Source organism: Megalobrama amblycephala, linkage group LG5, assembly GCF_018812025.1.
Source record: "Megalobrama amblycephala isolate DHTTF-2021 linkage group LG5, ASM1881202v1, whole genome shotgun sequence".
Taxonomy (NCBI): Eukaryota; Metazoa; Chordata; class Actinopteri; order Cypriniformes; family Xenocyprididae; genus Megalobrama; species Megalobrama amblycephala.
Window position 1 is genome coordinate 37516299 of NC_063048.1, and position 143035 is coordinate 37659333.

A 143035-nucleotide genomic window follows, 5' to 3' on the forward strand; every position below is an offset into this window, starting at 1 on the left:
CATAAAACCATGTCAAGATTATGAAGGTGTCATGTCAGTCTTATGCACACCCCTTCAAGTAAAGTGTTACCCAAAGTTTTATAAATGAGGCCCCAGAACTGAAAAGCACTGCATTAACATAAGAACTTACTAAAAGGGAGAAAAAAAAAAAAAAAAAAAAAAAAAAAAAAAAGCAGCTTTAGTTTAAGCTACATTCAGTCACAATTTTACAACCAAGAAACTGACAGCTTGTCTACGATAGAAACTTCTTTAAAAAAAAAAAAAAAAGCACCTAAGCTCAAACAAGTGATAGTCTAGAGATACTTAAAGGTTTATGAATACAGATCAGAGAAATTTTTTATTTAAACACTAGGGCTTAAGCTTGGAAATTACACATTTGTATATAAAGGGACGTAACAATATGCATACACTTTGTGAGCATAGACATGATAGGAAGACTGACGCCATCACCTACAGTGCTTTATGGGACAAGGCATGCCTCCAGAGCTCTTTGGAATCAATTGCAGTAAGACTTTAATTTACAGTGCTGTAGTTACATGATACTATTAAAGTACATGTAGTAACAGTAAAATTACAATTAACCCCCAACCCAACCCTAAGTGTAACTATAATACGTAGATGTAGTTAATAGTACTCAGTACTTATTACAAAGTAACTATGGCACTTAAAGTAACCTCAATTGCTTGCCAAGTAACATTTACCAGGAATTCTGTTAAATAGTAACAACCTGATGGCTTCAAAAGCATAATTAACCTTGAACTCACAACAGCAGTCTCAAAATACTCAAAGTTGCCTATAGAAAAGTTTAGGCTCCTGTAATGCTACAGTTGCATGCTGTATGTGTTCTAAATTCCCTGTAAGAGTATACGGGAAGGACTTTTGTCATGAAGCATCTTATAGTGTATTTCCACTGGGTGGTGCTAGTTTCTGCTATTCTGCTATTGCGTTTTTACTTTCACTTTTGCCAGCCATTTGCTCTGCCATTTCTTCAGGTGTTAATGTGCGTGATTGAATGCAAGTTTATTATACAAATAAGTGATACATGTTTATGTTGTGTTTAAATATTCACTTTGTGCAACCAAATTTTACATTGTGCACTAGGTTATAATATGAGAGCTATATACACAGTGATTCACGTGCATATGTTCACTGCTGTTAATCCCCTCTGTGACATTGGTACATGCATAACTTGTCAGTAGTGTGTTACTGTTTATGTAACTTAATGTTATTGGACATACACTGATGTATATTTTTATTTTGTTCATTTCAGAAAGACCACATTTAATACCTTGCACAACTGAATGATGCCAAATATGCAAACAAATATAAAGAGTTGAACTGTTCAATGTCTCCTGTCATGCTTCTTACCGGAGCCCTGTAGTGGATGAGCATTCACCTACCTATATTATTATAGTTCTTTTCAGTATGGGACTGGCAAAGGTACAGTAGGACTAGTTTTACTACACTGGCAGAATGAGGCACTGTTTGAGTCAACAGTTCAACCAGACATGAAGCAAAATGACAAGTCAGATAAATGCAAGGATTGATTTTGAGTTTTATTGAGAAACAGTCTTTCGCTCTTGAACCATTACAGGACCAAGTGAAGCCTTGCCTTTCCACTGAAGACCTAGAGAGGGAAGGAAAAAATAATAAATAAAATTGACTGAGCACTTGAAATGTCAACCTTAAAAGCAAACTTAGCAAAGGGAGATCTACCAACCTCCATAGGGAGAAGCAGCAAATTCCACCATCAGGACCACATGTTGAGTCACAGCAACCACAAACTTGGTCGTTTCCATCAGCAGCAAACCACCTGCAACAATAGACAAATCATACACTGCCACTTGAGCACAGTCAATTTCGAATCAAAACCTAAAGTCAAAAAAAAAAAAAAAAAAAAAAGTAACCTATTGGTGAAGGAACAGGATTTGCGCTGAGCATCACTTGGTACAGAAGCAATGGTTGCCTTCAGAATACATGTAATGTAGATCTGTAAGGGATAAAGGAAAGAAGTCAAAACCAAAGCAGATGGGGAGTTAGCAATCAAACTGACTGATATTCTTGGTACATACATAAGGATTGGAGCTCTCCTGGAACATGAATGCCTCCAGCTGGAACTGGATCTTGTCCTCCTGGGACCGAGGCATGAAGCGGGAGCTGGAACCTGTAGCCTTGGCATCCACAAAGCACCTGACGAGAAGTGGTTTTTACAAAAAAAAAAAAAAAAAAAAAAAAAAAAAAAAAACTTGAAACACTATAGCAGCAAGCAACTAGACTAGTTACAAGAGAGCCCTATAGCATCAAGTGCCATGACCTTACCCGTGATTCTCAATGAAGGAATATCTCGGAAGGGAGTTCACATCAGGTCCTTGAGTGGCCACACAGCTGTCCACAAACACACGCAGAGGCACATGATTGTACACCTTCACAGACGCCTCAACATTAACAACACCACCCAGAAAGTAAGAGTTTGAAGGCCTCTGATAGGACCAATCATCTGCAAAGGAAAGCAACACTAGACACAGCCACTTTTGCAAGCCACAATCAAAAGGTCCAAAGATATAAACTGCACCAACCCATCATGAGCTTCAGGGAGAACAGCAAGACTTCTTCACCAACCTCCGTTGAGGCATAAGGGATCCCATGTTGGCCTCAAGGCATTACTGCTTACATTGTGAAGCCTACGGTTCATGAAGAGTACCCATTAGATGGTCTCAAAGCTGCACAAGCAGCATGCAGAAAGTCAAATACCACTTACCTTTGATAATGGCATTGAATGCCAACAACTGCACCATCAGCCCGGGTAATTGGAGTTCCAGCAAGTGCCTCAGGGGTGTAGGTAAGAGAGAAGGTGTAGACAAGCTCATCCTCATTAATCTGGAAGATTAAAAGTAGTTGAAACGAGATTCTCACAGAGACATCATACCAAGATGGTGCACTCATTACCATGTACAGGACAAAGTGCATTGTGCAAAATAGTGGACAACGACACTTGGTTTAAAAGCAGCAGAAGACAACTGCAGCACATGCTTAATGTGCATTGATGTGAATACTGATTTAGTTTCTCTTGTTGTGAACAGGCCTTAAATTATGGGTCCATTCATGTCAGATAGTGTTGCTGGTTCCAGGTGAAATAACATTAAAATCAAAAGGATTCTTGTTTAAGAGCATTAGCAATTTATGGTTTCAGATTGTCTTGGGATTTTAAAGAGGCCCCATTCAAATCAATAGGACTTGGTCTTGAATGCACAAAATAGCCACTACAAAGCCCTGTTGCAAAAACAGCCGCAACATGTGAACGGACACACCTTGAAAGGAATTCTGGATATCTTCACACACCCATCAAGAATAAGGAGTTCTTACCATCAGCACACTGTTGCAGTCCTGTAGTTCATACTCGAAGATGAGCACTCTAGCCTCAGTGTCCTGACCAACAACAGAACATCCACCTAGAGACAGACCAGTTGGCTGGATTAGTTGACCATTGCTGAAGAAGTCCTGCTGGACCTCTATAAGAACCCGGTTCTCACTGCATTGAACAGCTACACTGCTGGGAGTCACAGGTTGCCTCAACTGAAAGTCCACTGCCAACTCTCTCTGCACTTCAGGAACAACAGGATACCTCCAATCCAAAGGTTTCACTGGACCTTGCAACAGCTGCTTCTCTTGAAGGCCAAAAGGATCCTGTGCAAGGTTTCTGGAGACAGGACTCAGAGGACTCTGAAACTGAGAAACCACTTGCAAAGGGTTCCAGAGCTCTAGAGGAGAAAGGGCAGGATTTCTGGAAGCTGGATCTGATTTTGGCCTCATGCTTCTTGGACTTTGACTGTACCTCAAACTTCCCCATGCATCAGGCAGATCAAATGCAACAAGCACAACCACCACTAACACACCTTGCAGAAACTCCATTCTAACAAACATTAACACAAATGCCACAACACACACCAGTGTTTGGCTTGGCCATTTTGTACAGCTTTGAATTAAGGTGGCTCCTCCCCTTTTAGCTTAATTGATTACCTTTGATTGTCCTCTGGACCTGTAGAGTTTAAGCATCTTGTGGACCCACCACATGACATCATTTTCAGCTAAAATCTTTTTATGCATTCTGGCAATTCCTTTACAGGACAACAGTGTTTTGGGGGCCTAAAAATTCAAACTTTTGAAAATGTGTTTCAAGTTTTTTTAAAAACAATACAATTATTGTCTCTGTAAACTACAAAAATGCAAATGTGTGAAAACGGTGACGTGTGCATGCATATTAAGTGTTCAGTCTATAGACCACTTTGGAGCAGACGTCACAATTACGTCACTTGCAGCTGCGCGCGCATACTGGTTGCAGAAAAATAGCGGTAGCAATTGAAGGAAAATGTGCAAAATCCACAGAATAAGAGAAAAATGTTTTGTTGTGCCTCTGGATGTTGGAATCGGAATGCAAAAAATATAGTCTTCATTTTTAAAGAAAACCATTGTTGAAAACGTCCTTTGAAGATAAATGAGACGTTTTACAGACTGGACTGATGACACCTGCAAGGATTAGTCTACTATTAAAGCAGGAATTTGATGTAAACAGTAAGTCTACATAATTCACATATGCAGTTCAGAGGACATACATACATAGCAGTTACACGGCATGAAATAATTATAATTAAAATAATTTAAACCTATAATATTTTACATAGATAACTTTTAAACAATTTTTATTTCACAATTCTGACTTTTTTTTCCTGCATTTGCGTGTTTATTACTCCCAGTTCGGACTTTATAACTCGCAGTTGTGAGTTTATTTCACAATGCTGAGGGGGGAAAAGTCAGAATTGCGGGATAAATTGCAATTCAGAAAAGACAGAATAACGAGTAGGCTATATCTCACAATTCTGTTTTTCTTTGTAAGAAATGTGAGATGTAAACTCAGATTTGCGAGAAATAAAAGTCAGAATTGTGAGATATAAACTTGAAATTAACTTTTTTTATTCTTTTATTTCGTGGCTTCCATAGACTTCTACTGCTCAACTGTCATTTTCTGCAACCAGCTAGGCTCCGCCCACAAAAAAACATCATCGCTGTTTGCAAACACCAAATTGGTCTATAGGCACATAGTATTTATTTACAAAGTGACATTGCCAACTACTGGCCTGGCAGCAAAATACAGCATTTTCACAGACCTGTGAGCTGAGCTCAAATGAATGAGACTAGAGATTCATAAACATTTAATTGGAAGTTGATTATATATAATAAGCAATTATCACAAAATATGCATATACACAAGCTTTGAGAGCACAGGGATATGATATGGACAGTTACATTACTCACAGTGCTACAAGGAACTCCCTTGGAAATTGACTGTACTTAGATCTTATGAATAATCATATTGAATGCTACCATATTGCAACATATAGACATTCTTTGACATGCCCTTAACTGATTTAAGAAAAAAAAAGAAAAAAAAAGTTATGTTCAAATGGGAGTGTGCCTCAGCACCCCCATCATGTGATATTCCTCAATCATCTATTTTAGTACTCATTTTCCCTGTATATGATCTCTTTAGGAATGATTTTGCATAAATATGGTGTAATTTCATTGTGTTGATACCCAATTGCATCTACCCTTTAAGCCACAAGCTTTTCCAAGCCAATGGGGCAACAGAACAATTTACCAGAGTATTAGACAATCAACTGAGTTAAGGAGACACTTAACATTAGCTTTAGATCATGTGTGAGTGACAAGGTCTTGTACCATTATTAGAATTCAAGTGGTTAACTTATTCTCAATAAATTGTACACTAGTCAACATTTGTTTCATTATGTGCTTTATAAAAGAGGTACAGTCCCCACAGAGCCCCTTTGAAATCATTTGCCAAATTCTTAAGCATCATGGGTAACGTCACCAAGAATGCTGCCATCAAACTAAAAATTATAGTGTAAACCAATGCTTCAAGAGCACTTTAAGAGCAGTTCAACCAGACATGAAGCAGTGACAAGTCGGATGCATGCAAGGATTGTCAGTTTTATTGAGAAACAGCTTTTCGCCCTTGAACCATTACAGGACCAAGTGATGCCTTGCCTTCCCACTGAATGCCTAGAGAGAGGAAAAGGGGGAAAAAAAAAAAAAAAAAAAAAAAAAATATATAATAATAATAATAATAATAATATAATATATAATATAATAATAATATATATATATATATATATAATAATAAATAAAGCACTCGAAATATCAAGAGCAACCTTAGAAAATGCAAGAGCTACCAACCTCCATAGGGAGCAGCCGCAAATTCACCATCAGGACCACATGTTGAGTCACAGCAACCACAAACTTGGTGGTTTCCATCAGCAGCAGACCACCTGTAACAAGACAGACATGGCACCATCAATGGGAGCAGTCAACTTTAATAAAAAGTGCAACATACATACCCATTGGCGAAGGAACAGGATTTGCGCAGAGCATCACTGGGTACAGAAGCAATAGTTGCCTTCAACATACATGTTATGTAGATCTGCAAGAGACAGACAAGTCACAAAACCGAAGCAGATGGGAAGAAAAGCCAAGTTAATGCCATTTGTGGTACATACATAAGGACTGGAGCTCTCCTGGAACATGAACGCCTCCAGCTGGAACTGGATCTTGTCTTCCTGAGACCGAGGCATAAAGCGGGAGCTGGAAGCTGTAGCCTTGGCATCCACAAAGCACCTGACGACAAAGTCATCACAAAGAGCAACTCATGAATGTCGACCAAGACATGGTTTAGATCTAGTTACTTGATACCTTAGTGACATAGTAGTTACAAAAAGCAACTAAAACAGTCCTATAGAATCAAGTGCCATGACCTTACCCATGATTCTCAATGAAGGAATATCTCGGAAGGGTGTTCACATCAGGTCCTTGAGTGGCCACACAGCGGTCCACAAACACACGCAGAGGCACATGGTTGTACACCTTCACAGACGCCTCAACGTTAATAACGCCACCCAGAAAGTAAGAGTTTGAAGGCCTCTGATAGGACCAATCATCTACAAAAGAAAAAAAAAAAAAAAAAAAAAAAAAAAAAAAAAAACATTTTAGCCACAATCACAGCCACAATCACAAGGTTAGATATATAAACCTGTACTAACCCATCATGAGCTTCAGGGAGAACAGCAAGACTTCTTCACCAACCTCCGCTGAGGCATAAGGGACCCATGTTGGCCTCAAGGCATTACTGCTTACATTTTGAAGCCTGCGGTTCATGAAGGTACCAGTTAATATGGTCTACCAGTTGCACAAGAAGCAGTGCAGAAAGTTAAAGTGTCCACTTACCTTTGATAATGGCATTGAACTCCAACAATTGCACCATCAGCCCGGGTAATGGGAGTACCAGCAAGTGCCTCAGGGGTGTAGGTAAGAGAGAAGGTGTAAACAAGCTCATCCTCATTCATCTGTAAGAGATTGGGATAACCTTTTTGGTAACAAAGACTTGATACACCAAGACAGTGGTCTTATATTGCCATGAATGGGAGAAATTACAACATTGCACTAACGCCTAAAGAGCATAGACTTTGCATCAGCACAGCTGCCCTTAGAAGCTCAGGTGAAGCCACAGCTAGTCAGTGAAGACATGCATTTAGGATTAAAAATACACATTAGCTGTTCCAGGGTGGTTAAAGAAAAAAAAAAAAAAAAAAAAAAAAAAAAAAAAAAAAAAAAAAAAGTATGATAAATCCTTTGCGCTAATGTTCAAGCACCGTTCACTCCAGTTATGGAATGGTTCATGATAGATTGTCGGTTTCAAGGGTATTTAAGAGCAAGTTTAAAGTAGTTTGAGAATTCAGGGTTTACACATTCAAACAGATACAACTTGGTTTCATCTACTGTGGAATTCCAAATATAGCAGCCACGTGAACTGACTTGAAAGACTTTGGCTATCCTCTGCCACAACAACCCATCAAGATTAAAGAGTTCTTACCATCTGCACGCTGTTGCAGTCCTGTAGTTCATACTCAAAGATGAGCACCCTAGACTCAGTGTCCTGACCAACAACAGGACATCCACCTAGAGACAAACCAGTTGGCTGGATCAACTGACCATTGCTGAACAAGTCCTGCTGGACCTCTACAAGAACCCGGTTCTCACTGCATTGAACAGCTACACTGCTGGGAGTCACAGGTTGCCTCAACTGGAAGTCCACCGCCAACTCTCTCTGCACTTCAGGAACAGTGGGATACCTCCAATCCAAAGGCTTCACTGGACCCTGCAACAGCTGCTTCTCCTGAAGACCAAAAGGATCCTGTGCAAGGTTTCTTGAGACAGGACTCAGAGGACTCTGAGAAGCCACTTGCAAAGGGTTCCAGAGCCCTAGAGGAGAAAGGCCAGGACTTCTGGAAGCTGGATCTGATTTTGGCCTCATGCTTCTTGGACTTTGACTGTACCTCAAACTTCCCCACGCATCAGGCAGATCAAATGCAACAAGCACAACCACCACTAACACACCTTGCAGAAACTCCATTCTAACAAACATTAACACAAATGCCACAACACACACCAGTGCTTTGCTTGGCCATTTTGTACAGCTTTGAATTAAGGTGGCTCCTCCCCTTTTAGCTTAATTGATTACCTTTAATTCTCTTCTGGACCTGTAGAGTTTAAGCATCTTGGAGACCCACCCCTCTGCACATTTTGCATTTGTCTCTTTTATCTGACACATTGAGGGGGCATTTACATGACACCATTTTCAACTAAAAACTGAAAACTTTTTATGCATTTTGGCCAATTATTTACAGAACAGCAGCATTTTGGGGGCCTAAAAATGCAAACTTTTAAAAATGGGTTTCAAAGTGCAAGTGTTTGAAAACGATACAATTATTGTCTGTGTGTAAACTATAAAAACATGAATTAGTGAAAGTGGTGACGTCATGCGAATGCGTATTACACGTTTAGTCTATAAAGTGGTGCATGTATGACATCAGAATCTGTAAGACTAATTCACCACTGGTTTTCATATGGGGTTTTATAATGGGGTTTTTCAATTTATTAATAAAACAAAGCCTGTGCTAAACATAACTTGATCCTTTGACGTTTTGTTCTACAACATACACACTCAAACCCCAAACTGTCTTTTCTAGCTACTTATTAAAAATCTAAGTTTTAACTACTTGAAAATTTGCCTTTTTCACTATTGGTGTGTGTAATTTATGTTGTAAAAAATGTCAAAGTATTGCGAGGTTGTTTACCATAGGCTTTATTTTACACACACAAAAAACACATTATACAACTCCCTAGAAATATTCAAAAGGAACCAGCAGCAAATTAGTTTTCTGGGTTCTGACGTCATACCTGCACTACTCTATAGGCACATAATGTTTCTTTACAAAGCATCATCGCCAACAACTGGCTTGGCAGCAGAATACAGTAATTATAATCATTTTCACAGATCCATGTGAACAGGGATTGTTTTGATAAAAGTCGTCTGTACACAAAACTTTTCCATTCTTAGTAGTTAGTGGAACTCTCACCTAATGAGTTGATAATCTGAATCAAGTGTGTTAAATAAGAGAGAAATACAAAATGTGCACATCAGTGGGTCCCTAGAACCAGGGGCCTCATTTATAAAACTTTGCGTATATTTCATCCTAAAAGTGTACGTATGCACAAAAAAAAAAATCTGATTTATAAAACCATGTGTACGCCAGAACCTGCGCACAAATCCCTTTATAAATCCCAGTCAGTAGAAGATTGTGCGTAGGCTACGTGCATCTCCACCCTGTCTCCTCCCGAAATCACCATATATGGAGCTTACGACACCTAGTTTTACTATGCATAACCTCATCTGCATATTATTTCCATGCATATTCCCATCACGTGACACCATCGTTAACACCGTCAAAGATAAGAGACATTGGAAAATATTAGATAAGGACTATAAATGCCATTTGTGCAATACACATTACATTGATAAAAATCATCCAATATCCTCTTTATGTTTTAGAATAATTATATCAAAATATCCATAAAAACAAAATTGTATAAAATACTTCAGATAAAGGTTTTAAAATAGAGTTGATTCACGGGCGGACTGGCCATCTGGCATACTGGGCACTTTCCCGGTGGGCCGACGTGCTTTTTGGGGCCGATGGTCGCCGACCGCAAAAAAAAAAAAAAAAAATCATGGTACTGTGCAAAGATATAGGATTTCTGCCTGCACGCAGTTTCAGTGTGATGGTGATCATGGAGAAGAAACGCAAAGGAGGTGCAGAGAAGCTGCGTGAGAGAAAAAAAAACGCTGCCAAATGTGTCAAATTGACACAAATGTTTTCGGTAGTAGCAGCAGGGGCGTAAATAGCGGGGGGGACAGGGGGGTCAGGACCCCCCCCCTATCTGAGTGCTGTCCCCCCAAAAAATATAATTAATAACCACGCTAAGTATTGTGCATAAATTATATAAACTTAATTATATTAATTAATTTAAATTATATATATTAGTAATCTATAACTATATAGTCATGAAATTATATGAAATTATATATATTAGTAAACTATATAGTCATGAAATTATATGAAATTATATATATATATATATATATATATATATATATATATATATATATATATATATATATATATATATATATATATATATATATATATATATATATATATATATATATATATATATATATATATATATATATATATATATGCGGAAGGACGGGTGGTATTTGTGATCTTATGTGGTGGTGGGCCGGTCTGGGCCAAAATGCCAGGGCCGATTTTTGGTCCCAGTCCATCCCTGAGTTGATTCATTTATTTCCACTGGCCAAATAGTATTTTCAAAGTTTAAAACAATTCGATTCAAATTTATACAGTTTTGCTGATAAGCTGAAGATATCTTATAGGATGTTTATAGGCTATTTTTAGTGGAAACAGATAGACCTACTTATATTGCAGTGTAAATACAATTGTCTGACTTGCCGCATTACTAACAAAGTATTTTAAAAAGAAAATCTTACCGTTTACCTCAAATTATATCCTTCAAATACAGTGGTAATTGTTTGAAGATCCTTCACACAACATCAACACCTCCGTGCAGCTATGGTTGTACAGTAAGATACCATTGGAAGTATTCAAACTGGACAACAGACTATTCGACCACCGAATCCAGCAGTGTCTTTCATAATATCAAAGTTAAAGGGTTACTTCAGGATTTAGCATTAAGCTTTGTATTAGTAGAATACCACTAGTATTTTCGAATTACCGTGCTTTCCCCCTTCATATCAGCCCGAGATGAGAGATTTATGCATTTTTATTCTGTAAAAAAGCCTCCGATGACGCAAAAATCGTAATTTTGCGTCATCGGAGGCTTTTTTGGCCAGAGGCTTAAAACTACAGCCAGTAATAGCAGGTAGTTCCGCATTTTTTCACCACGCCCATACATATGCGCGTTTGAGGTTACTCGCGGACATAGATCAAAGATTTTATCAAAAGTGGGTGTCAATTATATTTTTAAGCTTACAGTAATTAACTTTATTTTGTTATAGTCTGCACTACATCAGTGGTTCATCTCGCAAATTTATCGGTCTCTGCAGTCATCTCAACCAATACAGCAACAGGCTTTTGTGGTAACGTTAGCATAAATAGATAAATAGACTAACTCAGTTTTACAGAACAGTGGCTTTACTTTGATACCAGTCAACTTATATGCAACTTATATGTAATTGTCTATCTAACGTTACTTTGCTAAGTTTGCAGTTTTACTGCTACCTACAACACTACATATAGGCTACTGTGTTATCAGTCTAGTATCAGTGAGTCTTACCTCTAGGCGAATACGCTTAGTACCAGATGGCCCAGGCTGTTCGTCCTCTGGGAAAGTGAATATCGATGGTATCGCAATGTCCTTCAGAATGGTTCTCTTCATTGCAAGGATATTTGGTTCGTAGTCCTCGTGCTTGAGATAGAAACTACATATTCTGCGTTTTTTTAGGTTTTCTATAACGGTGTCATCTCCAAACTTCGGGTGTTTGATGGCCCGCAGCCACTGTTTACATCGCTCCAAATCTTTAACTTAATCGGAAAATGATGGAAACTTACTTGTCCTTTCCTGGTTTTGGGTGTACATCCAGGTACAAAGCAATTTAGCACCATTTCGCTGTAAATGTATGAACTAACTCACGATTTATAGAATTAATATGTAACAAAGCAAGCCTAGTTGTTTGAATTTTCCTGGTAATGCTGCCTGTAACTGATAGGCGTGGTTTGGGCGTGGCCTCGCAAGGGCAGCAAAACAAGTGCATTCTGGGAGTTGTCTTTCATCCACATTAGTCAAAAATACATTTTCTGCCTTTTCTCAGTCTAGAAAGCTCCAAATTCAAAAATAATTTCACATTTCTACTACATAAATGACCAATTTTAAATACACATTCATCTTTCCAGGGGTGAAGTACCCCTTTAAGTGTGCATCACTGATCGTTGTTCTCGCTATTTTGTCATAACATCTGCAGTTTAGTTTAAAGAGGAATTATTGTGCTCCTAACGCTCCTCACTGATTAAAAGTGTGTCACAGGAAAAGTGATCGAATGAAGCACATCTACTATCTGAATTCATAATTTAACTTCAGCGCTTATCGCCATTAGTGAAAGTATAGTATTAATGTAAACGTGTATATCAAAATGAAAACGTGAGTTTCCATGCGAGTTTAATTCCATGCAAGTCTTTTATTTAAACTATTATTGTGAACATGCACTGCATTTATGATTGACTCAATGTGGATTTAAAGTGGATTTCTTTCTTCTGCCGTCAGTCCCTCAGCTTACCATCGGTGTTGCCAAACCTGTCTCCAAAATGTTTGTACACACGGCTCAGAGTTTGTGTGGATGGTGCGCAAATTTTCCTGTCAAGTTTGTTTTTATAAAATCACAGCTAGCATACGCATTTTCAGGGCCTGTTTTGTGCAGACGCAAAGTTTTATAAATGAGGCCCCAGGACTGAAAAGCACTGCATTAACAGAACTTGGGGGGGGGGGGGGGGGGGGGAAAGCAGCTTTAGTTTAAGCTACATTCAGTCACAATTTTACAACCAAGAAACTGACAGCTTGTCTATGATAGAAACTTAAAAAGCACCCAAGCTCAAACAAATGATAGTCTAGAGAAAGGTTTATGAATGCAGAGCAAAGAAAATTTTAAATTTAAGCACTAGGGCTCAAGCTTGGAAATTGTATACAAATGTGTAGAGATATGCATACACTTTGAGCATAGGCATGATAGGAAGACTGACTCCACCTACAGTGCTTTATGGGACAAGGCATGCCTCCAGAGCTCTTTGGAATCATTTGCAGTAAGACTTTAATTTACAGTGCTGTAGTTACATGATACTATAGTAAGTACATGTAGTAACAGTAAATTACAATTAACCCCCAACCTAACCCTAACTGTAACTAATACGTAGATGTAGTTAATAAGTACTGAGTACTATGATGCAACTATGGCACTTAAAAAAAAAAAAAAAAAAAAAAAAAAAAAAAGTTGCTTGCCAAGTTAAGTAACATTTACCAGGAATTCTGTTAAATAGTAACAACCTGATGGCTTCAAAAGCATAATTAACCTTGAACTCACAACAGCAGTCTCAAGATACTCAAAGTTGCCTATAGAAAAGTTTAAGCTCCTGTAATGCTACAGTTGCATGCTGTATGGGACTGGCAAAGGTACAGTAGGACTAGTTTTACTACACTGGCAGAATGAGGCACTGTTTGAGTCAACAGTTCAACTAGACATGTAGCAAAATGACAAGTCCGATAAATGCAAGGATTGATGACTTTATTGAGAAACAGTCTTTCGCTCTTGAACCATTACAGGACCAAGCGAAGCCTTGCCTTCCCACTGAAGGCCTAGAGGGGGAAGAAGAGGAAAAAAAAAAAAAAAAAAAAAAAAAAAAAAAAAAAGGATTGAGCACTTGAAAACATTAAAAGCAGCCTTAGAAAGGGAGATCTACCAACCTCCAAAGGGAGAAGCAGCAAATCCACCATCAGGACCACATGTTGAGTCACAGCAACCACAAACTTGGTCGTTTCCGTCAGCAGCAAACCACCTGTAACAGACATGCCAGCTTCAACATGAGCAAAGTCATCTTTGAAGTCAAAGACCTAAAGTCAAAAGTTAAGAGGGTGAAATGTACCCATTAGCGAAGGAACAGGATTTGCGCTGAGCATCACTTGGTACAGAAGCAATAGTTGCCTTCAGAATACATGTTATATAGATCTGCAAGGGATGACAAGTCACATACACAGATTGGTAGTTAAACTCACTCATGATATTCTTAGTACATACATAAGGACTGGAGCTCTCCTGGAACATGAACGCCTCCAGCTGGAACTGGATCTTGTCCTCCTGGGACCGAGGCATGAAGCGGGAGCTGGAAGCTGTAGCCTTGGCATCCACAAAACACCTGAGAAGTGGTTACAAAGAACTCATGAATATCAACTGTATCAAGCAACTTGACCTAACCCATGACTCTGACAGTTACAAAAGAGTCCTATTAAAAACCAAGACCCTTGACCTTACCCATGATTCTCAATGAAGGAATATCTCGGAAGAGAGTTCACATCTGGTCCTTGAGTGGCCACACAGCTGTCCACAAACACACGCAGAGGCACATGATTGTACACCTTCACAGACGCCTCAACGTTAATAACGCCACCCAGAAAGTAAGAGTTTGAAGGCCTCTGATAGGACCAATCATCTACAAAAAAAACAAAAACCAAAAACAACATTTTAGGCACAGCCACAATCATAAGGTTAAAGATATAAACCTGTACTAACCCATCATGAGCTTCAGGGAGAACAGCAAGACTTCTTCACCAACCTCCGTTGAGGCATAAGGGATCCATGTTGGCCTCAAAGCATTACTGCTTACATTTTGAAGCCTGTGGTTCATGAAAGTACCCATTAGATGGTCTCAAAGCTGCACAAGAAGCATACAGAAAGTCAAAGACCACTTACCTTTGATAATGGCATTGAATGCCAACAACTGCACCATCTGCCCGGGTAATTGGAGTACCAGCAAGTGCCTCAGGGGTGTAGGTAAGCGAGAAGGTGTAGACAAGCTCATCCTCATTCATCTGTAAGAGATTGTGGTTATCTGTGAAGGTCATCGCAAAGACGGTGCACTAATCTTTGGGAGAAAGTGCATTGTGCAATATGGTGCAATAACTCCTAAACGAGCCAATTGGTTTAAAAAAAAAAAAAAAAAAAAAAAAATTATATTATATATATATATTATATTATATTATATTATATTATATTATATTATATTATATTATATTATATTATATTATATTATATTATATTATATATATTATATATATTATATTATATTATATTATATTATATTATATTATATTATATTATATTATATTATATTATATTATATTATGACAACGGTGTTGCCATAGAAAAGTGCAGGTCTCAAACTTAGGATTAAACATGTGCTGTTCCAGGTTAAAAACTAGCTTTAACACTAGAGCACAGGTTATTCTTGTTTAAGCAGCATTCACACCATTTATGGGATAGTTCATGTCATTGTCTGAGGAGTTTTAAAGAGGCATGCAGTCTGAGAAACCAGGGTTTACACATTCAAACAGATAGGACTCTCAGCTGCCCTGGCTTTGCAAATGCTGCAACAAGTGAACTGACTTTCCTTGAAAGAGACTTTGGCTATCCTCTGCCACAAACAACCCATCAAGATTAAAGAGTTCTTACCATCTGCACGCTGTTGCAGTCCTGTAGTTCATACTCAAAGATGAGCACCCTAGACTCAGTGTCCTGACCAACAACAGGACATCCACCTAGAGACAGACCACTTGGCTGGATCAACTGACCATTGCTGAACAAGTCCTGCTGGACCTCTACAAGAACCCGGTTCTCACTGCATTGAACAGCTACACTGCTGGGAGTCACAGGTTGCCTCAACTGGAAGTCCACTGCCAACTCTCTCTGCACCTCAGGAACAACGGGATACCTCCAATCCAAAGGCTTCACTGGACCCTGCAACAGCTGCTTCTCCTGAAGACCAAAAGGATCCTGTGCAAGGTTTCTTGAGACAGGACTCAGAGGACTCTGAGAAGCCACTTGCAAAGGGTTCCAGAGCCCTAGAGGAGAAAGGCCAGGACTTCTGGAAGCTGGATCTGATTTTGGCCTCATGCTTCTTGGACTTTGACTGTACCTCAAACTTCCCCACGCATCAGGCAGATCAAATGCAACAAGCACAACCACCACTAACACACCTTGCAGAAACTCCATTCTAACAAACATTAAGACAAATGTCACAACACACACCAGTGCTTTGCTTGGCCATTTTGTACAGCTTTGAATTAAGGTGGCTCCTCCCCTTTTAGCTTAATTGATTACCTTTAATTCTCTTCTGGACCTGTAGAGTTTAAGCATCTTGGAGACCCACCCCTCTGCACATTTTGCATTTGTCTCTTTTATCTGACACATTGAGGGGGCATTTACATGACACCATTTTCAACTAAAAACTGAAAACTTTTTATGCATTTTGGCCAATTATTTACAGAACAGCAGCATTTTGGGGGCCTAAAAATGCAAACTTTTAAAAATGGGTTTCAAAGTGCAAGTCTTTGAAAACGATACATTTATTGTCTGCGTGTAAACTATAAAAACATGAATTAGTGAAAGTGGTGATGTCATGCGAATGCGTATTACACGTTTAGTCTATAAAGTGGTGCATGTATGACATCAGAATCTGTAAGACTAACTCACCACTGGTTTTCATATGGGGTTTTATAATGGGGTTTTTCAATTTATTAATAAAACAAAGCCTGTGCTAAACATAACTTGATCCTTTGACGTTTTGTTCTACAACATACACACTCAAACCCCAAACTGTCTTTTCTAGCTACTTATTAAAAATCTAAGTTTTAACTACTTGAAAATTTGTCTTTTTCACTATTGGTGTGTGTAATTTATTTTGTAAAAAATGTCAAAGTATTGCCAGGTTGTTTACCAATGGCTTTATTTTACACACACAAAAAACACATTATACAACCCCCTAGAAAAATTCAAAAGGAACCAGCAGCAAATTAGTTTTCTGGGTTCTGACGTCATACCTGCACCACTCTATAGGCACATAATGTTTCTTTACAAAGCATCATTGCCAACAACTGGCTTGGCAGCAGAATACAGTAATTCTTATAATTTTCACAGATCCATGTGAACAAGGATTGTTTTGATAAAAGTCGTCTGTACACAAAACTTTTCCATTCTTAGTAGTTTGTGGAACTCTCACCTAATGAGTTGATAATCTGAATCAAGTGTGTTAAAGGTCCCGTTCTTCGTGATCCCATGTTTCAAACTTTAGTTAGTGTGTAATGTTGTTGTTAGAATATAAATAAAATCTGTAAAATTTTAAAGCTCAAAGTTCAATGCCAAGCGAGATATTTTATTTAACAGAAGTTGCCTACATCGAACGGCCAGTTTGGACTACATCCCTCTACTTCCTTCTTTAATGACGTCACTAAAACAGTTTTTTGACTAACCTCCGCCCACAGGAATACACAAAAAAGGGGGCGTGGTCTTGTTGCGCTCCCACGGAGAAGAGCAAGAGTTGCGTTTGTAGAGTGTGTTTGTCGCCATGTCGTCGAAACGCTGTTATTTTCATCCCGCAGTCCAATCACCTTTGTTTGGCCTTCCCAGGGACACTGTACTTAGAGATCAATGGTTACAATGTATGTTTAACTCGGTTCCCGAAAATTATAATTGTGGTATCCTTACTGCAATAGTTAATGTTTGACTGCAGTGCACATAATGGCCACAAGAGGGGACTATGCTTATGTATATGGCTGTTTTCCGTATGAGGTACTCTTCTGAGTGAGTGCTAACGTTGTACATTTTCTGTCGCTGCTTGTGGAGATTAAAGAGTTCAGTCTCTCGGGAATTATTGTCTTTTGTGTTCATTCGGCACGACACCACAATAATCCACATGTAAAACTATGTGCAGCACACGTTATGGTAAGAGGCGTGACCTTTCCGGGCAAGGTGCGCTCTCTCTATGGCTCTGGGTTCGCTAAGCTGCTGTCGAATCACAACACAGGAACCGCTGGCACAATCAGAACTCGTTACGTATTTCTGAAGAAGGGACTTCATAGAACAAGGAAGTCATCAGCCCGTTTGTATGACAGTGGAAACAGCGGTATACAGATAAGTAAATTATGTGAAAAATACTGTGTTTTTTACACGCGAAACATGAACACATGTTATATTGCACACTATAAACACAATCAAAGCTTCAAAAAACCACGAAAAACGGGACCCTTAAATAAGAGAGAAATACAAAATGTGCACATCAGTGGGTCCCTAGGACCAGGGGCCTCATTTATAAAACTTTGCATATATTTCATCCTAAAAGTGTACGTATGCACAAAAAAAATCTATATTTTTATAAAACTATGCGTACGCCAGAACCTGCGCACAAATCCCTTTATAAATCCCAGTCAGTAGAAAATTGAGCGTAGGCTACGTGCATCTCCACCGTCTCCTCCCCGAAATCACCATATATGGAGCTTACGACACCTAGTTTTACTATGCATAACCTCATCTGCATATTATTTCCATGCATATTCCCATCACGTGACACCATCGTTAACACCGTCAAAGATAAGAGACACTGGAAAATATTAGATAAGGACTATAAATGCCATTTGTGCAATACACATTACATTGATAAAAATCATCCAATGTCCTCTTTATGTTTTAGAATAATTATATCAAAATATCCATAAAAACAAAATTGTATAAAATACTTCAGATAAAGGTTTTAGAATAGAGTTGATTCATTTATTTCCACTGGCCAGATAGTATTTTCAAAGTTTAAAACAATTCGATTCAAATTTATACAGTTTTGCTGATAAGGTGAAGATTTCTTATAGGATGTTTATAGGCTGTTTTTAGTGGAAACAGATAGACCTACTTATATTGCAGTGTAAATACAATTGTCTGACTTGGCGCATCACTGACAAAGTATTTTAAAAAGAAAATCTTACCGTTTACCTCAAATTATATCCTTCAAATACAGTGGTAATTGTTTGAAGATCCTTCACACGACAACACCTCCTGCAGCTATGGTTGTACAGTAAGATATCATTGGAAGTATTCAAACTGGACAACAGACTATTCGACCACCGAATCCAGCAGTGTCTTTCATAATATCAGAGTTAAGTGTGCATCACTGATCGTTGTTCTCGCTAAAATATTTTGTCATAACATCTGCAGTTTAGTTTAAAGAGGAATTATTGTGCTCCTAACGCTCCTCCATGTCACAGGAAAAGTGATCGAATGAAGCACATTTACTATCTGAATTCATATAATTTAACTTCTCCTGTAACTTCAGCGCTTATCGCCATTAGTGAAAGTGTAATATTAATGTAAATGTGTATATCAAAATGAAAATGTGTTTCCATGCGACACATGTCATGAATATGAAGGAGGTTTTATGAATGACAACTGTCATTAAGTGTCATTCACTCAATTATGTCATTTTTAATGCAAAGATGACATTGTTTGAGATGTCCGAGTTATGACAACTTGACATAAACCAATACATCATAACCTGTCAGTGTCTTTGTCATGACAACTTGACATCATTTAGCTTTATGGGTTAACATTACATTAAACTGTCATGTGGTTGGTTTTGACATTGGCTGTCATGAGGCCATTATAATAGTGTCATAAATATGTATCTTGAGCTCAAGTACAGTGGTACAAATTGAACTTGTCATTAAAATGTCATTAAGTGACAGCGTCATGACTATTTTTCATTTCATGTTTTTTTTTTTTTTTTTTTTTTAAGTTTCCTCCAACAGAAGGTCAGATAATAGACAATTTCAAGTTTCGCAAAAAAGATGACACTGTTATAAAATAATGGTAACACTTTATTTTAGGGTCTTTTAACTAGTTGCTTATTACTATTAGCATTCATATGGCTAAAATATTGGCTATTTATTAGTACTTATAAAGCACATATTAATGCCTTATTCTGCATGACCATATTCTACATTCTTAATCCTACCCAATACCTAAACCTAACAATTAACTATAATAAGCAGTAAATTAAGAGTGTATTGAGGAAAAAGGTCATAGTTAATTGTTTATATATGTGTTCCCTATACTGAAGTGTTACCAAAATAATGTAATGTAATGTTAACCCATAAAGCTAAGTAGTTTTTTAAAGTTTGAAAATTAATCTGCTATGTAATGTTTATGACAGGTTATGATGTTTTGCTAATGTCAAGTTGTCATGACAAAGACACTGACAGGTTATGATGTGTTGGTTTATGTCAAGTTGTCGTAACAAAGACATCTCAAACAATGTCATCTTTGCATTAAAAATGACATAATTGAGTGAATGACATTTAATGACAGTTGTCATAAACATGCATAAAACCTCCTTCATATTCATGACACGTGTCATGTCAAGATTATGAAGGTGTCATGTCAGTCTTATGCACACCCCTTCAAGTAAAGTGTTACCCAAAGTTTTATAAATGAGGCCCCAGAACTGAAAAGCACTGCATTAACATAAGAACTTACTAAAAGGGAAAAAAAAAAAAAAAAAAAAAAGCAGCTTCAGTTTAAGCTACATTCAGTCACAATTTTACAACCAAGAAACTGACAGCTTGTCTACGATAGAAACTTCTTTAAAAAAAAAAAAAAAAAAAAAAAGCACCTAAGCTCAAACAAGTGATAGTCTAGAGATACTTAAAGGTTTATGAATACAGATCATAGAAATTTTTAATTTAAACACTAGGGCTTAAGCTTGGAAATTACACATTTGTATATAAAGATATGCATACACTTTGTGAGCATAGACATGATAGGAAGACTGATGCCATCACCTACAGTGCTTTATGGGACAAGGCATGCCTCCAGAGCTCTTTGGAATTAGAGCTGCACGATTAATCATATCGCAATCGCAATCGCGATGTCAAGCTTGTGCGATTATATGACGCAAAATGCTGCGATTTTATGAAATAAAATAATAATAATAATTTAATAAATAAATAAATACATGTGTGGACACGACAACCCATTCTCTGAGAGCCGTTTGCCCATTTTATACACCGCTAACAAAAAGAAGACCAGTCAGTTTCAGTTTAAGCAGTGGCACGTGTGGCGCGCATGGTCATGTCATGACTTTTTCCGGTGTGCAGCGCAGAGAACGGGTAGATGGATGCGGAGCAAACGGTCACTGAACTGGTGGCAAGAAAAAATGCTACCTCTGTATGGTAGCATGGCGATATTTTGGCTATAAGATTATAAACCCAGATTAGCAGTGGTTAAACGGATCGTTGTTGATCCGTGATCCGTACGGACCAAGGCCCACGGTTCGGGACGCATGTGTTTCGCGGATCAATTGCAACTTTAACCGCAATAGAGTAAAAGGTTATCATTTGAACGTGTTTGTCTTGCTAGTTTACACATTAAATAGATATAATAAAACCATTCCAGCGCGCTAGAAGAGGCAAAAGGATTTAATTCGGTATCGCACGCAGCGCTGTTATCGGTGCGCACATGACGCACATACATACAAGGCTCACGCGCACAGAGAGAGAGAGGCGCGTTATAGCTCCAAATTGATTTCTCTTTCGCGTCCTCAATGCACTTGGATGGTCACATACACGCATTATGTCAGTCAAAATACCTCTCTCAGCAAGTCTTCTCGTAAACACTTTCGGTTAATTTCTTAAGTGAAGGAGGTGAGAATTCAGATGTGTATCTATCTGATGTGTGCGTGCATGTCTTACTCTTAAAGTGACAGCAACCTATAAATACCTGCTGTTGTCTGTCATGTAAATCAAACAACAAAACACAGCTTTAACAAAGATTAATCTATATTAACCCCCTACTGCACACATGTTGATGGCAAATGAAAAAAAATATTCCACATAATTTTTTGGTTCTTTTGGGAACATTTTATTGATTAAAAAAAAAATGTTTTCGTTGCCTCAGGGCAACGTTGTGCGACAATGGTACAGAGTCATAGAGAAAATTATCATCAAAATCAAATTTTTTTTGTAAAAAAAATTCAAGAAATCATTAAGTAAAAAGGGAAAAACACTTGAAAGACATTGATGTATTGAATTTGATACATGCATAGGTCTGTATCATGTAGTGTGCTATGCAATATAATGTACTTCATGTAATAAGATTTCACTCTGTACGGAACTTCAAAAAGCACTTCTTCTCTGCTGTGACATAGTGGTGTATGTTACAATTTTTGCACATCACTTTGGGTGTTCCTGCACACCCAGGAATCTTGCATCTTCCCTTCTTATAATACATTGTTGCCAATGAGAGGTACTGTCTAAAACCTCCTCAAAAAGTACCCCTTATCGCACAACGAAAAGAAAAACTGAATTTCTGAACATGCAAAATAAAAAAAACTTCATAAAACCTGACAAAAGGCTTCTCTACACCTTCAAACACACACACATATTTTTTATGTACAGTTCATGTCGTTTTAAATAAGATTACTAAAGCAAATAATATTGTCTTCTTCTCACACCATGTGCTCCTGTGACCATGTGCCACGTCCCACCTTTAAATGGTGCTTGATATTGACTCCAACACCTTACTGAACTGTTATTTGGTACTTTCTCGACCTTTCTAATTGGTTGATATCATTTAAAGAAATATTTACTAAACATAGGGCTTAAGAAAACTTTCCATTGCCTGAGGGCAACGCTGTGCTGTAGAGGGTTAAATTTATACAGTGACCAGTGTCATTTTACATTTAATTATTACATTTCTGTGCATGAAAATTAATACTACAGTTAGACCTTATTTGTAACTTTATGTAGTATTTATCTATGCTTGTTGTAATTGGTGTACAGTATTTGTTCTTTTTACAGTCTGTTCACTTGCCTTTAATAATGTATTACTTAGGCTAGTAGTTTATGCTGTGGTATCAGAGTAGTTTAAGTGGGCTAAGTAATACATGCAAAGTTAAGTTACCCCCATCCCCCAATTTTTTTTTTTGTGCTGATCCGAAAAATGATCTGATCCGTGACGTCATAACCGTGATGTGATCCGAACCGTGAGTTTTGTGATCCGTTGAACCACAGATTAGTAAAGAAACAAACATCTTAAATGGAATTATAACAAGTTTGCAGTAATGCAAAGGTGTTATTATTTAATTTTGTAAAAATATTTTAATTTGAAAACACTGTGCATTTATTTGTTGTTGTTGCTAGTTTGAGTTAAGAAATACACATTTCAGCATTATCAGTAATCTGTGTGTGCATTTTCATAGAGAACCAAGCAAGATGACTCATGATACTATTTGTTTATTATATCGCTATCGCATATCGCAATCGCAATATTGACCTCAATAATCGCAATATGACATTTTCCCCAAATCGTGCAGCCCTATTTGGAATCAATTGCAGTAAGACTTTAATTTACAGTGCTGTAGTTACATGATACTATTAAAGTACATGTAGTAACAGTAAAATTACAATTAACCCCCAACCCAACCCTAAGTGTAACTATAATACGTAGATGTAGTTAATAGTACTCAGTACTTATTACAATGTAACTATGGCACTTAAAGTAACCTCAATGCTTGCCAAGTAACATTTACCAGGAATTCTGTTAAATAGTAACAACCTGATGGCTTCAAAAGCATAATTAACCTTGAACTCACAACAGCAGTCTCAAAACTCAAAGTTGCCTATAGTAAAGTTTAAGCTCCTGTAATGCTACAGTTGCATGCTGTATGTGTTCTAAATTCCCTGTAAGAGTATACGGGAAGGACTTTTGTCATGAAGCATCTTATAGTGTATTTCCACTGGGTGGCGCTAGTTTCCGCTATTCCGCTATTGTGTTTTTACTTTCACTTTTGCCAGCCGTTTGCTCCGCCATTTCTTCAGGTGTTAATGTGCGTGATTGAATGTAAGTTTATTATTTAATTATACAAATTATAAGTGATACATGTTTATTATGTTGTTGTGTTTAAATATTCAGTTTGTGCAACCGAATTTTACATTGTGCACTATGTTATAATATGAGAGCTATATACAGTGATTCACGTGCATATGTTCACGGCTGTTAATCCCCTCTCTGTGACATTGGTACATGCATAACTTGTCAGTAGTGTGTTACTGTTTGTTTATGTAACTTAATGTTATTGGACATACACTGATGTATATTTTTATTTTGTTCATTTCAGAAAGACCACATTTAATACCTTGCACATAACTGAATGATGCCAAATATGCAAACAAATATAAAGAGTTGAACTGTTCCATGTCTCCTGTCACGCTTCTTACCGGAGCCCCGTAGTGGATGAGCATTCACCTACCTATATTATTAGTTATAGTTCTTTTCATTTGGTCCTTCGAGCCGGATGCTACACTCATTACGGTGATATGGAGCAATGGAGCCAATATTACTCTCCTGATACCACACATCCTGTTCGACCACAGGCCAGAGCACGTCAGCTCTCAACACGTCTGCAAGCTTATGACATAACATTGCCTAAATCTCTCATACCAGACCCTGCGCTGTACGACAGTTCATACCACCAGCCAAGGATGAATCACCCAGCATCACAGCTAAACCTCAGTGGACAGGCCGAGCCAGTCTCGACTGTGGAGCAGCTTCCTATGAGTGAGTTATCTCTGGTGCAGTATGGAGTAGGTCAAGCTACAGGTCATTTGGGCAGCGTTGATAATGGATCTGGTGTTTTTGCAAGACAGCTAGATGATGACAGATCCTATAGTCATTCTAGATCACCTGTAGTTCAGCGAGAATATCACAGTCTATCCGAACGTGAGTCTCTTAGCAGTGGTGCTGTTTCACCTTCACTCCGTGATGAAGAACAGGCTAGAGCCATCTCACCACCTGTGGTCAGACCAAAAGCTACTGCGACACCATCTATCCCACTTCAGCCATTCCATGCTGCTGTAGTCACCCGAGACATTTCTCAACAGTCAGCTCCATGGCATATGACACAAACGATGCCTAATGCCGCATATGGTACGACTGCGCCATATCTTGGTGTCTCACCTTCATCCGCTCCACATGCAATGCTGCATCAGCAAACTTCATCCAGTACACTAGATTTTCGTCCTTCATGCCAACTTACCTCATCATTGCCACGTACTGTTACATCAGTGAAGCTGCCTTTAGTTACAACAGCCCACACCACTTGTGTGCCACCTGTCTATCAGTTACAGACTACTGTTCCATGCCAACCACAATGGCAGTCATTCACCATGCCAGACCCATATCGACCTCCACCATCAGTCCCAGGGTATTATGTCACTCAGCCGTCTATTCACATTCCAGGACAGACCTGGTATGGCTCTCCAGCAATGTACCCGCCACTACCTCCAACCCCTGTTTACCAGCCAATACCTGCAGCGCTTCCACTCCAGCCAGTTCCAATCCCAACATTACCTAAACTTGTGAATGATAGTGAGAGAGAGTTTACAGATCTGAAGATGGCTTTGGATAATCTCCTCAATCCTCACACTGAGCTCACTGAACATTATAAATATAGGGTGTTAATGGAACAGTTAGTCCTGGAGGAAGCAAGGCTTATCGTCCAAGCATGCCGGCATCATCCTGCACCCTATGCAGCAGCTATGACAGCATTACAACGTCAGTATGGCCAACCTCATCAGCTGGCTCAAAGTGAAATTGCATCTTTGTTAAATTCGCCTGATATTAGAGCTGGGGATGCAAAGGCTTTCCAGAGTTTTGCGCTCAATGTTGACTTGTTAGTAGGCATGCTGATGTCACTTGAGGGGCCACAGGGACGAGAACTCACTTGCACGGGGCATGTTGACAGACTACTCAGTAAGCTACCCAAGCATTACAGAGATAGTTTTATTGAGCACCTCCAGTTACGAGGCAGACTGAGCACTGACAGCCTCAACCCGTATAACCTTCATGATCTTGCTGACTGGTTGAAAGTGAAAGCAGAGGCTCAGCGTCTGTCATCTAAAATGGTACAGCGCTACCAGACTGAGAGAGTTCAAGTCCCACGTAGAGAACGTCAACCCATTCCGAAGCCCCAAACTCGACTCACTGCAGTGTATCATGGCAGCAACCAACCCAAAGAGGTCAGTACAGTAAATTATGCCCATACAGAGCCTGCTCATGCCCAGCAATCAGTTAAGAAGCTGAAACGTCTATGTCTGTTCTGTAAAAGTCAAGAGCACTATTTGTCGCAGTGTAGTGAAATCACTGAGCGCTCACCGGAACAGATTTTCAAGTGGATAAAGGACAGTAAGAGATGTTGGAAATGTGGACGTACAAGTCATAAATGTGAGGAATGCACGCTAAAGAAACCTTGCAGAGAATGTGGTAATATACACCTCAGTGTGCTGCATTCCATTGCCAAAGATGGTCCCAACCTTGTGCTACTTACGACGTCTGGAGATCGAGCATATCTGACTTCCCCTAGCTCAACAGGACGTGTTTACCTGAAAGTCGTCCCAGTGCTGCTGTGGAAAGGCAAAAGATCTGTACCAACATATGCTATCCTGGATGACGGGGCCCAGCGGAGTATTGTTCTTCCAGCAGCAGTTCAGCAGCTAGGACTTGTGGGTAGGGAAGAGCATATGGCCCTTCGCACCATCCGACATGATGTCACTGAGTTAAAGGGACAGTCAATCGATCTGCTACTTTCCACACAGTCAAGTCCAAAGGAGAAGTACAGCCTCACAAATGTATTTACTGCTCCTCTCCTTACGTTAACTGACCAAACGTATCCCATCCAGAGACTCCAGCGATGCTATTACCATCTCAGAGGGATTCCTCTTCCAACCTTTGATAAGGTGCAGCCCCTTCTCCTAATTGGGTCTGACTACCCAAACCTGATCACAGCCAAGGAGCCCATCAGACTAGGGCCAGCTGGTGGACCGGCAGCTGTTCGTACGCAGCTCGGTTGGGTTCTCCAGGGACCAGATGGACTTCTGCCACATCAGGTACCTTCACCACAGTGCTTATTCACTTCCCTTACTCCAATTCGCGATCCTGTTTACCAACATGTTGAGCGACTGTGGCAACTGGATGTCCTCCCATACCGCAGTGAAAAGCTGGTAACACGATCAAAACAGGATCAAGCAGCTGTGAATATGCTGGAGACCAGAACACGACGTGTGGAAGTTAATGGCATCTTGCGTTACGCTACTCCACTCCTTCGTGCACGGGATGCCCCACCTTTGAGAGGAATCAAAGAGTCAGTTTTGTCCAGCCTCAGAAACACTGAGAGGCGTCTCAGCAAAGACACAGAAAAGGCAAAGATGTATGAAGCTGAGATACAGAAACTCCTTGATTCAGGGTATGTTGTCAAGATACCCCTGGAGAATCTTCAGCCCATTGAGGAGTCATGGTTCATACCACATCACCTCGTACACCACAATGGCAAGGATCGGCTGGTTTTTAATTGCTCCTTTGTGCATCTAGGTGTTTCCCTTAATCAGCAGCTGCTTCCTGGTCCCAGCCTCAGTGCCTCATTGTTGGGAGTTCTCCTTCGGTTTCGGCAGTATGCGGTTGCCATCAGTGGTGACATACGTGGTATGTTTCACCAGGTGAGACTCCTACCCGAAGACAAACCCCTGTTGAGGTTTATTTGGAGGAACATGCGTAGGGAGGATCCACCTGACATTTACGAGTGGCAAGTCTTGCCCTTTGGGACGACCTGCAGTCCCTGCTGCGCCACCTTTGCTCTACAGAGACATGTGCGCAGCCAACAGCCCGGAAATGAAGAAGTGCTGCAGTCCATAGAGCGGAGTTTTTATGTAGACAATTGTCTGCAGAGTTTCGCCACTGCTATGGAAGCTAAGCAACTGATCGACAAGATGAGACCTCTACTAGCCTCAGGGGGCTTTGAAATAAGACAGTGGGCTTCTAATGTACCTTCAGTCATTCAGCACTTACCTTCCACAGCTCGCTCAGAGAGCATTGAACTGTGGTTGCAGCAGTATAATTTGGATCCCCTGGAACCAGCTCTGGGCTTGGTGTGGCACTGTCTAGAAGACCATGTGGGCTTCCGGAATCGTGAAATGATAAATAACCCCCCAACAATGAGACACATTTATAAGGTCTTGGCATCACAATATGACCCCCTGGGGTTTATCATCCCCTTTACCACACGGGCCAAGATTCTTGTCCAGAAGCTCTGGGCCAAACCAAGGAATTGGGATGATCCAAACCTTCCCACAGACTTGCTAGAGAAATGGAATAGGTGGGAGGAGGAGTTGCCCGACCTCAGCAAGATCAAGCTTCCCAGATGCTACATCCCTTCCAACTTTGATGTGGAGACATCAAAATTTAATTTGCATGTGTTCGGTGATGCATCGGAAGTGGCCTATGGATCGGTGGCTTACCTCCTTATTGAGCAGCATGGGAAGATCCACACCTCCTTTGTTATGGCCCGCTCTAGGGTAGCCCCCAAACGGCAGCTGTCAATGCCACGTCTCGAACTTTGCGCGGCTCTGACCAGTGCCCAGCTTGCCAATTTCCTCAGTCAGGAACTGACCATCGCCATAGAGAAGGTGACATTATGGACTGACTCTACTACTGTCCTGACATGGATACAGTCAGAGTCTTGTAAATATAAAGTTTTTGTTGGGACAAGAGTGGCGGAAATCCAAGAGTTGACCGAGCTTCACTCATGGAGGTATGTAGATTCCTCCAATAACCCGGCGGATGATATCACCAGAGGGAGGAAACTTACAGAGCTGGCAAACCCAGGTAGATGGAGTCAGGGTCCAAAATTCCTTTGTGAACCACCAGATCACTGGCCAGTCACGCCCTTGTTAGAGGCCCAAGATGACATATCAGAGAAAAGGAAAGCTGTCTTCTGTGGTCTGGTTGGGAATGGGGATCAAAGTTCTGGGATTCCTGATGCATCCCAGTATACTTCCTGGAGAGACTTGGTAAATGCTACTTACCAGTTTCTTCACGGGGCAGGCTACCCAAACCATGAGCACACAACACCCTGACTACCAGAGTGCGGAAGTACTCATATTGAGTCAATGTCAGGAGGAGACCTTCCCAGAGGAGCTTAGAGCCCTGAAGTCAGCGAAACCTGTGCCTGTTTCCAGTCGTCTGAACACACTTGCACCAGAGTTGGATTCCACACTGAGATTGATCCGTGTGGGAGGAAGACTGCGGAAACTGGATGACTTAAGTCAAATTGAGATCCACCCAGTGGTTTTAGACCCGCACCATAAAGTAACTAAACTTCTTATAAAGCACTTTGATGAACGCCTTCTCCACCCAGGACCTGACAGGGTTTTCGCCGAACTCCGTCGCCACTACTGGATCCTGAGAGGCAGACAAGCGGTAAGGCAACATCAGAGAGAGTGTGTAGAATGCCAAAAGTGGAGAGCCAAGCCGACTGTGCCTATCATGGCTGACTTACCTTTAGCTCGTCTGCGACTATACCAACCGCCTTTTTTCTCAACTGGAGTTGACTGCTTTGGGCCCTTCATTGTGAAGATTGGCCGTCGCACTGAAAAACGATGGGGAGTCATCTTCAAGTGCTTGACGACCAGATGCATTCACCTTGACCTCCTCAATAGCATTGATACCGATGCATTTTTGTTGGCACTTAGACGGTTTATAGCTCGCAGAGGAACCCCATCCGAAATTTTCTCGGATCAGGGGACCAATTTCCGAGGAGCTGCAACTGAATTACGGGAAGCCTTCAAAGTAATGGAACCCAAACTGCAAGAGTTGTTGGCTAACTATCAGATCAACTTTAGGATGAATCCTCCCGCCGCACCACACTTCGGAGGTGCATGGGAAAGGGAGATCAGATCAGTAAAGTCTGCCCTGCAGGTAGTTGTTGGTAGCCAGTCGGTTCCAGAGGAAGTACTACGCACAGTACTGATCGAAGTCGAGGGCATCCTTAACAGCAAGCCATTGGGATATGTCTCATCCGATGTGGCAGACATAGACCCGGTTACCCCTAACATGCTGCTCATGGGGCGGCGAGACGCCTCACTCCCCCAGGTAATCTACACTCCTGAACCGCTATCCAAGCGTCGCTGGCGTCACTCTCAAACCATTGTGGATCACTTCTGGTCATACTACACCCGGCATTACCTCCCAAGCCTTCAGACTCGCCAGAAGTGGCAGCGAGAAACCCAAGATTTAATGGAGAATATGGTAGTGATGATTATGGATCCGCAGCTTCCCAGAGCCCATTGGCCAACTGGTCAGGTAGTCAAGTTGATACCCAGTGCTGATGGACACATTAGGTCAGCTCAAATCAAGGTCAGTGATCGCTTATACATACGACCTGTGGCCAAACTCGTCAGACTTCCAGCACTTCCGGATGGAGGTGACGCTGACCCCAAGGACTAGGGAATTTCTCACACATATTAGCTATGCTAATCTGGGGGCGGCTGTTCTAAATTACCTGTAAGAGTATACGGGAAGGACTTTTGTCATGAAGCATCTTATAGTGTATTTCCACTGGGTGGTGCTAGTTTCCGCTATTCTGCTATTGTGTTTTTACTTTCACTTTTGCCAGCCGTTTGCTCTGCCATTTCTTCAGGTGTGTGATTGAATGAGTTTATTATTTAATTATACAAATAAGTGATACATGTTTATTATGTTGTGTTTAAATATTCAGTTTGTGCAACCGAATTTTACATGGTGCACTATGTTATAATATGAGAGCTATATACACAGTGAGTCACGTGCATGTTCACTGCTGTTAATCCCCTCTGTGACATTGGTACATGCATAACTTGTCAGTAGTGTTACTGTTTATGTAACTTAATGTTATTGGACATACACTGATGTATATTTTTATTTCGTTCATTTCAGAAAGACCACATTTAATACCTTGCACATAACTGAATGATGCCAAATATGCAAACAAATATAAAAAGAGTTGAACGGTTCCATGTCTCCTGTCATGCTTCTTACCGGAGCCCTGTAGTGGATGAGCATTCACCTACCTAGATTATTAGTTATGGTTCTTTTCAGTATGGGACTGGCAAAAGGTACAGTAGGACTAGTTTTACTACACTGGCAGAATGAGGCACTGTTTGAGTCAGTTCAACCAGACATGAAGCAAAATGACAAGTCAGATAAATGCAAGGATTGATGAGTTTTATTGAGAAACAGTCTTTCGCTCTTGAACCATTACAGGACCAAATGAAGCCTTGCCTTCCCACTGAAGGCCTAGAGAGGGAGGGAAAAAAAAAAAAAAAAAAAAAAAAAAAAAAAGTGATTGAGCACTTGAAAACACTAAAAGCAAACTTAGAAAGGGAGATCTACCAACCTCCAAAGGGAGAAGCAGCAAATCCACCATCAGGACCACATGTTGAGTCACAGCAACCACAAACTTGGTGGTTTCCATCAGCAGCAAACCACCTGTAACAGTAGACATGCCAGCTTCAACATGAGCAAAGTCAACTTCGAAGTCAAAGACCTAAAGTCAAAAAGTTAAGAGTGTGAAATGTACCCATTAGCGAAGGAACAGGATTTGCGCTGAGCATCACTTGGTACAGAAGCAATAGTTGCCTTCAGAATACATGTTATATAGATCTGCAAGGGATGACAAGTCACATACACAGATTGGTAGTTAAACTCACTCATGATACTCTTAGTACATACATAAGGACTGGAGCTCTCCTGGAACATGAACGCCTCCAGCTGGAACTGGATCGTGTCCTCCTGGGACCGAGGCATGAAGCGGGAGCTGGAAGCTGTAGCCTTGGCATCCACAAAACACCTGAGAAGTAGTTACAAAGAACTCATGAATATCAACTGTATCAAGCAACTTGACCTAACCCATGACTCTGACAGTGTTACAAAAGCGTCCTATAAAAACCAAGACCCTTGACCTTACCCATGATTCTCAATGAAGGAATATCTCGGAAGAGAGTTCACATCTGGTCCTGGAGTGGCCACACAGCTGTCCACAAACACACGCAGAGGCACATGATTGTATACCTTCACAGACGCCTCAACGTTAATAACGCCACCCAGAAAGTAAGAGTTTGAAGGCCTCCGATAGGACCAATCATCTACCAAAAAAAAAAAAAAAAAAAAAAAAAAAAAAAAAAAAAGGCACAGCCACAATCATAAGGTTAAAGATATAAACCTGTACTAACCCATCATGAGCTTCAGGGAGAACAGCAAGACTTCACCAAGGCATTACTGCTTACGTTGTGTAGCCTACGGTTCATGAAAGTACCCATTAGATGGTCTCAAAGCTGCACAAGAAGCATACAGAAAGTCAAAGACCACTTACCTTTGATAATGGCATTGAATGCCAACAACTGCACCATCTGCCCGGGTAATTGGAGTACCAGCAAGTGCCTCAGGGGTGTAGGTAAGCGAGAAGGTGTAGACAAGCTCATCCTCATTCATCTGTAAGAGATTGTGGTTATCTGTGAAGGTCATCGCAAAGACGGTGCACTAATCTTTGGGAGAAAGTGCATTGTGCAATAACTCCTAAACGAGCCAATTGGTTTAAAAAAAAATAAAAAAATTAAGACAACGGTGTTGCCATAGAAAAGTGCAGGTCTCAAACTTAGGATTAAACATGTGCTGTTCCAGGTTAAAAACTAGCTTTAACACTAGAGCACAGGTTATTCTTGTTTAAGCAGCAGTCACCCTATTTATGGGATAGTTCATGTCATTGTCTTTTGAGGGGTTTTAAAGAGGCATGCAGTCTGAGAAACCAGGGTTTACACATTCAAACAGATAGGACTCTCAGCTGCCCTGGCTTTGCAAATGCTGCAACAAGTGAACTGACTTTCCTTGAAAGACTTTGGCTATCCTCTGCCACAAACAACCCATCAAGATTAAAGAGTTCTTACCATCTGCACGCTGTTGCAGTCCTGTAGTTCATACTCAAAGATGAGCACCCTAGACTCAGTGTCCTGACCAACAACAGGACATCCACCTAGAGACAGACCAGTTGGCTGGATCAACTGACCATTGCTGAACAAGTCCTGCTGGACCTCTACAAGAACCCGGTTCTCACTGCATTGAACAGCTACACTGCTGGGAGTCACAGGTTGCCTCAACTGGAAGTCCACTGCCAACTCTCTCTGCACCTCAGGAACAACGGGATACCTCCAATCCAAAGGCTTCACTGGACCCTCCAACAGCTGCTTCTCTTGAAGGCCAAAAGGATCCTGTGCAAGGTTTCTTGAGACAGGACTCAGAGGACTCTGAAACTGAGAAGCCACTTGCAAAGGGTTCCAGAGCCCTAGAGGAGAAAGGCCAGGACTTCTGGAAGCTGGATCTGATTTTGGCCTCATGCTTCTTGGACTTTGACTGTACCTCAAACTTCCCCATGCATCAGGCAGATCAAATGCAACAAGCACAACCACCATTAACACACCTTGCAGAAACTCCATTCTAACAAACATTAACACAAATGCCACAACACACACCAGTGCTTGGCTTGGCCATTTTGTACAGCTTTGAATTAAGGTGACTCCTCCCCTTTTAGCTTAATTGATTATCTTTGATTCTCCTCTGGACCTGTAGAGTCTATGCATTAGCATAGCACATGAAATAACTATACAAGTATTATTAAAAACAAAAAGAACAATAGAAGGCTTGAGGTTTTAATCTAAAGTAATTTGACAAAACATACCAAAATCATTCCAAACACTATCTATTACTAATGCAATTTCTTCCTGCCTATCGTCCGTCATGTTTACTCTGAAGTCTCGAGAGATTTTGCAAGACTTCCTTTGTTCACAGTCAGGACTCTGGTTGAAAATCTGTTCATGTGGTGTGTTGTCTTTGTCACACCACACACTGTAGGATCAAAACTGTTAAATCTAGGATTTTTTTTTTTTTTTTGGCATTGTCCTCATATTTGTGGTCTCGCACATTTTGAAAATCGTATAAGTTTTCAAAAATCTTTTAGTGTGTACCCAGCATAATCTGAGAACAATCCCACCTCCTCAAAAAAAAAAAAAAAAAAAAAAAAAAAAAAAAAAAAAATTCTAAAGGCCCTAATGACTATAATGTTATTAAAATGTTAATGTTGAAAAATTTGGGAAGCACTAGGCTACCTGTTTCAGCCGCATATATGCCCATTAAAAATAAATGCATTTTATTACAATGTAAATACATTAAAGAACAATATATGTGTACTACTAAGCATTAACCTGTGTTTCATGGAGCAGAAGATATGACGTCTACATGCCTGTAAGTATTGTAATAGTGCAAAAAGTCAAACTTAGCTGCAGGAATTCTGTGAGGAATTTAATTTCAGCTTACAGCCAAATGATCTTTGAAGATCGTTGTATCACAAAATTACAATTCAATTACAATTCTTTATCGATTAAAGGCGGGATAGCCGGAATTGTGCTGAATGGCACACAACAGAAGCGCCCTCTCGCGTGATCAGTTCTCCTTGCGCCTGAATAGTCAAATACACGCAAACACAGATATCAAAATGTACATACATCTGCTATGTCCAGTGTTGGGGGTAACGAGTTACAAAGTTAGTATAGCCTACTTATCACAACGTTGTCAATCGCAAACACTAATTTATTCAAAGGTCTCTCTACTGAACTACCTACTGTAGCTTAATTTGCGGAGGATGAAGAGAAAGCACCCATTTGATATATGAGCCAGTAGTGGAGAAATAACTTTTAAAGAAATAATCTTTTTGAGTAACGACCCCAACACTGGCTATGTCCTCCTTGCTGGATGGAGTGTGATGTGATTTGTGTCATGTGCAGGTGTGATGGATAGTGTACAAACCAATAGGGTGTCGGAATGGTATACGTTTTTACTTCTCATCCAACCACAATAAAATTCATTCTATCCGGATGGGGCGATTTATCTGGATAGGTTTTTTAAAAAAAAATTTAAACAATGACAAGCCAGAATGAAAACAAGCCAAAATGAAATAGGGGTAACAAGGCTATTTTTAAAATGTAAGGATTAGAAAGTACACATAATTGCATGAAAATGTAAGGAGTAGAAGTAAAAAGTCGGCTGAAAAATAATTACTCCAGTAAAGTATAGATACCCAAAATTTCTACTTGAGGTAATAAAGTATTTGTACTTTGTCACTTGACACCTCTGCTGAGACACTGAGAGGGCATTTACACAATTGAAAAATTAACGCTCTTTATGCATTCTGGTCATTCATTTACAGAACAGCAGCGTTTTGGGGGCCTAATAATGCAAACTTTTCAAAATGGGTTTAAAAGTGCAAGTTTTTGAAAACAGTACAATTATTGTCTCTATGTAACTTATAAAAACATGAATTAGTGAAAATGGTAACATCATGCACATTACGTCAGAACCTGTAAGACTCATTCGCTCCTTGTTTTCCTGTAGGGTTTTATAATGGGGTTTTTCAATTTTAGTAAAAATAAAGCCTGTGCTAAACATAACTTGACAAAACTTTGTTTTACAATGTACAGACTTATGTGCCAAACTGCCTAATTACTTACTAAAAATGTTTTCAAAAATGAACTGCTTCAAAATTCACTTTTTTCACTATGGGTGTGTAATCTACATTGTAGAACAAATTGTCAAAGTATCAAGTTGTTTACCACAAGCTTTATTTTACACAAATAAACCCCACAGGAAAATCTCAAAGGAAACAGCAGGGAATTAGTCTCCTGGGTTCTGACGTCATACCTGCACCACTCTATAGGCACACAGTGTTTTACATGTCATCGCCAACTACTGGCTTGGTAGCAGAAAACAGTTTAGTCATTTTCACAGATTCACGTGAACAGTGATTGTTTGACAACGTTGTCTGGACGTGAAACATTTCAAAGAGGTAAAAAAAAAAAAAAAAAAAAAAAAAAACCCCACTTCCATTATAGTACATTTGTGTAAGCACTTGCCTGCGTCTCAATCTGCACCCTAGGTCATGAATCAGTATAGTGTAAATTAATGTGGCTGGCTCCCTTATTAGTGCCCTGACTACTGAACCAGGGAGCTGAGACCCACACTCACCTAATGAGCTGATGATCTGAATAAAGGAGTTAAGTGAGAAACACAAGGGACATGCCAGGACTAAAAACCACTACATTAGCAAATGAGAACTCACTAGAAATGCTTTAATCTAGGTTCTTTCCCCAATCTAGAAACTGACAGCTTGTCCATGATAGAAACTCATCTAAAGCACCCAAGCTCAAATATGATCGTCTAGAGCAGTGGTCTCAAACTCTGGAATGCCACAGCTCTGCAGTTTTGCTCAAACCCTAAATCAAACCTAGAGCCAGCTAATCAAGGTCTTCAAGATTACTAGAAACTTCCAAGCAGTTGTGAGCTGGAGCTAAACGGTGCAGAGCTGTGGCCCTCCAGGAATAGAGTTTGAAACCACTAGTCTAGAGATTCATAAGTACAGATCAGAAAGAAACTAGTTTTATACAGCCACTAGGGCTCAATGTGAGCTTCAGTGAAGAAAAAAAAAAAAAAAAAAAAAAACTCTTTGAGAACAGGAATATGAAAGGAGGGACCAGCACAATCACCCACAGTGCTTCATGGGACAAGGCATTCCTGCAGAGATCTTTGATTATTTGCTTGCCAAATTCTTAAGAGCATATGGCCAATTTCTCTAGAAATCCTACTGTTAAACTGAAGTTGTAAACAAACTGACAGCTTCCAAACAAACAGCTTCCAGAGTATACCAATTGAGACAAAAAAAAAAAGCCTATAAAGTAGCGTTTAAAATTCAGTAATGCTATAGTTGCATGCTATATGGGACTTGCAGAGGTTCAGTAGGACAATTTCACCACATTGGTAGAATGAGTCACTGTTTCAGAGTCAAAAGCAGTTAAACCAGACATGAAGCAAAATGACTAGTCAGATACATGCAAGGATCAATGTTAAATTTATTGAGAAACAGCCTTTCGCTCTTGAACCATTACAGGACCAAGTGATGCCTTGCCTTCCCACTGAACACCTAGAAGAAAAGCAAAACAAATTCAAGCACTTGAAAGTCAAGAGCAACCTTAGGAAGTGCAAAAGCTACCAACCTCCATAGGGAGCAGCAGCAAATCCACCATCAGGACCGCATGTTGAGTCACAGCAACCACAAACTTGGTTGTTTCCGTCAGCAGCAAACCACCTGTAGAGGAAAAAAAACAAAAAAAAAAAAAAAAAAAAAAAAAAAAACCCTTAACGAGCAGACTCAAGTCAATTTAAAAAAAAAAAAAAAAAAAAAAAAAAAAAAAAAAAAGCATACCCATTGGCGAAGGAACAGGATTTGCGCTGAGCATCACTTGGTACAGAAGCAATAGTTGCCTTCAGAATACATGTTATGTAGATCTGCAAGAGATGGCAGAAGTCACAAAAAAAGCTTGGAAGAGAAGTTGATCTCACTCATATTCTTACTACATACATAAGGATTGGAGCTCTCCTGGAACATAAATGCCTCCAGCTGGAACTGGATCTTGTCCTCCTGGGACCGAGGCATGAAGCGGGAGCTGGAAGCTGTAGCCTTGGCATCCACAAAACACCTGAGAAGTGGTTACAGAGAACTCATGTCAACTGTACAATCAAGCAACTTGACCTAACCCATGACTCTGTTACAAAAGAGTCCTATAAAAATCAAGTGCCATGACCTTACCCATGATTCTCAATGAAGGAATATCTCGGAAGAGAGTTCACATCTGGTCCTTGAGTGGCCACACAGCTGTCCACAAACACACGCAGAGGCACATGATTGAACACCTTCACAGATGCCTCAACGTTAATAACGGCACCCAGAAAGTAAGAATTTGAAGGCCTCTGATAGGACCAATCATCTAAAAAAAAAAAAAAAAAAAATTATATTTTAGGCACAGCCACAATTATAAGGTTAAAGATATAAACCTGTACTAACCCATCATGAGCTTAAGGGAAAACTGCAAGACTTCTTCACCAGCCTCCGTTGAGGCATAAGGGATCCATGTTGGCCTCAAGGCATTACTGCTTACATTGTGAAGTCTGTGGTTCATGAAGGTACCCATTAAGTGGTCTCAAAGCCGCACAAGCAGCATGCAGAAAGTCAGAGTCCACTTACCTTTGATAGTGGCATTGAATGCCAACAACTGCACCATCAGCCCGGGTAATTGGAGTTCCAGCAAGTGCCTCAGGGGTGTAGGTAAGAGAGAAGGTGTAGACAAGCTCATCCTCATTCATCTGGAAGAGATTGTGGTTACCATGAAGGTCATCCCAAAGACAGTGCACTAATCTTACTTTGGGAGAAAGTGCATTGTGCAACATGTTGGAATAACTCAAGAGCCAATTGGTCATTTAAAAAAAAAAAAAAAAAAAAAAAAAAAAAAAAAAAAATTTTTTTTTGCTATCTTCTGCCACAAACAACCCAATAAGATTAGAGTTCTTACTATCAGCACACTGTTGCAGTCCTGTAGTTCATACTCAAAGACGAGCACCCTAGACTCAGTATCCTGACCAACAACAGGACATCCACCTAGAGACAGACCAGTTGGCTGGATCAACTGACCATTGCTGAACAAGTCCTGCTGGACCTCTACAAGAACCCGGTTCTCACTGCATTGAACAGCTACACTGCTGGGAGTCACAGGTTGCCTCAACTGGAAGTCCACCGCCAACTCTCTCTGCACTTCAGGAACAATGGGATACCTCCAATCCAAAGGCTTCACTGGACCCTGCAACAGCTGCTTCTCCTGAATGCCAAAAGGATCCTGTGCAAGGTTTCTGGAGACAGGACTCAGAGGACTCTGAAACTGAGAAACCACTTGCAAAGGGTTCCAGAGCCCTAGAGGAGAAAGGCCAGGACTTCTGGAAGCTGGATCTGATTTTGGCCTCATGCTTCTTGGACTTTGACTGTACCTCAAACTTCCCCATGCATCAGGCAGATCAAATGCAACAAGCACAACCACCACTAACACACCTTGCAGAAGCTCCATGCTAACAAACATTAACACAAATGCCACAACACACACCAGTGCTTGGCTTGTTGATTTTGTACAGCTTTGAATTAAGGTGACTCCTCCCCTTTTAGCTTAATTGATTACCTTTGATTGTCCTCTGGACTTGTAGAGTTTATGCATTAGCAAATGAGAATGTTCTATAATGTCACTAGCCAATAGAACACTTGAAGTTTTAATCTAAAGTAATTTGACAATTAAGAAACTGAGTTTGACCATTATAGAAACTTCATATAATGTAAAAAGCACCTGAACTCACACAAATAGAGATTATTCATAAATATCTTTAAAAAACAGATCACATAGACAAAAGTTGTTATTTTATGCTAGATACACACCACAAGACAATCGGGCTGATTTTGGGATGATTTCTCCCCTTCCGACAATCTTAGGCTACGTCCACACGAAGCCGGAGCTTACCCTAAACCGATTTTTTTTTTCCTCGTCTCAAAAAATATCTGCGTCCACACGAAACTACTGAAATGACTCAAAATGATGTAGTATACATGCCAGACCATTATGTGGCACTGTAATTCTGTCACAGAAATGCACTTAAAGCAGTGAAGAAGACTTGGAGCATGTGCATAAACCTTGCGCGCTGAATACAATCTATAGCAAAGCTTAGATATAACACTTTATTTTGGCTCAGTAGCTTCTGCAGCACGAACGCAAACATGTAGAGTCTGCTATTACGGTTGTTGCTGTTTTGTGGTGTTAGCGCGTCTGACTAGGGTCGACACGTGGGTGATGACATCATCGTTTCAGAAAATATACGGATTGCCCCGTCCACACGATAACGCAAAGACGGCGTTTTCAAATTTATCCACTCTGGGACCCGGTTTCAAAAAAATAGCGGTTTCACCTCTCGAAAACGCTGGATCCATGTGGACGAGATGGGGCCTTAGGTAATGTCCATCAGGATGGTTCTATAGATTATATTATCACATTTTCCTGTGGTGTGAGGTGTGTTAAGTGACTGAATTTACTCAGAGGGGCCCTGATCACAAATCGTAAATATTCGTCAGAAATCCTGATGCGTTGGGGAAAATCCCGAGGACAAATGCATGCACGCTCTGGGGATTATCACATGAAATGAAACGATATCCAATCAGAAAGCGAGCTGACAGAAGCATAACAAACACAGTCATGGCGCAGCACAAAGTTAAATGGATTTGGACAGCAAAGATGGAGGATCAGCTTTTTGATTTGTGGCAACAGCATGTATGTTTATACAATGTGTCCCATAAACCATACCAAAATCATTCTAAACACTATCAATGCAATTTATTCCTGCCTATCATCCGTCATGTTTACTCTGAAGTCTTGAGAGATTTTGCAAGACTTCCCTTGTCCACAGTCGGGACTCTGGTTGAAAATCTGTTCATGTGGTGTGCCGTCTTGTCACACCACACACTGTAGGAGCAAAACTGTTAAATCTAGGATTTTTTTTTGTCCTATTTGTGGTCTCACATTTTGAAAATCTTATACATTTTAAAAAATCTTTTAGTGTACCCAGCATTATCTGATACATTGAGAGGGCATTTACATGACTAAACTGAACACTCTTTATGCATTCTGGTCATTCATTTACAGAACAGCAGTGTTTTGGGGATCTAATAACGCAAACTTTTGAAAATGGGTTTCAAAGTGCACTTTTTTGAAAATATAATTATTGTCTCCATGCAAACTATAAAAACATGAATTAGTGAAAGTGGTGACGTGCATTACATCAGAACCTGTAAGACTAATTCGCTGCTTGTTTTCCTATAGAGTTTTATAATTATGGTTTATCCAATGAGTAAAAAAGCCTGTGCTAAACATAACTTGACAAAACGTTTTGTTTTACAATGTACACACTCGTGCCAAACTGCCTTATCTAGTTAAAAAAAAAAAAAAAAAAAAAAAAAAATTTAAATGAACTGCTTCAAAATTCACTTTCCACTAGGGGTGCGCATAATTACGTTGTAGGACAAATTGTCAAAGTATCGTCAAGTTGTTTACCACAGGCTTTATTTTACACAAATAAAAACCCACAGGAAAAGTCTCAAACAGCAAATTAGTCTTCCGGGTTCTGACATCATACCTGCACCACTCTATAGGCACAGTGTTTCTTTACGTGTTGCCACCAACTGCTGCCAAGCCAGCAGAATACAGTGTTTAGTCATTGATTGAACAGTGATTGTTTGACAACATTCTCACATCCAGACACTTTTCAAAAAGGCAAAAGGAAAAACTTCTGTAGTACATTTGTCGTGCAAACATACTTGCCCTGTGTCTCAAGCCCCCAGGATGCAAATCATTATATTGTAAATTAATGTGGCTAGCCCCCTTATCAGTGCCCCAACTACTAAACTAGGGAGCTGAATGAGACCCATGCTTAGTTCAGTTAATTGAGCACTCACCTAATGATTTGAATCCAGTGTTAAGTGAGATACCAGGACTGAAAATCTCTGCATTAGCAGGTGAGAACTTACTAGAACGCTTTAATCCATGTTCTTTCCCAATTTTCCCCATCAAGAAACTGACAGTTTCTATCATGGACAAGCTGTCATCTACAAAGCCCCTGAGCTCAAACAAATGATAGTCCAGTCATAAATATTTATGACTACAGATCAGAAACAAGTTGGTTTTGTACAGCCACTAGGGCTCAATGTGATCAAGCTTCAGTGGAAGTTGTTTAAACAATAAAAGTTGCCTATAGAGAAAGTGGTTTAAACTCCTGTAATGCAACAGCATCCTATATGGGACTTGCAAAGGTTCAGTAGGACAATTTCACCACATTGGCAGAATGAGGCAACGGTTAAGTCAAAAGCAGTTAAACCAGACATGAAGCAAAATAATTGGTCAGGTACAATAAGTGGCCCTAAACAATAATTGTCCTGTTTTTACTCTTCACTGTGTATTTTTTAATTCTTTGGATGCTTAAAAACACTTCATTACTTGACTTCTAATATAATTCCACAGTGAGAGAGATTAATCAACATATTGATAAAACATTTTATTAGTATTAAGAGGTGGAAAGGATCAAGTTTTTTGCATTGATCACAGCTGAAGTCTAAACATTTTACGACCGAAACCATTTTAGAAATACTGAGACAACATTGCAATTCACTTAATATCTTTCCATGTTTTTTTTTTCCAACAAGGTTATTTTAATGCATCCACAAAACCATCACATGTAACATGGAGCCATCTTGTGGCTGTTGGGATACATTGTACATACATGTATAATTTACTGTTTCACATTCACACAGTAAAATGTGATAATTGCCAGAATCAGCCAGTTTTAACCCCCAGGACTTTATAGAAACTTTTACCTGCATATGTAGTCACATTTTAATAATACAAGAATTGACAACAACAAACATCAACTTAACTTGACGTTAATGCATTGACAAACTTCCCTTATAAAATATAAATTTCTGTAGTAAAGTGATGGAAATAGATGGTAATACCACAGTATTTTACTGCAGTGTTATTCATTAATTAATTATTAATAATAATAATAATAATAAGGCAACATTTCTAATTTTCCATTTAAGTACTAAAATTACAAAAACTTGAATAAAAATAAAGCAATATAAAAAAATTCAAACAAAAACAACAACAAAATAAATGTTAAAATGACCTAATAAAATTACTAAAACATAACCAATTAAAGTGAAAACTGAATATATAAAAACATAAAACTATTATAAACTATAATGCATATAAATAATATGAAAATAAATAACATTATGTTACTATATGGGAAGTTCATCAATGCCTTCATATCTCATGAATTGTTCTGTGTTCCTTAGAGAAAAACAATTTATGCATATCAACAACTCCTTACACCCATGTAAAATGAGATAGAGAGACAAAGCATTACTTTAACAACTTCAAATATTTATTTTCTGAATGAAAAATATAGTTGTTTACAATGGGATATAATTTAGCTCTTCTGACAGCTGTACATCATCAGAACACGCACTCATGACGACGGCGGCAAACTTAATGTGGTTAAAAGTTAATAACACTTAAAATCAGCAATATAAACAGTATCTGCTATTAATATACATGTATTCCAAAAAAAAAGCAGCTCTGGGAAGGGCTTTAACAGTCCAGTTTTCAGCTTTGTTCATAAATTGTCTTGAATTTCCGTTTTCCAGTTCAGATGAACACTGATCACGGTCCGCTCGCATAGTAACATGAGCAAACCTCGCAGCAGTTTGCCTAAATCTAGAGCAATAAAACTCAACATGAATTATGAAAAGGACATTGTGCTTTTACAACCATTTACTCCAAAACACTTAAATGACTTTTACCTCATAGAGTACTGACGGATAAATGCCGATTTCAAGCCATCGTGTTGATGGAGGAACTCGACCTATAGATATGTTCAGATCAATTTAAGCTTTAGAGGTTTTAGTTCATTTATGAAGTGATATTCAGAATTCAGATGCACAATATAATTGGTGAAACAAAGTGATTGTCCTTCACAAAAAAAACAAACAAACAAACAAAAAACAGCAAAAACAACCAAATTGCTATTGTTTTACGCACCATTCAGAGCTTTAGAGTGAATTTCCGGTCATATTTCAGCCCAACATCAAAAGGAAAAATATAATATTATAATTATTTAATATTTTGCATGAAAAATATAGTATATTTTGGGACAATTAAACGTTTCTGCAACATTTTTATAATTACGCATATTCATGTGAAAAAATCTTATCCTGTAAAACATCCTTGTGCAACCCTTGTTTTTTTCAGTTTTTTTTTGATCATTTTGCCTGTGTTAATGCCAGCGGCATAAAATTTGGCACAGGTGTGTATTTTTATTGGAATTTTACTATTTCACCCTCATTTCCTGTAATAAATCTATTTTACACTAGTAACACAAAATAATTCCTCTCAGGACCTTAAGGACAAAAATGTCTCCATTGAAACTGCAATTTTTAATCCCAGGGTTATTTAACTATAAAATGAAGCAGTCTTTGTTAATAGGCTTTCATTCTGTTGGCAAGGCTTCAAAATTTACATTTTTACTTTTTTTTATTTTTTTTTTATTACCAGATTTTCTCAGGTTTCTCACCTTATTCCTGTTTTCTGCTTCTGCATATCACAGAGCCAATTGGATAAATTATGCAGTTTTAAATTATGCAATATTTAAATGTGTGTAATAAAAAAAACTGTGTGTAATATTTGAGAGAGAAAAACACAGTGGAGTTTTGCTGGTATCTAATGGGGAAAATGTGGATTTTCTAGCAGTATACATATTTTATATAAAATAAGAATTTTATATAAAATAATGTTCATAAATCATTTTCAGAAACTTAATTTTTTTTTTTTTTTACATCAATAATCTGCTTCTTTAAAATGAGACCAAGCTTACATTTTTATGACAGTTTTTTGACACAGACATTTTTGTCCACTATGGACCTTTTTTAATTGATGCACAAGGGTTACATTTTTTCGCATTGTGTTTTTAAGCGAAATATGACCTGGATAACTTTTTTATTTTGTGAAATTCACCCATGGCAAATTTCTACACAGAAAAACTGGATACCGGATTCACTTTCATAGAGAATGTTTGAATGGGACACTGCAGGTATGTTTGGGTTTAAGAACAGCACCATTATGGTGGAATGTAACATCAATCATCACTAAATTGATCATAATTAAAGATTATAACACCTGATTGCCATTCAAACATTGTGTGAATTAAAACGCCAAGGACCTAAATGATTTGATATGGCACTTTCTGCTTGGTTAACACAGTTTCACAGTGTTTTAAGACTTTAAGAAGTAAATGAACTCGATATATGCTGAAAATTCTTTGGTAAACCATCATAGCTGGTGTGTGTAAGTTAGTGAGGTCACAAACCGTTAACAATATACCCACAATTACTGCTCACTCCAATCCACAAATCAAATCTGTGACGCTCTTTGGTGCGTCGGGTTATTGAATGCTGGTGGCTGAAAGAGCTGAAAAAATACAAAAATATCCCTAACGCAACAAGAAAGCCTTTCTGATTATGATACGTAGAATACATTTGAGGGTTTTCATATACAATCTTAATACATATTGTAAATTATTTAAAGGTTGCGTCTGTGATCAGAAAATAAACCTTTGGTCGCATTCAAACTTGAGACGCGTTTGAACAGCGAAACCCATTCGTAGAGTTATCAAAACCTCAAGAAACAGCTTGGCTTTAACATGCCATGTAACACTGGACGTGAAACTTCAAACTCCCAGAGTCCTGTGACATCCATCCCATGATGCAAAAAGGTGAATCTCATGAAAAGAAACAAGGCTTTTTTGGCATTGCTATCAAAAAAACTGAACATTTTCCATCAAATGTGTCTTTTCATGAGATTCACCAGATCATTTCTACTGAAGTTCACCATTTCAAATCCACACACGTCTTTAAACACCGCTGTTTTCCTTTTTGGCGCGCTAAACCTTCATACGTAAACTAATAAAATCCACGAGGAACCCGGTATAAAAGAACCACTGCAGTTCAGCGTATCGTATTAAATAACAGAGCTGCGTCATTCGCGTCTATGTACAGCAAAATAAAAGTGCTGGGACTGCCATCCGTGATCACGTGTAAAAGCCCACAGTGAAATCTGTGAATAATACTGGTTAAAGAGAGCGCGGCGCAGCGTCCTTCATACTTGCCCCGGCTCGTGTCTCGCCCCGTCACTAATACTGTGAGGAAGCGCTCAGGAAGCGAAGCCGCGCCGCCGCCGGTGCGATGCGTTCGCGGTTCCGGCGGACTGAGAGGTTGTGAGGGGGCTCATGGGAGACGGAGGACGTCTCCTCCGTGCCAGCGCTGGTCTCAGATCAGTCTGGAGTTTCTCAGGAACTGAATGAGGACCTTGTAAATGAAGGTGTACTGTGAAAGCGTCTGCACCATCATCATGCGTTGCTGCCGCAGCAAGTTCAGAACAGTCGGGACGTCCAGCATCTGTCAGGAAACAGAGACACATCAGTGACCATCAGACCAATCTGAATTCTGAAGCATGCATTTTAAAATATGATTATTTATAAAATATAGATTTCTGAAGGATCATGTGACACTGAAGACTGGAGTAATGATGTTGAAAATTCAGCTTTGATCATAGGAATAAATTACTTTTTTAAAATATATTTAAATAGAAAACAGATATTTTAAATTGTAATAATTTTTCGCAATATTACTGTTTTTACTGTATTTTTAATTAAATGAATGCAGCCTTGGTGAGCAGACGAGACTTATTTTAAAAACATTAAAAATCTTATTGACTTTTGAACGGTATTGTATGTATGTATGTATGTATGTATGTGTATATATATATATATATATATATATATATATATATATATATATATATATATATATATATATATATATATATACAAAACGAAAATAAATAGTAATAAAGATATATAAATAATCATTATTTAATAATTAAATTTAATTAAATAACTCACTGATATCAGACTGATTTGTTCATTTGCTACAAATCATTTTCATAAAAATGATTAAAATATTGTATATAAAAAGTACATGAATAAAAAATAAAATAAACTATATTAATTACATTTAATTAAATAACATTTAATATTAAAGTATGTCACGTCCGGCTCACAAGCCACGACAAATGGGGGCTCGTCCGGGATCTGAACCCGGGACCGAGGTTCCCGGACGAGCCCCCATTTGTCACGGCTTGCGAGCCGGCCGTGACAAGTAGAATTATGAAAATATAATTAAATATTAATAATTTTGAGTCTTTAGATTTGAACTCAAGTGCTTTATAACATGAAGCCATTTATGAACTGATATCAGACTGATTTATTAATTTACTACCAATCATTTACGTCAAAACAATTAAAATATTGTACATAAAAAGTACATAAATAAAAAAATAAAAACAAATATAAATAAAAATATAAATAACATTTAATATTAAAGTAAAATAATTTGAATATAATTAAATAATTTTGTCTTTAGGTATGACTCAAGTGTTTCATGCACCATCAGACTGATTCATTAATTTGCTACAAATAATTAACATAAAAATTATTAAAATAGTGCATATAAAAAGGTACAGAACTAAAAAATAAATGATAGATTATTTTAGTAATTAAATAATTACTTTAACATTTCATATTTAAGTATAATTACAACATAAAATATTTTAAAAGACGTAAAGTCAAGTGTTTCATATTTAGAAACCATTTTTTGCACTGAGATTATATACATATATATATATATATACACATTTAATTAAAAATACAGTAAAAAACAGTAATATTGTGAAATATTATTACAATTTAAAATAACTGTGTACTATTTAAATATATTTGACAAAGTAATTTATTCCTGTGATGCAAAGCTGAATTTTCAGCATCGTTACTCCAGTCTTCAGTGTCACATGATCCTATTCATGAACTTTCTATTCATCAAATAATCATGAAAAAAAATATTGTACACAAATATTTTGTACAATTGTACACATTAAATATTTCTTGAGCAGCAGATCAGCATATTAGAATGATTTCTGAAGGATCATGTGACACTGAAGACTGGAGTAATGATGCTGAAAATTCGGCTTTGCCATCACAGGAATAAATTACTTTGTGAAATATATTCAAATAGAAAACAGTTATTTTAAATTGTAATAATATTTCACAATATTACTGTTTTTTTACTGTATTTTTAATTAAATAAATGTAGCCTTGGTGAGCAGACGAAACTTCTTTAAAAATATTAAAAATCTTAGTGGTTCCAAACTTTTGGACTGTACTGTATATATATATATATATATATATATATATATATATATACATATATATACACACACACATACATACACACACACACACACACACTTTAATAAATTCTTAATTTCAATAACTTAATGATAAATAATGATTAATTTAAATTCATACATTTTATTTGATTTGTAAATCTAATTTCATTGGAATTAATCAAAAATAGACATTAATAAACTGTTATTTTTTAATAAAGATTTTTTTTCTGTTGAATTTCCAGCAAAAGAATTCAATTTCTGATTTATACTATTAATATTATATTAAATTTCTCATACTGTGACAGGATAACAGCACAATCCTATATTTAAAACTGTCTTATGGTCAAATTTTCACAATGTTTTACAACATTAACCGAAGATTGCGAAAAGCATTTTGAATGGCTGTTCCCAAGTTACATAACAGTACCACAGTCTGTACTTCTGTTCCTCACAGCCACACTTTGTTTCGTCATATTAAATGTGGCGTATACTGCGACTAAGATCTAAATACAGTACAAACCTGTCCAGCCACATGCTGACATCTGCAGAGAAATGTCGTCATCTCTGTTCCTAGCAACCACGTGTTTGTAAGTTGAAGCAGAAGAGTAACATTTCTGTCTGCCCTCATGCCAACGGTAAGCAGTGCACGTAGTTTACCCTGGTAAGTGAGCATTTTGCCCTGAAAATTTGGTGAAATGCACTCATGCCACTGCAAGCACAGGACATATGTACCTCATTATGTTCCAGACAAGCTATCATGATCTCAGACAGAATGACCACACCAGTGCGTCCCACCCCTGCACTGCAGTGCACCAGAACCGGCAGGTTTGTGTTCTTTGGATCGCTGGAGCTGTTTGTGTGTCGCCTCACGGACTGGATCTCCTCCAAGTACGCTAAGACACAGAAATAGAGCGGTTGAAAGAGCCACACCAGGATAAAACACTCGAGGCACACCGCAAAAACAGTTGTGCAGCTTTAAGTCATGCATGATACACATCAAAATACTGAGATATATATATATATATATATATATATATATATATATATATATATATATATATGCGCTAGATGCTATATATAGATTGTGCTTAAATATAATAATTATACACATAATTATATATATATATATATATATATATATATATATATATATATATATATATATATATATATCTATATATTTATATAATTATATTTACATCTATGTATTTATAACTTTATATATCTTTCAATTCAAACACAAATGGACATTTCCTTTAAAGACAACATTTTTTTTTTTTTTAACCAATAATTATTCTTTATTGTTCCATCTACTCTTTTTTCCTTTTGTGGTAATAACCACCACCAACACATTAAGTAAAAAAAAAAAAAAAAAAAAAATAATAATAATAATAATAATAATAATAATAATATTATTAATAAATTAGAGCAATAATATAAACAACCATGCATAAAATACATACACACTTTTACATATTGAAAAATAGGAGAAAAAAATTTATAAAAAAGAGAAAAGTAAAAACATCAAACTCTTATAATGACACCTAATTCCTAAGTAATAATAATAATAATAATAATAATATTATTATTAATTAAGTAAATAAAATAATAAATGAAAAAAATTAAAAGGGAGGGAGGATTATATAGAAAATGTAATTAATATGATATGTATTCCCTTAGTTTATAATATATACTTTGATTTTTATATATTTTTTAATAACTGTAATTTGTTTTAATTGTTTTTACATGATTTTAATATATATTATTACATTTTGCACATTTTTCTTAAAAAAAAAAAAAAAAAAAGAAAGAAAGAAAAAGTTTTTCAGGTATAAATGACTCTGAAATATGACCTGGAGATATTTTTGAGACATTCACCCATTACAGCTTTCCTTACAGGAACATGTTAAAAATATTAAGAGAATACTTTCACTTTTCTTTCTGGCTTACTAACAGAGTAACAAACAATTTGACAGGAAACTACAAACAAACTTTTTTTTTCATTTGCACCACCTGTGATGTCTTGAGTGCCAATATCAGTAGCGTTTGATCTAAAGATTTTATCTCATCTGTGTTGTACTTACAAAGAAAGCCTTTAAAGTCCTCCGGGCAGCCATGATCGGGCCAGTCCGTGTACTGCAGGTGCCAGACGGTTCGCTCCTGTCCTGTGAGGAGATGTTTGATCTTCAGGCCGGTTGTGGCGTAGCACCCAGAGTCCGTACGGAAGCGCGTGGTGATCTTAAATCGTCCATAAGTAACAGTGTTGTGGCGAGAGCCAAGACGAGGCCAATAGCGGAAACTCTTCTCACGACCTCCTTCCTGCAGGTCAGGAAACAAAACAAGCCAGTTTGATGATTTAAAAGGCAATGAAGAGTGACACTGTAAATAACAACTAGGGCTCAATTTTAATCGATTCTCATTTTGATGAACCAATTTTGAATCAATCTTTTAGTCTATGCTGATTTCAACTGAACAAACATGCATGAACAAACATTCTTAGTAAATTGTAGCACCTGACATCCAATAAATTGCAAGAAGCTTTGTGACTTTTTATATGAAACAAATTTATATCCAAATGAATCAATATCTAATTGAATCAGGATTGGAACTGAAACAAATTGCAAGCTTGTGAATCAAAATCAATCATGAAATTTGTGTCGGTACCCAGAACTAATAACAACCACATCTCCTTTACATGCAGATATGTTTAATTTTTACCTCCTCTGCTGTAACCATTGCGATGATGGCAACTCCTTGTTCCCAAACCATTTGCCAGAAGTCTTGGCAGGTGCTGGAAAGCGGACCCTGAGATGCGATATAACTCCACTCTTTACCTCTGACTGTAACCTGGTAAATACAGCGGCAGAAATCACAATATGAAGGCTTATTAATCTGATTTAAATCAACACATGTATAAAATATAGCTGCATGCATCAATTAATGTGGTCCAAGTGCTTTAAGACCTTAATATGCATGAATAAAAATATATGCATAATTTAGCAAGCCTGAACAGACCTTAATCTAAGATATTATTACATAAGTTACAATAGAAATGTAGCAATTTAACATTTATAACCATTATATGCTATAAAGTTTTGCATGATCAGTTTAGAGCATCATAATAATAATAATAATAAAAATAAGCTTTTTACAAAACAGCAGGGTTTCAGCAGTTTGTGCCCATTGAAACACTAACAACCCTCAAAAGTTTAAGATCTCTAGTATTACAGTTTGTATTATTATTATTATACAAATTGGTACGAAAACAGCAGGGTTTCAGCACTAGTTTGTGGTTGAATTCCTAAAATTTAATACAAAATGTCCATGCGTGATTGACTCGACACAGATCTACAGCTCACCCTGATGTGTGAAGCGTTGATGTAGCCTGTGTTGTTCTCTTTGGTGGGCACCAGCTCCACACGCGTGTCGTCGTAGGGCAGGACATCCTGGAAGCGGTTCCTGTCGCCGTTCTCGGGCATCTGAGCAATAGTGCACTCACAGTTGGGCCGCCTCTTGGGCACCTGCTCGTACTCCGTGAACACCATCCCCTGCTCCACTCGCTGCTCCAGTATCTTACACTGCAGGAAACACACAGGAAATGAGGGTCTGTTCGGCCCATGATGCCATGCAGCAAGGTTCCTCAAAGCTGGTCATGCAGGGCCACTACCCTGCAGAGTTTAGCTCCAACTCTGACCAAACACACCTGAGCAAGCTAATCAAGGTCTTCAGGATCACTAGAAAATCACAGGTAGGTGAGTTTGATCAGGGTTTGAGCTAACCTCTATAGAGCAGTGGACTGGATTTGAGGAAACCTGCCCTACAGCATGCTAACAGTAATGCTATACCAACGAACATCTGCCCTATGAAGAGCTGCTAGTTGACGTGATGATTAATTAAAATGTTTTATGTAAAAAAAAATAAATAAATAAAAAATAAAAATGTATATTTCATAGTTCACTTCACTATAAATGTTTATAAAACTATAAAAGTAATAACATTTTAATTCAAAAATACATTTCAGAATTTTTAAAAATGTTTTAAATATATTTATATAATGTATATATACACACACACACACAACCGTTTAAGTTTTAGATTGGTACGATTTTTTAAAATGTTTTTAAAAAGTCTCTTCTGCTCACCAAGGCTGCATTTATTTGGTCCAATATACAGTGAAAACAGTAAAAATTTGAAATATTTTTACGATTTAAAATAACTGTTTTCTGTTTGAATACAATTTAAAATGTAATTTATTCCTGTGATCAAAGCTGAATTTTCAGCATCATTACTCCAGTCTTCAGTGTCACATGATCCTTCAGAAATCATTCTAATGTGATGATTTGCTGCTCAACACACATTTATGATTATTATCAGTGTTGAAAAGTTTTTTTCAGGATTCTTTGATGAATAGAAAATTCAAAAGAACCACCTTTATATGAAATATAAGGCTTTTGTAACATTATAAATGTCTTTACTGTCACTTTTGATCAATTTAATGCATCCTTGCTGAATAAAAGTATTAATTTCTTTAATTTATTTCCAAAAAAAAAAAAATAAAAATTCTTACTGACCACAAACTTTTGAACATTCAATTTTAAAATGTATTCAAACAGAAAAAAGTTATTTTAAATTGTAAAAACATTTCACATTTTTACTGTTTTCACTGTATTTTGGATCAAATAAATGCAGCCTTGAGCAGAAGAGACTTTTTAAAAACAAAAAAACATTTAAATGAGGAAACACACACACACACATATATATATATACATATATATATATATATATATATATATATATATACACATGTGAAGAAATAATAATGAAGACTGAGATGCAGCATATAAACCCTGTTAACCCAACATTGTCTTCGATCATTTAAAAAACAAACAACAACAACAACAACCACCAGGTTATTTGATCACAAACCAGCGTTTAACCACCTGCAGTCAAACTGAAAGCAGCACTTACCCTTTCATCATTAGACGCGTTCTCCGGGTCGTCCTTCCCTTCATCAGGCAGCGGCATTCTGGACAGGGTCAGGCCATTGAGAGCCGCCAGCTTCAGGGGTCCCACTTTCTTGACTTCCGAACGACCTTTCTTCATGCCCTTCATAACCGGAGCGAGCGATGGAGAGACAGAGAGGAAAACAGAGAGTCTGAGGATCAGCATCTGAGACACACGGGTAGAGCCGTGCTCTTTAGAAGAATGCAGCAGTTCGGGTCTAAAGGCCTGTTGGGCGGCATTCTTCAATTCACGCGTATAGTGGAGTTGAAGAATAACGTCACACGCAAGTCAAGTTTCCGGGCTCAGCCCTGAGCACAAACACCTATTCTACATGCAGACCAAATTAAAATAAAAGCCACACCAGTTGGATCATGTGTCATCACAAATCAGTTTCAGTTTCCTTTATCAAATTACAATAAGATCTCTGTGCACATTTTAAAACTACGAAGAGCAGCATGAACATTCTGCTAAACAACTTCTTTTGTGCTCCACATGTAAATAACTTTTAAAATAAAAATTAAGAGTGTAAAAAACAATGCATTACATATTAAAATAAATAATTAAAGCCACTGATTTAATGCATGAAATTACTCATGACAGCCCTTAAATACAAAGTGGTGACAGGATAGTGGAAAATAGGCATTGTTGGAATGAGGATGTAGTTCCTTGTTAAAACTAATTAATGGAACATGTGAAATCGAGTGTAAAACACTTGCATAACTTAATGCATAACTGCCTTAAATCTGGGTTATTCTGTCTAACTGAAACCCTGCAACTTTGCATTCATGTCATGTGCCAAAATACCAGTAGAAAAGTAACAGACTGGAAAATTAACTACATACATTTAAAAAAAAAAAAATCATAGATATTATTTTATAAAATAAAATGTAAAGCATCACCTAAAATGTTTTAGTTTTCTTCAACATGAAACTTCTATAATGGGACCATAATTATGTTAACCAGCATTACATTACTATGTTCAGAAAGATTATATGAAGGCTGCATTACCTACAACAGAAGCCTAAAACATCGACTAAATAGATGTGTTTGAATGAATACATGACATGAATGTAGTGTGGGATTTAGAGAGTGCAAGGTCATTCATTTTCATTCAGATTACAAACAAACAACAGGATTTTCTTTTAAATAACATGCACTGATGAATCAATCTCAATAAGACTAGAAACACATTAAGTAAATAGGCTCAATTCTGTTTCCCATACTTTTTTATCAGCCGAACCCCTTAGACAAAAACTATTTTCTTGAGATTACACCTGAGATTTTAAGTTAACATTTCATTAATTAAACGCCACATTCGCATGTTCACGGTTAGGGATGGGTATCGAGAACCGGTTCCATTTTAGAACTGGTTCCAAAATTAGAGGAACGTGCAATAAACGTGCATTTTGATTCCGCTTGTCGGGTTCCTGTGTGCACATTTTAATGTGATTTTAAACCGTTAAAGAGTAAAAGATTTGCACACTGTTTTCTGTGCTGCGCACACATCCAAAACGACATGCGCACAGAGCGGCTTCTCATACTGAATAGAGTGCAATACACACAAATACACAAAAAAAAAATCTCAAAATATTCTCGTAAACATGTGTAACGGTATATTGGATCCGTGCAGCTCTTAAAGTGACAGCAGCCTAATATTCCTCCTATAATAATGTTAATCAAACAACAGAAGACAGAGAAAATTCACTCGCTGTTCTTGACTGAATAACTTTAAATATATTTGTAATGTAGCCTATTTTTTATCACATTTTTGTTCAGTTGTATTTATTTGTGCAATTGCTAATTTGTTCTTTTTTAATTACCGAGTGTTTACTTGTCTTTAATAATGCTTGAAATGTATATTAGGCTAGTTGTTTTTGCTATGGTATTTATAAACAATAAGCAAAAGTTCCTTGTGTAAGTGTTTTTAGCCTGTTGATTTTTGTTCATGATATTCAGCTACAATTAAATGTTTTGCAATAAGACTTTTTTTTTGCAATAAATGTGAATATGAATCGAAATTAGGAATCGATAAGCAGAATCAGAATCGTCAAAATTCAAATGATACCCAACCCTATTCATGGTTCTCTAATGCCGGGTAATGGTCACATGACATGCAAGTAAACAGATTAAATATTTAATCTTTTTTAGTGTTTTATTTAGACTTTGTAGCTGGACTTTGTTGTGCTGCAAATAATTTTGATAATTATATCAATAATTTTATTTTACACTACAAGTTGCATAACAACCATTTAAATAATTTAAATTTCCCTGTTAATTTTACTTGTTTATAGCACACTTGTACAAACAAATTTGTCTATTTTGCCTATTTTGTTTATATATATTCCATCACCAAGACAAACTCCTTGTGTGTAAACATACTTTGAAATAAATCTCATTTTGATTCTGATTATCGCAGCCTTTAATTTGACGTTACCGGAAGCTAGTGATTATAGTCTATAAAGTTATAAATCTGGATATTTTTCTGATAAAAACCCATCACTTCACTTCAAAAAGATGGATGTGCTTTTTTGGGCTTCAAAATCTCAGTTACTATTCACTCCCATTATTTATATACAGTACAGTCCAAAAGTTTGGAACCACTAACATTTTTAATGTTTTTAAAAGAAGTTTCGTCTGCTCACCAAGGCTACATTTATTTAATTAAAAATACAGTAAAAACAGTAATATTGTGAAATATTATTACAATTTAAAATAACTGTGTACTATTTAAATATATTTGACAAAGTAATTTACTCATGTGATGCAAAGCTGAATTTTCAGCATCGTTACTCCAGTCTTCAGTGTCACATGATCCTTCAGAAATCATTCTAATATGTGTATAAGTCATATGTGTATAAGTCTAATATGTGTATAAGTCATATACACCTAGGATGTCTTATGCTGTGTTCACACCAAACGCGAATAGAGCGTCTGGCGCGAATGATTTCAATGTTAAGTCAATGTAAAGACGCGTTTACGCGCGTCTGGAGGTCTTGCGGCGCGAATGAGGCGTTTAGCGCGGCGCGGAAGACGCGAATTCGCCTCATTCGCGCGATACGCGCGTTACGCGCGAATGGTGCTTTTTGTGCATTTAGCGTGTGACGCGAATTCGCGTCTGACGCCCGAGTTGAAAAATTTGAACTTTGGCGTAAATTCGCGCCGCGTTAACCAATCAGGAGCCTGCTTGCTGCTGTGGCGGCAGGCCCGCCCGGAGTCACTCATTCAAAATGGAGGAACGACTGATATTATCAGTGAGCAGTCACCCAGAGATTTATGACACAAGTTCATACTTCAGACAGGAATAAAAAGGACCTCGCTTGGAAGAGTGTCGGTGAGGAGATTGGGCTACCTGGTAAGTTGTAAATACACATTTTACTTTTGAGTCACGTACACGTTTATCGACCTGTGGCCTTCCCGCGACGCTGACCCCTACGCCGCTGTTCTGCTCTCCAGAGCAAATACAAAGCGGTAGCTCTCTCGATGAACGCAATAAATTAAAGATCAACTTTTATCAGCCATCTTGCAAACAGACAACCGCCTAGCACTTGCCCCTCCCACAAGAAGCGGATTTCGATAAACCTCGGACGCGCGTCAATTTCGCTTCAAACGCTTGTACACAAATTTTTACAATTGCGCGTCTATTTCGCTCTAGACGCGCGAATGCATTCAAAATGTTCAAGCGGCAAACTAGACGCGGTAGACGCGAATTTGACGCTCACAGGAATATTCGCGTTTGGTGTGAACGCAGCATTAAGGGTGAGTAAATTGTGGGATAATTTTAATTTTTGGGTGAACCATCCTTTCATATGATTCTGATTGAAATCTGATCATTAAGTGCACTTACTGCTGGCGGAAGGCCTTCGATGTTCCTTCTGGCAGGTGGCACGTCAGAGACGGGTCTCTTATAGACGTCTCTCTTCTGTCTCAAGCGTCCCTGTCCACTCAGATCCCCCTCCGACATCGAGGGCATCATGTGTCCGGGCTCTCGGAGAGGGGGCAACTGCCCCATGTCCTCCGGTTTGCGGATGATCGGATGGGCCTGGTACGTGGGAGGGCCCGTCGGGACCGTGTCCATACCGTGGCTGAACGGATAAGCGGGCGGATCTACGAGTGACCGTTCCAGCGGTGTCATGTGATGCTCAGGACCGCCCACCGCATCCTGAGACTGGGGTGTGTGACGACCGCTGTCGTCTTCAAACTCTTCCTCCTCACCACTGCTGTGCACCAACATCGTGGCGTCGGACAGGGATTTTTTGTGGCCGTAGAACACGTCCTCCTTGATGACCACGTCCTCAGGCTTCGAAACCTCCAGAACAACATTGATGTCAGGGCCAGATGCTGTAGGGGTCATTGCCTGGGCAACCGGGGGCGGAGTTTCAGCAGATGCGGATACCTGGGTAGATGATGCAAAAAATGTCAATACATTTATTAAATAATAATACATTTACTCAAATATAGTTCAATTTAGAATTTTAGATTATTATTAACAATTGAATAAATTAATTATATAATTTTTAGCATGTAATTATATAAATATTATATATTACTTAAGAATTGGCAAAAGCAATTTTAAATGTCTCACTGAAGTTGATGCATTAAATATCCAAACATTTTCTCAATCTAGAATCTTAGATAATTATATAAGAATTAATTATATAGATTCTATATTAATTATTAACAATTTGTATATATGTGAAAAAAGACATACAACAGATGGATACATGGGTAGTTGACGGATAAAAAATGTCAGCGAATTAAATAAATTCTTTCAAATATAATTCAATCTAGAACATGAAGATTGCTAGTAATTACAATAGAATTAATTATATAATTATTAGGATTCTTATTTAATTAGATATTAATTAAGAATAAGCAAAACGCTGTTGAAAATAGTTTTAAATGCTTATTGCGTAACAAAATCAAAATTACATTTATTTAAAACAATCTATTCTCAAATAGTTAAATCTAGAATCATAGATTGATGCTAATATATAAGAATGATATAACTAATAGAATTAATAATAACTTAAAATTAATTCTTACAATTAATAAAACTTACAATTAATAAAAACTTACAATTAATTCAATCAAAAATATTTAAATCTAGAATCAGATTGCTTAATTTTAATTCATTATTCATTTTAATTGCTTAATTTTAAATTAATGTATTATAAATGAATAGTTAAATTAATAATATATATACACACATATATATATATATATATATATATATATATATACACATATACATATACACACATATATATATATATATATATATATATATATATATATATATATATATATATATATATATTTGGATTATTACGTAATTTTATTATATAAATTGTATAATAATTAACAAAAGCCATTGAAAATAATTTTAAATGTGTATAACGTCACATGGCTCACCTTCCTCTCCTTCAGCCTCATGTTCTCCAGTCCGTACGCCAGCCCGGCGATCTCGATGGAGTTGCGCTTGTGCATGTGAGGACGGCGAGGCGTGACAAGTGGCTCGCTCACTTCCTGCAGCGAGTGCGCCACGGGCAGACTGTCCTCCTGGAAGGTTTGCACTGAGTGGTGCACACGGCGCGTGATGAGATCCGGGTTGCTGCTGCTGACGTAGAGGTGACGGGACAGATCCGGGGTGCTGTTGGCGGGTCGAGGATGAGGGTAGGGATACGGCGGTGGCGGCCAGTACACCTGATTCCTTATGATGTTGGGCGGCGGGTACTCTTGCGCCTGCTGGAGCTGGACGTTGGTGAGTTCGGGGACGCTAACGGCGCCCACTACGGGCCGTCTCTCGGTGGGATAGGGGTACGGAGAGGGACTGTGGAAGCTGTAGTTGAGGTGGAACGGATACTGGCCCGCTCCGTGCTCGCGGATCTCCGGCTGGCTGTACACTAGCGGATCAGGTCGGCTGTAGGCGTACGAGTTGCCGATGTTGAGGTTCCTCATGGAGTGGCTCTGGCGCTCGGTGGGCGGGATCATACCGAGGTTCTTCTGCCTCATGACCGTCTCGTAATCGGGAGTAGCACGGTAGGACGGCGGGATTAGGGCGCTGTGGCGGTGGGAAGGCACGTAGTCTGGCCGCATGAGATCACTTCCTGTGATGCTCGGGTTGGACGACATGGGCGACGGCTGCAGGTAGTGCTGCGGGTTGTTGAGGGAGCTGGTGCTTTGGGCGCTGTAAACGCTGCCGTTCCGGATCCGTCCGTTGTACTCGTGAGGAGAGCGGTCCAGACTGGTTTGGGAATGGTAGTAAAAACCATTCTGGTTGTTGATGTAAAGATTATCTGTAGGAAATACCAGAAAAGTTGAATCAGTATTTTAAGGTCTTGTTTTTCAGTAAAACTCAAATTAGCATTATTGGCATGACTGTAATTAATACAAAGTATATTATTATTACGTGACTTAAACTTATTTTAACAATGCAACAAATTAGAACATTTGTGAACAGCTATTACAGTACAAATATCTAAACTTTTTTAAATCAAGATAAATCAAGCACTAATTTTAATTTTTTTTGTTTTTCTTTTAGAAAACAACACTTAATATCTTATGTAATTTGTATTATGTAATTTTTCCTGTATCTTGATTTAAGAATGTTTAGATATTTGTAATGGAAAAAGAGGACAAAAACAGTCATTTTGCAGTGAGAACGGACAGGATTTTTGGCTTGTTTTACCTTGCGAAGACGTGTACGGCTCGGTGTAATGGCCGTTAAAGTGCATCTGAGGTGGCATCATGTAGGGTTGCGGTTTTGGCTGCATCATAAGACAAAACAAAAGCAGTATTATTCAGCAGGACACATTAAGTCTGCTTCATAACTAGTGAACTCCCTCTTTAGACAGTATTTTAAGTAATATAGGTACACTCAAAGCATGAACCGTCCAAAGTTAGCCAGCAAAACTATATTAAAATTCAACTATATAATGTTTTTAATGCTTATTAGATTATCATGATGCGCATAAGGTTTCATTTCAGTTAGGATGCTGCCTTAAAAGGTTTTGGTTTTGGTTTGGAATAGAGTTACAGTAAATCACATGAGATCATGCAGAGCCAACAAACTCCATAAACATCCTACAGAACAAGCTCCACTGCAAAACTGTTGTGTAGTTCATGAATAACTGGTATAATGCTGACCAGAGACATTCTCGTCGAGGACCGTCGCCTCACGGGGTTTACAGGAGCGGGCTGAGTTTGTCTGGAATAAAACACAAAACAATAAAAGACAAGCTAAAATAAACCAGAGAGCAATAAAGTTCAAAGTTTGTATTTCTCACATAAACAGCGGTTTACTATGGTTCCATTTTTGCACTGTGACATTTTCATGACAACTAAATATATTTTCAGAGATTCTCAATATTTAACTGTACAATATTTTTGCATTGCAGCATCACTATGATATATGATATTGCAATGTTAAATATTTATAAAAGATTGCAGTTTGAAGTAAAAAATAAAATACTTGCCAAAAACATTTGCTTTTTTGCATTCGGACATTTTCATAAAAGTTCAGTTTCACAAAATTCAACTGTACAATACTTTTGCATTACAGCATCATAGTGCAAAAATATTGTAAAGCTAAATATTTTTAAAAGCTTGCAGTATTTGATTTAATGTCTATAATTCATCTTGATTTAAATAAAAAATAAAATTTTGCAGTTTTCAGGAATTTCCCGTCACTCTGTCGGCCACAAGAAGGCTCGGAGCAGTAACGCAGTAGTCGTGCTCACCCCTTGTCAGCAGGCACAGAGGGACGAGAGAGGGTTGGAAAGCGAGGAAATGAAAGAGAGAGAATGGACCTCTGGGAGCCCTCAGAGTTCGGGCCATCAGACAGCTCTCTGGAGACAGTAAACGGACAGCGGTGAAGCCACCGAGAGAAAGAGACACACAAAACTACAGATGCACCGATGTAGCAGCCAATAATTTTACTCAGCCAATTACTGATCACATTAAAAGAATCAGCAATTGGCCATATGCATGAAAAAGGCCGGTATTAAAACATTGTGTGTGTGCAAACCATTTGTTTACAACACTAGCATGTTCAAAAGTTTGGGGTCAGAAATATTTTTTGAAAGAAATTAATACTTTTAATCAGCAAGGACTGATTAAATAGATCAAAAGTGACAGTAAAGACATTTAAAATGTCCCAAAAAAATGTAAAATTCAAATAAATGCTGTTCTTTTGAACTTTCTATTTAAAGAATCCTGAATACAGACACTGCATCACAGTTTCTACAAAAATTTAACGCAGCACAACCAGGGTTTCTGCAGAATTTATGAGTGTAAATTTAAGACCTTTTGAAGACCAAATAAAGAAAACTTAAGGAATAAACTGAAGGGAACACAATACGTTAATATGCTCTCGAAATGTAAATGTCTAGGGAGAAAAAAACAAGTTGTATTAGCAACACTTCAGAGTTTGAAAATACAACTTCCAACAGATATCCATTACTTCAAAAGTAGATTGAATACCTCTGCTCTCAACCGTTAGAACAGAAAAATATATAGAATACGATTTTAGTGCAATTGTCTAAAGATTCTTAAATTAAGATGCATTTACTGGAGATTTAAAATGACAGAATATGAAGTCTTGTTTTCTGTGAAATTGATGAAAAACAAAGTGAGTTTTCCTGAAAACGAACAAATATTTGGCAACAGGTTTAGAAAAATCAAGTTAATTCAAAGGGATACTCGTTGACAAACATTTGTTTTTGTTTTAAGCATTAACTTCATTTTGCATTTGCATCTCAAGTAAATGTATCAAAGATGTTTCGATATTTGTATTGGAAAACAAGACAAATATTGAGGAAGATATACATTTTTTGCAATGCATGCAACACTTAACGCAAACTTTATGAATTTAAGACTTTCTGCACTGATTTAAGACCTTTTTAAGGCTTTCATTTGTGTAAGGGTGAATTAAGAAGCCCTGACAACTGTTTTCAACACTGATAATAATCATAAATGTTTCTTAAGCAGCAAATCAGCATATTAGAATGATTTCTGAAGGATCATGTGACACTGAAGAATGGAGTAATGATGCTGAAAATTCACAGGACTAAATTACATTTTACAATATATTCACATAGAAAACAGTTATTTTAAATTGTAATATTTCATTTATATATATATATATATATATATTTTTTTTTTTTTTTTTTTTTTTATCAAATAAACACTGTCTTGCTGAGCAAAGGAGACTTTCAAAAACATTAAATAATCTTACCAACCCCAAAGCCTCTGAATGGTAGTGTACATTGTTTAAACGGTTTCCTAAATTATGAAAGTTTTCTTTTTTATTGTGCCTATAATCCAATCTAGTAATGACTGAGTATTTAGTCACGACATTACAACAAAAAACCTAGTTTTTAGAGGAAAGAGACAAATGAAGCAGGGTATCTATATCAGACTGTTTTTTTTTGCTTAAATTGTATTGGCCAAAATCAGTGCATCCCAAACAAAAACAAACACACGACAGAAAACACACATAAACTTACAAACTGCTGTTGTTAATTTTGTAAAACTTGTGTCGCGCCAGCCACATTCTGCACACGTATTTGGACGTCTCCATGTCCTCCTGAAACAGAGCCAGAACATTTTTACTAAATCAAATCAGGCTAGGACATTGACTAGTGTGTTTCAGGGCCTAAATGAGTGGCGTTCCTTAGAGGCCAGCCACAGATCTATTCATTAATATGAATGGACACACACATGGGCATCACTGTGATATACTGTGATAAAAATAAAGTTTCCAAGAGGGGGTTTTTGCAGTAATGCCATAGACAAATTCCTTGTGTGTGTGTAAACATACTTGGCATTAAAGCTGTGGTTCAACAAAGAACCGTTCAGTGGTCAGTTTTTAAAACCTATTTTTCTTACTGTGAAGAACATTTTAAAAATCTAAAGAACCACAAGAATATTTTGTGCTTTTGAAAGGTTCCATGGATGTTCTTTATGGAACCATTGATGCCAATAAAGAACCTTAGCATAAAGAACTGTAGCATAACTCCAGATTGATTAAGTCTTTCAGTAATTTCAGACAAAGGAAAGCATCTGAACTATCTGAGACGAGGTGGAGACTTACGGTCTGGAACTGGATTGTGTCTTCTTTGTTGGCGAGCTCCAGGGCAAAGAAGGACTTATTATGAGTCATATTATTAATGTCATTCCACCTGCAGAAACAATGAAGAGCTCGAGTCAGACACATGACAGCAATACACAACCTAAAAACACGATAGATACGGCTAGTCAGGCTAGTTTGGACAACATCTGATATAAATCTCTATATTTGTTTATTTTTTTGCTCTGAAAAAGGGTGATTTATTCCCCAATAAGAGAAAACTAAATTTCAGCCAGCCATTGTTGATGAGGACAATCAAAAAATGTAAGTAAAATACAAAAATAAATCTAGTTTACAGTAATCAAAGTGTGTTTTGCAAACTTTGTTTCACTACATTATCACAAGTAAGATTACTTACTATATTGTAATTAACAGCAAAATTTACAAACATAATATTTTTTTTTTTTTTCTAAAAATGCCATGCACAGATTTCCTTAAACATTGTTGACTGATTCGAAACGTCAAAGAAATGTAATGGCCAAATAAAAAGTGCATTAAAATGATTGCAAAATACAATTTATCATAAAATGCATCACAAATATTTAATATATTCACCAGCCCTCATGCATGAATGCAAAAAAAAACACAGAAGCATGTTGCATGCACACATACCGAAACATGAGAGGTGCCTTCCCATTTTTGTGCTTGACAAAAATCCCGTCCAGACAAGAGCCGATAATCACATCTGTGCTCTGAGTGTCCTGTTCAGACACACGGAAGGAAATAAAATACAGTACCATGAAATATTTATTCATTTAAATGGCTGTCAATAGACTAAAATGATTATTAACCATTCTTTTTTGTAGTTTAATGCAATATTGCATGATGAAAAAAGTCTGGTGTCTTAGAAAAATAATACCACACCTTTCTTGACAAGCAGATTTACATCAAAGTGTAACACTTGGGTTGTTTCAAAATAAATAATCTCAAGTATGATAAATAGTAAGTGTGTTGAAAATAGTAATAAATTTGTTCAGAAGTTCCTTCACTGTAATTTACTGCTTTGGAAAAGTGTTTCTGTATTGAACATAATTCATTTCTTAAAGAGATAGTTTACACACAAAACGTTCATAAAGAGATCGTAAAATAAATCCAAATGAATCAAGCAGTTTAAAAAAAGCATAAATTAAATGTGTTTATCATATGAAGTGGTTGTGTCACTTCAGAAGACTTGGATTAAACCGCTCTTCATTCATATGGATTTACTTTACAATCTCTTTATGAACGTTTTGACGCATCAGAGTTTTGGGTGAACAGACTTTCAATGGAGGGACAGAAATCTCTCAGATTTCAATAAAAACATCTTCATATGTGTTCAGAAGATGAACAAAAGCCTTACGGGTTTGGAACGACAAGCGGATGAGTAAATGATCACAGAATTTTAATTTTTGGGTGAACTAACCCTTTAAGTGTATGCATTAATTTTGTGCACTTGTTATATTTCTTGTTTTGATAACATTTGCACTGCATAATACAAAACGTGTCAAGGGAATCTATTACGAGGCAAACTATATATTTTCCTGTGTGTGGTTCTGAATTGCACAAAACAGATATGGGCATTTTTTTGCCGATTTACCTTCGCCTGGACACTCTCCTCACCGTAGCCCTCCATCTTCTCCACCTCCTGCATGTAGAGTAACTCCGCCTCTGGAGCAGACAGACCTCTGGGAAACAACACACACACACACACATACCATCAGCTCTGAGATACCACAGCACAAAGATCACATTCAACAACGCGCCGGTCATCTGATCGTGATAATCAGACTCTTCCACATTCTTAAGGTGCATTACAAAAACAAACAACGTCAGAGAACTGCAATGCTTTCGTAGATTTCTTCCAAGAATCAGTAAAAGATATTTTATTTGCATGACATGCCAGCATAAGTACAAATGTGATAAGGTTTTATACAACAGTTCCATAAATAAGATTGTGTTATATTTTAGTCAATATAGTCTGTTAGTATAGTTTGCCAGCGAAAATATTACATATAAAGCCAGAGCAGAACTGTTTGTGCATCTCTGAGCAGCACTTTTCTGAGCAACATTTCTGAATAAAAACGTGTTTTGAACCAATCAGGTGAAGAACCAATTGTTCAATGACCAATTCATGAAGAAAGCCATTTATTTTCCATCTCAAAATACCCCACAGATCATTTATTATAGCTTGTCAAAAACACATCAATTTTGTGTTTGTCCCTTTAAATGCAAATGAGCTGCTGCTCTCTGCCCCCTTTCCAGAAGAGGGTGGAGCTTTAACAGCTCAACAACAACAAAGCTGGAGAATCTCACACAGCCAAAATGAGGATTGTCAGTAACAGTGTTCAGCCTTACATTGTTCAAACCGGAGTCGACACTGATGGAGAGACTCAGGAAGAAGTTACAACTTTTAGAATGAAACTGGAAGTTTCTGAATGGTTAGTGGATAAATTTATGTAGTTGCTGTGGAGTTGATTCAACTCATCCACTAGCATGTGCCGTCATGTTGATCTTTTGTGTTGAATTGACCCTCGTTTGTGAAGCAGCCCGGCGTAAAATGACAGCATGGCAACAACACTCTACAAAATGTGGCAAATATTTCAACATATTTCTCAGCCCTAAAGTGTGTCGAACACATGCAAATCTGCTCTGAAGGATCTTTTGAAACAACTTTTGCAGGAAAGCCAAGAGCATTTATGGTTTTCTGAGTCCAAAGCAGAGAGTCTGGTCATAAGTCATGTCAGGCATTTGACAACTGCCTTTGAAATCCTCTAAAAGGAACCATCTGAACACATCTGATAATCATGAATCCTCCTCACTGAACCTCCCTTAAACTGTGGCAAACTATCTCAATCTTTTCCAAATGGGAAAAAAAGCACATTTCGCAGATGACTACAGCCTCTCACCGATAGTTTTGATAGAGCATGGTGACTTTTTGAGTGGCCTCCTCCACAACCCTCTCGTCCTGGATCCATGGCTGAGAACAGAGGAGAAACAGAGAGAATGAATGGGCTTATGAAATATCATGTAGTTTCTGAATTGAAAATAGAGACTGAAATGTTCAGTGATTACTCACCATTGGAAAAAGCACAATTTTCTGAAGGAATTCCTGGGATTCATATCGATTGAAGTCTCCAAGGTCAGCTGGAAGAAATAAATAAACTTATGTTTAGCATTTGATTAAAAAAGCCTGCCCTCCAACTGATCAAAAGCCTGCCCTCCAACTAAACATGACACTGATTCTTTAATATTAATAAATTAATATATTTCAGTTAATAATACCTTTATTTTATATAACGCCTTTAAAAGTGGCTTTCTCAAAGCGCTTTACAAGAAAACATACCAGAGAAAACAACACTTTAAATAGGTGTTAAAAAGGCAACTAGATGTACATTATCCAGGGTTATTATAGTTAACTAAAAAGCATTTGTTACTTGAAATATATGTTAATTGAAATAAAATACTTTTTCTTACTTTATTAAACTTTTCATTTGGTTTAACTTGAAAATAAGTAAAATTAACAAAAATATACAGACATTAAAAAAAACTAATAATGACAAAAATGACAAAAACACAACAAAATTACTAACTTTAAAATTAAAATGAAAACAGAAAAGATTAAAAAATAAAACTAATTCAAAATATAGCTGAGAGCATCAATTAAGGCCGCTTTAAGTCGCTTTAAGGCCTTTAAGCACATGCGTAAAAAGGTTTTTTAATTACCAAGCCGGTAACCATCTAGATCAGTAGTTCCCAAACTTTTAAGCGTGGAGTACCCCCTGAAGGGATTTCCATCCTTCTGCGTACCCCCTCTCTTCCACTTAGACTGCAGTCACACCTTTACCATTAAGGGACAATATTTGCCCCCTAAATTGATTTTCCAGTGCATATTTTTACCTTTATGAATAACTTTATAAAATAAATAATGTTTTAAATAAAAATGTTCAATAGAGAACATAGTTTTACCATAATTTTATGCAATGATGGTAAACTAAGTAAAACTTTTAAATATTAAACTAAAACCGCCAGTAGGTGGCAGCAAGTCAATGTTTTTATGAGTGAGTCATCGAGTCATTCATTCAGTAATGAAGAATCGGCTGTGAATGAATCATTGAATCGTTGACTCTCATGATTTGTTCAAAGCTGCAGAATTGTTCGCGAAACACAGACGCGTGTTGTAGTTCTGCTGTGGTTTTCGTTAGAACTATTATTTCATTGCAAAATAGAGTAAATACTGACAGTACTGTGTTTAAAATTTACGTTTTGTTTTTTGACCTGTTGTATAATAATGTCACGTTTGCAGTCTTGTGGATATTTGGGAACAATTGCTCGTTATCATCATTAAATACAAGAACTCACACAAGGTATGTTTTTGTATTGGAGAAAGTTTGAGTCTTAAATCGAAATTAATCCACTATCTGTGTCTATATTTGTTCTTCATGCGAGTAAGTGCTGAATCCCCACTTTTACAAAGGTGCATTGTCGAGAACGGCAGTAATTTAGCTCGATTTAAGGCAGCAGATTCTGCACGCAATCTTATCATATGGATGCTGCTTGTGTGGATACAGTAACTTTTGACTGCAAATGATGAGGTAATTTGATTAAATGTACTGGATTTACAGCATTTTGGCAGTTAGAAAAACATGCTCGGTTTTAATAGTATTTTAAGGTAGAATTAAATGAACTACTCAGCATTTTGTTCGCGTACCCCCTTTTGTCACCTCACGTACCCCAGTTTGGGAACCACTGATCTAGATCATAGATGGAAAAGACCAAAGTTGTTTTTTGAAACAATCTCCAATATTTAAAGGGTTAGTTCACCCAAAAATGAGAATTCTGTCATTAATGACTCACCCTCATGTCGTTCCAAACCCGTAAGACCTTCATTCATCTTCAGAACACAGTTTAAGATATTTTAGATTTAGTCCAAGATCTTTCTGTCCCTCCATTGAAAATGTATGTACAGTATACTGTCCATGTCCAGAAACGTAAAATAACGTAAAAACATCATCAAAGTAGTCCATGTGACATCAGTGGGTTAGTTAGAAGTTTTTGAAGCATCTAAAATACATTTTGGTCCAAAAATAACAAAAACTACAACTTTATTCAGCATTGTCTTCTCTTCCAGAATCCTTTCCATTGAATTGATTCCATTGAATTGATTCCACTGAATCCTTTCATCTGTCGGCGTTGGTAATGCACTTATACGTCGTTGTTTTTGGCGATTAGGACATCCGCGACATGCACACTTACGCACCATTTTAAAAAATATAGCAATACCAAAATACAAACAATGTAGAATAGCTTGAATACAGCGTGCGTCTCCTCAGACTGTAAACGAAGCTCGGCGCACCAGATAACACGTCAGTAGCGTCTTACGTCAGCAGCGTCACTGAGAGAGTCGTGAACCCGGATGAACAACAGACCCGGAAGAGAAGACAATGCTGAATAAAGTTGTAGTTTTTGTTATTTTTGGACCAAAATGTATTTTCGATGCTTCAAAAACTTCTAACTAACCCACTGATGTCACATGGATTACTTTGATGATGTTTTTATTACCTTTCTGGACATGGACAGTATACCGTACATACACTTTCAATGGAGGGACTGAAAGCTCTCGGACTAAATCTAAAATATCTTAAACTGTGTTCTGAAGATGAACAGAGGTCTTACGGGTTTGGAACGACATGAGGGTGAATCATTAATGACAGAATTTTTATTTTTGGGTGAACTAACCCTTTAACGAATGATTCGGTGGACAGCAGTGGTCCTAGAGGCAAGAGTTCTACCATGTGGTATGAATGTCGTGGGCATGACGAGACATGATCCTTTACACACGTGAAAAACACAAAGGCGTCCCCTGGTGGCCGATTTCTTTCTAATTTCTCACAGGCCTCTAGGGTCGTGAGTCAAATAGACCCACAGAGTTTCGTTCCGTTCGGCCTCCATTAACCTTATCTGATAGCTGCTCAAAACTCATTGGCCAATGGCGGACATGTTTTTTGAGATGCATCAATGTCCTCAGACAATCATGGCAAACAAAGACACTACATGCCAATTTCAAGTCAATCGGACTAACAATGAAGTATTTATAGCCATTTCCATGTTTTTTTTTCCTGTTATAGTGTCACCAAGTGGTCAGTCGCTGCGTCCTTTTTCACACGACCACAGAATGAGCTTGGTTTGGTGAAAATATAATTTCGTTTACAGGTTATAGCCATTTTAGTAAAAGTGGCTCACTTTGAATGTTTTGGCGACCCTTAGGGACCGTGAATCAAAATTTCAACTTTAGTTTAATAATATTGACCATAAAAATCTTGCTGCACTGATTTGGTTCCGATCAGGCCAGAAACCTAGGACTAGTTCGCAAAAGTAGTTTTTTCAAAACATCCAAAATACCTGAAAATTTCGTCAGAAAGACGAGCAAATCCAAGGCATTTTGTCCGTCTTGAACCAAGTATTCCAATGATATAAGACACTTAAGCCTACGCTACAACTTTTGACCGCTGTAGCGCCCCCGTCAGGCTGATCGGGGTGAGCATTGGTGACATTGTAGACGGTGTGAGTATTACCAGCCCTCAAAGTTTCAAGTCTCTACGACTAATGGTTTGGTCCACCTGATCACTTTGAGGGGAGAATGCTGATCCTTGGAAATTTTTAACAATTATAATAGAGTTTCTAGCACTACGCACTTGAACACCTAAATATTAACAAAAGCTATATTAGTATCTCAATGATATTAAAATAACACTGCCATTATCTGAAAATGCACACGCGTTTAATACTTACTATTAAGGATTTATAAATGTTTCTAATCCTATCTAGTGATAGAGATGTTTGACTTATCAAAACACCAGTACATTTTTTTAAATGATTTTATTTTATCTTACTAATGACGATGCACTGAAGTTATGAGTTAGATGTTGGGTTTAAAATGTAAAATGTGAGTTGACACTCTTGCAAAATCATCTGCAACATTCAGGGCAATAGCACATCTAAATTTAGAAAAGCTGAGAGACGTTTTGTTATGGAAGGAATCGATTTAGCCTTTGTAACTGTAGTAGCTCAACATTAACAGCATGTCTAATCAGCCCGTTAGAAATGTTCACAGCTATGCCGACAATCCCAAGCATCACCGTCGCGTGAAGCCTCCTTACACAGCAATGCTGGTGCACAAAAATAACTCCTCACCTCATCGAAATGACACAAACCAAGTGAAGACAAAGGGCTTTTGACAGTGCAAATACAGTCGGGACATGATTTGTTTTATCTGGTTGTGACAGTGAGTGATGTTAACACAGAGCCCAGTAACTGGTGCTGCCATATATATCAGCGTATGAGATTCTTGTGTTGGGTAAAGTCGAGCCTGGCAGCACAGCTTGATATATGGTGCTCTGATTTTCTAGACTTACAGCCTGTTGTAATATAAAACCGTACCTTCATGATGGAGTATCTGGACCCATGAACCAGACACTGGCTAAGTGTTATCTTAAGAATGTTAAAGCAAATGTTCTCTTGCAACATCAAGTTATGACTGAGTCTCATAACACCTTTCACGTTATATAAAAGAGTAAAATAGACATGATTTTTAGTGGACCGAATACCTAAATCTGTCTTCAGAAGTATGGAATAATTACGATTTTTTGAAAGAAGTCTCTTATGCTCAACCAAGGCTGCATTTATTTGATCAAAAATACAGTAAAAACAATAATATTGCAAAATATTATCACAATTTTAGGGCCCTATGATTTCCGCGATGCAGAAAACACAGATGGAATGGCAGAATCCAGTCATATAAACTGAATTTACTGTATAACACTGAATGTCACAGAATTTGTCAAATTTTTGATGAATAAATAAAAAGTACGTCAGTACACTTAAATCAAATCGCGAAATTACGGATTAGGGCCAAGCAATAATAAAAAAATAAAACCATTTTGAGATTAAAGATGTTAAATTACGAGAAAAAAACTAATTAAATTTCGAGAAAAAAGTCGAGATAAAATGTTGAGAATAAAGTCATTAAATTATGAGAAAAAAGTCGTTAAATTACGAGAACAAATTTGTTAAATTATGAATTTGTTCTCATAATTTAACGACTTTTTTCTAGTAATTTAATGACTTTATTCTTATAATTTAATGACTTTATTCGCAACATTTTATCTCGACTTTTTTCTCGAAATTTAATGAGTTTTTTTTCTTGTAATTTAACATCTTTAATCTCAAAATGGTTTTATTTTTTTATTATTGCTTGGCCCTAATCCTCTTAAATATGAATCATGCATGTTCTGCTTGTCTCTGTGTGAATGAATGGCGCAGACGCGAGGTTTCATTTACCACACACACTGAAGCACACGTGACGCTCGCCATGTTTTCATCCTCTGAATGCATAAACTTCAACTCCAGAGTCACTTCATGGGCATTTTACCGTTTCATTTGAGAAAACTATCGTCATAAACTCAAAGGTCTTCACTTAAACCCATCAAAATAAAGTTTGGTTTAACTTTTAAGAAATTGTGACAGAAATATATTACTGTTGTAAGGTAGAATTTAGCTTCGTCTCAGTTTAAAGGTGCCCTAGATTCAAAATTTGAATTTATCTTGGCATAGTTGAATAACAAGAGTTCAGTACATGGAAAAGACATACACTGAGTTTCAAACTCTATTGCTTTCTCTTTCTTATGTAAATCTCATTTGTTTAAAAGACTTCCGGAAAACACGCGGATCTCAACATAACACCGACTGTTACGTAACAGTCGGGGTGAACGCCCCAATATTTGCATATGCCAGCCCATGTTCCCAACATTATGAAAGGCATTAGACAAGGGCAGATAGTAACGTCTGGATCTGCACAGGTGAATCAACAGACTAGGTAAGCAAGCAAGAACAATAGCGAAAAATGGCAGATGGAGCAATAATAACTGACATGATCCATGATTACATGATATTTTTAGTGATATTTGTAAATTGTCTATCTAAATGTTTCGTTAGCATGTTGGTAATGTACTGTTAAATGTGGTTAAAGTTACCATCGTTTCTTACTGTATTCACGGAGACAAGAGCCGTCGCTATTTTCATTTTTAAACACTTGCAGTCTGTATAATTCATAAACACAACTTCATTCTTTATAAATCTCTCCAACAGTGTAGCATTAGCCGTTAGCCACAGAGTATATAGCCTCAAACTCATAGAGAATTAAATATAAACATCAAAATAAATACTTTACTCACATAATTCGAAGCATGCATACAGCATGCATGACGAACATCTTGTAAAAGGGTTATATTAGCTGTGTGAACTTTGTAAATGTGCTGTAATATAATCGAGAGCTCGTGTGGCAGGGAGCACGTGAATTAAAGGGGCGGCGCGCTGAAAAAAATCAGTGCATAGTTAATGATGCCCCAAAATAGGCAGTTAAAAAAATTAATTTAAAATAATCTATGGGGTATTTTGAGCTGAAACTTCACAGACACATTCAGGGGACACCTTAGACTTATATTACATCTTGTGAAAAAGCATTCTTGGGCACCTTTAATAATACTTTAACAGTAAAGCTCTGTTGAGCACTTTGTTTGATGAAAGTTTGTTTAATGTCATATGATTAAAAGATAAATTAATGTTTTATGCCTTCATCTTATTGCCAGAAAAATTAAAATACACAACACAGAATTTCTGAAAAAGCAAAACATTTCATAGAAATAAAATTTAAAATAATAATAAATGTTGTCATTTAATTATTTAGATATGCTTTTTGATTATTAAAATTGAATTAAACCATTAAAATGGAGTCCAGAAAACTTAAAAAACAGAACACGTAGAATTTGGTTAAAAATATAACAAATTTCAGTTTAAAAAAATAATAATTTTTGATACAATTTTAATAAATTGATAAACTGTGTAAGTTTCATGATTTCAATTAATTAGACATGCTTTTTGATTACTAAAATTTGATTTAACCATTAAAATGGAGTCAAAAAAAAATAATTAAAACTGAAAAAATGGAATCCAGAAAAATTAAAATGGAAAAAATGGAATTTGGGAATAAATAAAATGGATTTCAAAATAACTATTTTCCATGTGAATACATTTTAAAATGTAATTTATTCCTGTGATTCAGCATCATTACTCCAGTCTTCAGTGTCACATGATCCTTCAGAAATCATTCTAATATGATGATTTGCTGCTCAAGAATCATTTCTGATTATTATCAATGTTGAAACAAGTTTTTGCTGATTCATATTTTTATGAAAACCGTGACACACTACCATTCAAACATTTGAGGTAAGATAAAAAGAAATGAATCATTTTAATTCACCAAAGTCATGTTAAATTTATCAAAATGGAGAGTAAATCACTTTCACAAGTTTCTATTGCCTGCTGTTCATTGAACTACTATTAATAATAAACATTAACAAATCATTATTATTCCAAACTTTTGACAAACTCCACCACAATCACTGTATATTTTCACTGAGTAAATTATGGAGTTTCATTTTTTAATGTACTTCCAACCGAAGAGAATATTAATATTACAAATGGCCCACACGAAAGATTAATGACAACTAAATCATCTGAAAATGGGGGCAATTATATATCAATTATAATATCTCAGTATATTCAAATACCCGAAATGCCAAACATATCAGAGGAAAAAAATACCTTGCACAGCCAAGCTGGCCAAATGGATGGCTTGCTCAATGGAGCATGGGATCTTCCCCTCCAGAACGTCCTTCTTCAGCTGGAGATAATACTGATATCTGCATGAAAAAACAGGAAGTGAGTAAAAGCGTTGTAACAGCACTAATGTGATCATTTTCAGTAATTTTCTTGTCCTTAACCTGGTTATCTCTTGTTGTAACTGGGTGACAGTCGACACGTAGAACACCACCCCAAAGTAAACGGTCGGCTCCAGTCCGTACTTGTCAAGCTGTTTCTTCAGCGGCTTCTCCAAATCAATCCATCTCTGCTGGTTTTGTTTGTTGTAGTACCAGAGGCTGAAATATGTTATCTGGGGAATGAACAGAATTTCACCGATTGTTCTTTTACTCATGAGAAACAACAGGCCGGCGAACATTCATGTGCTTGACTTCAAAACAGTTTTTCTGTGAAGACTATCAAAGCTTTGACTTAGATGAAACTTTGGCAAAGGATTTGCAGCTAAAAAAAAAAAAAAAAAAAAAAAAAATCAAGAAATTGGCTTGGAAATGGATATTTGACTGCATTGTCCTGTGGTGTGACATCCTAAACTTCATCTAAAACTATTTATGCAATTCCCTTTAATTTTTATCAGCTCAAACTAATTGAAATACAACACGCATGGAATATTTGTACTTTTACGTTCATGTCACACAGCATGATGGTCTCTGATCTGCAGAAATAGCTAAAATTGTGACTAAAACAAGTGAAAAACTGACCAGCTACAGCATCTACTTTATGATTTCATATACATTTAACCTGAAATCTTAAAAATAAATAAACAAATAAATAAAAGACTTGTTATTTGTCAACTTTATATGCTAAAACATTTATCAATCACGCTTTAGATTAGGATCCAATTTTCACTATTAACTATTACTAACTATTAACTATGACTTTTGCACCAATAAACCCCTAATTACTGCTTATTAATAGTTAGTAAGGTAGTTCAATTTTGTTTGTATTGGTAGGATTATGGGATGTAGAATATGATCATGCAAATTGCAGCATTAATGTGTGCTTTATAAGTCCTAATAAACAGCCAATATCCTAGAAATATGCACGCTAATAAGCAACAAGTTAATAGTGAGAATTGGACCCTAAACTAAAGTGTTACCATTTTTCCAATTAATTATGCTCCAAAAACTTTTACTGCCGTTTTTATGACTCATATTAAGTCCTAAACTACATGCATGTGGTATTTCTACTTTCAAAAATTCATATTAAAGCACTATAATTGATCCATAAAATAGTTGAATGGTAATTAAAATGAGTGACCAGTTACAGCACATAAAACATGCACTTTACACATCTTATGCATTCATATACATTTAACCCAAAATCCAAAAAATGGACACGACATCTGTCAACTTTAAAGGCTAAAACAAGCTGTTTTAATTTATTCCGCTTTAAGCTCAAATTTGCAAAATCCAAACAAGCTGATTAAATCCCTCACACACCTCAAGCATTGACATGCAGTGTGATGAAGCTATGATTAATTTAAAACTATTTTAAACATTTTTTTCCACATTGCTTCATATAATCATTATGCAATGCATGTGGTTTTTATGACTCATATTTAGTCAGACTACATGCATGCAATATTTGCAATTACTTTAAACAAAAAATTCATATCAAAGCACAGGATTAAAATTGATCTGCATTTTTTAAATACAGCTAAACGATGATTAAAATGTGGGTAACGCTTTACAATAACTATGAGCAATAAATTTGTTAATTACACTATTTATTCATCTTTTTTAATATTAAATACAGCTGTGAGTTCATGTTAGCTATTAACAGATGCATCATTTGATTTTAATAACGTATTAGTAAAGGCTGAAATTAACATTAACAAAGATTAATGAATGCTTTAGAAGTATTGTTCATTATCAGTTCATGTTAACTAATGTAATTAAAGGATTAGTTCACTTCAGAATTAAAATTCTGATGATTTACTCGCCCCCATGTCATCCAAGATGTTCATGTCTTTCTTTCTTCAGTTGAAAAGACATTAATGTTTTTGAGGAAAACATTACAGGATTTTTCTCCATATAGTGGACTTCACTGGGGTTCAACGGGTTGAAGGTCCAAATGTCAGTTTCAGTGCAGCTTCAAAGAGCTCTACATGATCCCAGACGAGGAATAAGAGTCTTATCTAGAGAAACAATCGTCATTTTCTGAAATAAAATAAAAATTCTATAATTTTTAACCACAAATGCTCGTCTTGCACTGCTCTGCGATGCTCCACGCATTACGTAATCATGTTGGAAAGATCACGCGTGACGAAGGCAGAAGCACCAATCCAGTGTTTACAAAGTGAGCGTTCAAAGACTAAGTCAAACGCTCTTTACAAAAAAAGGTTGTAAAATGATTTTGAAGTTGGAGGAGAAAATGAGATGGAGTTTGTCATCACACGTGACCTTTCCAACATGATTACGTCATGCGTGGCGCGTCACAGAGCAGTGCAAGACAAGCATTTGTGTTTAAAAAGTATATAATTGTTTATTTTTTTTTTAGAAAATGGCCAATGGTTTCTCTAGATAAGACTCTTATTCCTCGTCTGGGATCATGTAGAGCTCTTTGAAGCTGCACTGAAACTGACATTTGGACCTTCAACCCGTTGAACCCCAGTGAAGTCCACTATATGGAGAAAAATCCTGGAATGATTTCCTCAAAAACATTAATTTCTTTTCGACTGAAGAAAGAAGACATGAACATCTTGGATGACATGGGGTGAGCAAATTATCAGAATTTTAATTCTGAACTGAACTAATTCTTTAACTACTGTTAACAAATGCAACCTTATTGTGAAATGTTACCAAAATGGGTGAAAAATCTGAAATGAAATATACGCTTCTCCTTATGCATTGCATGATATACATATAACCAACAATCTTGAAGCTAAACTGGACATGATATTTTGTCAATTCTAATACGCAACTGTCATAGTTCTGCTTTAATCTCACTCTTCTAAAATCCTGCAAGCACACAATTAGCTCCCGCTGATTAAATCACTGTTCTAGTGAACTTTAGGCTACTAAAAACCACAGTATATACTCTCATGTGTGATTCTCATACAACATCTGGCAATCTACATTTTGATATGATAATCTGACTTTGCAGCAACATTCAGACTGCATACAAATGAAGTGCACTTAGTCCAGGCTGAATTCTTGGCACACGCGCATTTAGGGTGTTTGACAGCATTTTGGTTGCAGTCCTAGAATAGCCTAGACTCCAGACGGCACCAGCGAGCTAAAATAAACACACGCCCATGGTGTGTTAAGGTGATTTCGACCAGATTAAACCAAGTAGTAGCCAGGGGACGTCCAGCAACCTACCTCGCGTAACTCGAGTCTCTGCGCGACTGCCTCCAGACATTCCTGGCCCGTGCTCTCCACCGAAAGCGTGAACTCCACATACTCGCCGTTGAGCAGCTGTATGCGGGTGACCAGGCAGCTTTTGCTGGACACTGTGTATCTTCTGGTTCTCTTGAGTTTTAATCCGAACGGAAGGGGCATGTTGAACCTTCCTCGAGCAGAATGATTCGATTCAGCTTTTCTCTGCGCTTAATCCATGGAGAGGTGCTGGATTATACAGGGCTCCACAAGACAAACACATGAGTCCCTGGATAAAGACAAACAGATTTACAGTGATATCAGTATTTATCTGCTCAGCAGTGGGTCACAGATAAAAGGCAAAAACAATGCAAATAATAAAATGCAACTATGCATAGTTAGAGAAAGGTTACCAAATTTTACGCTTTCCATATCTTTTATTGTTTGAACCCAAATTCATCTGTCACTTAGTAATATGACTAATAATAATGCAATATTAACTTAGGGTGTGTTCCATAAACAACACTTCTATGGTTGTTTATGCATTTACAAAATGCCATGTCATGGCTAATTAATTCAATTCACATGTATTTGTATAGCGCTTTTCACGATGCATATCGTTTCAAAGCAGCTTTACAGAGAATGCATGTCAACATTACAATTTAGAGAATGCAGTTAGCTAATAATGTAGTAATTTAGGCAATTAATTTACAATCACTGTTAGCAGTTTAATTGAAGGTAGAAGCAATGAGCTCCTGGAAATAATGAATTACATATTAACAATAATTAGGATATATAGAAATTTGGGAATGTGCAAAAAATGCATTTATTAAAACCTATTTTAGAAGCATGACATGAAACAAATTTAGATTTAGTTAGAAAAAGTTTACCAAATTTTACGCTTTCCATATCTTTTATTGTTTGAATCCAAATTCATCTGTCACTTAGTAATATGACTAATACTAATGCAATATTACTTAGTGTTTGTTCCATAAACAACACTTCTATGGTTGTCTATGCATTTACAAAATGCCTTATCATGGATGCATGGTGTATTAATATTAATAAATGCAATTATTAAAACCTATTTTAGAAGCATGACATGAAACAAATTTAGATTTAGTTAGAAAAAGCTTACCAAATTTTATGCATATCTTTTATTGTTTGAATCCAAATTCATCTGTCACTTAGTAATATGACTAATACTAATGCAAAATTAGCTTAGTGTGTTTCATAAACAACACTTCTATGGTTGTCTATGCATTTACAAAATGCCTTGCCATGGCTAATTAATATTAATAAATGCATTTATTAAAACCTATTTTAGAAGCATGACATGAAACAAATTTACATGTAAAAAAAAAAAAAAAAAAGAAGCTGTCATGCAGCAATCAGTCTGCTCCTTTATTTAAACTGAAAACTTGATTCATAATTGAGATTAATAACATAATTCATATAGTTATGAAACAATCAGTCAAAAAAACTAGTGTAATCAGAGCAAACATATACTAAATTAATTTCACACACTGACTTAACGTTATACACATGCTAATATACATTCATAATATTTATAATTATGGTATTTTTAATAAAACAACCTGTTTTATTATAAATACAACAATTATTCATTATATTATGGTCCATATATGAATGACATCAAACAAAAACAGCATAAACAAAACAGAGGAGGCATTTAAAACCCCTAAATCGGTCAAAATATGCACTTTATTATATAAAAATACATCAACGCTCTTAATCCTTCGGATAATATTCAAAATAGATGAGTTTTACAGCATTTACGAAATATAAACAAACACCAAAAAATGTCTGACTAACTTTTGGGAGCAACAAGTGACCACAAAACCGCACGCATCCAAACTGGACTTAAACACATCATTAAATAAGACGTCAAAGTCTTCAAACACACATTTAAACGTCTAAATACATATGATTTATTGAGAAGTATTGAGTTTTAGCGTAAATTATAGTTTAAGAGCGCGCGCTGGCTAACACTGCTAACACTTTTGAGTTAAACGAGTAAAAAGAGTAGATTAAACGGCTCTCCGCCGCTTACCTGCTGGGTTATCTGATTTATTATATCCTTAATTTATAACATGGATAGTTTTTGGGGTGTGAATTAGGGTTTAAGATAATAATCCGATATTTGGTGGAGTTTGTTTTTTTCGGGATTGACGCATGTTTGAGGTTCCTCGGGTCACACTCCTGCTGCTGCGTCACATCCGCTCGGAATACCAGAGGAAAGGTGAGCGGGATCATATTCATCCGCAGCTCTATTTTCTCTCACACCCATGAAGTCTGAACGCTTTTTTACCGTTTTAACACATTCACGAGAACTTATTGTGATGGGGAACAGGTGGAAATTCAGTTTTGATTTTTTTTAGACATGAAAGATATGGTGAGATTTAAATGAAGATTGAGATTAATAAATTGAGCAATTGTGCTGCGCCTCGATACAGGTCGCGCGTTACGTCAGGTGCGTGGAATGCGTGGAATGAGAGCAGCTGCGCATTACCACACTGAAACTGAGAGGAGTTTTGCTGTGATAAGCAAGACTTTATCATCTTTTGAGGATTTGTGGGTCTTGTTTGTCATATTTGTGCCTGGTAATCTGTTAGAGAGCATTTCATTGAAGCTACAGAATCATTTGCTGATGTGATTCAATTCTCTTATAATAAACATGAATCAAATGTGATTGCAAAAGCATTTTATTATCTATTGGCTATTTCATGCATCAAAAATACAGTAGTCTGTAAAAGTCATTTGAAATATAAAAATACATATGAGAACACACAGGTAAAAAGTTATTCATTTCTCAGTAGTTAAAAAGGCAAAACACTCAGTAGACAATTAAACCGACTAAAGGGAAACTAACAATGTAAATTATATTGGATTTTTCAGTGTAACAAGTATTCAAAGTACACAACTGTTTAAGACACTTGTGGTCACTTTAAAGACAGCTTTATTATGTTTACTTAAGCATTTATGAATACTGCAATTTTTATGTGCATCGTAAACTAAAACAAATGTAGACCTCCTGTTAGTGATGGTTTTGATGGATTCCTTACTAGGCATTTAATAGTTTGTCAGTTGTCCAATAATTAAGCATATATTTATATATATTTTTATTTTGTGTGTGTGCATGTGTGTATGAGAAAGAGTGTGTGTGTGTGTGCTTGTATGTAAGTCTGTGTTTGAGAGAGAGTGTGTATTTGTGTATGTGAGTGTGTGTGAGAGTGTGTGTATTTGTGTGTGTAAGAGTGTGTGTTTGTGCGTGAGTGTGTGAGAGTGCGTGTGTGAGTGTGTATTTGTGTGTGAGATTGCGTGTGTATTTGTGTGTGTGAGAGTGTGTATTTGTGTGAAAGAGTGTGTATTTGTGTGTGTGAGAGTGTGTGTTTGTGTGTGAGATTGCGTGTGTATTTGTGTGTATGAGAGTGTGTATGTGTGTGAGAGTGTATATTTGTGTGAGAGTGTGTATTTGTGTGTGAGAGTGTGTGTGTGTGTGTGTGTGAGTGTGTGTTTGTGTGTGAGTGTGTGTATTTGTGTGTGTGAGAGTGTGTATTTGTGTGTGAGAGTGTGTATTTGTGTGTGTGAGAGTGTGTATTTGTGTGTGTGAGAGTGTGTATTTGTGTGAGAGAGTGTGTTTGAGTGTGAGTGTGTGTATTTGTGTGTGTGAGAGTGTGTATTTGTGTGAGAGAGTGTGTATGTGTGTGAGAGTGTGTATTTGTGTGAGAGAGTGTGTATTTGTGTGTGTGAGAGTGTGTGTTTGTGTGTGAGTGTGTGTGTGTGTGTGTGTGAGAGAGAGCTTGTGAGAGTGTGTATTTGTGTGAGAGAGTGTGTATTTGTGTGTGTGTGAGAGTGTGTATTTCTGTGTGAGAGAGTGTGTGTTTGTGTGAGAGAGTGTGTATTTGTGTGTATATATGTGTGTCTGTAACACCTACAAAAGTTTTAAAGATGGACGTCTTTCAAATGTTAAATAAAATCCGCTGTATCAAGTAAATCAGTGAATATGAATACTGCAGCGTCACAAACTGAAACATTCAAGTAAACGTCACAGCATGAGTTCTGAATAATAAACCCTAAACAATAAACAGCCACATTAGGAGCAGAAAAATTATGAAAAAAGTACTGAACACCTGCAAACATCTTGCAGAAAATACTGGAATGGCTTGTATAACTATCGATTCCTGGAAAACACACTTTCATAACACTAAAAAAGTAAACAAAAAGGAAATCTGAAATTCTTACAGCATCAAAAAGAAAAATCTTTGTGCTTTTGCAGATTAGAACTCATCATCACTGACGTCACCTCTCGTCTGCTCCTGTTCAAACTCTTCCTGTTGATCCTTCAGCGTCTCTGACACACTTAAAGACTCCGCCATGATTTTCCCAAGTTCATCGACCTGTTCTAACACTCCACGATCGTCTTCATTTCCCACAGCACAGGTGAGATGTTCATCCTCGTTCAGGAGGATGTGATTAAACTCCACGTCCAGGCTCTGGTTCACAGGTGTGGATGCTGCAGCAGGAGTGACGTCCTCCATCTGTCCTCGCTCCTCATTAAACACGTCATGGAGAAGATAATCAACATCATGTGGTGGCAGCCGTTTCAAAGGATAATGGGATTCTCCTGCACCCAGTGACGTGATGGAGGCCGCAGGAGGACTTTGCAGGTCCATCTGCAGATTGTCTAGAAGGTGCCGCATTTTGTTCTGTTGGGAATATTAGAGAGATGGAAAATTGTTTGTGCTTTTCCTCATTTTAAGTCACTTTGAATAAAAGGTAAAATCCAAAATCCTCACCTCGTCTAATCGATGTCTGTTCATGTCAATGTGCCGTTCAAACACTCTCTTCAGCACCCTGTGAGGACAGTTAGACTGATTAGCACTAGAAAGTGACACAAAAATGCCTTGCAGTTTGTCTCCAGACGTGAATCAAGATCTCACACACCTGTCAGAGTAAAGGCCCTGCGTCAGGATCTCATTCGTCACGTCTGTAATGAACTCCAGGTACATCAATTCTTCCTCCCTGGTGAAAAGAGGAATGACACGGGAAAAATACAACTGATTGTTATGATTGTACTCTTGTATCATATCAAATACATCATTATTTCTAAAAGTCTCTGCTTTGTTGAAGGGGTCCTATGATGCTTTTTTACTTGTTTTTCTTTCTTTAGTGTGTAATGTTACTGTTTGAGCATGTATGAGAAAAATATCTTCTAGTTGAGTCCCAAAACAACACCAAGACTTTGTAGAAGAGCATAATAGGTCCACTTTAACAATATTAAGTGGAATATTAGCAGATTAAATGCCACATTAGTGTAATATCTCTTGTGTAATACAGGACACTCACTCTGCTGAAACTTTTCTCATTATGGGGGATCTCATGCCTTCTGGTGAAATCCTGAAACAAAAGAAAAGAGTCTTCTCACTTACTTATAAATGTGCAATAATGCAAAAGAAATGTCCGAAAACATTTTGATCAACGTCATGTCTGTCTCGTATGTTTTGATGAGCTCATTACATTTTCTTGGTAGCAAAAGTGTGCTGACTGTAACTTTTCAATGATATATACAGTAGATAATGTTAGAATGTGCATGCTTTATATGATTATTACAGAAACATGTGGTATTTGTGTTATATACAGTAATCTGGAAGATGCCTTTTACCTGGAGGATGAGAGAAGAAAATCACTGTTCTTAAACCGGTTTGTCTTGCCATGATGTCTAAATGAATCCGTTTCTCCATCCGACCACTCGTGATCAAGAGTTAATGTCTGCAAAAGATTAAAAAAGCAAAATATTTAACAAGACGTCAGTGTGTTTCTATTTGAGCTTCTACTTTGTCTAGATTTAAACTCTGCTCACTACAGACATTCATCAAAAAACCTCATCAGGTGCATCCTGGGACGCTTTAAACACAACTGAAGGAGGAACATGTGATGATGAAGCTTTTCAATCATTATCCTGACGGACGGACAGACAGATAGATGGAGAGATAGATAGATAGATAGATAGATAGATAGATAGATAGATAGATAGATAGATAGATAGATAGATAGATAGATAGATAGATAGATAGATGATGGACGGATGGATGGATAGATGATAGATGGATGGATGAGAGATGGATGGATGAGAGATGGATGGATGATGGATGGATGGATAGATAGATGATGGATGGATGATGATAGATGGATAGATGATAGATAAATGGATGGATGGATGAAAGGATAGATGATGGACGATGGATGGATAATAGATAGATAGATAGATAGATAGATAGATAAATGGATGGATGGATAGATAGATGATGGATGGATGGATGGATGGATGATGATGGATGGATGGATGGATGATAGATAGCAAGATAGATGGATGGATGAGAGATGGATGATAGATAGATAGATAGATAGATAGATAGATAGATGATAAATGGATGATGATAGATGGATAGATGATAGATAAATGGATGGATGGATGGATGGATGGATGGATAGATGATAGTTGGATGGACGATAGATGGATGGATGGATAGATAGAAAGATAGATGGATGGATGAGAGATGGATGGATGATGGATGGATGGATGATAGTTGGATGGACGATAGATGGATGGATGGATAGATAGAAAGATAGATGGATGGATGATGGATGGATGGATGGATGATGGATGGATAGATAGATAGATGATGGATGGATGATGGATGGATAGATGATAGATGGATGATGATAGATAGATGATAGATAAATGGATGGATGGATGGATGGATGGATGATAGATGGATGGATGATGGATGGATGGATGGATGATAGATGGATGGATGGATGATAGATGGATGGATGATGGATGGATGGATGGATGATGGATGGATGGATGATGGATGGATAGATAGATAGATGATGGATGGATGATGGATGGATAGATAGACGGATAGATGGATGATGATAGATAGATGATAGATAAATGGATGGATGGATGGATGGATGGATGGATGATGGATGGATGGATGGATGATGGATGGATGGATGGATGGATGGATGATGATAGATGGATGGATGGATGGATGGATGGATGGATGGATGACTTCAGACTTGCCTGGAGCGACTCGATGGGTGGAGAAAAGCCTCGTTTGGACCGTGTGCTGCAGACAACAGAACAAACGCGTTACACCATCAGACGGCCGTTTTTAAACCTCACATAATAGTATCAGTGATTACACCGCACCTCCCGTGGCGCGTCTCCTGGCGAATAACAGAGGACGATTTCTCCTCTTCCACTTTCCTCCGTGGAGGAGTGTAATACCGGTATTGTAACAGCATGGGCTTGTGGTCTGATTTCAGCGTTCTCGGGGTGAAGGGTTTCTCCGGAGTGAAGCGATGAGCGTGTTTCAGCAGTACGTCACCGCTGTAGGTCTTCTGCGTGGGATCCTGAAAGCTCTTGTACCCTCTCTGACTGGCAGACGTGGCACAGGACGGACCCGCGTCCTGCCAGTGAGGGTTTGGGCTTCGGTAACTCAATTCTGAGGCAGATCGGAAGTGGTTCGCAGGGGTTCCAGATGTTTGGGAGGGATATACAATTTGTTTGCAATGAAATGAGGTGCTGATCCTGGGCGACGACATCAGCGATTGCTCCAGGTAATGATAGGCACTCTCGTCACCCTGAACCGATGGTCTGCTCTGGAAACAAAGAGCAAACGTCAGCTCTGAACACAATTTCTGTACAGCAATGTGACTTGATGAAGCTCTAGATGTCATCGTACATTTTTAGTAGAGCAGGAGGTTCTTGAGTTTATCCTTGTGCTCCTCTGGGAATCAGATCTTCTCGACTGACTCAGAGCATCTTTCCTTGACTCACGACGCTTCTGATCAACATCTACAGAGGTAAAAATGAGTGAAAAAAAATATTTTAAATTAATGAGGTTATATCTGGTTATACAAAATGTTAAATATATTTGATTTCATATATTATATATACTCGTCTCTACAGAATCCCCCACAGGTGCTCAAGAGTGTTAAGATTGAGTGCAATACATGTCCACAGAAGGTTTTTCACCTTGGGAGAATGCATATCCTCATTGTCATGTTGATAAAGCTTTTGCTGGCTCTGAGACACTCGCTTGGTATTTCTCCTGCTCTTTGTCTAGCAAAAAAATCCCTCATCCCTAAATGAAAGCTTAAAATGAAGGCCTGATTATTTCAGGGGCCTTGTCAGTAGTCCATTGTTTTTGAATTTCTGTGTTACTTTTGCTATATTTTCACACTTAAAACAATGATTTGGTATTATACCACTGTCCTCTTTTGTGCTAAGAAATAAGTCTCCTGACAGTTCTCTCCCAAGTGCTTCCATTGTTGTCAGCATTAAGTCTGAGAATGATTCAGTGGGCTATATAACACTTTTAATTGTCAAGAAATTACTTCTCTTTAAATGTTTTGGTTCAACATACTTACCTGTTGATCAAACATTTCCTTAAACTTACACCAGAAACTTTTTATTTAGTTTGTAGTAGCTTTTAGGAGGGTATATTCATTTTTGCTACACAACATTTTATCACGTTGATAAGAAAATCTTTTTCTGACATGCTTTTGGTAATTGCTTTTGGTAATTTTGACATGCTTCTTTGGTAATTGAATAAGTATATATATATATATATATATATATATATATATACACTGCCCTGGCAAATATAAACACCCCTGGCAAAGTGTGTTTTTGGACGATATCAGCATAAATCCTTATCATTTTTTGGTGCAAATACATTACAGTAACTTGACATTATCATTGAAGACCAGCAATAATAATTTTCATTTTGATTACATAATAATGGCAATATATACATGTCAAAGTCAGACACGCCCCTTTGCCAGCTGTGATGCCTGGTTACTGGTTTAAGCTTAGTCCAGGTTTGTGAAAGATGTTTGGGTCAGCACACCTTAATAGCTTCAACAATTGATTGCCGATTAAGTTTACAATACAATGAACCAATCAGAACCCAGTTTAGTTCAGATAGCTGCTAATGCTGGATATTTTGATGAATCAAAACTTTTTTTTTTTTTTTTTTTGTATAAACTGTTTATATAATAAAATATGTTTTTGTCGTTTGTGTTGTCCCTTATCAGTGCAAAATTATCACAAATTAAAAAGGATTCATGCCAATATTGTCCAAAACCACACTTTTCTAGGGCGTTTCCAAACTTTTGGAGGGCAGCGTATATATTATGCATGATATTTTGTGTATTTTAAAATGAAATGAATTGGTAATACAGGACTTTCTCTTACATTTGACATTGCTCTGCATGCTTTTAGGCACTGAACAGTCCACAGCAGCTAAAAGAAAACAAAATAAGTGGTGAGTATATAATTAAATTAGACAGGAATAAAGCATAAAGGAAACATTTTCCAATAGCCTTGATTATAAACATGTAAAAGCTATAAACTTGACATCCTGGCATGCATTTTAATTTGGCACTTACCTTTGGCTGAATACAGCTTTCTGTAATGTGACAGCATGTGGTCTTTAATCATGTACTGATTCATCAGTTTGCCAGATGAACCAAGACAGTACCCTAAAAGATTAATATTTATACATCAATATTTATAAATAACTAGAATTGTTTCTAGTTCAATCAGGAGACAACAAATCAAACGGTCTCAGATGTCACTGCCATGCTATTTTGATTTTACCGTGGTAAATATTCAAAAACTATGGTCTATTAACGCGATATTATATCTAAATAACGTTACATATCATTACAACCATGTCACTTTTTATGTTTAGTGCTGCAAAGTAACATGATTTAACAAGTTTCTATTACAATTACATGTCATAAACATAACAAATGTATACGTGTCTGTTTGGTCAGATTATATTTGATGAGGCGAATATTATTTACCTGGTTTAGTGTCCATGATGACAAACTCTGGCTGGAGTCTCATTCTCAAAACACTCGTGTTTCACCGGAAACCATCATTTTAAATATTCACATGAGCGCATGAGGTAATATAGCCATATCAATAATACTTTATGAATTTATTTTCACAGTTATCATCTTTCACAGCTGTTTTGCTAGCTGCCAGCTATCTGTCCTCGCTACCGTGAAGCTTCACCGTCGCCATTTTGGTTGCTATGCGTGCGTCTGACGTCAGTATACGCAATCACGCACAACTTCATTAGGGCTGTTTTAGAATAAAAATTACTAAAGTAAAACATATCTGTGAAAACATTTTGTATTCTTACTACCCACATCTGTCCCACTCTCACTTGCACTTTCTGCTGACTTCAATAATTAAAAATAAATTAATAAATAAAAAATAAGAATAATATGACGTTGTTGTTTTGTTGGGTTTTTTTTTTTTTTTTTTTTTTATAATTATATAATTATAATATAATTATTGTGTAATAATTATTGAAATAATTAAAGAAATATTGTGTAATATGCAAATGAACCTACTTAAGAACTATTTCACTATTCAGAGATATTTATACTACAGAGACCATTTTAAACACATAAATCAATATTTTTTCCACTAGTCAAAGTCGTAAATTTTCTAGTAATAAATAAATCTGTAAATGTGTATCAGAATAGTAGATTTACTATGAATGTGTACACATGAGACTGGATATTTCATTTAGAAAAATGCACGTTTATGATCTTATGCCACACATTCATTACTAATGGATGCTGAGTCTTAAGGAGGTACAGTACAGTTTCATCCATATTTCATGAGGAATCTCCGGGTGGTTCCTGCTCAGTGCAAACAGGCCAGACCTTAACTAACTACACATCATGAATGATGAAGAACTCTCCGTCCTGTAAAGGTGATTTCACAGAGCTAAGCATGAGAGAAGAGCATAATAATTATGAGTGAATATTATGTTGTATTAAAATGTATTAGATTAAATAAAATTTTAGGCTATTCACATGTAACTTTTATTACATTTTATTGATATTTTATTTTTTTAACTTTTATTTATTATTATAACATTTTATTAACTGAAAATGTAGTTCTGCAATGATTTCAAAGACATTTAACCCATCAGTAAATTCATATTTATAAAACAGAATATAAATGAGTGATGTAGCTGATGGCAAAAGCTACTGTTAATTAAATTACAATATTTATTAATTATAGTATTAAACACAATCTGCAATGTTAAGTATTATATAATATTATTATTGGCATATTTAAATAATTAATAAATATAGTCTACAGTAACAGTAATGGGGTAAATTACACCCCGTTATGGTTTTTAAATTATTATGGGGTTTTATGGTTTTAATATCTTAATAAAACCCACAGTTGAAGAATTATCTTTCCTGTAAATGGTACTGTGGTAAATAATTATGAGTGAATATTATTTTTTATTAACATGGATAGCATAGCATTATTTGTGTTATCTTATTTACACTTAACATTATGTTACATCAAAAAAAGTATCTGATTACATAAAATATGTTACTTGTAAGGCGTTACTTTACTCGTAACATCAAAAAGGTAATCTGATTACGTGATGCGTGTTACTTGTAATGCATTTCTTTAATTGTAACATCAAAAAAGTAATCTGATTACATGATGCGTGTTACTTCTAATGCATTGCTTTACTTGTAACATCAAAAAGTAATCTGATTACATTATGCATGTTACTTGTAATGCATTACTTTACTCGTAACATCAAAAAGTAATCTGATTACATTATGCATGTTACTTGTAATGCATTACTTTACTCGTAACATCAAAAAGGTAATCTGATTACGTAATGCGTTACTTGTAATGCGTTACTTTACTCGTAACATCATAAAATTTAATCTGATCACGTAATGCATGTTACTTGTAATGCTTTACTTTACTCGTAACATCAAAAAAGTAATCTGATTACGTAATGCGTGTTACTTGTAATGTGTTACTTTATACGTAAAATCAAAAAGTATTCTGATTACGTAATGCATGTTACTTGTAACGTGTTATTTTACTCGTAACATCAAAAAAGTATTCTGATTACGTAATGCATGTTACTTGTAAGGTGTTACTTTATTCGTAACATCAAAAAAGTATTCTGATTACGTAATGCATGTTACTTGTAATGTGTTACTTTACTCGTAACATCAAAAAAGTATTCTGATTATGTAATGCATGTTACTTGTAATGTGTTACTTTATTCGTAACATCAAAAAAGTATTCTGATTACGTAATGCATGTTACTTGTAATGTGTTACTTTACTCGTAACATCAAAAAAGTAATCTGATTACATAATGCATGTTACTTGTAATGTGTTACTTTACTCGTAACATCAAAAAAGTAATCTGATTACGTAATGCTTGTTACTTGTAATGTGTTACTTTATACGTAAAATCAAAAAGTATTCTGATTACGTAATGCATGTTACTTGTAACGTGTTATTTTACTCGTAACATCAAAAAAGTATTCTGATTACGTAATGCATGTTACTTGTAATGTGTTACTTTATTCGTAACATCAAAAAAGAATTCTGATTACGTAATGCATGTTACTTATAATGTGTTACTTTACTCGTAACATCAAAAAAGTAATCTGATTACATAATACATGTTACTTGTAATGTGTTACTTTACTCGTAACATCAAAAAAGTATTCTGATTACGCAATGCATGTTACTTGTAACGTGTTACTTTACTCGTAACATCAAAAAAAAAACTGATTATATAATGCATGTTACTTGTAATGTGTTACTTTACTCGTAACATCAAAAAGGTAATCTGATTATGCTACTGCTCATTTTAGATGAGATTGAAAACACCTAATCGCTAGTTTTTCCATAGTCTGAAAACATCAATAGATCAATATAGATTTCAGTCTGAGATTTTCTCAAAGAGGAGAGCTACGGTAGAAATGTGTCTTTTTTTAACATAATCAGAATTATCAGCTGATAAGTTTAAATCAACATATTCTGGTAGACTGGAGGGAGTGTGAGTGAGCATTTTCTACATAGTCTGTGAAAGGTTACCTCCACCAAATTGTTGATGGAATCACATCCTCGTGTTCTGATATCAAAGACATGCAGTGTTCAGCTTGTATGAAGTCCTCTGTCTACTGATTGAACAGGAACAAAAAAATATGAACAAAAACAAATGCAATAATTGAAGCTGTATTATATTTTTTGTATATATTTTATAGTTTTCAGATGATTTTATATTATTTTATTCATTGGTTTGTCAAATACACAGTATTATTGTGTTGCTTTTTGGATAAAAGCGCCTGCTAAATGACTAAATGTAAATGTAATGTAAATGTTATCATTGTATTATGTTTAATACAGTATCTCTTCTATTAAAGCAAAAATGCACACTGTTAAAAAAAAAAAAAAAAAAAAAAAAAACTTCAGATATAGTTTTTCATGCCCTAAGAGCACGAAAACACACAGGGGGAAAAGTCCTGACTGAGGTTGTCATAATTCATGCATGAAAGGGTACTGTCATATTTAAATAATGAATAAATATACAGTATCATTAATAGGGTAAATTAATAAATGGTTTTTACATTATTATGAGGGTGTTTATGGAGCGAACAACTTTATAAAGCTCACACTTGAAATAAATAATTCATAATGCACTCTTATCGTTGATTTGCTGCTCGTGAGTCCAGCCCTCCGTAGCTCCAGATGCACCTGCTCTCCATGTGCACCGGCACTTCAGCCGCTTCTGAGCCGCATACACACACCGGGCGAACGCGATGATCAGTGAGTACAACTTCTATCTGTCAATCTCAATATCACATCTCCATGATGATAACGAACATTAATGACTGAACAGCTTTTTCGTGACTTAAAAGCCTGTGGGAATCACGACACAAAGGATGAGGTGCTGCTGAAACAAAGGAAAGTGATTTACGCGCGATGCCGAGGCGCTCCCAGATTCACGATATGATTCCCAGCAAATGTTTCGCGCTTAGTTTGCTTTCCTTGAAGTGATGTGAGCGGGAAGCTGATGGTGATGAAGCAGATGAGAGTGCGATGGTTGGTTGGGTGATCTCACATTGATGGGCAGTGGAGAGAGAGTAAGGCGTGCTCGCGCATCATCATCATCATTACCTACGCGCTCTTGGCTTTGAACCATTTGCTTATCCTAAAGAAACAAACACTCACAGAGAAGCGAGAATGTAGACTGTTGTAGTCTCTGATTTGTGTGTATATAGTTAGGATAGCTTTATTTTACATTGATACGGAAAGCCCTTCTGGGAAGACGTGACATCATGAAATTCCCGTTAGAGAATCCAAGGAAACAGGTGAACTGGGATCCTGAGCAAGGTTAGTTGGGTCAGTTTATTGCAGTCAACTTCTGCTTTTAGAAAATCTGCTGTTTTGTTGCACTCTTTTAATGAGAAATAACATTTAATTTCAGTTTGGTCTGATAGATTGTTGTTTTTAATAAAATAATCTGTTTTGTATCTGCATAAGCATCAGATTTGTACGTTTATTGATAGTGATTAAGAACACTGAGCATCTGAGATTTGAGAGGAAACATCTGAAGTGCTTTTCCAGGAAAAAGCTGTTTTGCAATCATGTAATCAGTGATAATTAGCTACTCTGAGTCTTTTAAAAGTCTCAAAATGATGTTGTAATCACTGTAATGAGGGTTTTTTAATATCTGAAATGACCTTTGCCTTCTGTATATTAATTGGATTATTCATTGGAATTGTCATGGACACATCCATAACTGTTTGTATACTTTATTAGATATTGATTTTTGTGGGCTGGGCTGACAGGTTTTATATCTCTGAGCAGATGTAATGACATAGGTGTCCTTGAGTCACTCAAAGTCAAAAATTATGATTGTCCAAATGCATTTATTGATTATTAGGTAATTCCTCACTGTAAGAAATATGCACAACACACATTGACATTATAACAAACATGCATGTTCAGTTTGAATCAATAATTTTAATCCATGTGGTGTTGGGTAAAACACAAACTTGCATCATTTTCTGTTTCATTTTTACAAAGGGGCTGATGGAACACTGTATCATGGTGAGGGGGCGGGGTCTGCATAAATTATGAGGTGGTTTGAGCATTACATCATTCTGACTCACAGGCCCCGCCCACTGACCCCCACAAAGGCAGCGCTGAATCTTTAAACGGGGTGAGCGCGCACAGCTGCGCTCACGTGAATGCATCAATGAGGGACGCCTCCGTGGCTTTGTCTCCCCTCTGACACCCTCCAAATCATATTATACAATCCATCTCACAACTAATGTGCTCGTCTAGCAGATATCATCTGACTGAAGGTCTGAATCTCACCTTGGTATTGTGTTGCATTCACACTGTTCATGAAGCAATAAGAATGCAATACATTAGTCATGCAAAATCACCTCAGAAAAAGAGATGAATGTATTGATATTCATTGTATCTCAAGAAACCATCTCTTTACTGTGGTAAAGTCATAACCAGAAATGGCTCTCTGAGTGCTTAACCAGACGACTGGGTTAAAGCTTCTCAGGAGAAACGCCAATAATGGCCTGAGTTATAATCATGCATGAACCACACATATCTCAGCATTTATTATTTTGTTGCATGTTTTACTGCATTGTGTATTGCTTAAAGTGGACCTATAATGCCCCTTTTACAAGATGTAATATCAGTCTCTGGTGTCCCCACAATGTGTCTGTGAAGTTTCAGCTCAAAATACCACACAGATCATTTTTTATAGCTTGTCAAATTTGCCCCTATTTGGGTGTGAGCAAAAACACGCCATTTGTGTGTGTCCCTTTAAATGCAAATGAGCTGCTGCTCCCGCCCCCTTTCCAGAAGAGGGCGGAGCTTTAACAGCTCAACAACAACAAAGCAGGAGAATCTCACGCAGACAAAATGAGGATTGTCAGTAACGGTGTTCAGCCTTACATTGTTCAAACCGGAGTCGACACTGATGGAGAGACTCAGGAAGAAGTTACAACCTTTAGACGTTTCTGAATGGTTAGTGGATAAATTTATGTAGTTGCTGTGGAGTTGATTCAACTCATCCACTACCATGTGTCGTCATGTTCATCTTTTGTGTTGAATTGACCCTCGTTTGTGAAGCAGTCCGGCGTAAAATGACGGCATGACAACAACACTCTACTACAACAACTCTTCCTCTTCTCTAAAGCAGCCCAACATGGCCACACCCCCTTTGTTGCGTGTTCTCGGGGGCGGGGTTTATGTACATTTTTGGGTTAGTGATGTCACCAACCTGGGAAGAAGAATATATATTTCTGCACCAGTTTGTGTCATGAATACTGTACCTACAGGAAAGAAAAATTACAAATAAGTTTCTCTGTAATATCTCAGTTATTTCTTCTAGCAATGAGATTAAATGGTGATCAATCAATCGATCATATCTATCTATCTATCTATCTATCTATCTATCTATCTATCTATCTATCTATCTATCTATCTATCTATCTATCTATCTATCTATCTGTCTGTCTGTCCATCCATCCGTCTATCAGTCTGTCTGTCCATCTATTTGTCCGTCCGTCTGTCTGACCGTCCGTCTGTCCATCAGTCCATCCGTCTATCCGTCCGTCCGTTCGTCTATCAGTCTGTCTGTCCATCCATCTATCCGTCTGTCCGTCCGTCCGTCTATCAGTCTGTCTGTCCATCCGTCTGTCTATCAGTCTGTCCGTCCATCTATTTGTCCGCCCGTCTATCAGTCCATCCATCAGTCCATCCGTCCGTCCGTTCGTCTATCAGTCTGCCTGTCCATCTATTTGTCCATCCGTCTGTCTGATCGTCCGTCCATCCATCAGTCAGGCCGTCTATCAGTCTGTCTGTCCATCCGTCTGTCTATCAGTCTGTCCGTCCATCTATTTGTCCGTCCGTCTATCAGTCCATCCATCTATCCGTCCATCTGTCTGTCTGTACATCTATTTGTCCGTCCGTCTGTCTGACCGTCCGTCTGTACATCAGTCCATCCGTCTATCCGTCCGTCCGTTCGTCTATCAGTCTGTCTGTCCATCTATTTGTCCGTCCGTCTGTCTGACCTTCCGTCCATCAGTCCGTCCGTCTATCCGTCCGTCCGTCTGTCTGTCTGTCTATCAGTCTGTCTATCCATCTATTTGTCCATCTGTCTGTCTGACCGTCCGTCCATCCATCAGTCCAGCCGTCTATCCGTCTGTCCGTCCGTCTATCAGTCTGTCCGTCCATCTATCTGTCCTTCCTAAATTTCCACAGGAAAGAAAAAAAACATAAAGAAGATTCTCTTCAATATCTCAGCTGTTTCTTCTATGAGATTAAACGGAAACTGAGAATTTTTCAGATGTTTCTTCTAAGAAAAACAATCCCATTAATCTCACACGTCTCTTCTAGAATTCCAGGCGAGATCTCAATGTTTGTGCCAAGATGCCAAAGTCTGCAATCAAAAGTCAGAGATCTCAACATGAACTAAGAGCAATAATTTGAGCTGCCGTGCACCCACATAAAATTAGATTACTATTTGTCTCATTTGTTTGTATTTTAATTTTCAGGAAAAAACAAACAACAACCTCCTTCAGGTCTCCTGAGCTTCGAGCTCTAAGCAATTAAATCTAATAAGATCTAAGCAATAAAATTTGTTCATCACAATTTCAATCTTCTCTGTTTCTATTTCAGTGGCTGTTCAGACAAACATCGTGCCTCCGAAGAAGGTTCAGTCCGGTGCGGTGCAGTCCAGTCTGGTCCAGGCCAGCGTGGCCACCATGCAGAACCCGATGGGCTGTGAAGTCAAAGCCAACGGCCACTGTCCTCTCCCGCGCCTCTCCATCTCGTCCCGCTCGGCCAGCATGGTCACCGGTATGGACTCTGGAGCGGACGGTTCTGCTCTGCACTCGGTCATGAAGTGGAAGACGGTCGTGGCCGTGTTTGTGGTGGTGGTGGCATACCTGGTCTGCGGCGGTCTGGCGTTCCGTGCGCTGGAACAACCCTTCGAGAGTAACCAGAAGGACACCATCACACAGGAGAAGGCCCTGTTTCTGCAGAGGAACCCCTGCGTTTCTCCAGCTGAGCTCGAGGCCCTCATCAAGGTAAGATCACGTCTGTGGAGAAGACAGAGAGATTTGAGGAGTGATCATGTTTGTGAGACTAAAATAAATTCAAATTCAAATTTATTTTAATATACATATATATAAAGGAACTGAGTATAATATATATTAGTGCTGTCAATTGATTAAAAGAAATTAAATAATTAATCACAATTAATCTCACCTAAACCCATTAAAGTTTTTAACACTTTTTTTATATTGTACAGTAATAATTTCACATTTAATCCCCAAATTAATGTATAAAGAACATTAAACAACATAAAGACAGTATATTTTACATATTTGATCTAACAGGTAGAAAATATACAGAAAATGAATAAAGTTATCAAACACTTCAGTCTTCACTGCATAAATTATAAATTAAATTTAATATTAGGTTGACGGAAAAAATGGATGCTGCATTAATTGCATTAAATATTTTTAATGCGTTAAATTGAAAAAAATAATCGCATGCGTTAACGTTATAATTTTGACAGCACTATATAAAAGTATATATATAACAATAATAATTTTATATATATATTTTTTATTTTTAATGACAGATAATCCATTCAAAATGAAAAAAAAGATGTGATTAATGTGAATAAATTAATGTATGTGTGCAAAAAAAAATATTTTTTTTTTTTTAAAAATAGCAGTATAGCAAATAATACCATAATGTATTAAAACATTTTACAATAAAACAATAAAAGCTCATTTTTAACATTACCGTAATGAAAATTTTGAGGAAAAAAAAAAAAGCTTAATTCTCATGAAAACAGTTTCAAAATGCAAAAAGGCTCAATGGCCATATAAATATGACTCTGGATATGTTTTCGTGAGATTTACCCATATGAAGTTAATTGGTTGTGAAAGCTGAGACATAAAAACACTACATTTATCTATTTAGAAAGCATTCAGAATTACAAAATAGGTTGGTATTTGAAGAACAGCTCATTGTAAAGGCTTCTTGGGAGATACTCTAACCTTAAGATGTCTAAAGACTCAAAACAAGCCTTTTCCAGTTATGTTGGGCGTCAGCAACAACGATCCCATGAGCTCCTGAAGCCAGCATCTCTTCTGCTGTTTCCCCCAGCCGGCGCTGAGCTCTAATTGATCAGTAAATGTCATTCCAAGACAGACATGAAATCCCTCTGGGCATCGCACAGGATTATCAACTCTGATTCGTGCCAGCAGAAACTCACTTTAGGCTGAATTGTGTTGAACATGATAGAGCACCAGCACTGTTTGTTACATAACATTTCTCACATATATAGAAAGGAAATAAGTTGCCTTCAATTAAAGCTTTGCATTGATTTCTCACAGCACATCCTACACAGCCAACCAGGGAATTACTGGAAGGGTGGATGAGATATATTACATATCCTTTATATAACATGCTGAGAAAACACTCTTTGTTGAGTTTAGTATGTGTATAGTATGTTGACATGTTTAATACACAGTCAGAAAAAAGGTACAAATGCTGTCACTGGGGCAGTACCTTTTCAAAAGGTACACCTTTATACTTTAATTACCACTAAAAGGTGCATATTAGTAGCTTAACTGTGAATATTAATAACTAAAGTGTCCATATGTTGGGGGTAACGCATTTCCAAGTAAGGTAATCAGATTGCTTTTTTTCATAAAGTAATGCATTACTTTTACATTTACAACAAATATCTGGTAACACTTTATTTTAAAGGGGTCATGCACTGCATTGTTTATTGTTTTATAATGTTTCCTGGGGTGCACTTATAATGTTAGTATGCTTTTTACATCAAAAATTGACATAATTTAGAAATAAAAGGCATTTTGCTACCCTGATTTTAGCCCTCTGCTTTGAACGTTTTGTTTTAAGGGGCGTGTCTGCTGTGATTGGCTGACATCTTTCTATTTGAAATAGCTAAGTTTTACTCTATCTTTTAGCACATTTTTACTATTACAGCTCTCAAGCTTAATTAATTGTGAAAAGTGTTGATTATAGCATTAAATTTAGATCTATGACATTATATTTAGATCGTGGCATGAAAGGTTGCAGTGATGAACATTATAGTCGATCACAGACATGTTGTTGAGCTCATGAAAGCAGTGATCTCGTCAATTTCTGCACACTAACGAATGATTTCATCATAACTAACAGTGCACACATGATGTAACTATTTTTAGAGATTCGTTGAATAAAACGGGAGTTTTGGCGGGAGTATAGTTACTGATTAACTTTGATTGACAGCTCAAGCGACTGTAAAGGGAGCGTTCTTTGATCGCTTTCTTTATATAATTTAATCACCGTTTTTAATTAGAGAAACAACATGAAGTTGAGCGTTTAGTCACTGGTTTGATTTACTGACACAAAGTTGGGACACTGTACAAATTGTGAATAAAAACAGAATGCAATGATGTTGAAGTTTCAAATTTCAATATTTTATTCAGCATACAACATAGATGACATATCAAATGTTTTAACTGAGAAAATGTATCATTTTAAGAAAAAAATAAGTTGATTTTAAATTTCATGGCATCAACACATCTAAAAAAAGTTGGGACAAGGCCATGTTTACCACTGTGTGGCATCCCCTCTTCTTTTTATAACAGTCTGCAAACGTCTGGGGACTGAGGAGACAAGTTGCTCAAGTTTAGGAATAGGAATGTTGTCCCATTCTTGTCTAATACAGGCTTCTAGTTGCTCAACTGTCTTAGGTCTTCTTTGTCGCATCTTCCTCTTTATGATGCGCCAAATGTTTTCAATGGGTGAAAGATCTGGACTGCAGGCTGGCCATTTCAGTACCCGGATCCTTCTTCTACGCAGCCATGATGTTGTAATTGATGCAGTATGTGGTCTGGCATTGTCATGCTGGAAAATGCAAGGTCTTCCCTGAAAGAGACGACGTCTGGATGGGAGCATATGTTGTTCTAGAACTTGGATTTACCTTTCAGCATTGATGGTGCCTTTCCAGGTGTGTAAGCTGCCCATGCCACTCATGCAACCCCATACCATCAGAGATGCAGGCTTCTGAACTGAGCGCTGATAACAACTTGGGTTGTCCTTGTCCTCTTTAGTCCGGATGACATGGCGTCCCAGTTTTCCAAAAAGACCTTCAAATTTTGATTCGTCTGACCACAGAACAGTTTTCCACTTTGCCACAGTTCATTTTAAATGAGCCTTGGCCCAGAGAAAACGCCTGCGCTTCTGGATCATGTTTAGATATGGCTTCTTTTTTGATCTATAGAGTTTTAGACGGCAACGGAGAATGGCACGGTGGATTGTGTTCACCGACAATGTTTTCTGGAAGTATTCCTGAGCCCATGTTGTGATTTCCATTACAGTAGCATTCCTGTATGTGATGCAGTGCCGTCTAAGGGCCCGAAGATCACAGGCATCCAGTATGGTTTTCCGGCCTTGACCCTTACGCACAGAGATTGTTCCAGATTCTCTGAATCTTTGGATGATATTATGCACTGTAGATGATGATAACTTCAAACTCTTTGCAATTTTTCTCTGAGAAACTCCTTTCTGATATTGCTCCACTAGTTTTTGCCGCAGCATTGGGGGAATTGGTGATCCTCTGGCCATCTTGACTTCTGAGAGACTCTGTCACTCTGAGAGGCTCTTTTTATACCCAATCATGTTGCCAATTGACCTAATAAGTTGCAAATTGGTCCTCCAGCTGTTCCTTATATGTACATTTAACTTTTCCGGCCTCTTATTGCTACCTGTCCCAACTTTTTTGGAAAGTGTAGCTCTCATGAAATCCAAAATGAGCCAATATTTGGCATGACATTTCAAAATGTCTCACTTTCAACATTTGATATGTTATCTATATTCTATTGTGAATAAAATATAAGTTTATGAGATTTGTAAATTATTGCATTCCTTTTTTATTCACAATTTGTACAGTGTCCCAACTTTTTTGGAATCGGGTTTGTAAACAAAGATCATCTGACTGTACATGAATCATTAATATCAGATCAGGCATTAGAATGAACACAGTTACTGACATGTTGTTGCATTACTGTCGAGTCCATATCGTAAAAGTCTAAAGTCCGAAATGTGATTAATTTACCAAAGAATCCACAGTGAAATGTATCGAATACAAGTAAATAAAGCTTATGTTAATGTTATTTTAGTCCTGTATCGCTCTTCTCTCCTCATCTCACTAACACACCAGTGGGCGGGGCTAATGATGCAGTAATGAAGTAGGCATTGATTTCTTCTGCAGAGGCGGGTTTCACATAGATAGGCACATTCCAGGATCAGTTCGATGGGCCTGGTGTCAATAAAAGCTTTTTCAGAGTTTTCAGTTCTGAAACTTGCAGGATTAATTAATAACAGTAAATTATGCACAATTATAAGTAACTAACCCTAACCGTAACTCTATAGTTGTTTGAGCGGCGCCCTCTACTTTACAGGCGTGAATTTGCATTTCCTTCAGCCTGAGGCTTATTCTGTTACACATTACTTTCCAGAAAAAAGTAACAAAGTAACACAATTAATTACTTTTTAGGGAGTATTATAATATCATTTCAAATTAGACTTTCATCTCAAGGTTATTCAAGGCTTGCAGATGCAAGCGTTTCCATGCAAATGAGTGTCCAGGGATCTATAATGACAAGGAAGCAGATGGTCACTTACAAAACAGATCACAGTTCAGTGGTTATGGTTGAAATAGAACACTAGCATACTTGCAGCATACTGCATACTTTATGCATACTGTTGGCCAGTCTTTATATGCAGCAGTGCAGCTTAAATGTCTCAAACAGTAGTGTGCCAAATGGTTTATAGTTACCTAAAACAAAAAAAAAAAACTAAAATTATTTCCGTTTCAAGTCAAGAAAGTTAGTTTTTTTTTATGTTTTTTTGTTTTAATTAACTATATACCGTTTGGCATACTACTGTTTAAGACATTTAAGCTGCACTGCTGGCCAAAAGTATGCATAAAGTATGCAGTATGCTGCAAGTATGCTAGTGTTCAATTTCAACCATAACCACTGAACTGTGATCTGTTTTGTAAGTGACCATCTGCTTCCTTGTCATTATAGATCCCTGGACACTCATTTGCATGGAAGCACTTGCTACATATATATATATATATATATATATATATATATATATATATATATATATATATACACACAAATATGAATAAACTGTCACTGTCACATGACCACATCACATTAAATGTTTAAATCATCCCTTGTGCTCACGTGAGCGCTCTACAGTCTGACCTAGTTAACTCTGTTCACTCAAAAAACCTGACAATACCACATGTGATTATATCAGTGATACGCCTACATCCTTCTTAATTTCTTTCTTCTTTGTATCTTTTGTGACTCGAAATGTGTTTTACATTTGGCAATTAAGCTTATGCCAAAAAAAATCAATTCTCCATTTCCAGCCAAGACAGTTGAAACGGAGCCCTCGACATGCTGTTTAGGGAATAGGCTCTGAGGTGATCAATTATTTATTGTTTGGCCCACTAAAGGCAGAATCTCCTGAGAGAAAAGCCCTGCTGGAGCTTTCAGACGTCCTGATCGTCCACACAGATCATGTGCTGTAACTAACCGCAGAGCAGAAAAATCACAAACGAGACCTCTTGAAATAATAGTCAGCAAAATTGTTTTTTTGAAATGGAACAGTTTAATGAACCTTTAGACAAGATCTAAAAAGAAAGGTTTGCGTTTGTGTTATTTTGCATAGGCATCAGGCATTCATATGATATGATATGATATGGAGGAAAAAAGGCCAAAATGAGGCCCAAAATGAGCAATTTGGTGCAGATGCTGATATTTATATGGACAAAAAGTAAGATGAAATTCTGAAAGCTTGTACTGTAATATACAAATATAGCAGATACTTACATAAAATGCATATAAATATCAATCGTCACTCTATCTGTCAATAATATGTCTTAGTAAGATGATATTTAAATGCTTAGTTTTAGATTTAAAACATATAATGCAATGATTGAGAGATGAACAAATAAACCTTCCTCAAAATTCATATTTTTTATACTCACATTTGAACATGGTTTTACAATAAAATGATGGATAATCAAGTAAACTTAAGTTGCTTTATCCAGTAAGTGTTTATCTTGAAATATTACTAACAATATAAAAATTATTCTTACATTTACTTCAGTAAAATCAGTAAAGATTTCAGAGCTAAAAAAAGACACGTAAATTGGACGTTTGTACACTAAAAAGGTCTTTCACTTGCTAAAAAAGCATCAACTATCAATCGACAGAAGGACTGTAGGAGATTGACTTTTCAGCAAAGTTTTGATCATGTTGATCATTTACAGCCCTTAGAAATGTGTGTATCAAATATAATACAGTAGGCTTTATAAGGTTAATGTCTGATTTGAAGAGAGATCTCTTCTGAAGTTGAGATTAATGGGGTGTTTTTCTCAGGAGAACCATCCGATAAGGAGGAGACTCTCCATTTAATCCTGCTGTAGGACCAACGATTGAGACCTTATAGACATTTTCTTTCCAATGCAATATCAACCCAACAAACTCATCCATGTGGCTCTGAAACAAACATTTTATCGGGCATGTAAAGCATCTTTATGCTGCAGATTCAGCTTGAAAAAGTGTCTTTAAACTCACATTAAATCTCACCAGAATAGATGCCAGTCATGTTGACATGTCTCCGTCCTGTCATGCGAGACCAGCTGGCTGTTGTCGGTGTTGTTGTTCTTGGCTGTGAGCAGGACTGACTCAAAAATCTTCCCACCAGGACACATTTGGCGAGTCCTACCGGAGCAGAAGAAATATTACTCAGAGAAAATGGGTTTCTTGCTGACAGCATGTTGTTTTGTTGTGTTTTTTTTTCTCTCTGCTACACTTTTAAGTGTAAGCCATAGAAGAGTCATTGGTTCCCCAAAGAACAGTTTTTAACATAACCATTTTTTTTCTCTGTGTAAATAACATTTTAAAACCCTAAAGGACCTTTTTTTCACTCAAAAAATTCTTCATGTAACCATCGATGCCAATAAAGAAGCTTTACTTTTAAGAGTGTGGTTTATATGGCTCAATTGCTGACTTAATTTTTACTCTTCTACATTTCTGTTAAAAACATCCCTGTTTTTGTCTGGGTACAAAAATATCTTGTACTGCTTTAAGAAAAGCAAGATTTGGGTGGAAATCATAAAGACAACATGGCCACAGTCTGCTCAGGACTTACCGATATACTGACTAAATTTACGCAGCATAATCCATTTATACTGTTCCTTCAATAGTTTGAGTAGAGACACATAACCTGATCAGATTACTGACAGACGGAGCCGATTGATTTTCAATGCAGGTTTTTCAGAAAAAGCAGGGGCTTTACATCCTCAGGCACATTTTTGTAAATTATTATCTAAGAAATTAGTAGTGTGAAAGGTGATTGGAGGAGATGGCTTTTTAAAATGAATTGCTAATATTATTAGATGGCATTACCAAGAAAAATACCAAAACAATCATTTAATATTCAGAAAATGATCTGCATCTTGCACACAATTCTGTGCGTCTAGTACAAATTAGACTCCCAGAAATGAGTAGTTTGACTTTCTGTTCTAATAGTAGTGCTTCAAAAATTGCCATTTTATGTCCTTTTCTGCATGTGCATCTTTTCCCAGCATGCAGTAGACGCGGTCAGCGCTGGAGTGAGTCCCATTGGAGACACGTCCAATAACTCAAGCCACTGGGATCTCGGCAGCGCTTTCTTCTTCGCTGGAACCGTCATCACCACCATAGGTAAAATAAGCCAAACTTTAAAACGTGTGCAGTAACGCACTGTAAACTATCCAGAGTGCCTAAATGTTGCATTGCCAAGTAACTGAAATACATGCAAGTTGAAGTACTAAAATAAAACTACTTACTGAAAATAAATAAAAACCAAAACAAGAATAAAAGTAAAATAAACCTAAATAGTAAATATCATAAAAAAAAAATAAAAAAAAAAAAAAAAGGAAAAAAGCACATAACTTTACTAAAAACTTAAATATAAAAATATTACAAAAAATTCAAAATATTAATAAAAACTATAATACTAAATTAACACTGCTACACTCTAAAAATGCTGGGTTAAAAACAACCCAAGTTAGGTTGAAAATGGACAAACCCAGCGGTTAGGTTAAATGTTTACTCAATCTGCTGGGTAGTTTTATTTAACCCAACTATTGTTTAAAAATTACTATATTGCTTGCTTAAAATGAACCCAAAATTAACATTTATTAATCATTGTAATAAATAATAATTAAATAATAAACATTTATTAAATTGCTTATTAATGAATGTTCACCTTTTGATTATTATTATTTCCTCTAGGAATTATGTGTCTGATTTTAATTTCCAACCTATTTTGGGTTCATTTTAAGCCAGACATAGTTGGGTTGAATAAAACTGACCAGCACATTGGGCAAACATTTAACCCAACCGCTGAGTTAAAACAGCCCAATTGCTGTGCTAAAACAACCCAATTGCTGGGTTAAACAGCCCATTTGCTGGGTTAAAACAACCCAATCAGGTTAAAACAACCCAACCGCTTGGTTAAAACAGCCCAATCGCTGGGTTGGAACAACCCAACCGCTGGGTTAAAACAACCCAACCGCTGGGTTAAAACAGCCCAATCGCTGGGTTAAAACAACCCAACCGCTGGGTTAAAACAGCCCAATCGCTGGGTTAAAACAACCCAACCGCTGGGTTAAAACAGCCCAATCGCTGGGTTAAAACAGCCCGATCGCTGGGTTAAAACAACCCAACTGCTGGGTTAAAACAACCCAACCGCTGGGTTAAAACAGCCCATTCGCTGGGTTAAAACAGCCCAATTGCTGGGTTAAAACAACCCAACCGCTGGGTTAAAACAGCCCAATCGCTGGGTTAAAACAACCCAACCGCTGGGTTAAAACAGCCCAATCTCTGGGTTAAAACAGCCCATTCGCTGGGTTAAAACAACCCAACCGCTGGGTTAAAACAGCCCATTCGCTGGGTTAAAACAGCCCATTCGCTGGGTTAAAACAGCCCAATCGCTGGGTTAAAACAACCCAACCGCTGGGTTAAAACAGCCCAATCGCTGGGTTAAAACAACCCAACCGCTAGGTTAAAACAACCCAACCGCTAGGTTAAAACAGCCCATTTGCTGGGTTAAAACAACCCAACCGCTGGGTTAAAACATCCCAATCACTGGGTTTATCATCCATTTTCAACCCAGCTTGGGTTGTTTTTAACCCAGCATTTTTTAAAGTCTAGCAACAACTTCAAATTTCAAAATTCAAAAACTTTATCAAAATCTGCCTGGTTTACATATCTTATTTACATGCAATTATTTACTTTTAACAACTTGGCCAATAATGCACACAGATTTCTCATAAAAATGGGAACTTTAAAAATGGGAACTGCACAGACCTTCATGCAACTTTCTGCACAGATCTCCTCTCTCACTGAAAACGTGTTTAGTTTCTCCTTGTCTTAACTTCCCTTTTGTTCAGCAATTGATAATTACTGCCATGTTCCCTCGATGAAACCCACCAATTGTCTCTCTGTGTATCTGTGAATGCAGTTTAATGGAGGGGGTCAGCTAGAGCGGTTTGCATCAGAACCATTAAATAACCTCTTGTCATCTCCGCCCACATCTGCAGGATATGGAAACATCGCTCCCAGCACTGAAGGCGGAAAGATTTTCTGCATCCTTTACGCCATATTTGGCATCCCTCTGTTTGGCTTCCTGTTGGCCGGGATCGGTGATCAACTCGGGACCATGTTTATAAAGAGCATCCTGAAGGTGGAAAAAGTTTTCAGGGTGAGTCGACTTACTTACTTACTTACTTACTTTCTAGGATTTTCAATTGCTTATTGGTTAAATAAATACATAAATACATTTATTCTGCCATCATTTACAGCAAAAGCACAAGCAAATCAGTCAGACCAAAATCCGCGTCACCTCCACCATACTCTTCATCATCGCTGGCTGCATCATTTTTGTCACCATCCCAGCGGTGATTTTCAAACACATCGAGGGATGGAGTACTTTAGAAGCCATTTACTTTGTCGTCATCACTCTCACCACTGTCGGCATTGGAGATTATGTAGCAGGTATGTACACCGATGGGGACATTTCACATCTTTTTTACCTAGTAAACTCAAGAGTAGTTCAACTTGTAGAGTATTGTTCTATAGACACTGAAATCATTGATTTGATTCCTAGTGAACTCACATACTCATATTAAATGCACTGTATTTGCAATTGATTTGGATAAAAGCATCTGCCAAATGAATACATTTTAGTGTCATATCTCACCTGACAGCTTCTCAAAATATTTTTCCTGCAATTTTGTGTCTTTAAACTATGTTCAGATCTTGATCTTTCAGCCTTTTGTGATTGTTTACATGCAGTATAAGACAAAATGTAATAAAAATGCTGTATTTTATAGGTGGAGATCGCAAAATAGAATACATGAAATGGTACAAGCCTCTGGTCTGGTTCTGGATTTTGGTGGGTCTGGCGTATTTCGCAGCGGTTCTCAGCATGATTGGAGACTGGCTCAGGGTTCTGTCCAAGAAAACAAAAGAGGAGGTATGTTATGGCAAACTAAAATGAGTTTTGATTGAACATCATAGTAGAATGATGTCCAATAAAGCATTATTACACTGCATCAAAGTCTTATTTACTTTTTTTCTACACATTCCTGGTCTTTCATTTACAGCTGACAATAATTAGGGTATGTAGACATTTTGTTAATGCTAACCAATTAGTAATTGATTTGGCTGCTGCTGGTAATGCAGTCTTTCTTGTCAATAGCACAGCATTTCAATGATGATTAATGTTAATATAATAAGGTTGTTTCAATAATGTGAAATAATGATAAATCTGATAAAGAAGTGTCACCATTGGGATACTTGGAGATGCTGTGGAGGGTGAACTTGACCTTCAGCTTCCATTCAGAGCCGACTGATATTCAGATATGAAACACTTTACACCATCACAGCAATTCATTATGATAATATCAAACCCAACTGCAGTTAAAAAGAAAAATAGTTTCACTCTGAAATACATCATATTATGAAAAATAGTTTTGAATGAAAAAACTAATGGCAAATGCTGTTATACATTGACTTTAAATGGTACAATTTATAGCAAATGCTGTTTTACATTGACTTTATATGGTAAATTCTGTTTTATATTGGCTTTAAAAAGTAACATTTGTTGCAAATGCTGTTTTATGTTGACTTAAAGTGTGAATGCTGTTTTACCTTGGCTTTAAATGGTAAAATTTATAGCAAATTATGTTTTACGTTGACATTAAATGGTAAAATTAGTTGTAATGCTGCTTTACATTTCTTTGCATGGTAAAATTTGTTGCAAATGCTTTTATACATTGACTTTAAATGGTAAATTCTATTTTATGTTGGATATAAAAGGTAAATTTGTTGCAAATGCTATTTTACGTTGACTTAAAGTGGTAAATGCTGTTTTACATGGCTTTAAATTGTAAAATTTGTAGCAAATGATGTTTTACATTGACTTTAAATGATAAAATTTGTAGCAATTTAGCAAATGCTGCATTACATAACTTTAAATTATAAACAGCCCATTCGCTGGGTTAAAACAACCCAACCGCTGGGTTAAAACAGCCCAATCACTGGGTTAAAACAACCCAACCGCTGGGTAAAAACAGCCCAATCGCTGGGTTAAAACAGCCCAATCGCTTTAAATGGTAAAATGTATAGCAAATATGGTTTTATGTTGACTTTAATTGATAACATTTTGACTTTAAATGACAGAAATGCTGTTTTACTTTGGCTTTAAATGGGCAAATTCTGTTGCACATTGGGTTTAAATGGTAACATTTATGGCAAATGCTGTTTTATGTTGACTTAAAGTGTGAATGCTGTTTTACCTTGGCTTTAAATGGTAAAATTTATAGCAAATTATGTTTTACGTTGACATTAAATGGTAAAATTAGTTGTAATGCTGCTTTACATTTCTTTGCATGGTAAAATTTGTTGCAAATGCTTTTATACATTGACTTTAAATGGTAAATTCTATTTTATGTTGGATATAAAAGGTAAATTTGTTGCAAATGCTATTTTACGTTGACTTAAAGTGGTAAATGCTGTTTTACATGGCTTTAAATTGTAAAATTTGTAGCAAATGATGTTTTACATTGACTTTAAATGATAAAATTTGTAGCAATTTAGCAAATGCTGCATTACATAACTTTAAATTATAAACAGCCCATTCGCTGGGTTAAAACAACCCAACCGCTGGGTTAAAACAGCCCAATCACTGGGTTAAAACAACCCAACCGCTGGGTAAAAACAGCCCAATCGCTGGGTTAAAACAGCCCAATCGCTTTAAATGGTAAAATGTACAGCAAATATGGTTTTATGTTGACTGTAATTGATAACATTTTGACTGTAAATGACAGAAATGCTGTTTTACTTTGGATTTAAATGGGCAAATTCTGTTGCACATTGGGTTTAAATGGTAACATTTATGGCAAATGCGGTTTTATGTTGACTTATTTTTTATGATAAATGCTGTTCTACACTGACTTTAAGAAATGTGATACGTTCTCCCTTTTTAAGCCCACATTAAGCACATTACTGAATCATTTGTAAACGTCATGCTCACAGTGCTGTCTCTCATCCATCACAGGTCGGAGAGTTTAAGGCCCATGCGGCAGAATGGAAGGCAAACGTTCGAGCGGAGTTACGTGAGACACGGCGGCGCCTCAGCGGCGAGATCCACGACAAACTTCAGCGGGCGGCCACCATCCGCAGCATGGAGCGCAGACGTCTGGGTCTGGAGCAGCGCGCGCATTCACTGGACATGCTGTCGCCTGAAAAACGGGCTGTCTTTGCCAGTCTGGATGTCGGGCGCTTTAAGACGTCCTCGCAGGAGAGCATCAACACTAAACTGAACAACCTGCGACTGAAGGCGGAGTGTGGCGGACAGGAGGCGTCCTCCGAGGAAAACTTCCTCAACCGCTTCGGTTCGCTCACCAAACTGGCCAAACGCAACAGGAGTAAAGATGTCTGCAGGAACATCCCAGAGGATGCAAACAATGTAGGTGACAGTAACAGCAGCAACGTCACACTGGGAGAGGAGAGAAGAGAGGATGAGGAGGAGGAAGAAGTGGAGGAAGAGAAAATGGCGAAGGAGGCGAACACCAGCTTCACGTGTCTGCCTCACTATTCTGAGGATCCCAAACAGCAGAATGGTTTCGCACCGGCCCAGGTCAAAGAACAAGAGCGAAATAAAAGACTCGAGCAGAAAGAACATCAACCGTAGGCAGACAATGACAACATGCACGGGAAGGCAACTGACTGATGTCAGAACATGTGCCTTTCTGTTTTGTAAGCTGCGGCTCGACTCGTAACGAAGAACCGCAGTTGATTTTCACTGTGACAAATGACAAGTTGCCAAAAATGTGATAAGAGCTCAAGGAATACAGACTGACATCACTTTATAGGGACAGTTCACCAAAAATGTGGACATTCTGTCATTGTTTACTCACCCGCATGTTGTTCCAAACATTCCTGACTTTCTTTTTTCAATGGAGCTCCAAAAATGACAAAAAAACACCATAAAAGTAGTCTATATAACTCATGTGCCATAAAGTTTTTTTTTTCTTTTGGAGCTTACAATTAATTATTTCATATTATCATTAATATGAAAAAGAGCTCTCTGGACATACTGCAATCTATCGGCTTTAGTCAGAAATTTATGGAAGCTTGTTTCTGCCATGAAATAAAAATGAAATAAAAAGGTAACTGCGAGTTTATATCTCACAATTCTGACTTTTTTCTCAGAATTGCAAGATATAAAGTCAGAATTGCGTGTTTTAAAGTCAGAGTTACAAAATATAAAGTCAGAATTATGAGATATAAAGTCAGAATTATGAGAAATAAAGTCAGAATTACACGAAATAAAGTCAGAATTACGAGAAATAAAGTCAGAATTGCCAGAAATAAAGTCAGAATTGCGAGATATAAAGTCGAAATTACGCGAAATGAAGTCAGAATTACGAGAAATAAAGTCGGAATTACGAGATACAAAGTCAGAATTACGAGATATAAAGTCAGAATTGCGAGTTATAAAGTCAGAATTGCAAGATATAAAGTCAGAATTGCGAGATATAAAGTCAGAATTACGAGATATAAAGTCAGAATTACGAGAAATAAAGTCAGAATTACGAGAAATAAAGTCAGAATTACAAGATATAAAGTCAGAATTATGAGAAATAAAGTCAGGATTACGAGAAATAAAGTCAGAATTACGAGATATAAAGTCAGAATTATGAGAAATAAAGTCAGAATTGCGAAATATAAAGTCAGAATTATGAGAAATAAAGTCAGAATTACAAGATATAAAGTCAGAATTATGAGAAATAAAGTCAGGATTACGAGAAATAAAGTCGGAATTACGAGATATAAAGTCAGAATCGTGAGAAATAAAGTCAGAATTGCGAAATATAAAGTCAGAATTGCGAGAAATAAAGTCAGAATTATGAGAAATAAAGTCAGGATTACGAGAAATAAAGTCAGAATTACGAGATATAAAGTCAGAATTATGAGAAATAAAGTCAGAATTACGAGAAATAAAGTCGGAATTGCGAGAAATAAAGTCAGAATTGCGAGATATAAAGTCGGAATTATGCAAAATAAAGTCGGAATTACGAGAAATAAAGTCGGAATTACGAGATATAAAGTCAGAATTACGAGATATAAAGTCAGAATTATGAGAAATAAAGTCCGAATTACGAGAAATAAAGTCAGAATTGCGAGAAATAAAGTCAGAATTGCGAGATATAAAGTCAGAATTACAAGAAATAAAGTCGGAATTACGAGAAATAAAGTCGGAATTACGAGATATAAAGTCGGAATTACGAGATATAAAGTCAGAATTACGAGATATAAAGTCAGAATTGCGAGTTATAAAGTCAGAATTGCGAAATATAAAGTTCGAATTGCGAGAAATAAAGTCAGAATTGCGAGTTATAAAGTCAGAATTGTGAGAAAGTCAGAATTGCGAGATATGAAGTCAGAATTGCAACTTTATAACTCGCAATTCTGACTTGTGAGATGCAAACTCACAATAGTGGGATAAAAAGTCGCATTTACCTTTTTATTTTTTTTATTTAGTGGCGGAAACAAGCTTCCACAGAAATTAGCTTTCTTTTTGTTACACGGAAAAAGAAACTCAAACGGGTTTGAAGCGACATGTGGTTGAGTAAATGATGTCAGAATTTTTGTTTTTGGATGACCTATACCTTTAAAATAAATTATTTATACAACATTGACTCTTCACAGGACAGTCAACAGAGACTTTTTGAAAGGCTTTTGCTGTTTTCATAGGTGGATCATGGATCACCGAAAGCCTTTTATGCTGTAAATCGTGATGTCTTCAGAAAGAAAAACCTGCATGAATATCTTCTGCTGCTCAGATGAATCTGTCATCTACGAGGATTCAAATCATGAACTTTTGTGAAACACTAACTAATTGAACACAAATTAAGAGACGTTCTCAATAACTTTTGATTGTGATGCCAGTTTCTACACAACAGTGACTTCATATCCTGTCTCTCTGTTAAATGCTTCACTCACACTGAACTCTACAAACATATCAATCCCCTCTTTGGTGATAAAATGACTGGAGTCAAAGCCATATTGATGACAACAAATCAACAAGAGTGAAACCAGTTTTACTTGAGTTATTAAAACATTTTGAACATATGGCATCTTCATAGACAGTGACCCCAAAAAGTGCCTGGACACTTAAAATGTGCATTAAATAATAATCTATATCACAGCAAGATTCATTAACTGTAAAGAAAGATGAACAAACACACTTTACAAGCAAAACATCTGATAAAAAGAAGTTTTAAATGATTAAACAATAGACTAAACAGTATTGATTAAAAGAGCAAAAATAAAGAAAAAGGGACATTAGTGAACAAAAAAGATACTGTTGCATTTAAGACAATGTCCAAATACTTTTGGGGGCTGCTGTAAATCACATAAAGCCACAATTATCCCATTATTGCCATAAAACATTATATAATCACCTGATACAAGTTCACATTGATTTTATGCCCACAGAACAGTGTCTTCCAACATAACTTTGTTCAAAAAGACAAGTTTGGATGTAAAACATTATTGACCCATTACATTGATACACAATACTAAATGCAAACACACACACACACAAACAAAATGTACATTTGAGTTAAGACAGCATGCAATAATGGTGTTGATCATGTAATGCTGATGTAAACGTCACAGTGATGTGAGCTGGAGTGAACATCTCAAAAACATTACGATAATCATAGTCATGGTCTCTGATGTCATGGTTATCACATTAATGGTTGTGCAAACATTACATCAAATGTAATGAGTGCCTTTGCAAAAATAAATCATGAAATGTGGCTTTGGCTTTGTTGCACTTACTGATGATCCAAATCCTGATTTCGCCTGGTTTCATTCTACTCAAAAAGTTGGAAAGTCAGGAGTAAAACCTGGAAACTGCAAATAAAACACATCAATGTGTCAAAGATCCTACATGACATAACACAAACTCATTACTCTGAGAGAGTTTTCACACTTTATAGCAGAGTTTCCCAACGGGGGTTCGTAAAACCTCAGGGGATCTTCATGAAAGGGCATTGAGTTCATGAACTGTGGTAGAACTGCTCAAGTCATATTCAATTACATAACATGCAGAAATAAAAAAGATTAAACCAATCAAAATATAATGCACTAAATTAAAAGGCCTAAATGTAAGATTCACATATTTGAATTGCATATAAAATCCACCCATTTGGACTGCACAGTTTTAACATAAATTAATAAACCTAATGTTATACATATTAGTCAGTTATACATACATGAAATGGGTAAGAACAAAGACTATAGAATAACACAAGACGTGTCACTCGTATTGTTTTGAATGGGAGAAAGTGTAACGCGCAATATGGCGGAATAAGTCCCGCCTTCTAAATAAGAGCCAATCGCCGACTGGTAAAGTCATCGCGTCACTTCAGCAGACCGGTTTCTATAGAAACAGTCAGACTCGCGCCTCCGAAGAGACGCGCATTTAGGTCTGCGCATGCGCATTAGCTTGATCCAGCCTGAAATTTTTTTTTTTGTCATGATTCGAGCGTTTAGAAACTAAATTTATGAGCCGTTTGTTGTTAGATTTCATTGGTGATTTCAAATATGAAATTTAATCGTAAGGTTGGCGAACAGTTTTGGAGAATTTGATGTTTCCCCATTCAAAGAGATTGCATGATGCCCAGGATGCCCGAGAGGCGTTTCAAAGATGGCCGCCGAGTGAAATGACTTGTCTTAAAGGGACTTTGGTAAGAAACAGGTAAGACTCCTGCACTCAAATAAAAACAATGCATAATTTATCAGCATAAATTATGAAAACACTGTATTAAAAAAAGCATGCACATCAAAGTATGGCTATAGCTGTGGAAATATATGAGATTGAAAGAAATTGGATTTATCTGTGATTAATATATAAACCTGGTTGCTACAAATTTAAAACGGTCAGTTTATTAGTATTAGTAGTTTTTGCAGAAACCGCTTTCGTTTATGCATAACTGACACATATGCATCACATTATGTTTATGGTAAAATAGTGAACTTCAAATGGATGGAAATTTTATATGCAATTCAAATACATAAATCTTAAAATATTTGTTGAGTGTATTAAAATGAGTCAGTAATATCAAATCAGTCATTATTAGTAGTATTGTTCATACTTCTTTCAAAATCACTAATTAGTATTAAACTCTTCTCCTCATTTGTGCTGAAAATTTGAACCACACCACAAATCATACAAAACATCCTCTTTCTGAGGAGAAGTGTGGTTTGACTTACTTTCATTTCAAGGTGCGGAAAAAACATGTTTGATTTATACTTAGACTTGAGTGAAGGTATACAAAATCAATGTCTAAAAACTAGAGCTGCACGATTCTGGATTAATTGAGAATCAATTTTCTTTTGTTTCAAATAGAGATTATGATTCTCCCACGACCCTGAACAGACAAGAGACAACTAAACAAAATAACATGTAATCTGACAAAATGTTAATAGCTGCAGTCTATTTAAAATGTTTAATTATTAAATTATTTTAAAAATCAGGTTGAATGAATGATTCAATGACTCACTCATAAGGACTTGTTTCATTACTGGATGAATCAGTGTTTTTGAACGAATCTCTTGAATGAATGATTCAGCTACATGCATTTTTAAGTCACTTGTCACCACCTACTGGCGTAATGATGTAATTGATACAAGTTTTATTTGAAGCATCAAGTTACTTTCAAAAGGATTTGCTCTATTCTCAGTAGATATTAGTGTTTATATCCGAACTGTAAACCTTTATACCAGTGCTTCTGTGATAATTTGAATATTTGTAACACAGAAATAATGAAACTGTGTGGTTGAAAAGACTGCTTTCTCTGGGTCAGCAGCAGTGCCAACGATAATTCGAGATCGAGTTTTAATCGACATGAAGATCTTTTAACAATTAATCATGCAGCTCTACTAAGAACCAAAACATTTCATCTTGAATGTGGGCTCTTTTAAATTGGCAGACTCTAGCAATCACCTACCAATTTCTACTAACACGACCTGCACTGTCTGGAACATTTTCACAGCATTTACTGATCAAATTAATGCAGTGTTGCAAACAAGATGCATCAAACCTGTGAATATACAGCCTCGAGTGTGAAGAAAAAGAGAGCGAGGAAGGAAATTAGTCTTTGTAGGGAGCGTTGATGTTCTTCTGTGATCTCCAGGTGAGATGCCTCTCTACACAAACAATAATGCTGATGTATGATGATGATGGTTTCTCTGCATTTCAGTAAATTTGTGACGCATTTAGTTGCCAACTTGCACAGATCTGAGGTCAAGCATGTGTGGTTTTCTCAAAAGCATGGTTTCGTGAAAAAATGACTCATGTCAGCAGTATCGGGGAACAGCCATCAACTGTATAATGAAAGAGGAAGAAGGTTAAAGTGTTCAAGGCTGAAGTAACCTTTACTATAAGTGATTAATAGTGATGGATTGGTCACATGATTTGACCTCTAATTGTGTCACGTCAGATATGGCTCAAGTCCCTCATTCCATGTGAATTTGTGTGATTTTGTGTGAGGCAAAAATGTAAGTCTGATCAAGTATAAAAGTGTTTTATACCTAGAGCAGTGAAATTAATCTACAAAAATCTGTTTAACTTTTGCGCACAATTTTGAAGTATCAAAAGGCCAAAGGCCAATACAGCCATTTCATTTGTGATTAAAATATCTTAAACTGTAATAAATGTATATATTTTTTTATTCTGGCTTGATTTTATAACATCATATATCAACATAGTGCAAAATAGTCTTAAAATTATGTGTAGAATCATTGCTTTGTTATGAGAAAGAATGTCCGGAAAAATGAATTTCCAACCAATATAATAACCAATAATATAGCTGCGAGCAGCGATGGCGGGCCCAAGCCCGGTGGCACCGCCACCCCGGTGGCTTCAGGGCAACTGTGCACAGCGGGCAATAGGCACTTAAAACGGTTAAACATCAAAGGACTATGTCAAATTCACTCCACATTTACTGCACTACAAGGTGCCACTATAGAGCCCCTCCTCCCTGCCCATTTTCAAAGGATTACATGTGCCAAGTTTTAACATTATTCTGATGAATTTTGAAGCAAATCAGGTAAAAATAAGAGGGTGATCTCAATGTATGCTGAAAGTGACACATTTTCTGCTTCCAGTTGGTGGCGCTATGACTTTGAATCACAATAGTCACATCCATGTGATCAGCCTTGTACAACGAAGACTAAGCCGAAGTTTCATCAAAATCAATTAATGTATGCAGAAGTTATAACACTTTGTTTCCCTTTTCTTGCCATAAATTCGTTGCCTCGCCACGGCCAAACCGTTTGAGATATCCAAAATCCGTTTGCAATTAAACAACTTCAATGTGTTAGCAACAAGTTAAAAAAAGCTTGGTGTAAATTGGATAAACCCAGTGCCCAAGGAAGTCGACCGGAAGTTGAAGTCGGCCGGGTGCCGCCATCTTGTAGCAGAACTTCACTTGCGTTAGCATCCCCATTGACTCCCATTCATTTTGGCGTCACTTTGACAGTGAATAACTTTACATCTGAGGCGTTAAATACTCCATTTGTCCATTATTTATTTCTAAAGATACACGACAATGTATAAAGGGCTCCATTACCTTCTATGTTACATTATGGCCCCGTAGATACAGTTTTTGTAAAAATAGGCTAACGATTGCGTCATAACCACTCGACTCTCTGTCGCACAGTAGAGAAATTACCGTACAGACAGGAGGAGAAGCTCGCAGGCAATCGGGGAGATGTCAAGAGAGATGGCGTACTGGCGTTACATTTTAAAATACTATACAAAATAATTAATCAGAATACTTACTCCTGCTCACTCACGCCAAAGAACTCCCCGCTCAAGCTCGCCTTCTCTGCAAGATTAACGATGGCAGTTTGCACGCACAGCTACTAGAAGATTTACATCTGTCAGACAGGTTGCGGACGTCATCAAAGCTTAGTTTGAGTCTGCGCGTCAGAAACGGAAGTGCTAAAAATCGCTAAAAATGGGCTTCACTTGTCTCAATTGAGTTCCAATGGGGTCGCTGTGTCCATTTCTTTTACTGTCTATGGATAAACCCTGTAGGAGTAGTAGTATAAAATTCATAGCCTGTTTTTTCAAAAAATTAACATTCAAACCAAAATAGCTGACTTCCTGTTGGTCGGAGCTAATGAATGTAAATTAGAAAATTGTCCGGCTTGATGAGAACAATATGTGTACCGAGTTTGGTGATTGTAGGAAAAACTAACCCCCCCACTTTTGTCAAAAGGTGGCGCTACTGAGCCCCTCCACCACGCCCATTTCTATGGCTTTGTCCATGTCTACTGGTTGACAATATTGATGTGTGTGTCGAGTTTCATGCAATTTGAAGCATGTTAAGAGCCTCAAAAACACTCAAGAATATTATTACAGTTTGACCTGTTGCCATGGCAACAATATTTCAAATATCAAAAATCCTGTCATAGGTCTACATCTGCTGTGTATTGACATTACACTGATGAAGTTTGAAGCAAATCAGGTAAAAATAAGAGGGTGATCTCAAAACATTTCAAAAAGTGATACACTTCCTGCTGCCAGTTGGTGGCGCTATAACTTTGACTCACAATAGTCACATCCATGTGATCAGACTCCTATAACGAACACACTCGTGAAGTTTCATAAAGATCAATATATGTATGCAGACGTTATAACACATTTCCTGTTTCCTTTTTCTCGCCATAAATTCGTTGCCTCGCCACGGCCAAACCGTTCGAGATATCAAAAATCCCCTGGCAATTTTTAATCATCAGTGTCTTGACTTCATGCTGACCGAGTTTGGTGGCGATCGGATTAATCGTCTAGGAGGAGTATATCAAATTCCAGAGCATGCGTTTTTCAAACAACCCTTAATAGCTGACTTCCTGTTGGCGTGGTGTTTAACTTAGAGCACGAAAGTTGTTCGGCCCGATGAGGTCTATATGTGTACTGAGTTTCATACTAATACGTGCAAGCGTGTTTAATATATGGACCAAATTTTCAGACTTTTTTCAAGGGGGCGCTGTCGAGCCCCCCTGCCACGCCCGGGTACCAGCCTCTCCGGCGTCCTAATGGCCGCGGATTCCAATGTGTGTGCCAATTTTCAAGAGTTTTTGAGCATGTTAAGGCCCCCAAAAAGCCCCGGAAGACGGAAAAAAAAAAAAAAAAAAAAAAAAAAAAAAAAAATAATAATAATCCTTAGAAGAACAAGAGGGCCCTGCGCGAATTTTCGCTTGGGCCCTAAAAATAATAATAATCCTTAGAAAAACAAGAGGGCCCTGCGCGAATTTTCGCTTGGGCCCTAATAAAGGGACCATTTTGGATCAATAATGCGGTCAATATCATGTGACAGGATGTGACATCATTCAGACACCTGCAAAGGACCACATAATGCCACTTTTACAAGCAAAGTAACTAACTCTCTTTTAACTGTTTGAAAAAACCAAAAGTGTCATTCGGTAAAACCAAATTTTTGGTTAAACTGAATTACTTTTTTGGTGACAAATTTTGTCCATCTTGTAAAGTGAAAATTACAACACATTATAGTCAAATGAGGGATCAGAAGTTATTTGCCACATCAGGTGGTGTATGATTTCACAAATTGCATTTGGTCTTTCAAGTTATATGACATTACATGTATTTTAAATCTTTCGAGGATAATCACGCTGTGCATAAATTAGTTTGCCATAGTTTTTCTCATTTTGTCTGTTAAACTTACTAGATGGAAAGATGCTGAAATGGCCATTGATCAAATGTTGAAAGCACTTATTGTCTTTGGCCAGCTGAATTTGCCACATCATTTGCATATTCAAAATTTTATTAACCTCTTTCTCATGCCAACATTTTTTTTCCCATCAGATGAACATGAGTCAAAACCTCCTGTCAAAGCCAAACCCAGAGTATCTAGTTCCTCCTCTTTCAATTTGCATCTTAGTTTTGTACATTTTCTCACGCTATAACTGTATAGTGAACAGCAAATAGTGTTCAAAATACACATTCTTCCTTCAATAGTGTTTAAGTTCGGCACTGAATGGAAATTCACCACATCTATTTTATAAATTCACATTATAGATCTTATTGTGAACTATATTCATCCATGCATGTTTAATTGTTTTATTAAAAAAATGTCCAGAGCGAGAATAGACAAAGAATCTCAAATATAGTTTGCATTTGTCACATGCTTCAGTCACTATTATTTTCCCATAGACATACATGTTATTTCATATTCTTTTAGTTACTCTATTCTACAATGTGGAAAATAGATGTGTTTTGACTGGTAGTCTAGTTAAAAATTTTTATGCATAAAACTGGAAACAATATAATATTGCTTTGTTGTCAAAGAAAATGGTGACTAGAATGAAGATCAGTTTCAAAATCAACTTCTGGGTAACAAAACATTCACATCTGTCATGGCGACGACCTCTGATTTGTGCCTATATTGAGATACGGGTGGAAAACTATATTTTTAAGGGCAGTGAAACTAAAGAACAAAGGGGAAGTTAGTCAGTGGGTAAGTTGAGACGACCTATTGTCTTTTGTTCATTCAAATGTTCAACGTTTTAACAGTAGTTTTACGTTATCTGAGCCTTTTGAGGTTACTTGAACTGGTGCATGCATTAGAAATATAATACTTATTATTGCGTGTATTAATAAGTGTAGACAGTCATTGCATTTTGTCATCACTTTTTTCCAAAACTGCATTTCTCCACTTGCTTTGATTTAAAAGCTTTTGAATAGTTGCAGAACAGTTTGGTGTGTGTGTGTGTGTGTGTGTGTGTGTGTGTGTGTGTGTGTGTGTGTGTGTGTACATGCAGATAAACCTTCATTTGTGCTTCTACTTTTATTAGTATCCTCATATATGTTATTCTGAATTTACCCTTCGTGATCTTACAGTTATTTTCTGTAAGCATCTTAATCTGGCCAGGAACAGGCACTTTGCTTCGCTTGGTTTTTACTGCCTTTTAGGGTTGTGTTTATCTGATGATTATTGTGTGGGCTGTGTCATACATCATGGAGGAGTTGTGCAGACGTCTCTGCTCTTTAAGTCTGAGATACTAGTTTAGATAACAATTGGGCTGCACGATATTGGAAATGACTGACATTTCGATATTTTGTTTTTCTGCGATTTTGTTGTTAAAACCCAGCAACCCTGCCACCATTATGCTTCTGACAAATTTTAATTTACCTCGGCATAGTTGAATAACAAGAGTTCAGTACATGGAAATGACATACAGTGAGTCTCAAACACCATTGTTTCCTCCTTCTTATATTAATCTCATTTGTTTAAAAGACCTCCGAAGAACAGGCGAATCTCAACATAACACTGACTGTTACGTAACAGTCGGGATCATTAATATGTACGCCCCCAATATTTGCATATGCCAGCTCATGTTCAAGGCATTACACAAGGGCAGCCAGTATTAACGTCTGGATCTGCACAGCTGAATCATCAGACTAGGTAAGCAAGCAAGAACAATAGCGAAAAATGGCAGATGGAGCAATAATAACTGACATGATCCATGATATCATGATATTTTTAGTGATATTTGTAAATTGTCTTTCTAAATGTTTCGTTAGCATGTTGCTAATGTACTGTTAAATGTGGTTAAAGTTACCATCGTTTCTTACTGTATTCACAGAGACAAGAGAGCCGTCGCTATTTTCATTTTTAAACACTTGCAGTCTGTATAATTCATAAACACAACTTCATTCTTTGTAAATCTCTCCAACAGTGTGTAATGTTAGCTTTAGCCACGGAGCACTATCAAACTCATTCAGAATCAAATGTAAACATCCAAATAAATACTATACTCACATGATCCGAAGCATGCATGCAGTATGCATGACGAACACTTTGTAAAGATCCATTTGAGGGTTATATTAGCTGTGTGAACTTTGTTTATGCACTATATTATAGTCGAGAGCTCGGGGGGCAGGGAGCACGAGATTTAAAGGGGCCGCAGCCTGAATCGGTGCATAGTTAATGATGCCCCAAAATAGGCAGTTAAAAAAATGAATAAAAAAACATCTATGGGGTATTTTGAGCTGAAACTTCACAGACACATTCAGGGGACACCTTAGACTTATATTACATCTTGTAAAAACTGATTCTAGGGCACCTTTAATCATTCTAGGATGATTGGGGTGATATTGTAGGTGAACACATTTCATTGAATTTTTTTGATTGAAATGAATACATTTCTGTCCAAATATCACTTTCATCAAAAAAAGACACCAAATATGGAAGCTTGAGACTCAGATCTTTCTGACGATATGTATTTTGTCAAGATTAGAAAACTATAAAGTAGTTAAAATAAAGGTTGTAATATGAAACATGACAACGCCCACTAGGGGCAGGAGTCTGCTAAAAGGATTTAAAGTACGAATTCCATGATAATTCAATGTCCAATTTCAAAACAGTTTTCACAGGATGAATGCTGAGTTTTCAAGTGACACCTAATTTATGATAATTACTAAAATATGTGATGCAAAAAAGGCAATGAATAAAAACTGCACCAAGCTATTGGGACAATGACAGTTTAATGTTACTAAAGGGACCTTTTTGTAAAGTGTTACCTTTTTTTTTTGTGTAGGAACTATTTTCACTAGTATATATCACAATTTAAGTAACACTAAAACACAATCTTGAAATAAATGCTCTTTCTTGTTCGATCTCAAGAAGTGTGTAGGAATCTGACAGTGTTTTAGGGGTTTATTGATGGATGATATAGATTATCTGAAACGTTTCTAACCGTGTTACAGCTCACTAAGGGCAACACAAGGGTGCTGAAATCGTCTCAAAGCCCCAGATGTCTGCTGACACAGCGAGTTGAGCATCAGATCCTGCAGGATGAGCGCAGAGGAACTAAGAATCTGATTTACGTGCATCAACAAAAGCACCGCTTCTGAACTCAGGCACATGTTTACAACAGAGTGAATAGATAACATCCACCTCATGATCATGTTTCCCAGCATCAACCTAATCGATGATGCTGTCAGCAATGAGGTGGAGGAAGTGGGTGGAGGTTTCAAAGCTAGTGGATGCTGATGATGAAAGATATGGTTTACAGGATGATTGAGATATCTGACCTCGAACGACTGGCATGAGAAAGCAGTGTTAATATCATTTTCTTTTCAGATGAGTATCACTTTGTATTGTTTAAATGTTGAAATTATATGAAAAGACACAAACCAAAATGTTAATCATGTTATCCAAAATACCATAGTTAGTATGTAAAAATGCAGAAAATTTTCTGTGATGGGTAGGTTTAGGGGTAGGAGATATAATATACAGTTTTTAGAGAATACAAAACATTGTCTATGGAAAGCAATTTATTTGAACCAAAGTCACCTTTTGCATTGTAGACTTTCTAATCATCAAAGAATCCTGAAAACAGTTATTTTAAATTGAAATAATATTTCAGCATCTGTGCTATATTTTTGATCAATAAATACAGTCTCTGTGAGCAGAAAAGACTACTTTAAAAAAAAACAGTAAAATGTTTACAGACTTCAAACTTTTGAACAGTAGTGCAATATATAAATATGTACATATATGTGTTTATTATAATTTATATATGACAAAAACAGCACACATTAGTATAGGAGATTAGTTGAATGGTATTGTTGAAAAGCTTTGTGTAATAGATATCACACTCTACAATACTCTTCAGATGTTTACAATATTGTCTGCAAAATATTATAGGCTAGAAGTGGGAGTAAAAATAAAAGGTCACAGGTATTTCTTAGTAAGTGCGATCTGGTGCCTACGCTGGATTATTTGACAGACAGGAAGTGCTGAGGAAATGCTGTTCTCGTTTCTTAAAACAGCAAGGATTATCGTAAATTGTCTTGATGTTGACCGACAGTTCATAGATCAGTCTTTGTGTTTGAATGTATAAGCCTTCCATTCATTTCACTCCTCGGTTTCAGTCCAGTTCTTTATTAAAAACACTATTGCATATATAAACATCAGCTTGATCCAATCACAACGGTAGTTCAGATGTACAGTAAGTGGGGATTTTGTGATTGCAATCCGTATCAGTTCCAAGGATATATATGTTTTGCTGTCCCGTCTCTCTTTGCTTCTCTTTCTTCTTCCACATTCTCCTGAAGACGAGTAACACGTTTGAAGCACTGGCCTGACCCGTTCTGCTCGTCAAGCCGTACAGGAGCGGATCCACAAGGCAGTTGAGCATCGAGAGGAAGACGGTGGCCTTATATCCGATGAAGAGCCAGTTGGGATACGGACACTTCTCCAGCAAAACCTTCAAAACCATCATGATGTGCACAGGCCCGAAACACAAGTAGACGGTCAGCAAAATGCCTCCTAGAAGCTTGAACACATGCCGGCGCTCCATCGATCCCAGAGTTTGGTTTTTCTTTACATCCGCATAGATCTGCCAATAACAGAAACCCACCACCAGTGCAGGAATGAGAAAGCCTACTACAAAACGAGCGACATTGACCTTTTTTTGCATCTCTGTCAAAGGATATATTTCGAAGCAGATTGAATCATCCTCCTCCTCACTGTAGACACTATTTGGATGCACAGTGATTGCATTGAATACGACTGCAAAAATCCAAGCAGCAATGCTCACGCTGAACGCAATCCTGCGCTTTCTAAACTCGCGAAACTGGAGCGGGTGAACGATGGCTATGTAGCGATCTACAGCGATGCAGCTCAGAAGTATGGCGCTGGTGTAGAAGTTTGTGAAGAGCAGGAAAACCCACACGACACACGCGGTCTTCCCGTAAAACCATGTGTCGTGAAGACCATACTGAATCCACACGGGCAAACACGAGATAAACAAGAGGTCCGAGAGAGCCAGGTTAAACAGGTAAACGCCCAACTCGTTCTTCTGACGGATGAGCCGGTACGACACAAACAGGAAGAAGACGTTGGACGGGATGCCGATCAGGATCATAGCCAACTGCAAGGTGACGAATACCTTCTTTTCTGGATTGTCAGTGGGGTAGCAGTCAGTATCGTTCAGGCTGGGGGAGGTTGTCCATGTCTCCGTTGTAGTCATCTCAAGGCAGCTTTATTATATGAGGAGGGAGAAAGATCATTATATGTTATGTGATCGTTTTACCTGACAGTATACACTCTAAAAAATATGACTGGGGTTGTTTTAACCCAGCAGTTGGGTTAAATGTTTGTACAACAGTTTTATTGGTAACACTTTACAATAACAGTACGTGAATAACCATGAACTAATACCTAAATTAATAGTTACTTCAACATGAACTCATGATTAGTTGAACTAATCATGAACTAATGAAGAGTGATCCTTAACTACGACAAGAGTCATAAGGATTCATGCATGAAAACAGCAGCCTTAACTACGCGTTAATACATGTTTGATAATTAATGCATTAATTAACATTTAGGGGTAAACGAAATAAATCAGCCTCCATAAGAGTAAACAAGAAGTACTCTGAATTTGAATTAAACGTGATTTAATACTGTCATAATTTACACTGTAATATCATAATCTGCCATCTGCAGCTTTGTGACAAATAATTGCAATGGCACATGATTATTTAGCCATTAATTACATAGATCTGTCAAATCAAATGTGGAAAATAGACTAACTTCCACTAATAAATTTAATTTGATCTAAACTGTTTTCTGATTTTTATAGTTCATTTATATTAGTCATAGCTAAATAGTCATAGTTTATTCCCTGAACTAAAGGTTTGTTTCTGGCGGGACACTCATTAGTGGCGCACGCTAGGTGTTCTCCTGGCGCGTTTGTTGTGTTGCTGGCATTTTAAACTAATAAATGTTGACTGCTTTGGTAAGCCGAATTAATAATTAAAGACATATTTACATGTATGTTTTATTGGGATTTTCAGGAGGTTATGTGCAGTTATTAACTGTATTTGTATTTTTGTCGTTTAAATGTATATGCTTTGATTAGCATTAGCTTGTGGACGCGCGCGATTTTACATGTAAATGTGCCTTATGTGTGTCTTTACAGGTATGTTTATGGCTTGCTTTCAAGTCCATATATGTTTAATTATATAAATAAAAATAAAATACAAATACTTTTTATTTTAGTTTTTTTGTACCGGGGTGTAAAGGAATAAGGATGGCACTCTATAGTATTTATTCATATATTAGTTAATGATGTGTGATATGTGCATCATGTCATGACTTTACTTGAGGGGGCACAATCATAATTAACTCATTATTAACTAAGCATATACTAACATCAACTAATGGTTTGTTAATGTATACTTATGTCATGACTTTACTTGAGGGGGCACAATCATAATTAATTCACTGTTAACTACTTACCAAATTCAGCTCATGATTATCATTAACTTACTATCAAATACACATGTAACGTTACTAACACAACTATATAAGTATTCAGCCCAGTTAAGTGATGTGTGACTTTTCAAAAAGTCAGAGAATGGAGGTACAGTATGATCACGGCCTGCGTCTGGATGGAGAGTGAACTTCTGAATCTGATCCCAGCAAACGCTCCCTGACCTTAGTTCATGTTTCCTGTTTGGTTATTTTTTTGGGAACCGATTCCTCAGGAACTGATGTAAGTCACAGTAGTTTAGTTTGATAGGAAAGAATATCACAAAACAGATTTAAGACCTTTTAAGATAAATAGTGTATTTAGTATTTTATATGTTTGATAAGGAGGATAAGTGAAAATAATGGCAAAACTAATCATGTGCCTTTCAGTAATGTTTATAATGAAGCTGCTGATGTCAGTAGTTTAAATTCTGACAATAATAAATTGTTTACATTTATTTCAAAGTCCAAATATGTATTATTCCTTCTTATAGAGACTGTTTGATTTAGTTTACCCTAAATGTTAATTAATGCATTAGTTATCAAACATGTATTAACGCATAGTTAAGGCTTCTGTTTTCATGCATGAATCCCTATGACTCCTGTCGTAGTTAAGGATCACTCTTCATTAGTTCATATCTTAACTAATCTTGAGTTCATGTTGAAGTAACTATTAACTCAGGTATTAGTTCATGGTTATTCATGTACTGTTATTGTAAAGTGTTACCGTTTTATTTAACCTAACTATTGTTTAAAAATTACTATATGGCTGACTTAAAGGTGTACTCGAATGAAAAACTGAATTTATCTTAGCATAGTCAAATAACAAGAGTTCAGTACATGGAAATGACAAAAAATTCAAACTCCATTGTTTCCTCCTCCTTATATAAATCTCATTTGTTTAAAAGACCTCCAAAAACAGGCGAATCTCAACATAACACCGACTGTTACGTAACAGTCGGGATCATTAATATGTACGCCCCCAATATTTGCATATGTCAGCCCATGTTCAAGGCATTAGACAAGGGCAGCCAGTATTAACGTCTGGATCTGTGCACAGCTGAATCATCAGACTAGGTAAGCAAGCAAGAACAATAGCGAAAAATGGCAGATGGAGCGATAATAACTGACATGATCCATGATATGATATTTTTAGTGATATTTGTAAATTGTCTTTCTAAATGTTTCGTTAGCATGTTGCTAATGTATTGTTAAATGTGGTTAAAGTTACCATCGTTTATTACTGTATTTTTGGAGACAAGAGCCGTCGCTATTTTCATTTTTAAACACTTGCAATCTGTATGATTCATAAACACAACTTCATTCTTTATAAATCTCTCCAACAGTGTAGCATTAGCCGTTAGCCACGGAGCACAGCCTCAAACTCATTCAGAATCAATGTAAACAATATAACAGTATACAATACTCACATAATCCTACGCATGCATGCTGCATGCATGACGAACACTTTGTAAAGATCCATTTGAGGGTTATATTAGCTGTGTAAACTTTGTTTATGCGCTGTTCAAGGCAAGCGCGAGCTCCGTGGGCGTGGAGCACGAGAATTAAAGGGCCAGTAACCCTGAATCGGCTCATTTATAATGATGCCCCAAAATAGGCAGTTAAAAAAATGAATTAAAAAAAAATCTATGGGGTATTTTGAGCTGAAACTTCACAGACACATTCAGGGGCCACCTTAGACTTATATTACATCTTTTTTTTAAAAAAAGTTCTAGGGCACCTTTAAAATGAACCCAAAATAGGTTGGAAATTAAAAACAATCAAAAGGTCAGTCAAGTTAAATAAACTATGTAGCAGGTTGGGCAAACATTTAACCCAATCGCTGGGTTAAAAAACCCAATCATTGGGCTAAAACAACCCATTCGCTGGTTAAAAATGACCCAGTCATTGGGTTAAAACAACCCATTCACTGGGTTAAAACAACTCATTCGCTGGGTCAATAGAGCCCAATCGCTGGGTTAAAAAACCCCAATTGCTGGGTTAAAACAACCCAATCGTTGGGTTAAAACAACCCATTCGCTGGGTTAAAAAAACCCCAATTGCTGGGCTAAAACAACCCATTCGCTGGGTTAAAACAACCCAATTGCTGGGTTTGTTTTTAACCCAGCCTTTCTTAGCGTGTAGGATAGCAACTATTAGCTGAATAGTTCAAGCAAAATTATAGTATATTCAGCATCGTTTTAAACTCCAATGATCTTCTGTGCTCTTTCCTCTCTGCTCTTTTATATACACTGACATTGAATATGGACAGATGCAGACAGAAGCACTTGAAGTCATACGATAGTCTTGTGTGAGTGATATACACTACTGGTCAAAAGTTTGGAATAATAAAGATAGGCCTAATTCAATGTCACCAAGTCTGCATTTATTTGATCATTGTGAAATATTAGAATGTTCAATGTTATTTATTTGAATGACAAATCTTTTGAAACATTGTAAATGTCTTTAATATCGCTTATGATCAATTTAATGCATACTTGCTGAATAAAATAATCAATTTCCTTCAAATTTCCTTTCCTGTACACTCTAAAACCTGCTGGGTTGTTTTTTTTTCTACTCAAATGCTGGGTTGAGCCTGTTGGGTCATTTTGTTGGGTTATTTTTTCATGGTTGGGTAGTTTTTGTGTAACCCAGTCATTGGGTTAGAGACTGGTCAATCTCATTGACAGTTAAAACAATACACCTCTACCCCACCTGCCCTCCGATGCAACAACCCAGCTGTTGGGTTACGCAGAGTGTGGGTATTTTGCATCCTCGTCAGGAGAGAGCAATTTTCAACGCCGCCAAATTGGTGCATTTCTTCAGTAAAATAAAGGTTTGTTTTATTACATTTTATTTTGTCTATAAAGTCTTTACTGTGTTGAAAATCATAATGCAATGCAATATACAGGGATGAGCTAACTTGCATGATGGAAATGTCTTTTTCATTGAATAAACTGATTTTTATTCATTATAATACTGAATATTATTAAATTTGGATGTTAAAACGTGCTCTCAGAAGTCTGTACTGTTTGTTTACGTGCAGGTTATAAGGAGCCTGCCACGATATCTTTTGGCTCTGAGAAATGTCAGCAGTCTGAGGTTTGCAGCTCCCCCGCCGAACAGCGGCCCATCACCAGCAATAGAGTAATTTTTCATCAATAGTTGAGATCAATAAAACAACCAAGCAACTATTGTTTAAAAATTACTATGACTAGCTTAAAATAAACCCAAAATTAAAAATCAGACACATAATTACTAGAGGCAACAATAATAATCAAAAGGTGAACATTTATTAATAGGCAATTTAATAAATGTCTATTGTTTTATTATTAATTAAACTTATTAATAAATGTTCATTTCCAACATATTTTCAGTTCATTTTAAGCAAGCAATACACTAAATTTGAAACAATAGTTGAGATAAATAAAACATTTAACCCAGCATTTTTTAGAGTGTACCTTTAATGCAATGTATAAAAAGCATAAAAGTACATCTGAGATCAAAAATAGATTTGAGAGTTAGCCTTTCATCTGTTCCTCACTCAAAACTATCATATTGCTTCACTTTTATGATGCTTAAGCTCTACTTTTTGCTGTGTGGAAAAGAGCAGCTTCAATATTCATCATGATCTGCATTTGCGCTCCATAGAAGAAAGTCACATGGGCGACACGAGGACAAATAAACAATGACAAAATGTTCAGTTTTGAGTGAACTGTCCCTTTTAAACATTTATTTACTGACTCAAAATGCCAGTCACAAAACAGAGTAATTACACAATAGCTATATTCGAGAAATCAAATAAACCAACCAAACCTTTAAAATGAAAACCATATGCGTTTAACAGCACCAAAAGCCCATATTTTAGATCAAATCTACTCACCATAAGTGCAGAAATTCAGGAATCTGTTTTTATGACAAAATTACAAAATATGATAAAAGATTTGCAAAGATATAAATGAAGGAACTGCACATTGCAACGGTCTTCTTCACATGTGAGGAAGTAAGAGTGACAAACATCACTTCCTTGTCATTACTTAGTTTAGCCTCAGTGAGCAGAAACCACAAAACACTCAAGAAGTGACATTGCATCCTGCCTTCCTGAAACAACATTTGTCATACTATTTGTTTACTGTTCATACATTTATATTCTTCCAAGACTTTTAGTGACTCATCTACTTTGTTATTCTTGGATTGCTGTTTTTAAGTTTTGATAATGAGGTTGAGTTATCAGTCTATCAGACTGCATTACAGGACTTGATAAAAGCACACAATGAAGGAACTGGCACCATTGTGACGCTGACAGTGGGAGGATCCAGGGCGGAGTCCTAACTGAAGGGGTGGACGGAAACTTGGGATTGATTGGCGGAGGCGGAACCATGGTGAGTGGAGGAATTGGCAAAGCAGAGAGGCTGACGGACCTGGGCGACATTCCAGGCTTGGAAGGCTGGGGCTGAATTGCTGACTCGTGGGACTGAGGCAGCGACAGGGATGACCAGGGCGAGTGAGGGCGAAGTGGAGGTGGGAGAAAGGGAGGAGCCTGATGACGGCGTAGGGGTGCAGCTGCAGCCGGAATCCCAAAAGTCCATGGCGGGAACTGGACGTCAACTGACAGAGGCCGACCTGGAGCTATGAGGGAGCCCAGCAGAGTTTCTGGGCAGACGGGCCATGGAGGCGATGAGGGAGCGGTGAGCCGAGGCGATGGTGACGGGCTGACAGGCCAAGGTGGAGACATGGGAATGGAGGTCCGAGGTGCAGCTGGGGACTCGGCCTCAAGCCAAGCTGGTGGAGGGGAAGCCCTAAGCAAGGTGGATGAGCTGCACAGAACTAGCGGCGGGGGCAGAGCCGAGGAGCTTGATGACACTAGTGGATCCAGGGCGGAGTCCTAACTGAAGGGGCAGACGGAACCCTGGGATTGATTGGCGGAGGCGGAACCATGGTGAGTGGAGGAATTTGTGGAGCAGAGAGGCTGACGGACCTGGGCGACATTGCAGGCTTGGAAGGCTGGGGCTGAACTGCTGACTCGTGGGACTGAGGCAACGACAGGGACTCAGATGACTGGGGCGACGATGGGGCGAGTGAGGGCGACAGGGAGGTGGGAGGAAGGGAGGAGCCTGAAGACGCCATGGGGTGCAGGCGGAGCCAGAATTCCAAAAGTCCATGCCGGGAACTGGATGTCGACTGACAGAGGCCGACCTGGAGCTACGAGGGAGCCCAGCAGAGTTTCCAGGCAGACAGGCCACGGAGGCAATGAGGGAGCGGTGAGCCGAGGTGATGGTGATGGGCTGACAGGCCAAGGTGGAGACATGGGCCTGGAGGTCCGAGGTGCAGCTGGGGAGGCAGAGCCGAGGAGCTTGATGACACTAGTGGCGCAGACGGATCCAGGGGACTGGTCATGACCAGCGATGGAGATGGGCAGGGACATTGGAAGGAGAAAATCTCCGGACTGAACTGGCGAGGAAGATAATGACTCGAGGGTGGGGACTTGGGTGGGGACTTGGGTGGGAACTGGATCCACGGACCATAGATCTATTAGGTCTAGATCCGCTTTTGGCTCTGTGATGAACTGATCCATATGCATTGGCACCGGGGCTTTGAAGTGCTTTGGCTCTGGTTCTGGAACGACCTCGGTGGGCGCCTCTGGCTCGCTGGCTATGAGGGAGAGGCCACCATTCCAGAGCATCCAGAGCATACCCCAGATACTTCCTGTTCCTGCAAATAGCATTATCATTCAAAAACTTTTTTTATTCAAGAGTAAAATCTACTTTCATAACTTAAAAACAATTATCCTTCCTATTTTAAAGAAGACATTACATTCCAGAATGCAGTAAAAATAAAGAAAGCAGCTGAAAAACCATCAAGCCTCTGTAATAGAATAATTTTTATCATTGCAGAGCTGTAGTTTTAACCAGTCTTATAACCACTGTCTAGACAAACTTCATTCTTTACATGGCTTAGTGGACAAAAAAAAGGGTAGGATCCTTACTGACACCATCTCCATCACTACTCTTTCCCTTGCTATTACAGGAACAATCACAATATTTTATTAATTCTATTTGTTAAAACCCAATTCTCACCCTTTTCACCTCTGCTTTTCTACTTTCTTACATTTACATTTACATTTACGCATTTGGCAGACGCTTTTATCCAAAGCGACTTACATTGCATTGTATTATACATTTGTATCTGAGTATTTGCAATCCCTGGGATCGAACCCATGACCTTAGCATTGCTAGTGCCACGCTCTAACCACTGAGCTACAGGAAAGCTTTCTTACATTTACACTCTCGCCCAACTAGCTTCTTTCCATCCATGTTCTTCTTTTTATGTGGTTAATATCATGCACATTGTATGTTGAATGAACAACAGAGCAAGTTCACTTTCACTTTCACTTACTATATAATTATAGGTGTTTATTTTATTTTAACACTCTATTTTTAATGTGTTAGTGTGAATAAGATCAAATGACAAAGCATACTGACATATGCCTTACATACTCTGCAAACCCGTGACTCACACTGGGCCTCACACCAGCGGTTTGTTTTGTGTATCTGCTGGATGAGCTTGTGAAGTCAAGCATCTCGCAGAAACCACAGACGATATTTCGATAATGGGTTTGCATGCTGTAAAACAGATAAGATCTATTTGAGAGATGTCATTCACTTTCTGGAAACATACAAACACACACCAGAGAAATGCACAGAAATGCACTAGCACTCAAGAGTTTGAGCTCGTTCTTATTATGGCTGTTTTCCACATCTTAATAGTTCACATGTATGCACGATTTATGTTTGTCCATGAACAATATAAGCAGAAGCCTTTAGGTTTTTAACCTGATAAAGCCTACTTTATTATCTTTAATACACACATTTCTAAGGCCTCTAAATGATCAACATGATCAAAGCTTTGCTGTTGCACACAGTCTCCTGCAGTCCTTCTATCATCTGATTTGTACTTTTTTCAGCTCGTGCTTCACATATCTATTTCCTGTGAAATCTTTAATGAGTTTTATCAAGTAAATGTAAGAATAACTTTTATATTGTTAGTAATATTTCAAGATGAACATTTACTGGACTGAAGCAACTTCGGTTTACTTTATTCATACATAATTTTTCAGAAAAATCATGTTCAAATGTGTTCTTTCAAACATCATTGTATTGCATTGCATTAGATTTGCAAAAATCGAAAATAAATACCAAAAATATCAAATTAGTGTCTTGTGTAATTAGTACTTGTGTAACCCTGGTTCCCTGAATAAGGGAACAAGACCCTATGTCATATGACGTTATGGGAACATTATTTGCAGTCTTCCAGTGTTATTTTAAACTCCTGGTTTCACCACAGATGAATAAATCTTGCTGAAATGTTCCCCACAGCACTTAAAGAGCTTTTTCATTTCAGTTTTGGCACTGTCACTTATGAGACAATAAATGATGGGGTCTAAAACGCTGTTTATTGTCGTGGTGGCCACAAACACCATGTAAACATCTCTCAGATTCTGCGCAGCGCTGCAGTCTCCGGGCTCCAGCAGTCCTCTGATGAACATCACCACCTGAAATGGGGTAAAAGCCACTAAGTAGGTGAACAGAAGAGACAGGAGTAGAAAGCAAATCTTTCTCCGTTCGCTGACCACAGTGGATGTGCTTTTCTTCAGCGACCTGATGATCTCCATGAAGCAGAAGGTCATAATGAGCGCAGGAACGAGAAATCCCAGGACGGCGCGTGTGATGGCCACGATGGCGCTGGCGCTGGACATGATATTCGGCTCCTTGCACATTCGATGGGCTGAAAAGTTCCTGATGTCATCCGTGTAGGCCAGAAGACCGAGATGAATCGCAATCTCCACCAGCCATACGATGGCGCTCACCAGCACGGCGGTTCTGATCTCTCGAACCCGTATGAAATGCAGCGGAAACACTATGGCTAAATATCGATCCATAGAGATGCAGCACAGAAACCCTGAGCCCACGTAGAAGCTGTTGAACATGACCACCGCTATAATGCTGCACAGACTGTCGTTCACCTCCTGCTCCAGTGCCATCATGATCCAAACGGGTAGAGTTAGGATATACAGCAGGTCTCCCACAGACAAATTAATCAGATAAACCGCCAAATTATTTCCCCTCTTCATCAGAATCCAGGCCACGTACAGGGACAAACAGTTTGCTGGAAATCCAACGATGAAGAACAGCGAGTAAACCGGCGGGTACATGTACCGCTCCACTGTGTTTCCATGTGTGCAGTTAGTCAAGTTTAAAGAAGCGTTGAGGGCCATGATAGATGTTCAGGTATTATTGTCCAAAAGAAGCTGAATACATCTCTCATCCTCTCAACATATAATACTGCGAGTAGGCGTTGCCTTCGTGGAAAAAAGCCATGCAAATCAGTTCAGCATGCCTGCTGATTTCCAGGATAAAAAGCTTTAGAGGGAATATGACTGTAGACTTTATTTTTATCCCCAAAGGGAAATTTAAACGTAAACAAGGCAGTACAAACAGTAATACTATTATAAACAAATAACAATACAAGTATGACAATAATTAACATAGATCATAAAAATACAATTAAAAAATTAATAAATATATCCTAATATAAATAAATATTAGGGCAAATACAATGCACAATTATCCAAACATTCAACCTCATTATTAAAATAGGCTAGTATTAAAAAGTCTAACTGCTGTTGGAACAAAACATGCATGTGTGTAATTTGCACAGTATTATTGTTGTTATTTATATATTAGGACTTTCAGTTCTTTAAATGTGTGGGAAGTAATTCTATTAAGCTGCCCCAGTTTTCTTATAGATATCTTTATTATAATCTGATCTAATCTAATCTAATATTACATGTTTCATGTATTTAAATGTATATATATATATATATATATATATATATATATATATACCCACCCATATAAATATAAATAACTTACAATATGATATATATATATATAACTGATCACACTTGTAACACAGCTAGTCATTCTTTCAAAACATGATCTCATGCTTTCATTACAGGTATACATATTTTCAGTCCACATAATCACTGTTTCAAAACACAAGATTATTGTGATATGTAATGAGATCATTTGGTTTAATCACAGAGGCACAACAGTATGATCTTCTTTCAGTTTAGTACTTTTAACAATCAGTTAATTTATTAGCAAATAATGCAATATATATGTTTCACATCACCCTTGTTGATGAAATAATTAGTTATACAGGCTACAGATGCCACATTAGAAAATACACTTACATTACCTAAATGATGTAACATAAAATCGGTTTGTGTTATCAAAAGGTGTGATGAAGAAATGACACGGTTTCATGTAGAACAGAGTTTGCTGCCAATACAGTAAATGTTCTGACTGTACCGTATGACTGAATCTATACTGTAGTCGACCTTTATATGGGTGAGTTACAGTAATATGGCAGTCTCTACCATGGTAATCTGTTTACAGTATCACATTGCATACATAATGTAATGTAAATGCTGTATTTGATCTGTCTCTCTTCTTCTGACGTATCTCTGATCAGTCTGATGTTACACAATCATTGACTGTCTCTGTTTTCCCTTGTACTCTATCTTCACAAATCTCTCTGTCTCACACACACACACACACACACACAGGTTTGTTTTTGTGAATTGTGGGGTCATTCCATAGGCGTAATGATTTTTATACTGTACAAACTGTATTTTCTCTCCCCCTACACCTAAACCTAACCATCACAGGAAACTTTCTCACAAAAACTCATTCTGTCTTTTGAAAAATGGGAACATGGGTAATGTCCTCATAAGTCACCTCTCCTTGTAATACCTGTGTCATACCCATATCATTATACAAATTTGTGTCCTGATATGTCACAAAAACTCACGCACACACACATACACAGACATGCACTTTGAACATAGTGGTTATAATCTAAGATAAATCACTAATAATGTAAAAAGAATTCATTATATGGTTATCTGAATCGGACATTGCAAACAAGGTAGAAACTATATCTATAGAATCTGTATTTTTATAAATCTATAGATGTACCAAATGATTCATTGATTAACCATTACAGTTTTTTTTAATTGCTTTGGTGCAATTTTCACAAGTAACTGGTACATTTTCAAAACTCTTAGTACTAATATCACAACAGATCATCAAAAGTGCACTTTTTTCAAACATTTCAGCATATTTTCAATTGTGTTAGTACAATACACAAAATCAGAAAGTATCCTTTTCACAACACAAAATAAGTGTTTCATCTATATACGTTTCATTCACAGTAACTGCCTTTCATAATGCTATTACTATCAAACTTTTGATTTGCATCTCTTTTCATTCAGTTTAATACATTTGTCTATTATTAAATCCAACTGAACTTAATGGTTAATCAATGAATCATTTGGTACACCTATAGATTTCTATAGATATTGATTCTATAGGCATAGTTTTATAGAACATATTTGCAATTTACGTTATGGATAACCAAATGTAACAAATTCTTTTCACATTATAAGCAATTTATCTCAGATTTACCTAGATGATAACCACAATTTTCAAAGTGTGTGTGTGTGTGTGTGTGTGTATGCGTGTGCGTCTGTGGTCCTGGTAAACACTGCGTTGTGAACCAAATGTCCCCATGAGGAAAACAGCTTATAAATCTTATGAAATAAAATTCTTATAAAATGTAAAAATGCAGAAAGTTTTCTGTGATTGGTAGGTTTATGGGTAGGGGATAGAATATAGCATTTATAAAGTAAAAACCATTATGTCTATGGAAAGTCCCCATAAAACATGGCAAACCAACATCATTTTATATTATAGAATGCCATGTGATGCTGTAAAAAGAGGCATTACCATGGCAGAGACTGACACATTTCTGTAACTCACCCTTCATCAGTAAAGATCAACTACAGTATAGATTCAGTCATGTGGTACAGTGGGAACATTTACTGTATTGCCAGCACACTCTGTTTTATACAAAACCTCATGACTGTGTCATACTTTATCTAACCTTTTGATAGCATACTGAATAGATATTATTACAAACATTATGGATTTTATGTCAATTATGTAATTTAGGTAATGTAAGTGTTTTTTCTAATGTGGCATCTGTAGCCTGTGATAACTATGATAATGATAATTATTTCAGCATAAAGGGTGATTTGAAACATGTATCTTGCATTGTTTGCTGTTGGATGAACTGATTGTTAAAAGTACTAAACTGAAAGAAGATCATACTGTTGTGTTTCGGTGATTAAACCAAATGTTCCCATTACATATTACAATAATCTTGTGTTTGAAACAATGATTATGTGGACTGAAAACATGTGCAACTGACTGAAAGCATTCCATCAAGTTTTGAAAGAATGACTAGCTGCGTTACAAGTGTGATCAGTTTGGATTTTTGTACTAAGAGTTTTGAAAATGTACACCTTACTTGTGAAAATAGTACCAAAGCGAATAAAAAAAACTGTAAGATGAGTTAGGTTACAGTTTTTTACAATCACTTTGCTACTATTTTCAGAATCTTGATGTCATTTTTCAAAACTCTAGACACAAAACTCACAACCAATGATCAAAATGCACATTTTTCAAAACTCTAACCCTTTTCTCAATTGCTTGGATACAATACACATAAAACTTAGATCATTCGTTCATTCAACAAAAATCACCTGTTCAATATGACACAACTTAACATCAAAGTACTACTATTCCAAAAGGCAATTCACACATTACATTTCAAATGAGTGTCTATTCATTTCCTTACAATGATCTAACTATCAATTGATACAACTGCTCAAAATGATAAGTAACTGTTGCATTACTCTTAATGCATAGTTGTATGGAAACAGAAAAACAATCTTCCATGTTTACTGTAAATCATGAAAGTTTCAGGTTAACGAGATTCATTGTCACCAATTAGCGTGGAGCACGAACCAATTAGACTAAAATATCCATGGATGTAGCCCAATATTTTATCATAATGCTTCATCAGACACTGTGTCTATGGCCCCAAATACTGTACCACCTTCTCACACTGCAAAACATGCTGTTCTTACTTAGAGTTTTTGTCTTGTTTCTAGTCAAAATATGTTAAAGTTCTATATGTTTTTCTGTTTCCATACAACTATGCATTAAGAGTAATGCAACAGTTACTTATCATTTTGAGCAGTTATATCAATTGATAGTTAGATCATTGTAAGGAAATGAATAGACACTCATTTGAAATGTAATGTGTGAATTGCCTTTTGAAATAGTAGTACTTTGGGTAACACTTTACTTGAAGGGGTGTGCATAAGACTGACATGACACCTTCATAATCATGACATGACACGTGTCATGAATATGAAAGAGGTTTTATGCATGTTTATGACAACTGTCATTAAGTGTCATTCGCTCAATTGTCATTTTTAATGCAAAGATGACGTTGTTTGAGATGTAAGAGTTATGACAACTTGACATAAACCAATACATCATAACCTGTCAGTGTCTTTGTCATGACAACTTGACATTAGCAAAACATCATAACCTGTCATAAACATGACATAGCAGATTAATTATCAAACTTAAAAAACTACTTAGCTTTATGGGTTAACATTACATTAAGGGAACACATATATAAACAATTAACTATGACTTTCCCCTCAATAAACTCTTAATTTACTGCTTATTATAGTTAATTGTTAGGTTTAGGTATTGGGTAGGATTAAGAATGTAGAATAAGGTCATGCAGAATAAGGCATTAATATGTGCTTTATAAGTACTAATAAACAGCCAATATTTTAGCCATATGAATGCTAATAGTAATAAGCAACTAGTTAAAAGACTCTAAAATAAAGTGTTACCATTATTTTATAACAGTGTCATCTTTTTTAAGAAATTTGAAATTGTCTATTATCTGACCTTCTGTTGGAGGAAACTTAAAAAAAAAAAAAAAAAACCATGAAATGAAAAATAGTCATGACGCTGTCACTTAATGACATTTTAATGACAAGTTCAATTTGTACCACTGTACTTGAGCTCAAGATACATATTTATGACACTATTATAATGGCCTCATGACAGCCATTGTCAAAACCAACCACATGACAGTTTAATGTAACGTTAACCCATTAAGCTAAATAATGTCAAGTTGTCATGACAAAGACACTGACAGGTTATGATGTGTTGGTTTATGTCAAGTTGTCATAACTCGGACATCTCAAATAATGTCATCTTTGCATTAAAAATGACATAATTGAGTGAATGACACTTAATGACAGTTGTCATAAACATTCATAAAACCTCCTTCATATTCATGACACGTGTGTCATGTCATGATTATGAATGTGTCATGTCAGTCTTATGCACACCCCTTCAAGTAAAGTGTTACCATTGTATCCAAGCAATTGAGAAAAGGGTTAAGAGTTTTGAAAAATGTGCATTTTGATCATTGGTTTTGAGTTTTGTGTCTAGAGTTGTGAAAAATGACATCAAGATTCTGAAAATAGTAGCAAAGTGATTGTAAAAAACTGTAAATAATAGACACATGTATTAAACTGAACGAGAAAGACAGTTACTGTGAATGAAACATTTACACAGATGAAACACTTATTTTGTACAGTGAAAAGGATACTTTGTGATTTTGTGCATTATATTAACGCAATTTAAAACATGCTGAAATGTTTGAAAAATTGCACTTTTGATGATCTGTCATGATGTTAGTACTAAGAGTGTTGAAAATGTAACATTTGCTTGTGAAAATTGCACCAAAGCAATTAAAAAAACCTGCAAACCCACTCAGAACTATATTGATCTAAGTCATTTTTAATTTTTTTAGGGGTTTTTTGTGTGTTGTTTTTGTTTCTTTTATCGCATTGTGTTTTATAGTATTGTGTGCAATGACCACCTTGAAAAAGCAAGATCGAGTTTATCCTAAAGAATACATTTATTGCAATCTCTATTCTAAACTCATAAACAGACAAGAATAAGTTACTGATTTTAATTGCAAACAAAGTCCTGGTTGTCCACTTCAATTATGATTCATTTTTTGATTAATCAGACAGGATTTGCCATTTTTCAACATCCATTCACTATAGTATCTGGGTGTTTGTTTAATCTGAATCATTCTCTAACCTGTTCGTCTGTCTCACCATCACATGACAAAGTCTTTCTGCACACATGCCTTTAAGGCTGATGAACAGCAGATGTGTCGTGTGTTATCATACCGTACGTATGGACAGTTTATACTTCTGGATTCAAACCAGAAAACATCTTCACAGACGTGATGTATTACGTGAAATGAGAGTGGTGGTTTGTGTGAAAATGAGATGTTCTGGCTATGTGTCAAGTAGTTTTTGCATCAGACCCTGGCTGAGTCCCAATTCACATACTTGTACCGTGTTCCCAAGAAAACTCTATAAAGAAAACTTCCGAGCATCCTAGATAAAATACTAGTAAATTTCCCACAGAGAAATGTTGAGGTGCTTGAGTCATGAAATGTTTTCTATTTTGGATTTCTCTCATTTGAATCTCTGGAGTCACTAATATCAGTGAGGATCAGACTGTTGTCATTTTTAACCCTGGATCATGTGTTGCAGTTCCTAATAAATTTCCAGCCAGCAGTGGAGATCATTGGATAAGTAGAAGAGCATTTGTTTGTATCAGTTATTGAGTATTTGTATATTTACAAGTTAGTACCAGTTATGCATTTGGCAGATGCTTTTATCCAAAGCGACTTGCATTACATTCAAGGAACACATTTACATTTGATCAGTTCATGCTTTCCCTGGGAATCGAACCCATTACTAGTGCCATGCTTTACTATTTGAGATACAGGAAAACAATAATAACCGTACAAACGTAACATTATAGTCAAGATGTGCAAAAATAATGGAGTGGTGCAGGGATGACGATAAAACCCGAAAGACTGATTCACCGCTGGTTCCCACAAGATTTTCTTTCAGGGAAATCCTATTTTTAAATCGTATTTTTTCCCCTATTCTTTCCTATTTGTCGTAAGGGTAAATTTTATTTATACATCATCTGGAAGCTGCACTGCAAACAATGCTGTTCTTACTTAGAATTTTCAAAACATATTAAAGTTCTTAAATCAAGAAGCATTTTCTTGACAAGTACAAATTATTTTCTTGTTTTCAGGAAAAATAAATCAAAATTAAGCACGTTTTTCCTTAAAACAAGCAAAATAATCTGCCAATGAGGTAAGCAAAATAATCTTAGTCCAAACTGAAAACAAGATTATATAGCTTATTCTTGGTTTAAAATATTGGCAGATTATTTTGCTTGTTTTAAGGAAAAACTTACTTAAATTTGGCTTATTTTTCCTGAAAACAAGAAAATAATTTTTATTTGTCAAGAAAATGCTTCTTGATTTAAGAACTTTAAGATATTTTGACTAGAAACAAGACAAAAACTCTAAGTAAGAACAGCATTTTTTGCAGTGTGAATAAATAAGATTTTCATTGATAAGACAATATTTGGCTGAGATAAGCAATGCATATCCACTCACAAAACTGTCACGGTGGCACACAAGAACAAGATGTTAAAGGTCCAGTTGCAGCATTTATTGGAGGGTAATCCAAAAGTCAAAATCCAGGGAACAGGCAAGGGTCAAAATCCATATAACAGTCCACAAAACACAAAACAGAAAACCAGCGGTAATGAAAGTGCACATAACAATTACATTAACAAACCACAAACAAAAGCCGAAACAACTCAGTATAAATAGACAGACACTAATGACAAACTCAAGACAGCTGGGTGCAATGAAACGAGGATAATGAGTCCGGGAAGTGGGTTATGGGAAATGCAGTTCACAAAGGGTGAGGAACAGTCTGGATTGGAGTGCCCTCTAGTGGCTACCTAGGGCACTTCAACTGGTGATCATGACATTTACTTAATATCCTAACGATTTGTGGCATAAAAGAAAAATCGATAATTTTGACCCTATATGCTTATGTCTGGTTTTGTGGTCCAGGGTCACATTTCATAATGCAGTTCTTCAATTTATGAGTAAAATAAGGTCTGTGGTAAATATAACTTGAACGTTTTGTTTTAGAACGTATATTACACAAACTCATACCGTAAACGCAAATTTTAAAGCAGCTGTGTTTATTTTTTCTAACGAGTGTTAAAGCAGTTTGGTGTGCGAGTGTGTGCAGTTTATGTTGTAGAACAAAACATCAAATTATCATCAAGTTATGTTTACTGCAGGCTTTATTTTACTCATAAATTTAAAAAAAAAAAAGGAGTATATAGGAATATCCTGAGGGAAACTAGTGGCAAAATAGTCTCCCATTGCAGTTGTACATTGAATGCCTGCCTTTTGATATAAAGTTTTATTTGCCCAAGCTTTAATTTTTGATTTAGTTTCATAAATTTCATTCTTTATGACCCATTAAAGTGTTCAACTTGTGACATGCTTCATTTGATAACTTACAAATTTGCAGCCCGTGATATTTTTAGTAATGTTAAGAAAACAGGCTTAAATGTACAGTAAAGATGAACTTGATATTCAGACTGTTTAAACATTTTTTTAGCACCTTTGACGACCAAAAACATGTGAAAGACAAAGTAAGAGCCCGTCGGCCGGACCGCGAACAGGACGCTCTTTGTCAGCGTTGCCCGTTTAATGTAAATATTATGCTTGAAAGTGCTTCTTCACCATATTTGGTTTAGCAATTTCATGACAACTATGAGAGCAGTTTAAGCAAAGTTTACTAACACAAGCAGAAACGGGTTTAACGCTGCACACATTTACACATTTCATACACGTTCTATGTTTAGTTCTCTTCTAATGACGTTAAACGTCCCACTCAGCTGTTTTTCATTGAATGCTGTGGTGGCGTTGCTCTTTCAATATTAAGTCCGTAATAAGATAAAGGTGCTCACCTTTTAGTGCTTCGAAGTTGCAGAAGAGAAGAAATCTGAAAACTAAAGAGATGATTGTAAGAGGTGCATCTGTTTATGATTATCTAAAACCTCTAAACCAGCTCTTCCTGTTTACATTTAACCCATAAACCTCAAGAGAAAAAGCTAAATATAAAACCAAAGAGTTTATTGGAAACAAGTACTCATCCTTGCCTTAAAAGGTACTGCTTGTCAAACATTTAAGTGAAAATGTGTAGCCACTTACAGTCTGAAGCTGGTGCATCGATACAGAATGAAAGAACATTTATACGTGTTAACAGAGAACAGCAAAACCAGCAAATCTGAGCATATAGAGTGAATAAATAAAATGGTCATGTACAGGACAGACATCAGAGCTTGTAGACAGCAAATGCATCATAGACAGGAACATCATCTTTGGCCAAAATCTGTATGCATCCTTCTTGGGGAATGCAATGCCAGAATGCATTGCAACAATCTCAGAAAGAGTTAAGAGAAATTTTGATATCAGTATATCGATACTGAAAAGTTAAAAATAATATATTGTTGAAATGCATTGCATTGTTTTTGTTTGTTTTTTTGTTATTGCTAGTCTATGCAAACATGTGGTAAATGACAGTCATGACCTGATGGTTAGCAAGTCAGAGTGGTAAACCGAAGGTTGTGGGTAAGAAATCCATCTTAACCCCAATTGCTTCCCAGGCACCAGATAGAAAATGGCTGCCAATGCCCAGGTGTGTGTGTCCACGGTTTGTAGTGTGTGTGTGTGTGTGTGTGTGTTCACTACACACTGCTCCTAATGTCTGTGAAATAACATGGATGGGTTAAATGCAGAAGACAAATTTTAAATATGGGCTTTCACGTTACTTTCACTTTCACACGTGTCACAGGTTTTTCTTTTTTTTTTGCACTATACAGCAAGTGCTGCATTTTTGTCAAGTTAAAAAAGGAAGAAGTGCATCCTGCATGAATGTCCCCTTAGAAGGCAGTTACCTACTGTATGTAGGCAGTACACAAGTTTTGGAAAGGAGATAATCCCCTGGTTTCACAGACAAGGCTTAGTCCCAGACTAAAATGCATGTTTTAGCTGTTCTAACTGAAATCATCTTGTACAGACAAATCTTAAAACATGTCAGTGCCATTGTTTTGTCTCAAGATGTACACCAGTAGTGTACGTTTATAAAAGCTATTGAACTAAGGCCTAATCCTGGTTCAGGCTAAGCCCTGTCTTTGAAACCAGGCCAAAGAAGAGAACAGATGCAGTAATGTCAGAATGACTCACTCTACACTAAATATGTTGTTGTGCATTAGCCTTGGGATATTCTTGCCTTATGTTAAAACACATTGTTTTCCTGTAGAATTTATTTTGTAGCCTAATTCAGGGTTCCCACAGTCATGGAATATCTGGGAATTTAAAAAAAAGTATGATTGTTTTTATTATTATTATGTCTACAAATGTCATATATATATATATATATATATATATATATATATATATATATGTTTTTCAAATAGAACTCAAAGGTTTAATAATAACTCAAATGGCAGGTAAACACATCCACAACAAACAGTGACAGGACAAAGAGTGAACAAAACCAAGAACTAATGAATAAAGATAATAAACAAGACACACCTGAAACAAGGACACTAATCAAATCAGAAACCATGACAACTAACTAATGGCGGGAAAACCAAACAAAGGAGGACATGTGACACACAGAACATGGTGCAAGGACAGACATGTGACAACATTAAAAGAGAGACCAAATACAATTTTATTTTGTATTTTTACACTATGTAATGTTTATTAACCAAGTATAAATTTCATCAAGTTAGTGTTTTTTATATATATATATACAGTACAGTCCAAAAGTTTGGAACCACTAAGATTTTTAATGTTTTTAAAAGAAGTTTCGTCTGCTCACCAAGGCTACATTTATTTAATTAAAAATACAGTAAAAACAGTAATATTGTGAAATATTATTACAATTTAAAATAACTGTTTTCTATTTGAATATATTTCACAAAGTATTTTATTCCTGTGATGGCAAAGCTGAATTTTCAGCATCATCACTCCAGTCTTCAGTGTCACATGATCCTTCAGAAATCATTCTAATATGCTGATCTGCTGCTCAAGAAACATTTAATGTGTACAATTGTACAAAATATTTGTGTACAATATTTTTTTTCAGGATTATTTGATGAATAGAAAGTTCAAAAGAACAGTGTTTATCTGAAATCTAATCTTTTGTAACATTATAAATGTCTTTACTGCCACTTTTGATTGATTTAATGCATCCTTGCTGAATAAATGTATTCATTTCTTTAATTTCTT

The 143035-nt window shown here is 36.9% G+C and overlaps 8 protein-coding genes, 1 long non-coding RNA gene and 1 pseudogene across 13 annotated transcripts; 2 read left to right on the forward strand and 8 right to left on the reverse strand.

Moving 5' to 3' along the window:
- Window positions 1-1377: 1377 nt before the first annotated feature.
- Window positions 1378-8550, reverse strand: LOC125268177. Its single transcript, XM_048190268.1, is given in 17 exon segments — window positions 1378-1627; window positions 1721-1813; window positions 1908-1990; window positions 2073-2190; window positions 2320-2497; window positions 2577-2640; window positions 2642-2681; window positions 2759-2877; window positions 3364-4004; window positions 6007-6075; window positions 6250-6341; window positions 6411-6493; window positions 6570-6687; window positions 6830-7007; window positions 7110-7213; window positions 7294-7412; window positions 7940-8550. Coding segments are annotated over 17 exon segments (2886 nt in total). The 5' UTR covers window positions 8492-8550; the 3' UTR covers window positions 1378-1392.
- A 5213-nt stretch (window positions 8551-13763) lies between these two features.
- On the reverse strand, window positions 13764-16304 carry LOC125269284 (zona pellucida sperm-binding protein 3-like). 2 transcript variants are annotated; one of them, XM_048192182.1, is made up of 8 exons: window positions 15722-16302; window positions 14963-15081; window positions 14783-14886; window positions 14525-14702; window positions 14291-14408; window positions 14139-14221; window positions 13960-14051; window positions 13764-13851 (listed from the first exon to the last, which is right to left on the reverse strand). In XM_048192182.1, the coding sequence occupies exons 1-8, from the start codon at window positions 16271-16273 to the stop codon at window positions 13781-13783; spliced, it is 1317 nt and encodes a 438-aa protein (XP_048048139.1). In that variant the 5' UTR covers window positions 16274-16302; the 3' UTR covers window positions 13764-13780. The 2 variants fall into 2 exon arrangements, with proteins under 2 accessions (XP_048048139.1, XP_048048137.1); XM_048192180.1 differs by having other exon boundaries at window positions 14139-14408; window positions 15722-16304.
- Window positions 16305-23745: 7441 nt separating this feature from the next.
- Window positions 23746-30364, forward strand: LOC125268178. Its single transcript, XM_048190269.1, has 3 exons — window positions 23746-23929; window positions 24207-28959; window positions 29036-30364. Exons 2-3 carry the CDS (start codon window positions 24406-24408, stop codon window positions 30362-30364), a joined length of 5883 nt encoding a protein of 1960 aa, XP_048046226.1. The 5' UTR covers window positions 23746-23929; window positions 24207-24405.
- Window positions 30365-31103: 739 nt separating this feature from the next.
- On the reverse strand, window positions 31104-38938 carry LOC125268179 (annotated as a pseudogene).
- A 3839-nt stretch (window positions 38939-42777) lies between these two features.
- On the reverse strand, window positions 42778-79093 carry ptpn21 (protein tyrosine phosphatase non-receptor type 21). 2 transcript variants are annotated; one of them, XM_048192183.1, is made up of 21 exons: window positions 78917-79093; window positions 76846-77131; window positions 73645-73814; window positions 73466-73563; window positions 65883-65950; window positions 65713-65783; window positions 64404-64491; window positions 63440-63528; window positions 62792-62879; window positions 62205-62284; window positions 60438-60545; window positions 59845-59905; window positions 59387-59465; window positions 58111-58994; window positions 56543-57091; window positions 52663-52800; window positions 51054-51272; window positions 50413-50541; window positions 49779-50013; window positions 48427-48587; window positions 42778-45866 (listed from the first exon to the last, which is right to left on the reverse strand). In XM_048192183.1, exons 2-21 carry the CDS (start codon window positions 77023-77025, stop codon window positions 45738-45740), a joined length of 3624 nt encoding a protein of 1207 aa, XP_048048140.1. In that variant the 5' UTR covers window positions 77026-77131; window positions 78917-79093; the 3' UTR covers window positions 42778-45737. The 2 variants fall into 2 exon arrangements, with proteins under 2 accessions (XP_048048140.1, XP_048048141.1); XM_048192184.1 differs by lacking the exon at window positions 60438-60545 and having other exon boundaries at window positions 78917-79092.
- Window positions 79094-80664: 1571 nt separating this feature from the next.
- spata7 (spermatogenesis associated 7) lies at window positions 80665-87541 on the reverse strand. Its single transcript, XM_048192185.1, has 11 exons — window positions 86752-87541; window positions 86332-86424; window positions 86138-86185; window positions 84621-84733; window positions 84086-84537; window positions 83957-84002; window positions 82529-82635; window positions 82213-82263; window positions 81811-81888; window positions 81663-81720; window positions 80665-81572 (listed from the first exon to the last, which is right to left on the reverse strand). The coding sequence occupies exons 1-11, from the start codon at window positions 86792-86794 to the stop codon at window positions 81144-81146; spliced, it is 1518 nt and encodes a 505-aa protein (XP_048048142.1). The 5' UTR covers window positions 86795-87541; the 3' UTR covers window positions 80665-81143.
- Window positions 87542-90203: 2662 nt separating this feature from the next.
- On the forward strand, window positions 90204-108632 carry kcnk10b (potassium channel, subfamily K, member 10b). Of its 2 annotated transcripts, none has more exons than XM_048192186.1 (7): window positions 90204-91140; window positions 94459-94868; window positions 102485-102602; window positions 104486-104646; window positions 104747-104939; window positions 105278-105420; window positions 107506-108632. In XM_048192186.1, exons 1-7 carry the CDS (start codon window positions 91086-91088, stop codon window positions 108139-108141), a joined length of 1716 nt encoding a protein of 571 aa, XP_048048143.1. In that variant the 5' UTR covers window positions 90204-91085; the 3' UTR covers window positions 108142-108632. The 2 variants fall into 2 exon arrangements, with proteins under 2 accessions (XP_048048143.1, XP_048048144.1); XM_048192187.1 differs by having other exon boundaries at window positions 90205-90573.
- LOC125269288 lies at window positions 100541-105300 on the reverse strand. 2 transcript variants are annotated; one of them, XR_007185069.1, is made up of 3 exons: window positions 104788-105300; window positions 104458-104622; window positions 100541-101618 (listed from the first exon to the last, which is right to left on the reverse strand). It is a non-coding gene; the product is annotated as an uncharacterized LOC125269288 (long non-coding RNA). The 2 variants fall into 2 exon arrangements; XR_007185068.1 differs by lacking the exon at window positions 104788-105300 and having other exon boundaries at window positions 100541-101393; window positions 101484-101618; window positions 104458-104650.
- Window positions 108633-120815: 12183 nt separating the features above from the next.
- LOC125269289 (psychosine receptor-like) lies at window positions 120816-127890 on the reverse strand. The gene is made up of 2 exons (XM_048192188.1): window positions 127698-127890; window positions 120816-122538 (listed from the first exon to the last, which is right to left on the reverse strand). The coding sequence occupies exon 2, from the start codon at window positions 122526-122528 to the stop codon at window positions 121482-121484; it is 1047 nt and encodes a 348-aa protein (XP_048048145.1). The 5' UTR covers window positions 122529-122538; window positions 127698-127890; the 3' UTR covers window positions 120816-121481.
- A 2617-nt stretch (window positions 127891-130507) lies between these two features.
- Window positions 130508-132295, reverse strand: LOC125268242 (ovarian cancer G-protein coupled receptor 1-like). Its single transcript, XM_048190301.1, has one exon. The coding sequence runs from the start codon at window positions 132087-132089 to the stop codon at window positions 131136-131138; it is 954 nt and encodes a 317-aa protein (XP_048046258.1). The 5' UTR covers window positions 132090-132295; the 3' UTR covers window positions 130508-131135.
- Window positions 132296-143035: the final 10740 nt, after the last annotated feature.

Excerpts from the sequence above, each read along its gene's own strand:
- LOC125269284 (XM_048192180.1), bottom strand. The coding sequence starts at position 16,273 with ATGTTTGTTAGAATGGAGTTTCTGCAAGGTGTGTTAGTGGTGGTTGTG. Across the intron at positions 14,703-14,782 it reads CTCCCTGAAGCTCATGATGG|ATGATTGGTCCTATCAGAGG; the intron begins GTTAGTACAGGT and ends TTTTTTTTGTAG. Across the intron at positions 14,052-14,138 it reads TCCTGTTCCTTCGCTAATGG|GTGGTTTGCTGCTGACGGAA; the intron begins GTACATTTCACC and ends TGTCTGTTACAG.
- LOC125268178 (XM_048190269.1), top strand. The coding sequence starts at position 24,406 with ATGGAGCAATGGAGCCAATATTACTCTCCTGATACCACACATCCTGTT. Across the intron at positions 28,960-29,035 it reads CTTACCAGTTTCTTCACGGG|GAGGAGACCTTCCCAGAGGA; the intron begins GCAGGCTACCCA and ends AGTCAATGTCAG.
- ptpn21 (XM_048192183.1), bottom strand. The coding sequence starts at position 77,025 with ATGCCCCTTCCGTTCGGATTAAAACTCAAGAGAACCAGAAGATACACA. Across the intron at positions 65,784-65,882 it reads AAATTGTGCTTTTTCCAATG|CCATGGATCCAGGACGAGAG; the intron begins GTGAGTAATCAC and ends CTCTGTTCTCAG. Across the intron at positions 52,801-56,542 it reads TCGAAGGCCTTCCGCCAGCA|GGCATGAAGAAAGGTCGTTC; the intron begins GTAAGTGCACTT and ends CCGGTTATGAAG.
- spata7 (XM_048192185.1), bottom strand. The coding sequence starts at position 86,794 with ATGAGACTCCAGCCAGAGTTTGTCATCATGGACACTAAACCAG. Across the intron at positions 82,636-83,956 it reads CACCCATCGAGTCGCTCCAG|ACATTAACTCTTGATCACGA; the intron begins GCAAGTCTGAAG and ends AATCTTTTGCAG. Across the intron at positions 82,264-82,528 it reads TTTCTTCTCTCATCCTCCAG|GATTTCACCAGAAGGCATGA; the intron begins GTAAAAGGCATC and ends CTTTTGTTTCAG.
- kcnk10b (XM_048192186.1), top strand. The coding sequence starts at position 91,086 with ATGAAATTCCCGTTAGAGAATCCAAGGAAACAGGTGAACTGGGATCCT. Across the intron at positions 94,869-102,484 it reads AGCTCGAGGCCCTCATCAAG|CATGCAGTAGACGCGGTCAG; the intron begins GTAAGATCACGT and ends ATCTTTTCCCAG. Across the intron at positions 105,421-107,505 it reads CCAAGAAAACAAAAGAGGAG|GTCGGAGAGTTTAAGGCCCA; the intron begins GTATGTTATGGC and ends CATCCATCACAG.
- LOC125269289 (XM_048192188.1), bottom strand. The coding sequence starts at position 122,528 with ATGACTACAACGGAGACATGGACAACCTCCCCCAGCCTGAACGATACT.
- LOC125268242 (XM_048190301.1), bottom strand. The coding sequence starts at position 132,089 with ATGGCCCTCAACGCTTCTTTAAACTTGACTAACTGCACACATGGAAAC.